Source organism: Tiliqua scincoides, chromosome 1 (assembly GCF_035046505.1).
Source record: "Tiliqua scincoides isolate rTilSci1 chromosome 1, rTilSci1.hap2, whole genome shotgun sequence".
NCBI classification, from domain to species: domain Eukaryota; kingdom Metazoa; phylum Chordata; class Lepidosauria; order Squamata; family Scincidae; genus Tiliqua; species Tiliqua scincoides.
The window spans coordinates 277225409-277369587 of record NC_089821.1 but is presented as its reverse complement, the minus strand read 5'-3'; the positions used below and the strand labels follow the sequence as shown (position 1 = coordinate 277369587).

Below are 144179 nucleotides of genomic sequence, written 5' to 3'. Positions count from 1 at the left end.
AATAACTGCCTACAGGATGTACCAAGAAAAAACCAAAAAAGAGAACTGTTTCATTCTCTCATTCCCAAAGCTAATTTCACTCATGACCAAAGAGGGAGTGGCTTTTAAGAAATAGCATTGAATGATATTTAACCTTATGGGCAACCCTATCATAAATAAATTCCCATGCAGTGATAAAGCCGCAGCAGTGCGAGATGCACTGCATCCCACAGGGGAATATCAGTTGCTGGAGATCCTCTTAGGGTAAGGTGATATTTTTCCCCTTGCCCCAGGGTAAGCCCCAGCAGCCACTATGCGTCAACTCAGACCTGTGCCAGCTATATTGTGGGCAGGAGGTCTGGTCTAGTGGGTTGAGCCTCTGTTTGCCTGAAGATAACATCCGAAGGTTGCCAGTTCAAGGCCACCGACACAGTGAATGGCGAGACCTTGAAGCAGCTGACAAGTCCAGCTGAGTTATTCCACCTGCTCTTGGAGAGATGAAGGAGCTGCTTGTCAGCCTGCGTGGGAGGAATCTGGAGGCCAGAAAGTGATAACAGACCATAAAAGATCCATCTGAAATGTTGTGATTCTTGAAAGACAGAACCTTTCTTCAATTGTAAAAATCCCTACGGGGATTTAGAACAGCCTGCCCATGTAAACCGCCTTGAATTAAAGTCTGAGGAGAAATCTGACGACCAAGAAAGGCAGTATAGAAATGCCATTCTTAATATCTATATAGTCAGATCAGCCTGGGAAGGGGAATAGGATATGGTGCATGCTGGTGCTGCTGATCCCACCAGCATTCTGCCCCTCCCCCACTCCATTCCACCCCTACCCACCTCCCCCACCCACGCCCCTGCCCCTGCGCCAAACTTACCTACTCTGGTGGGTACCTGTGTTCTCACCAATATGCCAGCTAGAAGTTCTGTTGCAAAGTGCTTTACGGCACTTTTGTGCCTGAGTGTGCCACCGGAATATGTGTTCCACACGTGCAACGACTGGATAGGATTAGGGCATTAGAAAACTGGGGAACTGAAATGCCTCTTCGGCTAAGCATTGAAAGATTATGCTCTGTTAGGTGATGATAAATGTTAGGAAGTGTTAGGAAATGAGAATTTGAGTGAAAGCATTTAAAGAGCGAACTCACAACAGATTCCAGTGGTACGAGCCCAACTCACTCCAGGTGGAGGAAACTACTGAAGCCCCCTACCCCCACTGCAGTTTAGCCTAGTTTTGTAGGGCTTCCCCCACTTGTAATGTTTTTTTCAACCTAACATAACATTGGGTGGTTTACAATCACAATTATGTGCCTGTCTGATTAGGCTCTTCGTCTCTGTTGCCGGTTGTGTGCTTTGTGTTCTCACCATGTGGCATGTCTTCTTAAAAAAAATAATAAAGCACATTGCTTGGAAGTTTACCAGTTGAATGTTTGTGTGACATTTTATTTATGAAACACACACACAGATACACAATTTTGAGAGTTGAAAAATTGCTCCAGGACTGAGAGAGAAGGTTTGTGATCTGACAAGCACTGCACAACCAGGTTCTCTCCCAATTTGCAGATCAGATTTTCCCTAAGCTGGGAAAGATCTTGGGATCTACACGCATGAACAAGACACTGGGAGTGCGCTCTCACATCAACTCCACTACTTGACATTCATGTGATTGGCTGCAATCCAGGTGCACAGATTTGTGTTTGACAAACTGCCTGTCTCTACTTCATCTTTTGACTGGAAGTCTTATTTATGACCCGAAAAAGCCCAAGCAAAATACTGAAGGCTTCTCTCCTTGTTTTAACCAAGGGAAGGTGAAGGCCATGGGATTCAGCCATCTGTGCACACCAGTGCACAAGAGCCCTTCCTCCCTTCAGCCTTCCTCCCCCAGCTCCTGGAAAACTCCTGTATGTCTTGGAGAGAAAACAAGCTGACCACATCCAAATCATGAAAGAGAGAGGTTCACCAGAGCTCAAGGTAACGGCAAGGAGCAGCTGTGCTTGGTTACCATGTCTGCCCTCCTCTTCTGGCGGGAATGTTCTGTACCCAGGAGGACAGGAATGTTGAGGCGGAGGGAGAGGGGGATATAACCTGCGTCAGCTGGCACCAGCTGAGGGGCCTTGACTCCTGTATGGGAGTGAGGAGGGCAGCCAGGGCTGTGCATTCAATGAGGCACATGTTGCAAACACCAACACTGGGAAGAAGCCTTGTTTACAGAGAAGAGAATTCTAACATCAGTGAAAGGCACAGAGACTTCTTTGACCCAGACCTCTCTCACCCCCAGGTTCTGTATTTATGTCCAGGACTCTGGGCAAGGAGATGCCACAATTGCTCTGCACCTTACTAACATACTGTCTCTTACCTCAGGTGTGCTTCTTAGGTGCAACAAATATATTGAAATACATGTGTGGGAAGCTTTAGTAAAAGATGTGGAGACAGCGATGCCCTTCGCTGGCCCTTAGATGGAGCAATTCAGGGAAGAGAGCAGCTCTCAGAAGAGAGCTATCAACAGCTCTCAGTCAGGAATGGAGCCTCCCACTTTGAAAGGCAGTTTACCCTCAATTATTGAAGGTAATTCATGCTCTTTTGTGGGCTTTCCAAAAGTAACTTCTGGACTAGATGGCCCTCTTGTCAGGGCACTTCTGTGTCAGGCACTCTCATGTTCCATTAGCTTTGGGAGTGCAGAGCATCTTGCGCTCTACACTGAGGGTCCCTTTCCAGTGCACGCTCTGATCCCATCAGGAGAGGAGCCATCACTGCCAGCCCCACACCTAATTTCACCCCCTCCTGAAAATCTTTTAAAAGTCCCCCATTTTGCCACATGTGAATGTGGTGGCAAGGGGGGCATTTTGACAGCACTAAAATCCAATCAACCCCAAGCACCCAGAGAGTGTGATTTGGTTGAATCTTCTCCATTCCTTCTATCCACCTGGCCCTGCTCTTCCCTTCCCATCTGGAGCAGCGTAGACATGCTTTGTCCCAAGCATACTATCACAGTCTGGATCCTGTAATGGAAATGCACAAGATCCCTCAAGGAGATAGGGTGTTATGTGGTGTCAACAGTGGCCCCTTGCTCTCAAAAAAAGCTTTTAGCAGTGGGTGTGCTGCAAGCTGCAGCCACTAGAGGCAACAAGGTCTTCAAGGATAAAGGCAGCACCTGGAGAAGGGAGAAGGGGAGGATGTAGAACAGCGATTTTCAACCTTTTTCATCTCCTGACACACTGACAAGGCAGTAAAATGGTCAAGGAACACCATCAGTTTTTTTACCATTGTCAAGGCACACCATGCTGCTGACAGGGGGCTTACACCCTGCAATTGCCCTACTAATAAATGAACTCCCACGACACACCTGCAGTATGTTCACATGGGGTGGGGGTCCTCTGAGGGCAGATAATTTTGACTTGCATACTCATACTTAAATAATCCTTTTGGGCTGTAAGAGTCAATACAGCACCTGATGTTTTATATAAAATTTAAAAAAAACAAAAAGCAAACTTTACTTGTGTGTGTGTGTGTGTGTGTGTGTGTGTGTGTGTAAAAAGGAATTCAAGCAAGAGAAGCAATCAAGAGAAATAATGCTTTGTGTTCTGGTGTTGCACAAATGGTAAGAGGCTGATCAGCAAAGTATGATGGTGACCTCTACACAGATTAGCCTCTAATTTTAAATTCAGGAAAAAACCCATGCTCCACTATCAGAAGTTTGGGAAATGCCAAGCAAAGTGCTATCTCTTGCACTGGACAAAATGCTGAGTTTTGCTGAAGCGGGAGAGAGTCAGGCAGAAGTTTGCCGGCTCTGGGTTTCCTCCGATTGAGCCGGGTTGCAAAGGATTTCCCCCCCAGAAGCCACTCCTGATGAGAATTAATCTCCCTATTATGCCGACACCCTGTCAAGAGGGTGGCCATTTGTCTCTGATGGCTGACAGAGGTGGTTCCAATTTGTCTCGCCCAGTGACAGAGGCAACACTTCACCAGCAAAGTCCGAATGAAAACCCATGCTCCATGGTCTGAGAGGGCTTGGGGATGCCGGTCAGAGATTGGTCAAGAATCCCACATCTTCAAGGCTTTTATGCTGGGGACTCAAATCTCTCTCTTTGGGAAAAATGTTGAAATTGCTACATTAATGAAAGTGCATTAATAACGCTGATTGTTCACAGGTATCTTGGTTTCCCTGAGGCAAGTGTACTAAAGCAGTGAAAAAGAGTCTAAACATGTAAAATGAGTCAGCATTACTCTTCCTGTATTGTTGCTGAGGGGCTGAAGCAGCAATTTTCAACCAGTGTGCCATGGTATATAGGTGTGCAGTGAAAGGTCTGCAGGTGTGCTGCGAGAGTTCTGCTTTCTGGGTTCTGTTTCTAGGGCAACTGTCTGTAGTACCAAATTTTTCTGTCCCTTTTCCTCCACTGGCTCGCCGAGAAAGAGAGATAGACAAGGTGTTACTACAGGTAGTTACCCTATGAACAGTGCGCAAAACCTGGAAGAGTCTCCCAGAAGCCGGAAGTGACATCACAACAGGCAAAGACCATAGAGAAGACCATACAGGTTAGTGAATACAGTTTGTTGAAAAGCGGTATATAAATACTGTTAATAATAATAGTGTACCACGGAGAAAAATATCTTGAAAATCACTGGGCTGAAGTGAAGCAACTGTCTCTCTGCTTGAGGTCAACTAACAAGGGGTTGGCTGAGGTCAGTTTTGAACAGCAGACTTCCCAGTTCAGGCTTACCCAGGACATTATTCCAGCTAGGACAAAACAGGCTTTGTTAAGGTAAGTTTATCGTCAGATCAATAAATCCTAATCCAACCTCCAGTTGAGAAGTTCAGAGAATGTTTGGCACCAGTGGAATCTTCTCTCCCTCTCTAAGCCAGGAGTACGGAAGGATGTTCATTAGGGCTGGCAGACAACAGGAAAGCATCCAATCCCCCTCCTCACTTGCTATGATCTTAATTCTGATTGTCCTCCCCCCTCCATAGTAACTACTTAATGTTTTTTAATGCTCAATGCCAAACTATGCATTCAATGCAAGATGTATTTGGGCTTTGAAGCTGAGAGAACAGGGCCTTGCTTAGGGCTACCTCATGAATTCACAGCTGAGATAACATTTGAACTGGCAGCCTGCATAAGTAAAGGACCACGGTGAGTCTATGGCCCCAGACAAAATGCTTCAGTCACTGATGTCATCTCCAACTGCAATGTTTTTCTAGCAGAATCACTCACACACTGAGCTACCAGCCACCAAGCTGAGCTCCAAGGATGAGCAGTCAAGGGAAGTGCACAGTTGTGTGAGGCTGCACTAAGGACAGCAGTGTCTGGCCTAGATGCCTTCAAAAGAGGATTGGGCAGAGTTCTAGAAGAAAAGTCCATCATGGGTTACAAGCCATGATAGGTTCATGCAACCTTCTGGTTTTAGAAGTAGGTTACCTCAGAATGACAGGGAGTGGCATCAGGATGCAGGTCTCTTGTTGACTTGGGGGCTCCCTGAGGCATTTGGTGGGCCACTGTGAGATACAGGAAGCTGGTCTAGATTGGCCTGATCCAGCGGAGTGGTTCTTATGTTCTTACAGTGGAAAGGTGGTGGAAACAATGCCAGTTGTAGAATGATATATGCTGTTCTGGAGTGGCAGATACAAGGGTATAGAAGAAGTATAGAAGGGCACATTTTTGTGCACTTGTGCATGTGTGTGATTTCACATTGTCTGGCAAACTTTGACCTATGAAAGAAGATGTTATTATGGTTGACAACTGGACACAGGAAGGGTAGTGAACTATGAAAGTAAACAAGCTCAGAAGCAAGAGTCAAAATTGCAGGCAAGCTGACAAGAGAATGATGAAGGGCATTGGATGTTGACGAGGCTGGGGGGAGATTTTCCTAAAACAAGGCGCAACACTCATTTGGGTTGTGCTAAAAGGTTTGCATACATGACCATCATCCTTCCACACACTCTTGAACCTTCAGCTGCTCTGAGTACTGCAACAGTTTCCATTCACACTTATTTTTAGTTCAGATACCAAAAGCTCAACAGAGCAACCCAGAACTCTGTGGAATTTAAGATACTGCCAAAGCAAGAATGCATTTAAAACTTGACATGTTGGCTTCCCACAGCTGAACCTGTTGGCTCTGAGCTGACTGTCAGAGCAATGCAGTTTATGCTGGATACAGAAGCACACCCTGTTTAAAATAAAACAAAGGAACAAAAACTTTCCCTGTACTGTAAAACTACCATGTCAGAAAAGAAGGAAAGTCTGAGATATTTCCCCATGAGGGGTGTTGCATTGCTCACTATCAGCGATGTGACGATTTCTATCCAATGGGTTCTATGTCATTCATTACAACCACAATTTACAGAGCCCTGTAAAACTGTAAGGAAACAGTAGACTTGTCTGTGCAGGATCAGACCAAGGTCAACCTGGTAAAGAAATATACTGCCTTAGTACATGTGGTTATCATGGCTGATGTCTTCTACCTATTTTGCTGTTTGTCCATCCGGTTCAGCACTGTTTGTTCTGACTAATGACAGTTCTGCAGGCCTTGATTCTCAGGAATCATTTTGCTGGAGATTTCAGGGCCTGAGCATTCAGTATGTAGCACATGCTCTACCCTTGCTGTTGTAAAATGGCTGCTGGTGGCATGCAGGGCGCTCTGTCGGTGGCCATTTTGTGAGTTCTGCTGCAAGATGTGGCAGCACAGCAGCTTCACCACTGGACCCCGCTATGCCCACTGGAGTCAGTACGTCATTGGTGGCAATGGGGGGTTGAGAGGGGGAAGGGGGAGAGGACTGGGGCATAAATGGGCAGGGAATGGGAGGAACTGGGGTAGAAAGGAGGCATGAGGGGTGGATCCATCAGCAATGGTGCATGCCAGATCTTATCCCTCCTCGGACATATAATATCAAAAGATTTTGTGTATGTCTGAGGAGACCCATAGGCTTATGCAGAGGTAAGTAAAAATGATTCTGTACCTCCCATTCATTCTCAGGTCGCTCTTCCCCTTTTTGCATGCCTTTTTGGTGTGGCAGATCAGCACTGCTTAATGAGGATAGGATTGGGCCCTTATTCTTTTAAAAAGCCATTTCCAGCTAGTGGCTGTCACCACCATCTGGGGTGCTAATTTCCACAGGTTAATTTATATACTATGTGGAGATGCATTTTATTTAATCTGTCCTGAGAGTACCACCAGTCAATTTCATTGAATGACCAAATATGTCCAGAGAAGAAGGAAAAAAGCATCTTTGTAATCTCTCCACACCGTGGACCATTGCTTTGATGGTCCCAGTATGGGGTCTCATGGTGCCCCCATAGCCTACTGTAACTAAACCCAAGTACACGTAACCCAAATCATCACGTTCCCCCTTTTCCTGCTGCCGCTATTTCCCTCCCCTTCCTCTGTTGTCTCACTTGTGTTGATACCTCATCTGTAAACCTCTCAGAGCAGAGGTTTGTCCATTCATTCTTTGTCAGTCACCATGTGTATGATATCATTACAATATAATTACTGTATTGTAGTATATAATATCCTCTTCCCCCCACAGAGAGAAAGAGAGAGATCATTACTATATTTGCAGGATCAAGTCTGGAGAAGCCAGCCTCGCACAGAAGGGCTACTTGAGAAGTTTTTCTAAAGCACTTCAAAATTCACCACACTGCTCCTCCCTCCTGCCCAGCCCCCACTACCACCTAAATGTCCCTTGACAGTAACCATGCCTCCCCACTGCGTCAATCAATGCAACTTGGCCAGTGTCAGCCACAGGGACTTGTAATCTCCTGGGAGGTTCTGTGGTGCCAGCAGTGACAGACCCCTTTATCCACATCTCTGGGATATAAACAATATCCCTTCATCATGACAGGAGACACATTAGCAAGCAATACCCTTTAACCACTTGGGCCCAAGCAAAGCTAAGGCAAAGCCTACTGTATTAATGGGGGGGGAGGAGGTCTGATGCTTCTTATCTCCTGCAGTGAAGCACCTTAGCAAAAGGCTCATTTCAAGCCTTCTTCTTCTGAAGGGATTGGGAAATGTTTTCCATAAACTTCCCATCTATAGAGAAAGGCAAAATCAAAGGCCTCTAGGGATACATGGCAAGATGTAATGTTTGACAAGTGACACATCATCCTTGCCAGTTTTAACTGAAGGCAACTGTGTTTGTCAGCCAATTACAATGAGACAATAACATCAATCAATTTTCCTAGCTTGTAATCTGTGAGTGGAGTTATGTGTCCATGAAGTTTAACCACAAACTACAAAGATGTTTTCTTTTATAAAAAGTGGCTGGGGTGGGGGTTTCTAGATTGAGGCCATAGCATAAGGGAATGGGGACAACCTGTTTCCCCTGCACTGTTTTCTCATTCAAAATCCCCCCCCCCCCAAAAAAAACACTGTTGTTTGTCCTGATATGAAAAATCTACAGGGCCACAGATCCTTGTCCCTAAAAGTGAGCAAACAGCATAGGGCCAAGAGTTAAATCTCTCCCCTAGTCCCAGTCTGGACCAGGGACCCTAACTGCTGCTTTTTGGAAAACAAGAGAAGGCCAACACACCAAACGCAGAACTCCCATGTCACATCTGGTTTGGTCTGAATGTCATCTGTTGGAAAATCATGACTTTAAATAACCTCTTAGAATGCTTGTCACAGGTGTGGGACTGACCCAGCCATGAGTCAAGATGAAAACTTTGCTTCAGGAGGTGGGTTGGGGAGGCAGCAAGCTGACAGAGGGTGTCCTATATCCCCTGCCTGCTGCTCCCCTTAGGCTGTCATCTGCTTAGAGGCCATTCTCATCATCATCTCATGCAATAGCAAGTGAGAGGAGGATGGAGAGGTTTGCCTCCCTGCAATGAGGTTCAGCTCCCAGCACTCCCTCCACCTGTTGCTTCAGGAAGTGAAGAGGTTGGCAGTGCTGGACTTCATCTGAGGTAAGCCAGTGAAGCCAATGGTGCAGTGGCAGCTTACCCCTCTCCTCTGAAAACTCCACCACTGCCAGCCTCTGTCCCACCTCTTCTAGTGGCTAGAGGAGGGAGTTCTGGGAGTGGAAGCTGAAGAAAGCAGGGGAGGTGGCAGCATTGGACTCATCAGAAGAAGTAAGCCCCCCTCATGGTCCTTGCGCATGAGGCTTGAGTCACCAAGCAGGTTGTCCCTGGTGTGCATCATAGGTGCTTGCCGCCAGGGATGGGCATCACAATGGGGGGGATTCAGACAATAGTCCAGCATGGACCACCTCTGGCTCAGTGATAGAGTACTGTCTATAACAGGTCCCAGGGCTGAGTCTTGGTTCTCCAAGGAGAGCTGGAAAAGAACCCTGCCTGAAACTCGGGAGTGCCTGTTGCCAGTCTGAGTGCAGGCAACACTCAATGAGATGGACTGAGGATCTGACTCAACAGAAGATAGTTTTTCCTCTTTCCTCTGAGATAAGAAGGGGGGAGAATGCTATGTGGAGCTTGGAGAATGTTTATCAAGCTATAACTTCTGTACAATTGTTTGGGTCCTCCCCCAATTCCCACCGCCCCCACCCCCGTTTCACATCCCTGGTTTTCTAAACTATATGTAGAGAATCTGTTATTTGAATGTGCATCCACATGTTTGAACTCTTAGCCTACATTAAGGGCAACCTCTAAATCAGGGGTCTTCAAACCCTGGCCCAGGGGCCAGATGCGGCCCGCAGTCAGCCTCTATCCGGCCTGCGGCCAGCTTCTTGTCCCCTGAAAGCCTCTGGTCCACTCGACTGAACATGACCATAGCTGTGCTCTGATTGCATCTGGAGGGTGTTCTGAGGACCAAAGAGGCTGACTGAATGAGCCCACTCATTCATTTATTCATTCATCTAAGTTCCATCTCTAATTTATTTATTTAAATTTTATATTTAAATTTTTTTTCTGGCCCTCAGCACTGCGCCAGATATTTTATGCGGCCCTCTGGCCAAAACGTTTGGAGATCCCTGCTCTAAATAATACGCAAGCGGGGTATGGTTATGTATACTTAGAGGAGGGAAGCACTCTGCAAATCTTCAGGAGTGTTTCCCTTGCCTTCAATTCCTTTCAGTGCAGAAAAGCACTCTGCACATGCACAGAAGCACCCGATCTCTGGTACCAGCATTTTTAAAAATAAAAATTGACAGTGCTACCAAAGGAACAACAGGGACTTTCTTGTCTTTCATCCTGATTGGCTTCAGAAAAACAGTACTCACTGATCCCCACCAAAGGGACCACTGCTTTCCACTGAACTCCATCCCAGATGACATGACATGGAGTCAATCATAATACAAGTGTTTTATCACAGTCTTGCTCTTCAGAAGCCTCTGGCGAGGCCCTGGGTGCTGGATGCCTGCCAGGTCCCAGCCAAGGATAACAAAACAGCTTTCATTCAACTATTCCGAGCCAATTAAAAAAGACAAATTAGGAGAGCCCTTATCTCTACCTCTTTCTCCCCTTCCCACTCCAGAGGAGTTCTTGGGGAGGAATGTTTCTCATTGCGGATCACTGGGCCCCTCTGAACTTCTCCAAGGTCTGTGATGGATGGAAAAATCGTTCACTTATGCATCAAACTTCTGGGGTTTGCCTTGTGCCGAAACAACAGGCAGCAGTTGGGATTAGGGAAGGGGGATGTGTTGCACCGACCTGCACATAGAAAGGGAGGTCCAGCCTTGCCCCGCTGACTGCCCCTCTTACCACCCTTAGCAGTCATTCATGCCGGTGCCGTCAGTCCAACCTGGCTTACTGACATAACCTCTAGTTACTGGCATGAATCTATGAATAATCTGGAGATTTCCAAAAGAGCACAGACTGATTCATTTCTGTTTTGCTCCTGGTTTCTGACAAGCTGAGAAACTTTGTCCCAGGTCCCAAAAAGTGGTTGTGAGAATTCAGTGGTTAGGTCCCTCTGTACATGCTCAGAGGTGCCCACATTTCTGTAGTCCTCAGATTCAAGGGCAAGAGAGGTTCCAGGTTCCAGGTAAGCACAGGTGAGTTCTGACTCCAATGAAGCCTTTTCATGGCAGGTTATCTGTATCTTGTTCTGGCCCACCACCATTGTACACTGGTCAATACTTGATGGCAGAACAGAGATTCAGAGCATGATAGGAAGCATCCTTCATGGCTGAATTTTAACACTGCAAAGCGCAACAAGAAAAACAAAGGGGGAAGCAGCATCTGATGGCCAGTGTGGTGTGACGGCAAGAATATTGGAAGATAGGGTTTGAATCCCCACTTGGTCACATGACACTCACTGGGTGCCTTTGGGCCAGTTATTGTCTCTATGTCAGCCTAACCTACCTCACAGGGTTGTTGTGAGGATAAAATGAAGTAAGGGGGAGTTCATACATGCTAACCTAAGCACCTGCTCCTTCCCAAAGCTCTTTCTACAATAACCAATTTCACATTGGCCATCTGATCCTATTCTAATTTCCTGAGAAGTAAATCCAACTACTAGGGATATATCTATTTATACGGACATGGTTCACCCTGTAAACCAAAACAATTTCAAAATGAAAATAAGCTATACCCATAAGTGCATATGTGCAAATCACTGCTGGCAGGAGAGTCACATGTTACACACCAGCCTTGTAGCCCCCAAAAGCGGAGGGGCTACACACAAGAGCTCCTTGGAGACACTTGTGACAGGATGTCTGCATTTTCCAGGCCTTGGTTGGGCACCTCCTCCTCCACCAAGCAGCAGTGGCATCACAACCAGCCAACAAAAGCAGAACTAGGACATGCCAGGCTAAGGGCTACTGCTTAAAGAAACTAGGAACTCTCCCCCCTTTTCCAAACAACAGACAGAAGATCTCATGGCCTTGAAAGAGCTGCGTAAAAAAAGGGAAAGTTTAGTCTGAATTCCAGGCCCTGCAGAAGCCTCCCCCAAACAGCCTTGGGGAACAGCTATGTGGGCTGAGAGGTGGGATGCATGAATGAAACATCATGGGGGGAATGCAGGATGTGGCACAAACAAATCCACGCTGATATGCCATCCGGGTCAAGGCAGCCTGCAGGCCCTTCCACAGGGGTTTGGGGAGAAGGTGAAAATCAGTCATGTTTGCCTGAAACCCTTGGTGGATCTTGCCAGTTCCAGCTGATGTAGAAGGACAAGGGGACAGCTTGGGCCAGGAAACCAACTGTGCGCTTTTGTTGGTCAGCCCCCACCTACTCCTCAGCAAGTGGCACAGCAAGCTGGCAGTTTAGCTAGGTCCAAAAACTTGAAAAGAAAGAAAAGGGGAGTGGCCATATTGCTTAAATACTGGTACATGTAATTTGGTTATTCCCTTCATTGTTTTATCACGCCTTGATTATGAAATCTTGTTATACTGTATTTGGGTCACATCTTGTCAGTTGCTTTCACACACTGTTAATAACTACTTCAGTGAGTATTCACTTTAATCTTGTATTTCTCTTAACATTATTCAAAATTCAAAGTAGCATTGTCTTGATCAGAAGTGGAGCTAGACAGGGCAGTGTAGTAAGTACGACACACTCCGTAATGCGCTGTGTAAGCAGCCCCTTCCCCTAGTACTATCACTGCCCTGAATGGCTCCAAGGGGGAAGGGCTACTTACATGCCATGTTGCAGAGCGTGCTGTACTTACCACGCCACCCCCCTCTAGTCCACTTGATATCTGTCTTAATTTAGTCTTACTAGCTCTCTCAGATATGTCACCCTTTCTTTATTATGGATTTAATATTGTCTTAGCACTTTCTCTGAACCCTTAACTGACTAATGTTCTCAGACTCAATATTTTCTCAGCCTGGTGGTCTCTCATCTTGACCACTGCAGCCTCCACCTTTGCTGGCCTTCCACACTGTAGTCCCTTGACCTCATTCCACAGATCTGCCCCACAAAGACCAGGCCAGGCTGACCTCACTTTGAAGATGTGCAAAAAAGTGGCCAGAGGGCCAGTGTTTGCACTCCAAGACTTTGCCTTAGAAGGGCCTCTGGGAGCCTTATGCAAACTCCTTCCTTGCACAATCCCAGTAACAGGGAGAGGCCAGAAGACAAAGGACCTTCCTGGCCAGAGGCAATCAGGCAGAAGCTACTTTGGATAATTCAATCAAGAGAGCCTGGGAACTATGGAGAACCTCATTGCACAGATTTCTTCACCCAGAGTCTCCCCAGTCCTCTATGATGTAGAACTAGTATCCATGAATATGCCACTTACTCAGTCATTCAGCCTGATTGCCCTGCTCTGTGCCACACCTGGCCCTTTTGTTAAACAGATCAAAACAGGTTATAGAAAATCCACTGTTAGAATGGCTGTGCCTGGCACTCCAGCCCCTTAAGAATCCCTGGCTTTCAGAAGTAAAGTGGAAGCCTCTCCTAGATCCCTTAAGAGCTGCCACCCATCTTGTGTGTTAAGGTATCTCTGAACAGAGCCTGGGCTGCCTCAAAGATGAAAGCACTTGCACTCAGAGCCTGGGGCCCCTGAGAGTAGCATCTCCCTGTACTGATGTTCAGTGCCTGGAACCCACTTTGCAATCACCTCCTTCCCTGGGTGCCCACTTATCTGGGGTCTCAGGACCCACTTCCTCTTGGGTACTAAGTCTTCTGAGGAACTTGGCCCTTGTGCTTAGTGGTGTCCAACACACCACCTGGGATCCCCATCTGGTTGCCCTGGAACCACTTCAGCAGATTGGGACAGGTGCACTTTGCTCCCTTTCTATCTTTCTTGCCCACATGCAGATCAACTGATGGTGTGAACTGCCTCTCCCCTCTCTGTCCATCTCTCCCTCAGCCCCATGGGCTGCATTGCTCCCACCACCCTCTTGTTCTATCCTTGAACCATGACAGAGTGGGAACCAAAAGACTCTCCCCTGAACTCCCTTCGGTTTAGTCCTCTTGACTGACCCAAGGAGAATTCTGAGACTTTTAGTGTCATATCTGGTTCTGGTGTCAACACCCTCAAGCCTGGTACTTTTAGCTTTCTCCTAGAGACTTCTTGTAAGTGGTAGGAGAACCAGATGGTTAGCTCAGGAGTAAACTCTCCAGCCATCAGATAGGAATAGCACCTCCAGTCCCAGAGAGCCACTCCACCCACTTCCACTTCCAAAACTCACCACCAAACTTCCAACCATCCATTACTCTTCTCTCCACCCTTCTGTAGGCTTTTCCTCTATTTCTCTTGCCCTCTTGTACAACACCCCATTTCCCTGGAACAGAGGTTCTCAAACTTTGAGTGAGTTTTACTCCCTCAGTAAGTTCTTGCGGGGGAGGGGCGAGGGCAGCGATGTGATCCCCAGGATCTCCTGCAAAACGGAAGTGCTTTGCGCCCACTTTTAGCAAATGTTCCACATCTTGGGGAGCGCTGTGCAGGGCTGCGCAGGGTTCCCCGCACCTCCTGCAGCCTGCTGCAGCCCTGCCTTCTTGAAGTGCAAAGCACCCCCCCTTACCCCCCCTTAGCAACGTGTTTTTGCCTCCCTCCCCTTCCCCCACCCCTTAAAGGGACGGGGGAACCTACACGAACTGGTGGGTCAAGACCCACCAATTTGAGAACCACTGAACTGGAAGATTCAGCAAGCATCTTCCTCTCGCTTTTTTTTTTTTTTTTGCTTTGCAAATCCTCCAAAGACACAATTGTCCACTTTGGTATCCCCCAAATGGCACCAGCTCTCTGGGCAAGTACAGCGATTGGCAGCTGTGTTTTATTCATTCAATATATGTATATATATATAAATATACATAAATATATTTTAAAAATATCTCCCACCCTTCTCAACAAGGATTTGGGGCAACTTACAAAAATCTGTTTAAAAACAATACAATTAAACAACCAAAAAGCACAAATGAAAAGCAATACAAAAACAATCCACTCAAGAGAGAACTTCACAAAGTGACAAAATAATAAGAAATCTATGGAGGCCTTGAAGCAAAAAACACACAGAGTGCCTCCAGGGACATGGGTTTCCATAGTGGGAGGGGCCCATCACTGAGAAGATTCTTTCACAGGCTGATGCCAGATGTACCTCTGGTGGTGGCAGAACCAACAAGACAGCTTCCTTAAAAGACCTTTCAGTGTGGACAGATTCATGTGAGACAATGTACCCTGGTCCTCCTAAGCCATTTAGTGCTTTAAAAGCAATGACTAGCACTTCAAATTGTGCCTGGAAAGAAACTTATGTAACTGGAATGAGAGAGGCATAGCACAATTGCAAAGTCCTGCCCCTCCCAAAACCTTTGCCAATGCACTCTGTACCAGCTGAAATTTCTAAACAGCCTTCAGAGGCAGCCCCACGTTCAGGGTGCTAAGACAGGAATGGGCACAGCTGGCACATCTGTTGTGCACTAGGTTGGTCGCGAGTCAATTTCAGGTGGGTCTCCATTCATTTCAATATTTTATTTTTAATATATTAGATTTGATGCTGCCATGGTGTGTGAATGCATTTGGGGAAGTGTTAGGGACCTGTACTTTCAACAAGCTACTATGTATATTCTTTTAACAATGATAGTCAATGGGACTTACTCCTGGGTAAGTGTGGATAGGATTGCAGCCTAGGATTGTTAAAAATTGTCCTGCTTGATGATGTCACTTCTGGTCCTGACATCACTTCCAGTGGGTCCTGACAGATTCTCATTCTAAAAAAGTGGGTTCTAGTGCTAAATGTGTGAGAACCACTGCTCCAGAGCATCCATGATTACCAAGCTTCTGGTTTTTAGACACAACTTCCAGTTTTACTGGACGTAACTTCCAGACAGTGGCATATGAAGAGGGTGGCAGGAGGGCTGCAGAGGGGTGTCCAAGAGGCCATCCCAACAACAACAACAACAACAACAGTATTTATATACCGCTTTTCAACAAAAAGTTCACAAAGCGGTTTACAGAGAAAATCAAATAGCTAATGGCTCCCTGTCCCAAAAGGGCTCACAATCTAAAAAGATGCAACACCAGCAGATAGCCACTAGAAAAGACACTGCTGGGGTGAGGTGGGTCAGTTACTCTCCCCCTGCTAAATAAAAGAGGAGCACCCACTTGAAAAAGTGCCTCTTAACCAGTTAGCAGGGGTTAATCCCAAGATGGTGGTGGCAGCTGGGGTGACACTGGCTGCAGCTGCAATTTGGCAAGTGGTGGCTGCAGCTGCCCACAAGAGAAACATGTTTATTGATATGATTACGCACACACACACATACAATTCAATAAAAGAAAATGATCACTGTCTGCACTGGCCATTATTATCATTCATTTCATGTCATGGCTACTACCAAAAATGATTTTGTCACGGGGGGGGGGGGGTGCCAAATGACTCATCTCCAGACATTTTTCTCCTGGTGGCGCTCTATAACTGGAAGTAAACTTTTAGGGTGCAATCCAAACTGCGCCAGCCCAGGAGGATCGCAAACATGCCATAAAGCACATTTGTGCCTCCTCAAGAGTCTGCTGGGTTGGCGCAGGAACTCACACCAGCCCGCAGAGGCTGAATCCAGCCTCCACGCTGACTTGGGCAGGGAGACTTGCACTTGGCTGAGCTCAGCCAACACAAGGGTCTGGGGAGGGCGGGGAGGAGGCTGGAGAGAGGTGTGCCAGGGCAGGGGGAGGGCAGGTGGAGGGTGATCCCGGGGGACGGACAGGCGGGGACCAGGAGGTGGGGCTGGGACACAGCAGATATGTGGGATCCCAACCCATTTCCTGAGCAGCATGGAGCAGCTGCAAGCCGCTGCGCTCTCCTCAGACTTATGCCACCTCTGGAGGTGGCACAAGCCCAAGGAAACCTGTTGGGGCTGCGGTGGCTTACCTGGGGGTAAGAATTTCCCCTTACCTCTGTCTGAGCCATTTGGGGCCCCTGTCTTGCACTGAATACAGCACAGGCCTCCTGGCCTGCCTGTCTCAGAACAAGATAGGATTGTGCTGTTAGATATTAAAATGATTGGGGATGTGCAGTTTAAGGAATTGGGCAGGGCAAGTCAGTGCTTCCATATCCTCACCCCTACTAAACATCACTAAACATCCCCACTCTGTTTACACAGGTCAACTGGGTAGCACTGTGACACCATCACATCTCACTGCACTCAAAAGGAGTGAGGGGAACTGACAACACCTTCTCTCCATGCCCTATTCTTCCTTCTAATAATATTTCAACTCCAATAAATGCAGTCAATGAAGCAAGCAGACATCTACGGCAGGGCCAAATCCTTGGTGGCTTCTAGTGGAAAATAGTGGATTCTGGTGGGTATTGAATCTGAACCAGCCACTCCCATTTCATGTTACAGGGTATCTGTAACAAGGGGGTGACAGCGCAACAGCAGTTGGGTCCAAAGGCGCACACACACATACACATGATGTGTGAGTGTGTGTCTCACACCAAGGGAAATGAGGGACAAAGGGGAAAGGGAAATGTCCGATTTGTTAAAACACTTGTTTGGCTTTGGTCTCCTTGAAGGAGGAAGAGGACGAGGAGCTGTCAAAGAAAAAGAGAAAGAAGACTCCTTCCTGGTCTGGCTTGGGAGAGGACCCGGTAGATGGCAGATAACAATGGAAATGATGACTGAGACAGAACACAGAGGCAGATCCGGACCAAGCGCAGGCAGCTGCTTTCTGATCTGACAAAAACAAAACAGGGTGTCCTATAGTCATTTCTAACTCTCTGTTCACAGTGCCACAAGACTGCATTTCTTGCTCAGATGTGACTCACACATTATGCAAAAGGAGGTGCTGGAATCCTGGATGGTATCACTCAGTATCACCAGAGGAGGGGTTGCATGTTTCGATGCTCCCCCACTGGAAATAAAACTCTTAGCCTGTAGGGAATTCACACATCAAGGAGAGAGAAGTCTCCCAGAGCCCTCTCCTTAATGGGAGGCTGCAGCTGCATCCCATGCCACCACATTTGGAGGTTCTCAAACCCACAGGTTCCCATGTGGGGATGCAGGGCATTTTCAGGGAGAAGCAGCTTTCAGGAAGGTGGCTGCTTAACCCTAAATTCACATGCCTCTTTTCATCCTACAGCCCTGCTCCTATACTATTGTGGCTTCTTTGTGCTCAGTCTGATTTGGGTGACAGAAATGGAGGCATAGGAGTTGTAAAGGAAGAGTGGCATGAGGAGAGGGGCTTGGCATCCATGCGACTGTTCTTGACTTCTCCCTTGAGGCTGAAAATGTTCCCTTCCACATCTCATTCATCTGATTCAGTGAAGCAGTAAAGAGTGATTCAGTACAATGATTCAGTAAAGAGCCAGTATTAGAGAGGAAGGAACCCTCAGGGAAGAAGAGAGAAAGAGATGGACAAAGAAAGAAATGCTGCCCCCACTTACCTGGTGACGTCCCAGCCACTGGTTCCTCCACTCCCTGGATCAGAAAAAGAAGAGTGGGATGGAGAAGAAGCAGAAGTGTGGAGGAGAGGAGAGTGGTGGGCTAGAGTATCAGGGACCACTCTCCTCTCCATTTGCTCTTCTGCTCCAACTCCCTCTTCTTTCTTTGATCCAGGGAGTTGGAGGAAGGAGAGAAGCAGTGGAGGTGAGTGAACAGATGGTGGTGGGACCCCCTGCCAATCTTCTGCCTGAGGCAAACACATTAGCTGAGCTCATAGATGGGCCAGCCTGGAGCACCGTTGGCAACCTTCAGTCTCAGAAGACTGTGGTATCGCGCTCTGAATGGTGGTTCTGGAACAGCGTCTAGTGTGGCTGAAAAGGCCAATTCGGGAGTGACAATCCCTTCCACACCGGGAGCAAATGTAGTCTGTCCCTGGTCTGTCTCCCTGGCTATGGGCCTTCCTTCTTTGCCTCTTTGCCTCAGTCCGTTGGTCAAGTGTCTCTTCAAACTGGGAAAGGCCATGCTGCACAGCCTGCCTCCAAGCGGGCTGCTCAGAGGCCAGGGTTTCCCACTTGTTGAGGTCCACTCCTAAGGCCTTCAGATCCCTCTTGCAGATGTCCTTGTATCACAGCTGTGGTCTACCTGTAGGGCGCTTTCCTTGCACGAGTTCTCCATAGAGGAGATCCTTTGGGATCCGGCCATCATCCATTCTCACGACATGATCGAGCCAACGCAGGCGTCTCTGTTTCAGCAGTGCATACATGCTAGGGATTCCAGCACGTTCCAGGACTGTGTTGTTTGGAACTTTGTCCTGCCAGGTGATACCGAGAATGCGTCAGAGGCATCACATGTGGAAAGCGTTCAGTTTCCTCTCCTGTTGTGAGCGAAGAGTCCATGACTCGCTGCAGTACAGAAGTGTACTCAGGACGCAAGCTCTGTAGACCTGGATCTTGGTATGTTCCGTCAGCTTCTTGTTGGACCAGACTCTCTTTGTGAGTCTGGAAAACGTGGTAGCTGCTTTACCAATGTGTTAATTGTCACCTTAAGGAAAGACCATTCTGCTGCATGGCTTCATCAGACATCATTGAACACATGATGCTGCCTTCTGCTCAGTCACTCCACTGACCCGTCTAGCCCAATTCTGTCCACACTGAGAGGCAGCAGCTCTCCAGGGGTCTTTCCCAGATCAGGGTTTGCAACTGGAGCCTTCAGGTAGCAAAGCAGGCCCTCTGCCACTGAACTGTGGCCCATCCCCTTCAAGATAGCTTTCATAAGAGCCTCAAAGCACTCCTCACTACTGCTTCCTGCATAAAGGGAATCACCAAATCGAAAGGAGCACAGAGATGACCAGAAGTGACCTGTACTTTCACAGGGGCCAGGCCAAAACAGCAAGTCATACAGAGCCCCCAAGAGCAGCCTCTCTGGTGCCCACTTAGGGAATTCCTCACCTAAAGTGCAGGTCTGGATGTATCCTTAGCATGGATCTGTCTTCCTGGTGAATCAATCATTCAATCACTCTCTCCCCCTCAAACACATGCAGCCATCCAACTATGCACACATGTGCATTCTGACCCCTCCATTGCCTGCTGCTTCTGGAATCCCCAATCACTCAGTGACTCAGCTGACAGCAGGAGAGACAATGGCGGTTTTGCCTCATCCCAGGCTATCAGGAGCCTCTCTTATCCAAGCAATGTTTTTCTATTAGTCTAACACTCCATTGTGCTTCCCTCTTATCAGCCGCAGTGCTGATGTAATGCCTGGCTTGGAAGTGGCTTCTCCTCCACCAGGACAACTCCATTTTATTTGCCAGAAGGAGGAGGCAGGAGTCTACAGCACTTATCACTATCCCCAGGAGGTCGGATCATTTGGACAACAGATCTTGGCCCAGGGGTCAAAACCGAATTTGAGGCTATATTTGAAACAACCAATTTACTTGAAGTATGGCAGCTTGTTGATCTTTGGTATACGGGTTAATTGATTATTACACACACACACCCTTTTTTAACGGGAAAATCACTTCCCTATAGTAGTCACTGGATTAAACCTCCAAGGATTTTCATAAATACATGTTCACCAAATCACAGGAAAATGAGATTTATTAACGAGATTTGCTTTAGCAATTTCTAAACCAGCAGAAGTTCCCAAGGCAGCAAACATACAGTTACATTAACAGAACAATACAATAAAATCCAGTCAAACCATACGATAAAAATACAAGAAGCAATTTATTTATAGAATTTATATCCCGCCTTTCTATCCCACACACAAGGCAGCTTACAAATAAAATACTAAAAAATATGCATATATATGCATTTATATATATATATATATATATATATATATATATATATATATATATATATATGCATTCTGACCTCTCCATTGCCTGCTGCTTCTGGAATCCCCAATATGTGCGCATGCACGCACGCACACACACACACACACACACAAAATAAGACATTTATTTTATTTTATTATTAAAAACAATAAAACTCAATAAAATTTAAATCCCAATTAAAATGCGTTCATAAAAAGTGCCATGCCCCCTGGTGTCAGCATTAAAAGGCTTCCTTGAATAAAAAGGTCTTAAGGCCCCGCCAAAAGGACTCTTTAGATCTAAAGAGGGAGCTGTTCTCAATTCTAGGGGGAGGGAATTCCACAGATGGGGAGCCACCACAGAGAAGGCCCTCTTTCTCGCTGCCTTCCCCCTCACCTCCATTGGTGGCAGCACAGTTAAAAGGCCCCCTTTGATGACCTGAGAGGACAGGTTGGATTGTATGCAAGGAGGCGATCCCTCAAAATCACATTCAACAAACCAGGAATATCATTAAGTTATATGATTTCGCTTGGCGAAAGGAAGTATAGAAAACTTCTAAATAAAAAAACCAATAAAAATATTTAAAGTGAGCTATTTATCACACTGAGGCTGCAGTCATATCCACACATACCTGGGAGTAACCCCCACTGACTATAATGTGAAACCTCTGAATAGACATGCATAGGCTTGGGCAGTGAAATGCCTATAAAGGACTTCATCAGGCCCGAAGTGGTCTGAGTGGGCACCACTCCACACTCCGTCTTTCTTTGCCAATCCAGGGAGGAGGTGGCAGCCGCAAGTGAGCACATGAAAGTGGGTGACCCCCACTAAGTTGCTGCCCAAGGCAACCACTTCAGTGGCCTCATGGATGGACTGGCCATGAGTGCAACCACCAAGAAGGCCCTCTTTTGGGTCATCCCCACATCTAATCTTGGATAGCGGAACACAGAGGAGTGAAAAATTCAGGCAGGTTTCTGATGTCCGTGGCAGCCCTTCATAGCTGATCTCAACTTTTATGACTTCACAGGCAACAAAGAACACTCGAAATTTTGTTCAGTAATGTTTAAGCATACTTACTTTGAAAATTCATGGACATCAGTGGTACTTATGTTCAGGGAATATATTCAAATTTCTTTTACTCCCATCCTCTAATTGTGATTACGATCACAATTTAAATTTTTTTTAAAAGGATGGAGAATAAAATGGCCAGGATTATTATGCATTGCATTGCATTTACTATTTCAGTGAAAACTAGGAAAACTTAGTGGGAGTGTAATGTGTCCCTATGCATGACACCCAGAGACAAAATGTATCCACCTACGCCCATGGACCCGGTAATGCACAAGCCCTTCCACTTCATGCACCCTCTTTGTTATATTCAGTGGTGAATGTGAGCACATAGGGCCAGGTGTGGCAAACCAGTATGTTTTAGCAATGATACAGGACTACCAGTATAAGAAGGATGCATTAACATTTTGCTAAAATAATTTTGGGTGCTGTCCTCCAAATGCTTTCACAGGAGGTGTAGTCAGGGCCTAATTCTTAAGCAAGAGGGGCTGGGACTCAGGCTTGGGTGCAAGCCGTGTCATTTGCCCTGGATGGAATTGCTGCTCTTGAAATGTGGGGACATGCTGTGAAGACATACTGCAGTTGAGCAGTGGTGAGGGACAAAAGTACTCCATGCTCAGGGGCAATTTTTATTATCTGTTCTTAATGATATATGTGGTTCAAGCCATGTATATGATGACACTTTAAAAGAATGAGTGGTCAGGCTCCTGCCCCAAGGGACATACAATACAGAGCAGTGAGTGATTATCAAACTTTTAACACCAGGACCCACTTTTTAGAATGAGAATTTGTCAGGACCCACTGGAAGTGATGTTGTGACCAGAAGTGACATCGTCAAGCAGGGAACTTTTTAACAATTCTAGGCTGAAATCCTACCCACGCTTACCCTGGAGTAAGTCTCATTTACTGTCATTGTTAAAAGCATATATATAGTAGCCCGTTAAAAGTACAGATCTGTAACATTTTCCCAAATGATAAATGCCATGGAAGCATCAAATTTAATATATTAAAAGTAAAATATTTAAATGAATGGGAACCCATCTGAAATTGGCTCATGACCCACCTAGTGGGTCCCAACCCACAGTTTGCGAAACACTGAATGGAGACTGACACTAGAGAGAGAGAGCTGGGGAAGGGAAATGGAGATGGGATCTTAAATAGGAAAAGAATCTGCAATGGTTTCAGATACATGTCGTGAAGCTGTGAGGAGTAGGCTTCATGAAATGATTTCATAAAAGTGACTGAGGCGGCATCGCACAGGGCAGGGTTCCAGAAGGCACTTCCAAGCATAAGCATTCCATCGTACCTGTACCTTTAAAAGGGGGAATGTCCTAAACAAGGGAGAGGTTGTTTGGAATGGCTATAGGAGAAGGGGTCAGGTGACCTTCATACACCACTGATCCTAATGTCTGGCATCTGCCTAGCATGAATATACTAAGGCAGCGATTCCCAAACTTTTTCAACTGGTGGCTCCCTTGATCTACTGGGCCATTGGCTGTGGCTCCCCATTGGGGCTACAATCCTAAATATTGTATATGGCAGAGTTGTTGGGGTTTTTTTGCAAGTTAAGGGATAGTTGTTGCAGTGCAGGATCTCTGAGTGTGCCTGTTGGGCAAAGTCGGAGGCCTTTGTGTCCTCCAGGCAAAGGAGGCATATTGATTAGTGTGTGAAAGATGACAGGTTGCTGAGCGACAGTTCGCAAAGTCCGCCTCCTATTAATAATCACTCCTTCATGGGGGGGGGGGGGCTCTGTTTGTCCTCTCTGCCCAGAACAAGAGGACTTTGGCCTCACCTTATCATGGAGGGAAGGCAGAAAGGCCCAGGAATGCAAATGGGCAGGTTCACACCACCTACTATTATTTCAACAGTGCCACCAACCCTTAACCCTTTTCTGGGGCAAGTGAGGTGAAGGTGGTTCTTTGCAAGGCCTAAAACATGGGAAGGCCTCTCCTCTCTCCTGGAGGAAAAGAGTGTCTCTGTGATCCAGAGCTGCCTGTACTCAGGATCTGAACTGACATTTCAGGTTTTCTGCTCCAGAAACCACACTGATCACTCATGTAGTTTGAAAAAGAAGAGGGAATGAACTGGAGGAGGAAATGTAGAGGAGAGGAGGTAGGCTAGAGCTCAGAGACACTCTTTCACACTTTCTCTTCTGCTCCCCTTTTCAAGTCTAGGTAGGTGGGAGGAGGAATGACAAAGGCAGGTGGGTGCCCCCTCTCCCGAGAGCCACTTGTGGCAACTGGAGGCAAACAAAAGATGTTCCAAATTATAGTGTAACTAACTGATAAAAGCATCTGTAGGGTGAAAATTCCCTTAAGCCCCAGTCCTAACTAACTCCCCTTGCACTGATGCAGCCATATTAATGGGGTGCGCACTGCATCCTGCAGTGGGTGAGGCAGTCACAGAGGCCTTCTGAAAGTAAAGGAACATTCATTCCCTTACTTTGGAATTAGCCTCCACTTCCCCAGTGGGTCTCCTCAGATCTACACCAGCTGTTTTGCTGGTGTAAGTCTGAGGAAAGTAAGGGAGAGGGAATGAGTAGAGGACCCTGGCACATGCAGGTGTTGCTGGGAATTACCCCTCCCTCCCCGTTTACCTCCCACCTCCGCTTCCCCATTCTGTTCCTCCCACTATATGCTCCCATGCTGGCTTGCATGTGCTCCCACAGGTAGCTGCTAACACCACCACCACCACCACTTGCAGTGGTAGTTCCATTTATGACAACAGAGCTGTTGTGAACCCAGTGTTTGGATCAGGCTGCTGGAGCATTATTTTTGAAATAAAACTGTAGCACTGACTACCAACAGGCCCTGCCTCAATATGCTCGCAATCTCATTTCAAATGGTCAAAAAGCGCTTCTCTGCCTCTGGTTGTTTCCTCCTTTCTGCCGGGGTCCCCGAGCCTCCAAGAGCTTCAACAACAGGCTGACATTCAGCATACAAAACATGCCTCATCACTGCATACCTTTGCAGGGCAAAGCTGCCGCTGTGCAATATCACCCTGTTGTGAAAGCAGGTGTTGAAGGCACAGGAGTACTGCCAGAGAAAAGCTGGCAACCCTATGTATACCCTTGAAGGCTCAGATTCAAAAAGATATTAAGTTATATGGCACATAAATTTTTTTATCATGGGAAGTGATTTTATTCTGGCAACTATATGAAAGCTAGAAAAGGTGGTAGATATTTTTTTTTTTGAATGCAAAACCCATGTTTGTCATAGAATTTGCATTCCCTTGCACCATAATTGTTTGCAGGGAGTAGGAACCACCAGTTGTTGTCCAAAAGCTGTTCTCCTGAAAGAGTTAACAGCAGATGGTGCTTTCAGTTAGCTAGAAATAATGGGGTGCTGTGGATGCGGGAAAGCTGGAACCGATTTCTCAGCCCTCTGGTTGGAGAAGCTGTCACGCCAGGGCCCCTCCCTAGCTTCCTGGTAACATATGACCAGCAGGGTCAATAGAGCAGAAATCCTCGTGAAGAACCAATCTGTATTTCAATTATTTAAACAATGTAGTACAGCCAAGTTAAATGGAGCTTATCAAACGTCACACCTCTCAAAGCACAATCAGAGATGGCAGGATATTAACTGGCAGGCTCTCCACTGCAGCCCTGGGTGAGAAAAGCAGACTCTTTCTTTCTTTCTTTTTTCCACTTTAGGAAAAAAAGGGAACACAAAGCACAGTTTGTGGGTGGACACATATGTGCAGTGAGGAAAACACAGGTGTCCACAGTTTGTTTCAATTCAACAAATGAGCTGTTTGACTAGCTCAAAGGGTTGCCAAGGACAGGTCATGTGGTGGCTGCCACTCTCACCTGGGTACATTATTCAGGATCCTTTGGAAGGTGAGAAACACCAACCAGAAGTGAGGGACGTGCAGTATGGGGGTGGCAGGTGAGGCAGAACCACCCCATCATAGTCCATGGAAAAGCACCACAGCTGCCCTGCCTGCTTACACTTAAGGAGGTTCTTCTTACACCTGAGAAAGCGGGTATAAGGAGAGCCTCCTCATATGTAAGCAGGCAGGGTAACTGCGGTGCTTTTCCCTGGACTATGATGGGTTCTGTCCATTGTTCCAAGGGGGGTTCTGAGAGAAAATGGCAGTAATCAAACCCTCCCCCTTGCAGTGAATTGATTAAGGCACAATTAAAGGGCAATTCCTCAATAATGTCCTGGGTAATCTGAAAAGGAAGCAATTAGAGGCAAAGGCTGCAAGGAGGAAACTTCGAACTGAAAGAGAAGCCTCAGTAGCACTTTGTCCACATTGGTCAGGCTGGCACGACAGCAGTGTCTCATGGGAAAAATAAGTGCCACAAATCTGGTCTGGAAAAAAAGACAGGAGGACAGAACAGAAAATATTGGAATGCAACAGGTGTAAATGTCATCTGGATTCTCCATTAAAACAAATTAATGGATTCAGGTTGGCGACACCAGATTAAATAGCAAATATGGGATGAAGGGCACACCCAGCTCTACATATGGCAGAGGTGTAGGCAGGAGGTTGAGCTGAAAAAAACTCATCCTGGAAAAAAAAACCTGAAAAAGCTCAGCTTTTTCACCTTGCCTGAAAAAGCTAAACAGAATCTGTTGCTGAGGATGGGAAACTATCAGTGTGGAATGCAGTCTGTGTGGAAAAGTGGAGTGTTGAGGAGTCAGCTGGCCGAAAAAGCAGTTAACATCCTTGAGGTGCTGGTCTGAAGCTTGATTTGCAGCTGCATGCAAGAGCTTGGAAAGCAGGAGAGCTGGCAGCCAGAAGGATGACTGCAGTAGTTTTTTTTTTCTTGATTACCATCAAGTTTGTTTTTTGTTTGATTACTGTAATTGTTTTACCGTGTTGGTTCACATCTGACTGCACTAGGATGCAGGTCTCTTGTCTTGTGTGCTCTTTGGGGTGTTTGGTGGGCCACTGTGAGATACAGAAAGCTGGACTAGATGGGCCTATGGCCTGATCCAGCAGGGCTGTTCTTATGTTCTTACTATGAAGGGAAACACCTGAAGAAACTGAGGTTCTGTGAGATTGTCTCATGGAATAATAGTAAACTCTCCTTGAAAAATGGATTTATGTTCAGCCTACCTATGTAAACTACCTGGAGTCAATTGAAAAAGGTGGTATATAACTAACAAACAATGCTGTCCTGGCCTGCAAGCGTCATGTTAAATCCCTTCTGGAGATCAGAGGCTAAATAAGGTCTATAATATAATTTGAATAGAGAAATTCTATGGAGAAACTGATCCAATCAAGGTGAGTGAGGCTAGGCAACTGAAAGCCAGAGGCTTGAATGGAACTGAGGTTCTGTTTTGTTCCTTATGCAATGCAGTCTAAATATAGTTTGTTTTGAATTTTTTGCTCCCTGACAATTTGATAATAATGGTTGTTGCTACTGAGCAGGCTGTTTCTCTCTTATTCTCCCTCTATGTTACAACTTTGATGATTGTTACTGGAGTCATCTGTCTGATAAAAAGAATTCCAGAATTGGTTTTTTTCTTTCTTTCTTGTTTGATTACCATAATTGTTTTACTATGTTGGGCCACATTTTGTCTTGCTTTTGATTTTATTTTATTTTTCACATTTTTATACTGCCCTTGTACACAGCTGCTCCCCTCCTTGTCATCACAACAACCCTGTGAGATAGGTGAGGCTGAGAGAAAGTGACTGGCCCAAGGTTACCCTGGAAGCTTTGTGGTTGAGGGGGGATTTGCACCTGGATCATCCAGGTCTAAGTCCACCACCCAAACCACCACACCATTTTATGATGCTTCTCATCTTAAGAAGAACATATGGGCAAAGATGAACCTTGGAGAGCTGCCCAATGTCGGAATATGTGACACCCAAAAGTTCCAATACCCTGAGTGTTGTTCATTTGTCATTAATTTAAGATCTCTAAGTAGAATACGTCATAATTATTTGATTCCATTTCTTGCGCTTCTCTCTGCTCAATGACTCTCTCTCTCTCTCCCTCTCTGCTCACTTGCTCCTTGCTCATGTGCTTATTTATTTTGGCAAAGGACATTAGGGCATTAAAAAGTGCTTGCGTGGAAATTATTTATTTAACAGTAATAGCCCAACATGTCAAAGCCATTGCAGACGTTTTTGAATAAACAGGATTGCCAGTATAAAACAGATTGTTTGAAACCAGAGTTTCAAACCTGTGACCTTTGGACTTTTTTAACCAAACCCAGCAAATTTATCTTGGGAGAATCCTAGAATTTTCTTTCATTTATTCCAAAATATAACAAGTGCTGGAAAGGAGCCAGAATGCTTTGTTTTAAATGATGACGCCAACACTTCCTAAAGCCACCCGGTTGAATGTTCAAGGATGAAAGAGAAAGACTGGCGCATTCTCCTGCCTCCCCTTCTAGGCAGACCTAAGTATTTCTCAATAGCCCCAATTCTGCAGATAAACCTCTGCAGAACAATCAAGATATTTGCAAGACATTTGCATGGCCTTTGTATTTGAGAGACAGAAATATGTCCTCCTCATCTTCTGGAACAGGGGTGTCCAAATGGCCCCAAAGGGCCACATTGTGTCTCTGACACTTCCTCAGAGGCTGGGGGAAAAAAGAATTAATTTACATTTAAAATTTGAATAAATTTACATAAATGAATATTTTTAAGCCCAAATCCTAACCAACTTGCCAGCACTGGCATAGCTTTGCCAACATGTGCTGCATCCTACAGTTGGGGGGCACTCACAGAAGCCTCCTCAAAAGTAAGGGAATTTTTATTCCCTTACCTCAGAGGTGCAATGCCCTTATGTCGGTGTTGGAAAATGGGTTAGGATTGTGCCCTTAGAGATGGAACTTATAAGAATGAATGAAAGTCTTGCAATAGTTCAAGGCCTATAAAAGGCCTTGCACAAAGCAAGGCTGGCTTTTCCTTCTCTGCCTCTGCTGCTTCACAGATATGAAACAGCAAGCAGTGGAGGAAGCCCTCAGCCCACACAGTTGAACAGTTGCCGAGAGCAGTTGTGTTGGGCCAGCGTGGGCTCCAGCAAGTCTTCAGAGGGCCAGAAGCTCATTGGAGACTGGAGGCTCCCTCTGGGCTGGACTGGGGGTCCCTGAGGGCTGCATATGGCACTCGGGTTGGGGTTTGGGCACCCCTCTTCTAGAGTACAGCAGAGACTTCATATTCTGGAGCTGTCACAGTGGGGGCCCCCAACCACTGATTCTACTTATGCAGTTTAAAATCTAGGTGATAAACCAGCAATACTTGAAAACCAGTAAGATGGTTGCTGGAAATCTTAAAAGCAATCCAAGGACAGACACACACAGTCTGGGTTCCTCACTTTGCACTCAACAGAGTAACAAATGTAGTATGTAAAACTAATACATGCAAAAGAACAGCAGATTCCACATAACCAGCTAAGAACAGGTGAAACCTGAAGATTCACTTTTGGCCCAATCTTATCTCCTATTCCAGCATCACAACTCCCTTTTACGGCGCTGCAAAAGCCACTGTCATGCACTTCTGGGCCACTGATGCAAATGGGGCTGAGGTTACCAGAGGCTCCACAGGTGCTGGTAAGTTGGCAGCAAAGGCATGTTGAGGGCAGGGAGGGGGTGGATCTCAGCAGAGATGACCATTTTGAGATCAGTGATAGGAAAGACCATATGGTGCTAAAATGAGTTTTCTTTGCCCTTCAGTCTCCTATGGAATAATCTAACAAAGTATATAACATGCTTATCCCTCTTTTCTGCTTGACAAAATCAAGCTAACAATAATTACAAAGCAAAAATACTCAAAACATGATATTTCAATTCTGCGGCGACTGTTTAGCCGGGGCAGAATGAGGGAGTCCCATGTCAGGCCACATGCCCTGACACAGGGCTCCGAATCCTGCAGAATTGCCTGTCCCACGCCACTCCCTCCCCTGCCACATTGATCCCATCCCATCCTGAGGTCAGCTTGTGGTGACTCAGCAAAGAACACCTGGCATGTGATCAGGTCAATGCTCTCCCATCAAATAACCTATGCTAAGACAAGCATGGGGAAGCAAATTCTGGGTACTGATCTTTGCAAATCCCTACTCTGATCAAGGCATTGGTTTTTTTTCATCAAATGGAGCATACAGCTGACATAGTACTGTGTTGAAGAGACTGCAATGACAGGAATCCCCTCCTCCATTTTGAATCTTGCTTCTGGAATACACTCAGTAGTAGGTGGCTTTAGGCAAAACCACCCTTCTCTCCTGCTCAGCAATATGGAATGGGAATGCTGGCCAACCTCGAAGGATTGTTGAAGGATAACAAGATGATAATGTGCATGAAGCATTTAAAATGCTTGGAAGCACTATATTAAACATGGTGATAATGATTACCATATATCATTGCTGAAACTATGCAGAAATTGACATAATCACAAACTGGGTGGGAGAACAGTGGGAGCCCCACAAAAGGAGCTTTGAGCTTCTCCTAAGGAAAGTGTAGGATACAGCTTTAAAAAGTTATGGTACTTGGGAGAGAACCAGCAAGAACCAAATTTAAATTCGCACTCAGCAGCAAGCTTCTCAGGCCTCAGCCAGGTTCAGAAATGAGCAACAGATTTGAACAAATTTCTGGGGATTGGACAAATTTCTGGAGGAAAAGTTCATTACTCGTTACAAATCATAGTAGGTATGTGCAAGCTCTTGGTTTTAGAGGCAGGCTGCCTCTGAGGGCCAGATGGGGCATTTGGTGGGCCATTATGAGATACAGGAAGCTGGACTAGATGGGCCTTTGGTCTGATCCAGCAGGGCTCTTCTTAAGTTCTTACGTTCTTAGGTCAGGTTCTGGATTGGGCAGGCAGGGCTCAGAGGAGCCAGAGGCAAGTAACAAAATCAGAACAGGCAGTGCAAGGAACAGAAATAGGGAAAGGGAAGAGGCAGTGGTATGTAATCAAGGTTAGAGGATCACACAGTCCCAAAGATTGGGGGGGGGGAACAGCTCAGGAGTCTGTGTGATAAATCCCCTGCTAATTGGGTAAGAGGCACTTTTTCAAGTGGGTGCTCCTTTTTTTAGCAGGGGGAGAGTAACTGGCCCATCTCACCCCAGCAGTGTCTGTTCTAGTGGCTGACTGCTGGTATTCTTTTGCATCTTTTTAGAGTGTGAGCCCTTTTGGGACAGGGAGCCATTTAATTATTTGATTTTTCTCTATAAACTGCTTTGTGAACTTTTAGTTGAAAAGCGGTATATAAATACTGTTAATAATAATAATAAATGGCTCAGATAAATGGCCTCAGGCTTGAAGCAACAGTTACTGAGAGTGATATAAGGCTAGCCATTCTCCCTATTCATTCCCCAGATCTGCATTATTTGGATGGCCCTACAGTGTGGCAAACACTGGGTTGATTATGTCTGGGAGCTGCCCTGATTCTTCAGAGAAGTGCCAGGAGTTGGCTGCTGGAGGTCCTGGTTTGTGGCACGCGTGCGTGCACACACACACCACTTACATCACCTCTCAAGGTAACCTTGAGCTTGTTACAATCTTTCTGCCAAATCTACTTTGCAGGATTGTTGTGCAGATAAAATGAGAGGACTCCATCCTGAACACCTGGGAGGAGGATGGGTGGAATAAGAATGCATTTAATACAGATATTGCACTGGCTGTGTAAAAGGCTTCTTTGCTCATGTCTAGTGGCAAGGGGAACACGGGAGAGGCATGGATTTTATGTTCTATCTGGTGAATTGTTTTTGGTCCAGATCAAAAGGTCAAGAGATAAATGTGGCCAGTTCTTGCATCTTAGTGTTGCTAAGAGATGCTGATGCCTTCCATCATTTTTGCCCTCTGTTTGCTCACCTGCTAAATGCCAGCACCCACCAAAAAACCCACAAAGTTAACTGTTTGTTAGCCACTGCTTGGTCTATCCTATTCTACTCCTCAGTGCAAGCAGGTTCAGATTGCAAACCATTGTATGTTTCTCTTCACGCTGGCACCAGTCAAATCCAAGGAATCAGTAGGTTTGAAGGGACCTCAGACAGCATCAAGTCAGCACGGGTGTCTCCCTACATCCAAACTGCAAAAGCCTTAGCGCAGTGATTTTCAATTTTTTTCATCTCATGGCACACTGGCAAGGCACTAAAATGGTCAAGGCACACCATTAGCTTTTTGACAATTGACAAGGCACACTGTGCTGTCAATGGGGGCTCACATTTCCCCAACTCCTGTTGATCAATGACCCTCTCCCAAGTTCCCGCAGCACACCAGTGTGTCAGGGCACAGTGGTTGAAAATGGCTGCCTTAGTGCCTCAATGATGAGAGAAGGAATATCAGTGGAACTGGGATTGTTGTGAAGTTCCAGGGACACACAACACCAAAGACCAGCCATCTTTTCCCCCTCAGGAGAGAGGAGGTAACTATTGGCTCTGATGAGCTATAGTTATGTTAATGTCGTTTTTGACATGGCCCTTTCAAGCACATTAGAATGCATCCTGAGTCAGTATTGGAATAAAAGTGCTTTTTAATCCTCCTTGTTTCCCTCCATCAAGCCTAGTCTAAACAGTCATCTTAAAAAAAAGGAACTGCTTAATTGCCAAGACAACCTAGGATAACACATTTTTTCCCCAAAACTTAACACACACAGAAATGGTCCCAGGAGGCTGATTCCAGCACCAAAGCAGCCCCTAATGAACACTAAGGGAATTAGAGGCAGCTGATAAGTCTCTGCCTTTTATAGTTTTAATTTCAGAGCCACAGTCAGAGCTCCCTGATAAGGAGAGCATACATTGAGCCTGGCTACACTCCCTTTGCCTTGGGTTGGCATCCATCAAAATGCTTTTTGCCATTTACATGAATACCCTGATGCCTCCTGATAAGGAAAAGTGTAAGTCAACAGAGTTGTGGCTGTAATTGGGTGTTACCTGTTTAGATATTCTGGGCTGTTATCTTGAGATCATTTCACTGGCTCTGTTGAACTTCAGCTTCACCCTGGCTGGGGATGGAGAGATTTGTCCCTTGAATACCATTTGTGCACCATGTAAAAAAGGGATTTGAGAATCTTAAAATACGCAACAAAGCTTCTGCTGCAAATAGGGATACCCTTCTGTAGGTAGAAAAGCCTTAGAGGCAAGTGATGCTTTTGTGCTTTTTTTTTTGTTTTTTTTAAAGTTTAAATTGTAGTTGTGAGGTATGTGCTTGAGGGTATGTGTACATGTATGTGTGTGATCTAGATTCTGTGGCATGATGGGGTTAACCTTATGCTTCTGCAACAATCTCAAGCCAGATTCAGACACACGCACACACACCCCAAAAAAAACCATCGCTAAGGTGGTAGAATGGACTATGCCAGTTCCAACGTCAAGGCAGGGATGCCATTTTTGAATGCTCCCCCAAGGAGAAGTTTCTTTGCAAGCAAAAAAAATTAGCCCTAGGGAAAAAGGTTCTGAAACCATCCTCTTCCTCTTTGCAGGGAGTTTTTTCTAAACAATTAAAACGTGTTCCCCCACCTGCATTTTGAAATGATATAGTCCGTCCACCACAGGACTGTACCACCCCCTTCTGCTGCCCAGGTGGAGACTAAACACTTTAACACTTTCAGCTCTGTACTATTCTTGCCAGTGGAAGCCCATCCAAACATACTATCTATTTGTTAAAGAATGCTTGCAACCCAGACATCATTGCTTTTGTTTCTTTCCTAGGACAGGAGAAGCTGAAAGTGAAAATGACCAGACCCCTGTCTATAATTAAACCAAGAGACTCATTCCAAATGGCACAAAAGACAATGGTGTTCACCAAACAGCCTTTTTATTGGATACCTTTAATTTTTATTATCACAGATACAGGAATCATTAGTCTTGTAATGGATGTGAGTCCCTTGTTCCCGACCTCCCCATTAGGTTTTAGAGGAGTAAGAACTATCCTGAAAAGAAATGTGTAACCCAGAACTCAATGGCAAAGCACATAACTTTCAGGCAGGGGGTCCCAGGTTGCACCCTTCCTGGCATCTCCAGTTGGGAGATGGTTTTAAGTTAGTCAGGCTAGGAAAGGATTCAGCCCCAGACTGGGGAGCTGCTGTCAGTCAGAGCAGATAATGCTGGCCTATGAAGGCAGCTTCATATATGTGGCCACAACAAATCTTGCTGCCACCACAGCTTCTTGCTACACATGGGAGTGCACTTCCATTCCTGGCTGACTGAGCTGACAAGCTCCAGAAATGTTTTGCTTTGAGAGCCAAATGAGGCAGGATTTGCATTACATCATTAAAATGCTTGCCGCCCCTCCCCCCCAAACAGCATGCACATGGGAAAACACGTGGGGGTGGGTGGGTGAGATTTAATCCTACCCTCCACATGACAGTCCCAATCCAGACTGGGCCACCGGATGGAAGGACCAAATATGCCAGGGCTAATGATGTCATTCAAGTCCCATCTAGCTTGGCCCTGAGACACAAACACAAGTAATGGCAGTGTGCCAAACCATTCTGGAGAGTAAGCTGCCATTTAGCCTAGAACTCTGTCTTCAACGCTGGACAGCAGCATTATTTTTATTTTTATTTACAGCGTGGAAGGAACAATTCCCACTGATGATCCAAACAGAAAAGAAGAAATGTATCTCATGTAGATAATGGATCACCAGTGAAGAGAAAAACAAAGAAAAAATTCAAATGCTCTACAGCTGAATCCTATCATGCTCATCACAACAGTGGAACACAGTTCTGCTGTCGTGACAGGCCATATGGTAGCCCATGTCGCACACTGCCAGTGACCATTTTTGAGCTGCTGACAACCTTCTCCAAAGCAGGTAGGCTGGCAAGAGGGGGGATAGATTGTGGGCAAGGAGGGTGTGGAACTAGGAGTCCTGGGGGAGGAACTGGGGATGGGAAAGACTGGATCCAGCAGTAACAGTGTACACTAGATCTTATTCCCCTGTTTGAAAACCTCTTTGCCCCTTTTCCTTCCTCTGACATATGCAACCAAAATAGGGGATGTACATCCAAGAGAATCCATAGGTGGCCCCAAGGCCTATGCAGAGATGAGTAAAAATATTTGACGTAATTATTTACGTAAATATTTTTACTTATCTCCTGTTTGCCTTCAGGTTGCCCTGAAGGATGCAGTATGCGCCTTTTAGTGCAGCTGTATTGGTGCCAGTGGTAGGGATAGGATTGGGTTCTTAGCCTGGTAATTCCTGTATCAGGATTAAATAAGATGTAAAGCTTTTGAGTTCTCCAGATGTCCTTGGGCTGGTCTGGAGCAAAAAACAAACGAAAACAAGAATGAGGGGAGAGAGAAAGCAGAACTTCTTGTCTAACGTTCTCTTTAGGCCTAGTCCTCTTCCAAGAAGCAAGGAATGGGTCTAATTTGGAACAAAAATTCTCATTTGAGTCACTTTTCCCTTCCCAAAAATATGTATGCGAAGTTAGTTTGTTCTGAAGCATGATATTCCAAATTCTGCATTTCACATACCTGTAACAAGTAACCAAGACTGCTTCCATTTAGTTAATTGATTTTGTCTGTAAACCATTATGTTGAAAAGTGCTATAGAAATATTCTTAAAATAAATAAAAATACTCATTTGAGTTTGTAATGTTGTCAGGATGGGCTTGGGATACAAGGGACATCGTGCTGGCATTCATGTGCTATCACCGCAGTGTCTGAATAGGATTGGGGTGTTGGTCTCAGAACAACATGGAGCAAAGCTGAAAAAGTGAGGAATGGGAAGAGAGAAAAGCCCCAGCAGTCTCTTTTATTTTGATCCAGAGTATGTTATGCCCTGCCCAGTTGACACAGCAGTATTGGCACTGGAAAGTTAGATAGGATTGGGCCCTTGGAAAAACAAATGGCTAGACAGATCCATAGGGGAGTAGAGATCTATCAAAGGCTACCACCCATGACAGCTCCAAGGGAGGAACCTCCGTGTGTGGAATACTAGATGTTGGGGACAGATGAGAGTGACAGACCTCCAGGCCTTGCTTATGGGCTTTTCACATGGTGTGCCACTGTTGGGCACAGGGGGATGCTAGACTTTGAGGAACCTTTGGACTGATTCAGCAGGGCAGGTCTCATGTTCTTTTGAACATGGCTGGAAGGGTCAGGGTCAACGGGAATGAGGTGGCCATTTTCCAAGAAAACCTGTGGAGACCTGATGTGGTCCTTAAGTTGTTGTCTATCCAGGAATGGGATTTGGAGCACAATGTTGCCTACTCATTGTCTTTCCTTCCATTATCTCCCTGGTAATCTCCCCAAATCTGATTGATCTGCTTCCAGGAGTTTGTTTAGATGTTCATCTTCTCCAAGCCCCTGATAACTCTCTGGACTGCTTTTTTTTTTTATCTAATCTGTACAGCAACCTGAAGGATGAATTACAGAACTCTGAGGCTTTCTTCTTTTTGACTTCAAGGAGGGCACCAATCACCAACCATAGATAGAAGTATTGACAATGGGTGGGCCTGGCTTAATCCATTGTTTGGACAGTCTAAACAAGCAAAGGACCCAGGTTGATGGCACGGGCTCTCTCTCTGCATATTTTGGCATTTCTGCATTTCTCCCCTCCATTCAAATGTTGCGCCCTTCTTCTGGAGAATTGTAAATTATTCTGTCTAGACACTGACTGTGGCTAGAAGGGCAAGTAGAAACAAGTCTTGAAGCTTTTGGAATGTCTCACCAAGACCAACTGTGCTTGTGGGGTATAAAGATGACTTAGCTGAAGGTCATAGCACTGCCCATACCATGCAGTGATATGAGACCAGGTGGAGCAGCACCCTTGGAGGGATGGCAGACCTCCTCCCCAGGCCATCTGTCCTCCACCCTCTCCAGCCTGCCACACCATTGGTGTTCTGCTCCTTTTCCAACTTACTAACAGTGAGTTGGATGAGCAGCAGAAGCTTCCTTCTCCATCCAGCACACAGAGGAGGCATTCAGGGTGGGATTCAGGTGGGCATAGGTAAAAAACATTTTTGGTTTCCTGATTGGGGTGCACTGTGTGATGGCTTGAGCGAGCTGGCTTTCTGGGAGCTCACTACAGAAGAAATGAGCTTACTTTTTGGTAAGCTGTACCATAACCTGTACATGCTGTACTTGGGACAGGCTTCCAGTTTTATGTCCCTGCTCAGTTCTGTTTCTTAGTCTCACTATAGCATTACAGAATGTTAAGTAACTTTGCACAGGTGGATAGATATACAGCTCCTAGCAAAATGCCCACTATTATAATGGAGCAGGGTATGTGCGGAGGGAAGGTCCCCCACTTCGGATCCCTACCAGAAGAGCCCAGACCACGAAGTGTCAGCAGTGGAAAGCTCTCATTGCCACAATGGAGGGATCATAGCCAGGGTCCATAAGAGGAGGGGGAAAGGTGGTAATTTGTACCCAGGCCAAGGGTCAAAAAGAGGGCCCAGGAGCCAAAGAAAGGGGACACATACATTTCCCAGGATCTTACATTTTCCTGTCTCACCTGAACTCACTGCCTACATGGGATGCTGAGTGTGCAGCTGCTGCTGCTACCCAAAGCCATATGTACTGGGTGAAGGAATGCATACATGACACTCCTTAACACAGTGTCAAAGCTGGGAGGAAACTGACCTGCTACAGTAGCTCTTTGATATGTAGTTCTGCTTGCATGAAGGAGTGTATAGTTGCTCAGGGACACAGCTGCAGGGCTACAGCTGCTGCAGAAGTAAGTTTTGGTGCACACGGGATACTTTCCATTCTAGTGTGAGCCTAAATACAATGATGCTAATTTTTGGCAATGGTTTTCAGTATTTAGAAGATTTTAGAGAGACTTAGGAGTGTGTTTGGTTTTCCATATTACAGTATCTAGCTGATGACTCTGCACGGGCAGGTAGACCTGGGCTCTGCTCTGGGAAGCCCAGTAAACCTGAGCTCCAAAGACTTTTCCAGCTGTCACCACCCTCCCTCTGTCCTGCTTTGCTCCTTCTTCACCTCTGTTCTGCCCACCCTTGTCACCAGTCTCCCCTGCCCTGTTTCACTCCCTTCCTCTTTGGGAAGGGGTCCAAAATAAACTTTGTACCCCCTGATAAAATTCCTCTCAGAGGCCCTGATCACAGCTTAGTGGAAGAGCACTTGGTTGTCATGTAAAATGCCCTGACTTCAGTCCCTGGCATCTCAAAGCAGGACAGGGAAGCAAGACTCCTGCTTGAAACCCTGGAAAGAGCCCATTTTTGCTTCTGTTCCTTGGTCACTCTAGCATGTGACAGACAGACCCTTGGCAACTAAATTGTTGCTATGCAAATAAAGGAGGAAGCGTTGCTCAGCCCTTGCAAGGCACTGGCCTGCCACCCTACAGCAGCAGCACCAGCACCCAAGCAGTACAGAGGCTTGGAGCCCAAATGCCTAGGACAGCTTTGGAATCTCCTCAGCATAGCCCAAATTCCTGCACAGCTGAGCTCATCTGAGAAAGCTTGACAAGACACTCCAGTCAGTCACAGAGTGTTCTTGACACAGCATTGCCTTTCTGAGGTCACACCGGCATGCGGAGGGTTGGTGTTTGCATGGAAAAGAAAGGCAAGGGATTGAATGTATGTGCCTTTGTTTGCAACATCAGAAGTCCCAGGCTGCAGTGGCATAGCTAGAGGGGGTGCAAAGCACTAAGTTTTGCAGGGAGTCTCACCACAGCATGCAAGGGACCACCCCTCCTTGGATTCACTCCAGGTGGTGGGAGCAAAACAGAGGCTAACACCTCTGAAAGGGAGAGGCACTGCAGTGAGGCTCCCTGCAAAACTTAGTGCTTTGCACCCCCCTCTAGCACTGCTGGGCTGGATTCATGAAAGAGGAGGAGGAGGATGCCTTCACAGCACAATATATGAGTGTCTCACATCATAGCTTACAAAAATAAATGAATACAGTAAAACCATTTATGTCTGAATCAATGTGTATAGGTTCCAGCTGCATTCACACAACAAATCTGTGTCATCACGAGCAACTTTGAGTTAAAAAAATAAAAAGTTGTCCTAATCCCTTCTACAACTAAGCCTAAAGACTGGGGACACACACAGATACAACCGCTCATCTTCCCTGTTTACTGCTGCCATGTCCCCTGTGCCTGTTTCCTGATTGTAAGCTCCTCAGGATAGGGCCTACATCTCATCCATAATGAAATGTCACGAATATGGATTGTGCTATATAAATCATCATATGAAATAATATTGGGGGGGGGGGGGAGAGAGAAACACCAATGCATTCAGAAGGGATGAACACTTTTTAACCCTACTAGGCTGTTGATAGACCACAGTTCAGTGAATTAGAGTCCGGTCCTATACATGTCTGCTCAGACTTAAGTCCCATTATAGTCAATGGTGCTTACTTCCAGGGAAGTGTGGATACAATTGCAGCCTTTGGGCCCAGTCCTGTGCCTTTTTGCAGTGGTGCTGAAGGGGCGTGCACTGCATCCTGTAGTCATAGAAGCCTCCTCAAGGTACATTGTTCCCTTGTCTGGGGCTGCATTGCGGTTGCACCAGTGTTGGAAAGTGGGATGGGATTGGGCCCGTAGATGTCCTTTGGTCATAATTTGGTTTCAGGTTTGAGGCATTGGGCGAGTCTGTCCAAGGGCACCCCGTATTGTGTCAGGGCACTCTGCACGTGCTCGGAGTCCCCCTTCCTCATTGAAGCCCTGCCAGCGATCAGCTCCGCAGCAGGGCCTGCTGGGTGGGAGGCCGCGCCAGCCCTGGTCCCGCATCCCGCAGCCGATCCCTGGCCAGGGCGCGAGCGGGGGAGGCCCGGCTTGGAGGACTCGGGCTCCGCCGCCTTCTGCCCTCGCCCAGCGCCGGGGAGTCTGCGCCCCACCGGCAGAGACAGGCCGGCGACCCCGCCGCGCTTCCTCCGCTCGCGCTATCAGCGGACACCTCATTAATATCCCGAGCGCGGCGGCCAGGGGGGCCGGGAATCGGTGCCACGGCGCCGTTTGCGCGGCTGGAAGGAAGGGGGCTGCAGCCAGCCCAGGGCAGGGGACCCCGCCACCTCGCTCCGCGGACGGGGAAGGAAGCCTTGGAGGGAGCACGGCAGGCCCGAGGCACCGCCAAGAGAAGCAGCCACGCAGTGGCGTAACTGGAGGGGTGCCAAGCACTGTCGGCCCAATCCTAGCCACGCTCTCCTCGGAGTAAGCCCCATTGACTCTAATGGGACTGGCTTCTGAGTAGACATGCAGAGGATTGGGCTGTAAGGCTGCACTCCTGTCCAGTTACCCGGGAGTAAGCCCCATTGAACACAATAGGACTTCTGAGTAGACATTCAGAGGATTGTGCTGTAAGGCTGTACTCCTAGCCACTTACCCGGCAGAAAGTCCCATTGATTCTAATGGGACTGATTGCTAAGTAGACCTGCAGACGATTGGGCTGTCAGGCTGCAGTCCTAGCCACTTACCCCGAGTAAGCCTCTCATTAAACATAATAGGACTTACTGGATAGACATGCAGAGGACTGGGCTCTAAGTTTCGCAAGGAGCCTCACCTTAGCGTGCAAGCGCCCCGTCTCCGTTTTGCCCCCCGCCCGGAATGGTTCCGAAGGGGAGGGGGAGACTCCCTGCGAAACGTAGTGCTTTCACCCCCTCTGGCTACGCCACTGCAGCCGGGCACCGCGGCCCAAGCCACGGAGGGCCGGGAGAGAAGGAGCTGAAGCGCTTTGCGGCAAGAACTCTTGGTCAGGCTTGCAGAGGAAGCGGGGCGGCCCGGGCGTGGGACAGTCTGCAGCTGATAACAGCTGGGGGAAGAGGGGTACCCACGGAATGAGATGAGCCTCGCGAGGTGCGGGATGCTGTTCCTGGTGGCTGGGGGGCATCTAACCCCCCCCCCCCCCGCCGCGCCTATGAAGTCTTAGCTTCAGGTGGTAGAACATCCCTTTCCTCCAGCCTCCAGACCCTCTCCGGAGAAGAGAACTGCGCAGCACCACATCAACCCCACAGGGAGCACAGCTGGGCCCCCAGAAAGAATCCTGCCTGCCTGGTTGGAAGGCAGACCCTCTGACCTGGGCGCCCTTGGCCCTGATCCTGGCTTGGGAGTGAGGCTGGGAAAAGAGGACACTCTGTGTATGCTCAGAGGTGCTTTTCATTCATTTTCCCCCCCTGTGCTCCAGGGTTAAACCCTAGCACTGCAAACACATTGAGGGGCTAAGCCTTGGAAAAGCCTGAACTGAGGCTGGCATGCCAGTTGGTCACCCCAAGAAACTGCTTTTTTCTGAATCAGGCCCTTTGTCCATCTAGGTCAGTCTTATCTACACATTGATGAGCAGCAGCTTCCCAGGAGTTCAGGCAGGAGTTTTTCTCTGCCCTACCTGGAACACCAGAGTCTGAACCCAGGAACTTCTGCGTGCAAAGCATTTGCTCTACTACTAAGCCACAACTCTCCCCATTGAGCCACTAACCTAACCTAGACACACCTCCAGCAAGGTGGCTGCATCATGTGCCCTTAGATCAGGCCATGCTGGAGGCCAGCCCATGACATCCCAGCACTTGATGCGGGGTGTCAAGCCTCCTGGTGTGCCAGCCTCCTACAATGGAAAACATCTCCACCTGTCTCTCTCCCTCCACACTTCCTCTTCCACTTTATTCCCTTTTCCTTTTCTAATCCAGGGAGTGGGGGGAGGATCAGTGGAGGCAAGCGGACAGGTGTTGGTGGGCACCCCTGCCAATCAGTTGCTGAGGCAACCAACCCAGTTGGCTTCATGAATGGACCAGCCTTTCCCACACTGCAGAATTTTGCTTCTCTTTGTATAAAAGTTGATTTCTCTTTTAATTGCATGCACAATTCAGCTGTTCTGATCCTTGTTCACAGCAAGGCAGCCTAGATCGATCCTGAATTGCCTTCTATACTTTTGCCTCTAGAGAGTGAGGTTTTTCTTCTGATATGTGTTAAATACTGAGGTCATTCTGAACTTCCTGCAGATATTTCTTTGTCAGTGTCAGGGACTGTGTTAAGGTGGCTGGGTTAAATAACTGAAGAAAACATGCATTGGATGCTACAAGGCCTTGAAAGACTCACAGATGCTACTGAGCTCCCAGCAGCCCAAGAAGGAAAGAGAGGAACATGGATTCCATTTATGGGATCACCCAATGTCAGTGTGGGAGTACACAAGAGTTCCAGTTATGCAGGGCTCTTTGTCAGGCCAAGAGGCTCCAGCTGTGTGGTTGTAGTTGGTCTTCTGAGTTTGTATTAGCTTTATTTGGTGTGTTCTTGGTAGACTGCTCAAGTCTGCACTGCTGTCTGGGATCCTTACATGCAAGGCAACAGGGATTGAGTTTAAGAAAGCGCATGCTCTGCTGTTGAGTTGTGGCTCTCTCCACTGAGTAAGAAACCTCCAGAGTCAGCCCAATGGCCCATTTGTCCAGTACCATCTATTCTGACCAGAAGTTTCTTGCCAGGGTCACAGGCAAAAACCTTTTCCAGACCTGCTACCCAAGGTCTTTTTCCACTGGAAATTCCTGGAATCAAACTTTTACTCATGCAAAGCAGGTGTTCTTCCAGTGGGAGAAAAGTGATGGCAGCAGTCAGTCTCCAAGGCACATGGGCAAAACTGCCAGTAAGCCAGCAAGGTTTTCAGTTATCAAAATGGGAAGTTGGAATGGAGGACAGCAATTCCCACAAGGCCAACATAGCTCAGTAGCAAAGCATGTGTTTGGCAAGCAGAAAGTCCCAGGTTCCATCTGCAGCAGAGATCCCTGCTTGGAACACTGGAGAGAGGCTGTGCAGGTGATATTGTCAGTGCAGGTATATTGGTGTACTAGATAAACAAACCAGTGCCATATACATACATACATACATACGTGTGTGTGTGTGTGTGTGTGTGTGTGTGTGTGTGTGTGTGTGTGCGCCATGCTGGGTTAGACCAGTGTTCTTTTCCCAAGATGCACAGCAGTCAGGAGCCACTGGTCTGTCGCTTTGTGTCACCCCCACAGCGCAGCACACTGGATCGGAATCTGAGTCAGATGATTGTCTGCAAGGCTTCTGCATGGCTTCTATTATGGGCTAGAGTGCAACTTCTCTACTTAAACATTAATGTGGCATTGAGGCTAAGAGCATGAGCTGCCCAAGTCCCTGTCACTCCGAGATCTGGCATGCAGCTCATTGGAAGATAATTTGTTGCTCCCTTTGAATTCAGCCTTCGATGCTACTCCTGTCAGTCGTATTTTTATGGTTAGTCTGGAAATGCTCCCCCAGCCTTCTGTTCAGTCCTGGAAAGAGCTGTGAGATAAAATTCCATGCACTGAAGACTCTGAGATTTCCCTCGCTGTTTGCAGCCATGGTACTGATGAAGCTGTTTAGAAAAGAATAAAGGCGACAATGGAAGATAAATAAAAAGTTCTTGGGGGGGGGGAATCACACATGAAAATGGGGGGAACCATTTGGTGCACATTTAAGGGGAGGAGACCATTTTAAACCCTGTGGGATTTATTTTTGAGGAGATAGGCATGGGATTGGGACTATCAGAAAGCAAGTCAAGTGGGGACACTGCGATGTCTGTATGTTTGTGTATAGTTAGTACAAAGTCCAACTTACTCCCTGCTATGCGAGTTTGGGTTTGCAGCCTAAGAAATGGTTATTGGTGGCTATTTGAGATAGTCCGAGATTTGTGTGTGTGTGCGCACATGAAAAATATATTACCAAAAAACGTTATAAAAAATACCCTGGAATTCCAAAATTCCTTCCGTTTGGGAAGGGAAAGGGAAGGGAAGAAAACAGGAAAAAGAATAGAGAAGGGAGATCAGCTTGGAGAATGGCTATTTGGGACACAGAGAGAGAGAGAGAGAGAGAGAGAGAGAGAGAGAGAAAGCGCGCGCGAGAGAGAGATGGTATTAAGCCCAGGCTAGTCCAGTGCCAGGTACATGGATGGTGCAAGTAAATGAATAAAGAAGCACCATCCTTGATAGTGGCAGAGCCCAGCCAAGGTGCCGCCTGTCTTGTGGTCGAACTCTAGGCAAAGGCCCTTCGACGTCGGGGTGGGCCCTGATTCTCTCGCACCCACGACTCCTTCAGGTCCTCTGGAGGGGTTTCGTGGACTTCAACCGCCCCCCCCCCCAGAGAAAACCTCCCCAGTTCTGCGCACTCCCAGGCCAGGCCCGTGAGGTCTGCCTCCCTCGGAGAGTCTCTCGGCCACGATCCGTCATCTTTCAACTCAATCCGTCGTCTCGTCCAGAAGGAACGCATCGCCCTTGTCCGTTGACGCGGGTGTCTTCGTGGGAATGGGGAACTGACGGGCTTCAAAGGCTGTGGCTTCCCTGAATGGTGGGTCAGGCGAGAGTGCCCATTTGAACCTGCAACCCAATCCACATTTACCTGGGAGTAAGCCCCATTGACTTTCATGGGACTTACTTCTGAGTAGACAGCCTTAGGATTGGGCTGTAAGAAACTTTTCCGCGGCTCCTGTTGTCTATAGAAACCTTAAGCACTTAACTTGACACGTCCTCCGTGCAGCTCCAGCGTAGGTTCGGCCGTCTAAGTCCTTCTGACGTCTATGGGCCCGATCCTGCCCAACGTTCCTGTGCTGATGCAGCCCTTCTACCAAGGGGGCTGCATTTAAGCTGCACCGGCGCTGGAAAATCGAACAGGATTGGGGCCCTGACTCAGAAAGAAATATCAGATCTCAGCCTGAATTCATCGTGTCATCCGTGAGGGGTTTTTTAAATGGATCTGGGTTGGAAGGAACCGGGGGGGGGGGGGCTCTCTAAAAATCAATGAACGGGATAAAACCCTAAGTGCTGTTTGAGATGGAGCCCTTCAAGCCCCCTTTCAAAGCTGTTCCTCCCCGGCAGCAGCCCTTTGACTCGCAAGCTCCTCAAGGCAAACTGTGGACGTTATTTTTTATATTTATTTATTTTTATTGCAAAAGGATTTATTTCTCTCCCCCCCCCCCCATCCGATCACCCTCCTGGTAACAAAGGCTGCAATCCTCTGCACACTTGCCTGGGAGCGAGTCACGCTGAATTGAAGGGGGCTTGCTTACTCACGGCTAGGCTCGTGCCCAAAGACACCAGAGAACTTGCTTTCCACGTGAATTCGACCCTTTGCAATTGGCCCCAGCCCAGCCTCCTCTCCCCGGGAGGAATCCCCGCTGCTTTCTTGGGGGGCTCACACCCCGTTGGTGGAGGGCGACTTGGAAAGAAGTGCCACTGGATTCGGTGAGACTTGCTTCCGAGTAAGCGTGGAAAGCGTTCGGGTCGTTCCGCGGGGCTTCCTTCTCTCTCCTGCGGGTGCGATCCCTCTCCCACCGCCCCTTCGTTCGTAGTCGAAGAATCCACGCGAATTTCCCCCCCCCCCACGCTTTAAATGCGACCCTTTTTTCGGTCCCTTCTGCAAAAGACCAGCAAGCGTCTTCCAGCCCACAATCGCTTCACTCGTGGGCTGTGTGTGTGTGTTTAAATCGTACTGCAAAAATATAGATTTAAAATTGAAAAATATAATTTTAAAAATACATTCAGAACTTTTTAAAAAAAAAGAAATCTTAAAAGAAAGATTTTTTTTTAAAGGGCAAGAAGACCTCCTGACAAACTCAATCATTTTTCCCCCCTGTGGCCTTTACATATAAATATATAAAATTCATTCCCATTTTTAAATTCACAGGTGTATTTATTTCTCTTACTAACAAAAACTTTTCTTATATGAATGTATAATAAGAAAATATTTTTTATGTTGCCTGAAAGAGAGTCTATTCATTGCCCTGTAAGAACACTCACACTGAGAAAAGTTTCTTTAATATCAGCAAATCTATTCGGATAAAATAAGAATCTGCATTTAAGGCAAATAAACTATTCCACGGGTATTAGTTTTAAAATTCGTTTTAAATAAATGGAATTTACTGCTCAGTAAACATGGATCGAATTTGGCTATACAGAATATATATACATATATATTATTTTTATGCATACATATATATACATACATACATAGACAGAATACATGTATAATTGCATAACTGTGTGTGTATATATATATATGTGTGTGTGTATACATTATACATATATTCTGTGTACATACATACATACATACATACATACATACATACATACATACACAAAATATGCAACTGGAAGCAGTCTTTATGCGGGATTAATTTATTTAACTCAAGGAAGAAGCTTTTGGCACTTTAAAGACTTAACACATTTCTTGAAACCTTCACTTTTGTGGTCCAGAAGCCAAGCAGAGGTAACTGTGGAGTAAAGATACACACAAGCAGGCTTTCAAGATCCCTTTAAATGATTCTTATATGACTGTTTCCTCAACATGTGCAGTATGGATTTTATTATTATAATTAGTAGTAGTAATAGTAGTATTTATATACTGCTTTTCAACAAAAAGTTCACAAAGCGGTTTATAGAGAAAATCAAATAACTAAATTTCACTTGTGTTTGAAGACTACCCGGTTTTACAGTGTTGCAAACATTCCACGGGAATATATATATTTTTAAACTTTTTTCCCTAAAGAGAACATCAGAAAAAAAGTTGCACAAGAGATCCACACAGTTTCCCGGGTCAGTCAACTGGTCAATTGCCTTCATCAGTTTCAGATTCAGGCTGCAATCCCATCTACACTTACCTGGGAGTAAGTCCCACTGACTATAGTGGAACTTACTTCTGAGTAGACATGCCTAGGATTGGGCTGTCAGTTCCCCCCCCCCCCCCGATACTCTCTTCCAGTATCTTCCGCACTGAAATACATCTAGTTGTTCCTGCTCTCCCTGGGAACTGTGGAATATCAAGCTAAGCGAAGATTCTTTCCTTTTCCCTTGGCGGCTGAGAGTAGAGTCTTTCTCAGCCGACTCTCTCTCCCTCTCCCAGCCTGTTTATCTCGAAATGATTGTAACGCTTTTTTTTCCCCCACACACGCTAAACTTCATAAATAACAGGAACCCTCCCCCCACCACCACCACACTCCTTTCCCAGTCAGGTATTAAGCAAACCGTAATTTTTTTTTTAATGATTTCACAAGAAAATGGAATCATTTAAAAATTGCGTTCAACTCTCTCCCTCCGATTTGTAACACCGAACTGTGGGTGGTGCAGTCCTATTTAAAATAACTGTTATCATGAGCAGGAGTTCAAAACTCCTTTTTTTTTTTTTTTGTCTTTGTCATGCAGGCAACTCTGTAAGGAAGATCACAAGTATGAATATTACACTGGGAGGGGGTCATCAAGACAACCCTGTAAGGAAGATCACTAGTTTTACTATTACACAGATAGGGAATTTAAGGTTAGGTACCAATGACTTTTCCATGGCCATGGAAGAAGCTTGATTTGAACCCAGAACTTTTAAGAATCATGTCCTTTGGTGCCTGCATCTCCACCCTTCCTCCCCATTTCAAATCATTAAGGTTTTCTTACATTGCAAGCCATACAATTACAAGCAAATATAAATAATTTTTAAAGTGTGTGTTCGCAAATACCTTTAACTAAGCAGCACATCATTTTAACCCTAATTTGAAAACAGAAGGAAAGTAACATTAGTTTAGAGTGGTGTTTGCAAATGAATCCCAATAAAATATGACTGTATTTGACAGTATGTTTTGAAATACACACTGTATACCACCACCACATGTTCTGTAAACACAGACAGAAGCACACACAACACATGTGTACAGTTGTCTTGCTGGATACACCTCCATATGCACAGTCACAGTGCAGTCCTCTGCATGTCTACTCAGCAAGAAGTCCTATTGATTTCAGTGAGACTTACTTCCAGGAAAGTGGGTATAGAATTCAGGAAGGTTCAAGATCAGTCAACACTGAGCTAGTCCCTCTCTTTACAAGGCTAACTTTAGGTCATCCTTTTGCAGTGCTTGTATTTGAAAGCAGGGCAGCTGAAGTAATATGCATGACTACTTGGAAGTAAGTCCCATTGTTTTCATGGGATTGCAGCCTTAGAAGACTTCTTTAGCACAAAGCAATTATCACTCACCAGGCGCCAATGATAATGACCTAAAATCCATTAATTGTTGAGGTTTGTCCCAACCACCCCAAAAGTGCTCCAGGCATAGGAAATTACCCTTTAAAGGGGATACTGTATTGTTAAGCCCCTGAGGGCTGGGGATCAGAATAGGCCCTCAGTTTGGCTGTACTTGTCATAAGAGGCGACTAAACAGCCACCTGGTAGATGGGACTCCTCAGCCTGGGAAGGCAGCTCATCTGAGAGAAGGAAAACTCTGATCCCAAACCTCCACTGCCTTGTGGCTACATCCAGTTATGGAAAAGGCTTCAGGAGTCAACCTCGAGGCAAAATCCGGAGCCGGAGTCCCTGAGGCAGTTCGTGGCTGAACACAGTCACATTCTGGCAACTCCTGCGACGCCGCTGGAACCAACCGTATTGGCCTCTGCCTTTCCATTGGACCATTTCAGCGACGTGGAGAGAGGGGATTTGCTGCATGGGTAACAGTCTATCCTCCATATGTACTTTACCCAGGCTTCATGGAGAGGACACTCTGTTCCAGAACACTATACAGAGTGCGATACCATAGTCTTCCAAGACTGAAGGATGCCAACAAGAAGTATTGTTAAGAATGGAAAATTTAAGAACATTATTCAAGAAGTTACTCTAGCAAAAATGTTGAGAACCCATGTGAAATGTATGTGTGTCAGGGAAATATTGATACTCCTACTTATAAGTAAATCCCATTTGTTGTGGGGACTTACTTTCAGGTAACTTATTTTAAAATATAGTATTAATAGCATTTGGGTTACTTTTTACCCAGATACATCCCTACCCATGATCTTTCCTTCTCCAGTCAGGTTGTTGGCATCCTTCAGTCTTGGAAGACTATGGTGTCACGCTCTGAATGGTGGTTCTGGAACAGAGTGTCCTCTCCAGTTCTCGAAGCAGTCAGACTCACTCAAAGGCCCCTTGCTTTCTTAAATAATGCTGCCCTGGCACTTGTGAGATGCTGTCTCTCTCTCCTCCCTCCAGTCCAGCCTTATGAACCATATTTTTCACAAAGTGCTTGACATAATTCTGTAGCCATCAAGAAAGCTCAAGTGTGTTTCATTGTACTTCATTATGAACTTCCCATGTGATCCCAGCCTCCTCCTCCCCTTACTAAGTACAATGATTCCCCATTGTCAAAATGTTGCTGGACACAGATGATTATGAATGCTCATCTCATTTTCATAAAGTGGTTTGGGTAGGAAATTGTGTTGATTCAAAAACCTGCCTGTTATGTTTAAATGGAGACAGCAAGGAGACCAGAAAAAAAGTTTGTTAAAGGTGTGTACTCACCATGGGGAATGAAATATTTCCTAAATCACTTTCAGCAATCTTGAAAAGTCTTTCTCCAACTTCAGATTGGAAGGGGGGTGGGGGTGGTTTGCTATATGAAGTTAAGTGTGCACAAGCAGATCCCTTTCCTCCATTAGGGGAACTGAGAGTTCCCCTTATAGATGAGGGAGTAGCACCATGTATGCCTCCAACCCTCACAGAAAATGACTGGGACACAACATCAGTGTGAGCACCTCAGATCTTCCAAGCATCCAAATATTTGTCTGTATTGTTTGACAATGACAAAAATTTGCTTCATGTAAATATTTGCAGGATGCTACTGACACTGAGATTGTAACTTTTTTTTGTATTGGCGTCACTGGTTCACCAACTAGTTAAAAGCAAGAGGGTTTTAACCAGTTATGGAGAAAACTCAGAGATCTCTGGCATTTGGTCCAGCATTTATGGATAGCATGTCTGTGTCATCCATCCTTCTCCCTGCCTATATTTTGGAAAGCAGTCATTAGGAAATGATAAATCTTCAAGGCCCGGGATCTCCAGCTGCCTCCCTGTTATCAGCCTTGAAGACTGCATGGTAATAGATGGTTATTTGTACACAGCAATATTACTCTCTTATTGCCCTATTAACCTTTAGACCCTCCTGGCGAGACTGACATAGAACCACATGCCCAGTCTTATAGAACAGATTATCAAGGCCACCAGAGAATGATTTGAGGGGCACTCAATGCTCTTTCCTTGTTAAAGCCAAGTAAGTCTCTGCCTGTATGGAAGCCCCATTTGCTCATGCTCTGAGTTACCTGTATTGCAGGGGTGACCAACCTTTCAACTTCAGGGCTCCTGGACCTTTAACAAATACCTATAGAAGAGGGGAATTTCAACAGCTGCAGCTTGTTACCTCACCGATGACAAGCTGCACCTGCTGAAATTGCCTCCTCTGAACAATTGTTTTAGCAGAGGGGATGATCTACACATAGATCACCCCTTGCTGAAACAGGCCCAATGTTTGGTGAACCCTTGAAATCAGAGGAATATGCTTGATGAGGAACATGGCTGGGGCTTCCAGGAATTCCAATGAAATTCAAAGACCATAGAAAGAGGATAAGGTGTTTGGTGGCACTTTGCATGAGACTAACCAGGAAGGAAGGAAGATCAGAAGCTAGCTGGTAGTGGTGGTAAATCAGAGTCAAAGCATGAGGGTGCTGAATCTGTTCTAATGACCACAGTCCATCCAATCCACCATCCCCTGGGGGCTGGGGGATCAGAATAGGCCCTCAGTTTGGCTGTACTTGTCATAAGAGGCGACTAAACAGCCACTGGGTAGATGGGACTCCTCAGCCTGGGAAGGCAGCTCATCTGAGAGAAGGAAAACTCTGATCCCAAACCTCCACTGCCTTGTGGCTACATCCAGTTATGGAAGAGGCTTCAGGAGTCAACCTCGAGGCAAAATCCGGAGCCGGAGTCCCTGAGGCAGTTTGTGGCTGAACACAGTCACATTCTGGCAACTCCTGCGACGCTGCTGGAACCAACCGTATTGGCCTCTGCCTTTCCATTGGACCATTTCAGCGATGTGGAGAGGGGGGATTTGCTGCATGGGTAACAGCCTATCCTCCATACCTACTTTACCCAGGCTTCACACACTGGAGAGGACACTCTGTTCCAGAACCACCATTCAGAGCGTGACACCATCGTCTTCCGAGACTGAAGGATGCCAACAAGATCCAATCCACCAAAAATGGTGGGGTGGATAGCTCTAGGATCACTGAGAGATCCTCAGTACTCTGCCATATGATCAATGGAATCTGGAGTACTTCATTCATGAGAGGAGGTGAAGAGGCAGCTCAGCCTTTGAAGAATCAACCCTGGGGTTGGGCTTCCCCAGGAGCTCTGATTTCAAGTACATCCCTAGTTCCAGCATAAAGACATAATGTTTCAAAAAGCTCCTGCCCTTTGTGAGATTGTTGATATTTTTGCTGAAACCATGTTTCATGACTATTTAAAAAATAAACCCCCTTTAAAATATGCATTCATTTGAGCTGTCACTAACCACCGGAAAGAAATGATTGCAGAGTGCCTTGTCCTTGAAGGGTTATCATAATGAACAAATAATTCAACCAGGAGTACCTTAGTTCTAAACACTGTGGACAGGTGCCCCAGGAAACTCTCCTGCTCAAGCCCCACTGAGATGAAAGACTGTTGGATTCTGCGCAATCAGAGTCATGTGGTTTCAGTGCAATTGGGGGCACAATTCAGGCAAAAGGTCATGAGGTTTTGATTCTATGCACCCTTTATCTGGGAGTTGGCTCCACTGAGCACCAAGGATTTGGTTTGATGCATGTTCCCCTTTCACCAGGAGACCAAGGCGTCTGCTGAAGGAGTTAATTGCAATGAGATGTGTGCATTCTCCTGTTGGGACTGCAAGAACTTAAATTCTGGCTGGATCAGGCCCAGTGAAAGAAACGTGGCATAAAGATTTAAAACTTGCAACAGGGGACATGGCACTTCATGGTAAATTTATGTAGCAGAGAAGGGGGAGGGTGGGTCAGTTGGGGAGGAGATGGAGGACAGAGGGATCTATCAATTCATTTTTATTCTATAAAAGTTCAATGAAAACAGAATATCGGAAATGTAATGAAGAAACTTTTGTAGCACTCTGTAACAACTGGGCTTATTTTCTTACATGCCACAATCCTATTGCTCCTATTTTGGGCACAGTGTTGCATTGTGTACCCTTATTTTACAGTTGCTTTCACTGTCACAAACTGATTCAAACTTGTGTTCAGAACTTTAACTGTGAAGTGCCCTGGGTGGCTTTGGGCTGCTCACCTTTCTGAGCTTAACCTACCTCAACAGAGTTGATATGGTTGTTTTATTCCTTTTGTTGTTGGGCACCTTGGAAGATGCCAATTTTTTAAACAGAAAGGTGGGCATGATACATTCACTGCTTGCTGTTGTCACTCTGACCATGTGACACTGCAGGGGAAAAAGCAGAAGAGCCCCCCCCAGGACAAAGGGTGTGGTGCTAGTAGTGGTCCACGGTGGCGTAGCTGGAGGGGGGCAGAGCGCTCAGTCCGGTGGGGAAGCTCAGCTGGGCGGGCAAGCAGCCCCTCCCTTCCCCTTCGGGGGGGGGGAGCAAAACGGAGCCCTATGGCAATGATCTGCCTTCTCATCCCGTGTAAAGCATCCTGTATGCATGAATGGCACTGTATAAATAAATCAACATCCTTTTTAATAAATAGCCTTTTCAATGTAATTTAAGGGTTTGAAATGAGCATGTAATACAGTACAGATATTAAATTCAAAGTGCTTTTTACATTCCAAGGTGGTTCACCCCTTCAGTTGCTACTCTCAGAATACTAGCATCACCCAACAAACTTGATGGATTTCAGTCAAGAGTTTCAAGACAGAAAAAAGCTCAACCCAATGCAGTCCTGGTTTTTACATACTTGGGATATTTCCTTGGTAGGCAGAAGTAATCAAGCTTGTAAAATAAAAGAAAAAGAAGAGGACAATCCACCCAGAACAGTCTGTCCAGCCATGGAATTCTGAGGTGCAAACTGGAGAATAAAAAAAATACAGTAGAAGGAAAGTAGAACATGAAGAGGGGTGGAATTGGTTGGCTTGAATCAATTGGGCATCTTGTTGGGGAGATGCAAAGTTTGGTTACAGGTCCCTCTTGTTACTTTGGGACATGAAGCCTTAGGATGTGGGCAGGAGGTCTGGTCTAGAGGGTTGAGCCTCCATTTGCCTGAAGATAACATCTGAAGGTTGCCAGTTCGAGGCCACTGGCACCGTGCAACCTTCAAGCAGTTGACAAGCTGAGCTGAGTTATTCCATCTGCTCTGAGCGTGGGAGGATGGAGGCCAGAATGTGCGACCAGATCAATGAAAGAAACATCTGAATGTTGTGGTTTCTTGAAAGATAGAACCTTTCAAATTGTAAAAATCCCTACGGGGATTTAAAAATTGCCTGCCTATGTAAACCGCCTTGAATAAAGTCCGAGGAGATATTATTATTATTATTATTATTATTATTATTATTATTATGTGGTGATGGCCCCAAAGTGGTGTGGTTAGTGAGTTGGGCATGGTTCATACAGACCCAGATCCAAACCCCTGCTCTGCCAAGCAGGGCCTCTGAGAGGAACTTTAGCAAGGGGTACATAGTTTCTTTGGGCCCTTTTCCAAAGGGGGAGGGACAAAAGAGCTGGGAAGGGGTTGTTGTTGGCAACCTTCAGTCTCAGAAGACTCTGGTATCACCCTCTGAAATCCTCTGATGGGGTGGGGAAGGGTAGTGACAACCAGAATACTCTTTGGAGCCCAGGTCCACCATGCTTCCTGAAGCAGAGCCCAGGTCTACCTACCAGCATGGTGTCAGCAGCTAGATACAGTCATATGGAAAACCAAACACTCTTGAGTCTCTCTAAAAAAGAACAGCATTGCTGAAAATTAGCATCATCATATTTAGGTTCACACAGAATGGAAAGTGTCCTGTGCATACCAACACTTATTTCTGCAGCAGCTGTAGTCCCCTGAGCTCCTACATGCTAAGTGGATCCACAAGCCACAGAGCTACTGCAACAGGCCTGCTTTCTCCCAGAGGCTGTGCTAAGGAGTGTCAGGTATGCATTCATAAAGCTTGTGGCACCAGCTACCACTGCATGCCCTGGGTAGTGCCTCCAGCATCCTGTGTGGGCAGTGAGTCCAGGTGAGAAAGGAAAATGTAAGATCCCAGGAAATTTCTGGGCTGCCTTCTTTGGCTCCTGGGCCTGGGTACAAATTTGCCCCCCTCTCATGGGCCCTGCTGCCACGGGGGTCTCTGGGTGACCCTGAGCTTCCAGGACAGTCTCCTTTGCCTTCTTCACAGGGTTGATGTGAGGAAAGAACACAGCAGGTATGAGAAAAGGCAGAAAGTGAAAGGAGATTAGATGCATTCATGGAGGCCAGAGATGCCTCAATGGCTCAAGGCCACCAGAGCTCATGGAACCTCCACATGGAGCCACAGCCTCCTTCTGAAAGCATCTTGGGGGGGGGGGGGTGAGAGCTGCTGCCTGGTCTTCCCCCAGATCCAGTTGGCCAGTGTGGGAAAGAGGCTGCTGGCCTGGTGGACCTTCTCTTGGCTGCACCATCATGCTGCCTCCCGTCTGATGGGGCAGAGGGAGGGAATACTGAGGAAGCGGGTCATGGAGAGGGACCCCTGGGGGCCGTCCAGGAGGCTCCAAAGAACCCAGCCACTTGGAGCTGAAGGGCTGGAGAGCGAGGAGGACTTTGCCTGCCGGCGGATGGTCCAAAAGGGATCTTCCGCCACGTGGTGTGCGGAGACCAGTCACCGGCCAGGAGGGGGAGGGGAAAGGAAGGCCCCCCCGCCTCCCGGTCCTGCAGAAGTCCTTGCGGAGGGCGCCAGGCGCGGCGAGAGCTTCACACCGCCCGCACCAGCAGCCACAGCGGTGCCCACTCCCCGGGCAGGCGGCGCTGTGGGCTCTGCAGGCAAGTAAGTGCTGCTGGGGAGGGCCTGGAGGCGCCCACCTCATCCAGGAGGACTTGAAGGAGCGCTGCGGCGGGGACCCAGGTGGCAGCGCAGCCCGCAGTCCCAGCAGGGCAGAGGCGGACGGAGCAGGTTTGTCGGGCAGCGCGCGGGGGCTTGGTGACATCTGTCAGCCCCAGTTCGTCCCCCCGCCCCCGTTGAGTCAGAGCCCAAGTTCAGGCCTGTCTACTCAGAAGTAAAGTGGGCTTGCTCCCGGGTAAGTGTGGCTAGGAGCCCAAGCCCAGGCATGCCTACTCAGAAGGAAAACCCATCCAGGTCAAGGGCCTTACTCTCGGGCAGGTGTGCGTAGGGTCGCAGGCTGAGCCACTGATTACTCTTGCGTCAGTCCGTCGCGTGGCGTCCCTGCCTTTCCGAAGGCGCCCACCCCTTCCCAGGAATCCCCAGGGGGTCGGGGTCTCTCTGGCGGCCGGGACCGGAGCCCCCCGCAGCCTCCCTCCTCTACCCGCCGGCACAGGCGGCCGTTCGCCCTCGCGGTGGGAGCGCCCCTTATTTCTGCGGGATGAATCTGTGCGCGTGAAACTTTGGTCCAACTTCGGGACCAGATCCAGACTCCCGAGGGCGGCCGGGTCGGGTCAGGCCTGCCGGCTCTTCGGGAGAGGGCCCCTTCGCGGCTGTCCCCATCTGCGCTGAGAGCCGCCGCTTTGAAACGCCTTCGGGCCTCCTGGGGCCCCGATTCGAATCCTACCTCTTTCAGACAGCAGCTGACCAGGTTCGCAGCTGTTTCCCCTTCCAAAGGCAATTTCTTCCGGCTTCCCAACGGCGGTCGAGAGAAAAGGTCGGAGACTTTTATTTTATTTTATTAACCGGGAAGACACTCCCAGCTGGATTGAAAATGGAAGCTGAACATCTGCTTTTCTCACAGGACCAGTTCGCTTCCTCGGAACATCCATTTTGGATTTAATCACTGCTTCTAAAAATCCTCCCTTTTCTTCTTGTGATGGCTTAAAAAAAGAGGGGTGGGGGGACGAGGATATGGCTGCAAAGCTGCAATCCTAGCCATACTTACCTGGGAGTGAATCCCGTTGTCTATAATCGTCTATAATGACTTCTGAGTAGACATGCATAAGCTTGGGCTCTTAAGTGCCCTATACAATCTGCTCAAAATCCACTTGGAAAAGGTCATTTTAAATTCTCTCTTTAAAAGGAGGAATGGAAATCATGCACTTCTTTTTTTTAATTACCCTAAACTTACCAAACACCAAATAATGACCAAAGCCTGCCAAAGAATTTTAGTTTCTATACTGTTTGGATTTTGGATCTAACCCGAGATTCCCCCTCCCCCATCTAAGATTCCCCCCGTGTAGTAATGAAATGGTAAAACGGTTGGAGCTGGGAGCATTTGCACAACTTTATGCGAGCTTATTCCGAAGTCCACTTACTCCCAGAAAAGTGCGGACGCCGAATTAATTCATCAGTGAATTCGTTCACGGGTTAGTCGCTCTGCATGGGAATTAATTGGATCCCAGGATCGAGCAAAAATAAAAGGACTGCGGTCCTCAGAACACTTCCTTGGGAGTAAGGCTCATCTGTAAGTGGCCCTAGGTGTGCCCTGGGCGTCCGACTGACTTCAGTTGGGACAGATATGTTCATGTTTTGCACATGTCTACTTGGAAGTAAGTCCTCACTCAACAGGGCTTTCAATTAAGAAGGCATGGATAGGATTTGAGCCCCCCAAATGCTTCCCGCGGTCTGGATCGTGCCCAGACTTCACAAGCATACAGTACAAGGTCCACAATTGTATACAATGCAACAAACAAGGAAGCTGAATATTTCTGATTACAGTGCGGAAGGTGACAATGAAATGGCCCCATTCGGCAGTATAGGCTGGGTAGGTCTACTCGGACGTAAAAGTCCCACCAAGCTCCGTAAAGTGCGCTCCCTGGAAAGGTGTTTCGGGTCGCTGCGCGCAGGGGGAATTCGGGGCCTGTCGGAAGAATCCGATGTTATTTTCACGCGGCCCGCGGGCGTCCACTACCACGGCCTTTGCCGGCCAGCGGGCCATTTTCTTTCTCCAAACGTTTCTAACTCTCTGCCCCCCGACATTGCCGGAGAAGTGGGAGCCATTAAAAAAAGACCCACCCGTGGGATTCGCGGGTGATTCCAAAGGACGTCCTTTCCACGCGCACAGGAATCCGGAGCAGAAACTGCGGGGCGCCGGGCCCTCGTCTGTCTCTCCCTCCCTCCCGGCGGCCTCATTCGTTCCTGCGGCCCTCTGGAGCTTTATTTGATTCTATTTATTTTTTCTCCATTTTCCTCTCAAGGGCGATCCGCTTTGCGCAGAGCTCGCCCTGGGTTCTCCGAGAGCAAAACGGGCAGGGCGGTGATCCGGATCAGCCCTTCAGAGCAGAAGCGGAGGGCAGTCAGCCCACCTTGGTCTGTGAATCCGCTGGCAAAGGAGCCCAAGAGGAACGCACTTTCAGCGTGGGCGAAATGATCCCCTTTAAAAGGCACCCCCCTATTCTTCATAATTAATTAATTAAACGGTTGATGAAACCCACGCTCCAAACTATTTCATTTTCACAGATGTTTCATTTGGGCTGGATTCTGGTGGTATATATACACTGCGTCCATGCATCTCTCTCTCTCCACACACACACACAAATATATATACTGTGAGTGTATGTATGTGTATATATCTAGAGAGAGAGAGAGAGAGAGATCTATATATTCTCTGCCTCCAGGTTCCCCTTCGTTCCAGTACCATTGGGAGAAAGGGATGGGATACTTCGTTTTTACAGCTCAGGCATGTCTACTCTGGAGTAAGATTCCCTCCAGCCAGGTGTGCAGGATCATTTCTTTAAATGCTGAGTGTTAGCTGAGTCTTTAAATGCTGAGTGGTCATTTCTTTAAATGCTGAAGTTTGAAGCAGTCCCTCCTTTGCAGGTCAAAGCCCCCTTTCCTGAGAAGATTTACCTCTCCTTCTGTCCCTCCCCTCCGCCCAGCTTCCCCAATACTTCAAGCAGCTTCTGCCAGTTCCTGGGAGAATGTGCTCAGAAGCCTTAATGCTCCCCCTGAGCCGAGAAGAATGTATTGATTCTGAGAGATCTGGGTTACCAGCTGTGGTTGAAATTCTGGAAGTTGGGCTCTTTCAAATGTGCCAGGACAAGCTGTAGTTATTCTACAGTGAAGGAATAGCACTCTGTGACTGCTCAGAGGCAATGTATAATTACTTTGCCTGTTGTTGGAGTCGGCCCTAGTGTTGAGGATGCACACTTCGTGTGTGTGCGCGTGCGCATGCATGCAATATGTATGAAACACTAGGTAAGTGATTGTAGACAGTCTTTGAACACAATGCTTCTCCTAATAAAGGGTTATGCTTAGCACCCATACTTGCTTGTTTTGACCTCAACCCCAGTTTTCACAGCTGGTACTTGAAGTAATAAAGAAGGACCTTTGAGCATGTGCAGAAGTCCTTTGTATGGTTTTTTGGCCACTGAATTATCAAAGGCTGCCAACACAAATTCAGAGAAGGGGCTGGATTTGCAGGTCAACAGGTACACCTTCCAGGTAGGTCTGAGTCTGAGCACACTTTCTTTTTTTTTTTCTAGATTGTTTAGAAGTGCTGTGTTGCTTCTTGATCCCATCCCAGAAAGCTCAACAATTTCTTTAAAAAAACACACAAAAAACTCATCATCCAAGTCATTTCATTATAAATACTTACTATTTATATTTTTAAAAAGCTGTCACATTCTAGAGTTACCAAGAAACAGAACCCAAGATAGGGCTTTGCTGATGGACTCTGAAGTCCAAGGCAGGCTTGAGTCTTAATTAATGGGGTCAAGGGGAGCAGGTTCAGATCCTACCCTAATGGTGCCTCAGAGGGTATCCTTCACTTTCTTCCATGTGCCTTGTTTAGGGAATCTGTTGTTCTGAGTGCAAAACTCTTGTGTGTGTGTGTGTGTGTGTGTGTGTGTGTGTGTGTGTAGCTTCATGGGCATACTACACAGAAATTCTCTACAGCTTCCTGGAATGCTTGCAATATGCAAGCTCTCCTCCCATGTGCACACTGCTAACATAGCTGACTTGTCAAGATCACAGTCCCCTGGGACATTCTCCTGTGAAAGAACCACTGAAATTAGTGGCAACAGCACAAAAATCCAGCCTTGCAGTCCTGTGCTCTTTTCAGATTTTGGCTGTTGCTGAGGCTCTGAATGCATGTTCTGTGTGAATTGGGGTGCATAGGGAAAAAGGCAAAGTGTGAATTTTTTTTTCAGACCAGCCTCTGCTAGTAGAGGAGCTTGCCAATTTTCTATTCCCACAGAACTCTTCATCATCAGGCAACCTGGAAAGGCAAGCATGTCTCCAAGTTAAGAATGAACATGGCTGTGTTGATGTACAACTCAATTCTGCACCGCTTACCATGTGTGGATTTGAATCCTTTAGGATGTGCCTGTCTGTTGCTGAATGTGCCTTGTTTTATATGATTGTGTATGGACTTGCTTACCAGTCCCGCCTAGTTCTCAGTGAGGTGGCAAGTCTGTCTCTAGGCTGTACAACTTCAGAATGCAGGTGATTTTTTCCCTGCCATGAAAAAAATACCTGCCCATAGAAAACTAGCATGCCAAGAATTGTTTTAGCATAGCCTTCTCATTAACATGCTGGTGGAACATTCCCTCCTGTGAGTTCCAGGCTCTGAAGTGGTACAGTCCTTGCGCAAGTTTACCACCTCAACAAGAGCTAGGCCTCTGTGATTAACAGTTACATGGAGAGAGGAACCAAGATTATTGTTTACTTTACATGGGCTCAGAATTGCTTGACCATCACCCATTTCCCAGGCTCACATTTTGCATTATTGAAATCATTTTTCACTCTCTTCTTTCAGCTGTTTAGAAAGGTACAAGCCTCTATGTATGTGCATAAAATCTTTCCATGATCACTGAGTAATTGCAGATGGTACTCACACATCTTAACACTGGGGTGTATGGAATCCGGGCTGGAGAACAGAGTTTGAGTACACCTGAGGCTCAACACCTTCTGTGTTACAGCTTCAGCGCTTGAGGAATTATAATTTCAAGTGGGCACAGACTAGTACACGAATGTGCATATTGTGTGGACTTGTGCTTATGAGTGCATGGAGCTTGTATAGGTGTGAGCTGAGCTCTCCAGTGTCTCAGTCTTGACAAGGGGAGGAGCTGCACTATTTGCACTTAGAAGCACCTGCCCTTGTATCCAGGTGTGCATTTTCTTTGTGTGGGCCTGTTTTGATTTTCATGTCAATTTGAGGTTGAGACAAGTATATATGGCCAGTGTGCAATCTTTGCAGTTCAACAGAATGTTTCTTGTAATAAAAGGTTATGTCCTGTTGTATGTGCCCGTAAAGACATGCTCATTCACACATACACCCACCTAGGTTTTTACTAGCAGGAACAAATGAATCCTTGAGGATTTGTTCAAGGGAGTGATTGTCATGTGACAAGGTGTGAGCAGAGAACTCCACTCCCCCACCCCTCCAACTGGTTCTTTTGATTGACTTTTTCTTCAGACTCTGGGGCTCCTGCCTGATGTGATTTCAGATCAAAACACTCCCTTGGGTTTAATTAACATCACAAAAGGAGCATCTTGTGCCTGGGGAAAAAGGTTTGGTTCCAGGGCCTCTGGGAATGTCTTTCACATGGCCTTCCCTAACCTGGTATTCTCCCATCCAAGCCTCCCACTGCTATATTTTAAACCTCCTGTCTTATACTGTTCTTCCTTCCTTCCTAGGTGTGAGCAGACTCTCAAAGAGGAGGACAAACCAAGGCTGAAACTTCTCTCAGTTCTGAGGATTGGAGCCAAGTGGATGGAATATAAGGAGGAATCCACAGGCCCCTATTAGGAACTTTCCAAATCACCTGAAAGCAATCCTTGCTGGACCTGATTGGGAACTGCAGTGTCCCTCTGTGCCTTTTTTTATTGGAAGGAAAAGAGTCCTGCTGGTCCTCAAACACTTGAATCTCAGACCTGGTGGTAACTTGCCACTGCGGCTTCAGAGATGTACCAAAGTTTATCCATGGCGGCCACCCATTGTACACCCACATATGAAGGGGCCAGCAGTTTTATGCATGGCACAGCTGCTGCTTCCCCTGTCTACATCCCCACTACAAGGGTCACCACCATGATCCCTAGCCTGCCTTATCTTCAGGGGAGTGGGACATCCCAGCAAGGCAGCCCTGTCTCCAGCCACTCCATTTGGACTCAGCCTGGGACTGAGGGTGTTGCTTACAACCCAGGATCGTCTCACTCATCGGTGTCTCCGAGGTTCTCGTTTACTGCTAGCACCCCCATCTCGGCTACCACCTCCAGAGAAGCAGCTGCCTACAGCAGCTCACTCAGCATCTCTGCCAACAGCAGGGAGCAGTATGCCCGGAGTTTCAGCGGGTCCTATTCCAGCCCTTATCCTGCAACCTACGTGAGCCCAGAATTGAGCACAAGCTGGACTTCATCCCCTTTCGACAGTCCTATGCTCCACAATCTCCAGAATCGTGGCACCCCAGGAGCTTCACGACATGCCAGCCTAGGTAAGAACTGGTTTATCCCTTGAGTTTTTAGCCTCTCTCCAAAGCACAACGCTCTCAGCAGAGGGGACTGAATTGAGGAAATAATGTTTGTGACAATTAATGTACAACTATTTTCATTTCAGTGGAATTAACATCATTAGCCACTTTTCCATCTTCACAAAAAGAAAATACAATCCAAACATGCAAATTATTCAAACAGAGCAACACTGCATGAAAGCGGCATGTTAGTCCCAAATGCCAGTCCAAAGCATTTTGCACCCTCTCCAAAACGCCCTCAGTGAGGTAGCCCTGTCTCCTGTAAAGGGGTGATCATTCCATACTGATTAAAGGCTTGGCACTGGACCAACTGCATTTAACTGAATGTACCTCTTGCAAGCCTTCAGTGAAGGTGCCCTTTTGCAGATTATTCCCAAAGGGATCAGCATTCCTTATGGGTTTCCTTGATTCTTTGCCAGCTGTTTTGCTGATGCAGAACCCAGGAGAGTGGGGGGGGGAGGGGATGGACATGGTCACATGCTGATTCTGCCTCCCACCTTGCTCCCCTCTGCACCCATAAACACCCTCATTCTTCCCACTCCCTCCCATGTCCATCCTAGAACTGGTGAACTGTATCTTCACTGCCAGTGAGTACCTGCACCTGCCAGTAACTATGCTGGTGGCCTCTTTGTGCTCACCAGTAGCATCAGCAAGCACAATGATGGTGCCCAACTCATGCCAGATCCAGACACTTCTGCCTGGATCCTGACATGTCTGCCAGTGAATGTGCATTTCACTGTCATCCCTATCAGATAGGATTGGGCCATAGGATATTGAATAAAAGGGAAACCACTGATAAGCTTCCGTTTCCTTTAGGGGTTGGTGATGGAGTGTCTCTGGCTTTGTGATGTGGGAGTGTGGGGCACATTTTAATCTGTGACTCAAGCCTCAGTTGACTAAGCCTGTAAATTATGGCAATGAAAGTTTGAGATACTTTGCTAGCACTGCAGAAGTTGCCAGAGTGTCTGAAAAAGGCAGGCTCCTTGAAAAGTATTTTAATTGGTGCACCATATGCACAAGAATGTGTCAGATCAGTGGCATAGCTAAGGGGGTGCAGGGGGTAGCAGTTGCTCCAGGCATCAAACTTTAGGGGGGCAACAAGCTGAGCTTGACACTAGTGACCAAAATTGTGAAAATGTTGGTATGTATGAATAATACCAGCATGTTATATTTCATTAGAAAGGTTATTTAATGCGGAAAGCAATGAAACAAACTGTATTGGAATATTTGTATTCTATCAAAAGTTATATTAATTAACCAGAAAATGAAAACACAACTGGCTTATGGAACAAAAAGTGGATTTGCTAAACTCAAAACTGACCTATGAGACTGATTGCTCCAAGTGCCAATGAGATGTTGTTATGATACAGCATGGAACCAATAGCTTTTTATTTATTTACTTAATTAATTAAATTCAATTTTGTCATGGAGGGGGAGCTACAAAATCTTTGACCCCAGGTAGCAGATAGATGTCTTAGCTATGCCCAGTGGCGTAGCTGGAGGGGTACGGAGTGCTCAGTCTGGCGAGGAGGCTCAGTGGGGTGGGCAAGCGGCCCCTCCCTTCCTGGCGGGGGGAGCAAAACAGAGCCATATGGCTTGCTTGCCCGCCCCACTTACCCTCCCCACCAGACTGAGCGCTCCGCCCCCCTCCAGCTACGCCACCGGCTATGCCACTGACTGGGGGGAGGCAGCAGATCAAGTGGGTGGTGAGCTGCTGGGGGGAGCAGGTGGCTTCCAATTTTCACTTTTTAAAAGCCCGGGTGTGATGTCACTTCCGGTTGGACATCACTTCCAGGGCAACATTTTGAGCTTGACACTGGGCTACAAGATCATTAGCTATGCCACTGTGTCAGATCACATGAGAGGGATCTGATCACAAATCTATGGATCACTGTTCATCCCAGCTGTCAGACAATTAACATCTGATTAGTTTGTTGCTGGCTGTCTTATAAACAACAAACAATACTGAGGCAGCAGTCCTAGACATATGGTAGTTAGAGGAGGAGTGCATTGAATCCAGAGGGACTTACTTTTGAGTAAGCATGCCTCTGATGGCTCTGTTAGCCCTTGTATAGTGTTTCTAAGCTATTTGCATACACTGTCTCAGTTAATTGGCAACTTTGTAAGGTAAACCTGGACTAAGATGTCTCTTTTAGGCCTGTGACTTGCTGACCCATGAGAAAATTGAAGGCAGTGATTCTATGCTTCTGTTCTCTGAATCAACCAAGGGTTCCTTGGTTATGATTTTAAATATACCAATTTGATAGGTTAATTTGAGCAGGTCCAGAGATGTGAGCACCTCCTTCACTGTGGATATAGTACACTGGGTCATTGCCTTGCACAAATTAACTGAAGTGAATGGAGTTGTGCAAGATGTAGTGAGCTGACCAGAGGCCTGGATTCTCTTAATCATCAATGAACGTACATGTGCTGGACCTGCGGGGGAGGGAGAGAGAGTGAGTGTGAGAGAGGAAGCCCTCTCTTATAAGTGGTTGGGAGACAGACTGAGCTGGATGGTAGCTAGATTGCTAACACAAGGCTGGGTGCTTGGAGTATGCATACATTTGAATGGGGGTCAGCAAAATTCAACCAGGGGTCAATGTCTGGCTTCCTAGAACTTAACAAAGACTGGAAAACATAGGTACAATGCAATGAATCAGAAACAGAATTTCAACACCAAAATCATGGAAGGCAGTTCCATTTGCATACAGTAATGTAGGAGACACTTAAACAGTGACTGGATTAAAACACAAAAAGGCAGTTCAAGTTTGCATAAACAGTGATTGGATTAAAACACTAGACTTCCTTGCATTATGTGTGACTATGGGGTGGTGGTTGTGTAACCATGAGCTTGTGGGCATCTGAGGCATCTTGGGGAGAGGTGGCCTTAGCTGCTCAGCTCAGCTGAGCAAATGTGCTGCCCCCCTAATTGCTGCTTTTCTGCAGCTGTGGTGTGTGGGGCAGTATGAGGCAGGGAGGGCATGTGAAACATGGTGGGGGGAGGGAGAGAAGGCTGGCTGGGCAGCTGGAGGTGCCTCATCTCATCAGCACAGGGTGTGCTCCTGGCAGGCTTCAAACTGGGAGGGAAGCAGTGCTTTCCTCTGCTTGGGAAGGAGGGAGGTTGTAAGTCCTATTGCATTCAATGGGACTTACTCCCAGGAAAGTGAGGTTAGGATTGCAGCCAAACAGTCTCTGGGTACTGGTTTGCAATTAGCAGATACACACAAAACAAAGTCTTAACAAACTCGGGGCACAATCCTAACCAGAACTACCTAGAAGTAAATCCCATTGTGTTCAATGGGGCTTACTCTCAGGTAAGTGTGGTTAGGATTGCAGCCTCAGTACTGGCAGCTGTTTTTTTTGGATCTAGTGTATAATTATAACACTTTCATCCTCATTTTGGGGGTAACTGAGGTGAGGTGACGTAATGGGGGACCGAGGCCAATGGCCACAAGGATCAGGGGAGCCTCAGGCAGAAAAGTTTGAGAACCACTGTTCTAAATAATCACTTTGATTTGGGGGGGGGGGCAGTTCCAGTTCAGCATAGACATGATGTGTTTGTTTATTGGCATGTCTGACCCATTTACATATAAGAGAGAAGTAATGTGCTGGTGATTTGGACATCAAAAATGTCACCTGGGTGAAGGTTTTGAAACCCTCCCTAATTTTTCTTCCCTGTGCTCCATCACCCTAAGCACTTCAGCCAAGCTCAAGTCGCTTCTGGAATGGGAGCCAGTTTTGTGTGGGGTGGAAAGGAGTTTGGAGAGACTGCAGGGAAAGTATTGAATGCAGAGGATGGAGAATGACTCAGCTCCACTCGGCCATGCACCCCTTCTGACACTAAAATCCAGCTGTTACCCAGCCCCTGCTCTGAATGTGAAAAGGGAAGAAGATACATGAATAAGCAAACATAGTTGTCCCCATCCCATCTAGTTTGGCCTGGTGACTTTCAGATAAGATTTAGGTTCCCTTTCAATCCAGCTGCTCTTTGCTCAGATTTTGATTTGACCTCCGAACATTTCCAATCTCTCCAACTGCTCATTCAGGTATCTGGCCCTTAGCCAGCAATACCTGTGCCTTAGTACTTCTGCTGCAGGGTCAGACTTTCCAGTTAAGCCCAACAACCTCTAACCTGGCCAGACAGGCACACAGAGTCAAGTGTGGTCTTTTGTTGATGTGGCTCTCTGACTTGTGTTGGGAAAGAAGGATTGATCCCAAATTAGGCAAACTTTATAGGGGTTTTGAGAGTGTTTACATGTTTGCTTTTGCAAGCTGAGAAGAAGAATAGGGCCCTGGAGGGATCCAACCTCCTTTTCTTCCTGAAATATACATATTTAAATAAAAACAACATGAGCCCTTAGGCAGTCAGCTGGGTGCCTGCAACAGGATCTGGGTCTCTTTAACTGGTCTCTTTTCAGAGACAGGATACTTCTCTGAAGGGGTTTTGTTTTAACGTGGAACTGCACTGGTGAAACAAAGAGCCTCTAAGTTTATGGCTTGCCTAAGTTTGGGACCTCAACTATTATTAGTTAGGATCACTTCCAGTATGTCATTTTTATAGGCTTTTCATGTTTAGGGAGATCTGCTAATTATAAAGAGAAAATTTACAATGGACACAGCTTGGCCATTTGTTGCTTTTTAAGGCAGACCTGAAAAACTGGGCATTATCCTTTTTTTTTTTAAAGAAAAATATATGCATTGGAAGGGAAATCACAAAGTGTTCCGAGGTCAGCAAAGATTAATAGGTGTTTTATAAAACTTAACTTTTTAAATAGGCCTGTTTTGCTTGAAAAATTGCCTCCCTTTTGACTTAAACAGTCAAAATGAATTAATTAAAATTTAAATATATTAAGTTAATGAATTGCCTGGCAAGTTAATTAAGTTGAAATTGATTTGAATATTACAAAAACCTTCAATAGTTATTGAGAGTGTAATATAAGACAACTTAAACTGAATAAGGAAAACTTATTGTTCACCTTATTGTTTAACTGTTCAAAGGAAACAGAATCATTGATTAAATTTTCTTTCTCTGCATCAATATGCCAAAACAAACATTTACTTCATAAAATAAGATAAAATGTGCATTTAACAGAGCAATCCCAAGCACATTTACTGGAGAATAAGCTCCACTGAGCTCACTGGGACTTACTTGTAAGTAAACATATAGAATTGTGCCAAAACTGACTTAGCGCTTCCTCCTGCTAAAAGGGACCTTTGCTGCTGAATCAAGTAAAATCATTGCTGATTATCAATTACATTCCTTAGGCTTGCAGCCCTTATAAGAGTAATTTGCTTTTCAGCAATATAGCACAGAGGGTATACATAAAAAAGAAACTGCTGTAGCTGTAACTGGAGCTGTTACCATAATCAGGCTGTTTTACAAGGTCACAAAAAATTAAAAGAATAATGACCCTGTGGTTGAGATCTATGTGCATAGTATGGATCCAATAACTCCCCTCACCTCAATGTCCTCCTCATTTTGCCACAAATGGTTGGACTAGTGGGCGATAATTTAGGATGATAATTCCAAACAGTACAATGTGCTAGTGATGGAGGGAGGGGAGGGTTAAAGGTTGAACCTGCATTTTACATTTCCTTGAAGGTTAGATGAATGTCATCTGTCAATGTTCTGTGAAAACCTCTTAGGCTGTATAAAAGGAAGTATGCAGTAGTCTGAGCCCTCCCATTGAAGGCTAGTAGTCCCCCCCTCCCATTGAAGCCAGCCCAACTGCTCTGGTGCAAACTCCACTGGTGCATTCTGACAGACGGCCATGTGACCAAAGGTTTAACAAACATCCAGCCCCTTTGATTCCAGTTCTCAACAACTGGCAGACAACTGAGATGAACCAGAAGGGGATTCTGCTGATGTAATTCCATTATCTGAAAACATATTAGTCAGCTGAGGAAGATTCCCATTCTATTCTCTGTTTTCCTTGATTGTGAACGGTGGAAAAAAAAGCACATGTCTGTGGAAGTGGCTGTGGCTGTCTCCCCACCACTGGTTCACATGACTGCTTCTTCCTGTGGTCATGTTCCTGAATCAAAACAGACCCCTGATGTATGCAAACCAGAGTTGCAAGCTAGGCTGAACTTCCAAGGCAAAAGGTGCAAGAGTTCCAGTGTGCTTTCCAGGTTGTACCTTTTGGCCTTAGAGCCTATTATCTTCTCCTGGAGATGTGGGCTGGTCATTTAGGAAAATGCACTCTGCATATGTTTACAGGCATTATTTGGTTTATTCTTGGTATGCCTATTCCAGGCATTTGGAATATGTTCTGGGCCTGAATTCTAGCTTGAATAAAGTATAAGGAATATTTCAAATGAATGCATTAATTGGTGGGTGTGGGGGACTGCCAGGTTCCTGTGTAATGCATTTTAATTTTCTTTATTGTTACTGTTACTTCAAAGATTAGCATTCAAAATAGATTATACTCTTACACTTGGACTTGGGATCTTGATGTTCCAAGTTCTCTGCTTTTCAAATGCAAAATGCTGGAGTATGCTATGCCCACTGTTGAGAGGATACATTCTTTAAAAATGTAAATCAAAAGGATTTTCTCTTCCAAATTAAGATTTCTAATTCATCTCTTGATGTTTGAGAATGCCCTTCCATAATACTTGACCTCCAATCAGCCTTGTTTTCCCCCCTTCAAAAAAAATCACTACAACACATGTCCATTAGAATGTTGCCTGTTCATACTATTGAAATGGTTGCAAGCATAATTACCTTGCATAATTACCCTAAAGGGGTCTACAGCTGACTCTCAAGGTGTTGGAATAGAGCAGGTCAAAAGCACTAGGGGGAGAACAGCTGTTAGGAATGGTATGGTGTAAAGAGATATTCCGATCATTATCCTTCCTTCCTCCCTGTTCCCTTTTCCATCTGTATCACATCTATGAGATCATGAACCATTATTCTAATGCAAAAAGGCAGTGCTTAACTGTAGTAATACTTTATTATTATATTATTATTCTACCACATCCCAGCAAAATGCATTCACACTGTGGTTTGCATAGCAAAAGAATAAGATTTTTCCTGTTCCAAAGGGGTGTGCAGTATAAAAGACAAGATAATCCTGATACTTAGAATGTATATATTGTTATTAACTACTGGCACTGTAATTGTTACTGTGCTTCTGTTATACCCCTTTAAGCCTCACAGAGAACTGTCACTGACCCCTCTTGAATTTCATGGCTGTTGGAGAAGGCAGATTCTGCATCTGGCCATGACTTCAATCATTCTTAACTCAACTCTTAAGGCAGGACATATTTTAAGAAAAGAAGGACTCAGTCATGTCAGATGCTCCACCTAGTCCAGTATGCTTTTCCCAGCAGTGACTAGCCAGGTACTTTTGGGGATTCATGAAGGGACTGATTGTCCCTCAACATTATGTGTTCAAAGCTATACTGCCTCTGCACATGGAGGGTTCACTAACAGCCCAATTCTAGGCATGTCTACTCAGAAGTAAGTTCCATTATAGTCAACGGAGCTTACTCCCAGGTAAGTGTAGATAGGATTGCAGCCTTAGCTTTATAGTTAATTCCATGTTTCTAGCACAACCTAAACAAGAAACATGATGGTAAGGAGCATTATAGATCATGGGGTCAGTTGGAAACATGCATCTTATTTCCATATGCTAGGCAAGGGGTCCTCTCTTAATTTTGTAATGGATCTCTACTCTGTAGCCAACTGCACTGCAGACATAAGATTACTCTGCAAGGCACCCACAGAGGGAATTACTCAATCTTGCATTTCCTTAATTTTGGACAGTGAAATTGCCCCAACTCTTTGCTTTAAGGAAGCTCAGCATGGGAGGGATTTTGCCACTGAGTTCATAGCTACAGCTGAATCTTCAAGTGCTAAGGATGACAAAGATGACTTCAAGATTTGTTGAAGCAGTGTCAATGTTTAGAGTCAAGGTGGCAGCCTAGCTTAATGCCCAGGGGGCACCACTCCTTCATGTGAAAATTCTGACTGTCAACTACTAATGGGCCCACAGTGTGGGGGGGGGGGGGAGGGAGAGAGAGAGAGAGATAATGCTGGGCCCTTCTGAGATGCAACCTTGTTTTTACTTGTCTGGCCATTGCCTGCAATTACTTAGCAAAAGACAGACACTCTGTACATAAGCTGAGCTGCTTTTTGCTTTCCAGGCAAGTTCTGGGGAAGCCTGTGGCCCAGTTAAAGTGTGGAAGCAACTGTCCACATTCTTGGATGAGATGAACCCGTGGTCTAATTTAGCAGGGGATCTCCTTGTGTGCATCTGATCATTAAATAGGATCTTCACTGCTCAGTTTGGATGTCAGACTGAGTTCTCCACAGTGGGATGGTATGCATGGAAATAATTGTTTTTAAGAGCAGTGATTAATTCTATAGACTTGACCTAAATTATTTTGGACCCGCCCTCACAATCCTTCTTCTTCATTTTTTAAAGGTATCTATGAAATAGCAAGTCAGGTGTGTGTGTGTGTGGGGGGGGGGATCATGCAGCGTCAGGCAAAAAAAAAAAAAACCACACAAAACATCAGGGGGACAGGTTTGTACCTGGTAAAAGAAAAGGAACTGTAGAGAGTAGGAGTCAGTGGACAGTTCTCCCATAAAAGAGAAGCAAGCATTGGGGTCAGGGCTGCTGTTATTGATCTGGAGTCACAGATGAACAGTGGGGTGGCCAAGTTTGCATAGATTCCAATGTTGCTAAGATGGAGAAATCCAAACAGAATGTGAAGGGCTCCAAAAGGACCTTTCCAGATTGAGTGAAAAGGCAACACATGACTTTAGATTTACTTGTTGTTCATTCGTTAAATCATGTCTGACTCTTTGTTACCCCATGGAGCATAGCACATCAGGCCCCCTTGTCTACCACTAACTTCTGGAAGTTAGAGATTCACTACTAACCCCCCCCCCTACTGATATAGCTGTGCCAATGGGGAACATGCTGCAGTGAGGGGGGCAGTGAGGGGGGGCAGTCACAGAAGTCTCCTCCAGATAAGGGAACATTCATTCCCTTCAGCAGGGATAAGCCTCTGTTATTCCAGTGGGTCACTTTGGATCTGTGCCAACTGCTGGTGCAGTCTGAGGCGAGTAAAGGAGAGAAAACAGGAAAAAGGCCAAGGATACTGGTACAAGTTACTGCCACTAGTATCCGCCCCATTCTATTCCACCCCCTTCTCTGACCACCCCCTCCCTGCCCCTTCCTCCAGTGTACCTGCCCTACCAGAGCTGGCCAGCTGAGGAAGCAGGCCACTGGCACTGACACCATTTGCAGAGGTGCTCCCAAAATGGCCACCAGCTGCATGCACTGCCAAAAGCCATTTTTGAGAGCGGAACGGTTTTCCACTTTTGTAAAGGACTGCATAGCCCTAGTTAGGATCTGGCTGTCAGCATGAGTATAAAGTGATGCACGTTCAAGTTCACACATGGACTGGGGGGTAGGGTGTCTTAGCTCAGTGGTGGAGCTCTTGCTTCACATGGTAATACCTTTGCTTTGTTTCTGGCTCCCTTTGCCAAGTGAGGATGAGCGCCAGAATTTTCTAGCTCCCAAGTTCATCAATCACACCTGATGGACAAATGGCCCATTGTCACATGGACCTGCCTTAGGTACTGTAATTTTATAATGTGCAGTGTGGCCTTTAGAAGCAGAACTTTGAGTAACAGCTCACTGCTCTTCTCTGAAAGTTGAGGCATGGCTGCTATTAGAAGTAGTACTATGTACTAGTACTAGTATAGTACTAGTATATATACTAGTATAGTATAGTATATACTATACTATAGTATACTATATATATACTATACTATACTATATACTATACTAGTATAGTACTAATACATTTTTGGGGCTTGAATGGAAACTTTTAAGGCTCTGTGTAGCATTCTGAGCAACAGTCTACTTTGGACTGGGTTCATGTTGATCATTGGGATTCCTGTGAAGGGCCCAAATTTTCCAAAACAGCTGCTCTTTCATCTCCATCTGCCTCCTGAGCCAAGCAAGAAATGCCATCATGTATTGTTCCCCCATAAATGCATAAGAAACAAATCAATGGGCTACACCAGTGGTACTCAAACTTTTCCAGCCAGTGGCTCCCTTGACCCCTGTAACTGTTGGCCATGACTCCCCATCATGTTCCTGACGGCTGGAAGTGACATCATTAAACAGGAAGTGGCCAAAAATATTAACTATATTAACTATAATATTATATATGGAAGCAACTTTAAGAGTCCTGATGACTGGTAAAATAGGAAGCTTTATTTGGGGAGGGGGAGGAAAGCGGGAAGGTTTGGAGATTGAAAGGGGGGAGTGGAAGAGGGAGGAGGTTGAAAAGAGAGATTTCACTTTGATGAGAAGTGATCCCAGGCTGGGAATTAGGAACCAACCAGACAAGGATCAGGGAGGGTTAAGGATTCTGCTCAGCAGCTGAGCAACTGAGCAACTCTGCTGAGCAGCTGAGCAACTCCTGTTTTTTCTGCTTTAAAAAAAAAGCGGAAGACTACATATTCTGCCCAGGGGTGTGACTGTATCCCTGGGAGAGCACATCCAGGGTCTCCCCTTTGAGTTCCTGGCGCCACCCTAAAGAGCCACGTCTCACAGTTTGAATAACACTGGGCTACACTGATTTTTGTTTATTTAGTTGTTGCTTTCCAATTTAAAAGAAGTTCACAAAGCACATTCCTGAACTAGGAGTGAAAGACCAGGGGATTGAACCTGGGTCCTTCTACCTCCCCAGCAGGTGATCAGCCACTGAGCTACAGCTCCCTCCCCTGTGCTGGTGGTTCAGTCCCTAAGTGAACTTGATTTGTTTATCAAAATCAAGAATTTGAGAATACAAAGGTAGGATTGGGCTGTTTTGTATTACCTTTGCTTCCCATGGTCATCATAGTACCTGGAGCAATTGTATGACATTGGCTGCAACCCTATGCACACTTACCTGGGAGTAAGCATCATTGACTGTAATCTGTCTTTCATCTAAGCAGACATGACTTCAGGCATTACAATTGCCATAGGGAGCAATTCAGGTGTTTCCTGGGGCAAAGGAGTCATGTGGGAATGTCATCTACATGAATCTTAAGTCTGGGCCGAATGAGGTTTTGGTTTCCCAATATGTCATACAGGCATCAGGGTTGACTAGATAGTCAGAGGTGCTGAGATATTTCAGAACAGGAGATTGCACCTGACCTCTGTAGCTCCTGCCACATGTATCATTCCCCTGTGCCCATTTGGATTTCCTTCTCTTTTTGGGCTTTTCTGGCCCTTCCTCCCACATCCCTCAGTGCCACTTGCTTTTGAAACTCCTACCCTCATTTCCTAAGTCCCCATGTTTCATTTGCTTGTTTTCTTGGATCCTTCTGCCCAAACCTGCCTTTCTTTAGGAAGTGAGCAGCTTAGCCAATGGCAGTAAGACATCCCACCCTACTCCTCTGTGACATCAGCTCAGCCAATTCTGCCCAAGGTTTCACCACCAACTGCTCTGTCAGTTAATCACCCCCCTGCCAAATATTCATTAGCTGCCATTTAATACAGGTTGAGCCTCATTCCAAGCACTCAAATTAATTTAAAAAACAAAGTTTCTTTGCTCCTGTGATTTGAAAACAGCCTTGCTGACCTTTGTGATGTAAGATAAGAGTCATTAAGAAGACAATCCATCAATCAGTCCTCCTTCAAGCTTAGAAAGGCTTCGCTCAGCTCCTCCCTTCACCAATGCAAATCTTTCTGCTCAGGAGAAGGGAGGGGTCACCTGCAGAGAGAAGGACTGATGGATTGTCAGCCAGCTGCCCTCTCTCTCTCTTTCTCATTAGGAGGCTATTGTTAAAGGACTGTTCAGTTTTTTAAACTGATTTGAAAGGGATGCATTTTTTCCCTTCTCCAGGGATCAGCACATTCCTTCTCATTTGCAGGGGCCATTCCTGTTGAGTCAAATCCATGTTTAAAAAATCTGTATCTATAAAAAATCTGTGTACAGGCTGGACCTGTACTTGGATCGCCTCATTCTAATCCTTTGCCATCTTTCTTCTTCCTCTCTGCCATCCCTCCAGCTCTCCTCCATTTCTCTTGCTTCCAAGTCATTCATTCAAACATTGTCACCTTCGGTCCAGGGCTTGATCAATAGGGACTGGCTTACCAAGTTAATGATAATCACAAAATAAACTCCAAAGTTTCAAAGTTCACTCAACATTCGCAATGTTTTAGACATTCCCCCACCCAGGACGATGCCAGGAGCCTTTCATTGATCGGCCCAGTGTGAATATGGGAGTGTGAACCTGTTTCCCCCTCCCCAACCTGATCTGGATTCAAGACTGCTTCAGTTCTCTTTCTTATCTGAAACTTTTTGCCTATCTTATAATGTCTGTTATTTTAGATAAAAGTCCAATCAATTGAAAGTCCAATCAGAAAAAGACAAGTTATATTTTCCTCTGATAAGTTTGGTCTCTGCCATTTTATCAGTAGGTCAGCGTTCTGTGTGTGTGTCTACTGAAATTGGGGCTGACCTTTGCAGATACTTTATCAGTCGCTGTTTAAAAAATTGCTCATTTTTTGCAGGCCAGCCCAACTTTTGACTCATCCATCCAAACATAGTCCACTGCCCATGGATTGGAGCCTGCCGGGCACTTGTGAATTTCCACACCCCATTTTTGTAATGCTGGGCAGGCAGGCAACAGAAATAGAGTTGGCTGATCCTTTGATGGGTGGGTCCTGTTCAGCTTGCCGAAGACATCTCTTCCCAAATGTGCCTGCCAACTCTGCATGTCTCTGTTGTGCCAGTATGGTTGTCGGTGATGTGACACTTTTCTGTAGTGCAGGGGTTTTCAAACTGGGGCGTCGTAACTCCCCAGCCTGAGGGCCCTGGCCTCTTTCCCCTTAAGGGGTGGGGACACGAGGAGGCAGGGAGGAGGCAGCGACGTGATCCTCAGGATTGCGCCACTCAGGAAACTGCAGGGGCTTGGCTGGACATACCAGAGCCTCCTGCAGCCTCCTGGGGATGCGGGGAGCCCTGCGCAACTGTCTGCAGGGCTCTCCAAAGTTTCAGAAGTGGAAGTGGAGCAAAAGCTCCGGTTTAGCGGAGGTGGGGCACAATCGCTCCACTTTCAAAGCTTCAGAGAGCCCTGCTGAAGATTGCGCAGGGCTCCCCGCACCCCTGGAAGGCTGCCGGAGGCTCTGGTAAGTGCAGCCAAGCCCCTGCAGCTCCCTGAGCAGTGTGATCCTGGGGATCCTGTCACTGCCTCCTTGCTGCCCCTGGCCCTTAAGGGGAAAGAGGCCAGGGCCCTCCGGCAGTGTTGTTGCCTGCCCCCGCTGCCTCCCCTCCGCCCCTGCAAGGACTTAGAGAGGTTCAAACTCTCCAAGTGGCATGGCACCCAGCCTGTGGAACTCACTGCTATGTCAGTCAAGTCTCACCTATCCCAGTGTTCCTCAATCTCTCTTGGGGGTCTCACAGTCTCACTCTTGGAATTGTCTTCTCAAGTTTTTTGTATTTGTATTTTGATTTCAGAGTGTTGATTTTTTTTTGTTGATTTAGATTATTTTTAACTGTTAGTCGTGTTGGGTGCCCTATAATAGGGACAGAATAGTGGGATATAAAATTGGAATAGAATAAAGAAATCCACCTATTACCATTTGCAGCTTTCAGAAGATTTTAGTACTATATACTATTCTCAGTTTTAAGCCTGATCTCCCTCTGATTGCCTGTATCTTGCCTGTTATCTTAGATCAGTGATTGTCAACCTTTTTTGTCTCATGGCACACTGGCAAGGCACTAAAATAGGCAAGGCACACCATCGGTTTTTTGGCAATTGACAAGGCACACTGTGTGGTCAATGGGGCTCACATCCCCCAATGGTCCTATTGATAAATGACCCTCTCCCAAATTCCCACCTGGGGACCATTCGAGGCACACCAGTGTGCCACGGCACAGTGGTTGAAAATGGCTATCTTAGATAATTTGATTCCTTGCAGTTCGCTAAGCAAATCCTATTAGTCAAAACAAGCTGCCTGAAAAGCAAAGGAGCTGCCCCTCATAGTTCACGTTGCTATTCATCTGCATGCCAATTAGCATAAAGTTACTAACTGCTGAGCCAACCCCCACAGTGCCAGTGGAGTTGCTGCTCCATGCACCCTACTTCTCACTTTGGCAGTGGCCTGGCACTGCACGCAGCTTGGCTTGCAAGCTGGTCTTGTGAAAACTTGGGAGTGGTGCTATCTAGATGCTCACATCTAAGATCTCACAAACAGATCATGCAAAACTTGAGAATTCCACTGTGTAGGGTGTTGTTTTTTTTTTAACATTTCTTTTGAAAATTCCTTGCGGAATTTTCATTCTAAACATTCCTGATCTTGTATGGTGCCTGTTAACTTCTAAGAGAGGCTGACCAAGAACACTTCCCTGGGGGTGGTTGTGCTCTAAATCTCCTCTTTGGGGATTTTCCAAACTTGGCAGGCATAGCTGTGCATGCAGAAGCTCCAGATTTACACGAACACATTAAACAGCCTTATGTGGAGTCCAGCTCAGTATTGTACACTGATTGGCTCCCCAGGGCCTCAGGCAGTGTCTTCTTGTTTCCAGTCTTATACCAGGGGCTTATTTATTGATTACAAATATTTCTATCCTGCCTTTCCCCTTCCCCTTTGAACCTGGGACTTTCTTCATGCAAAGCATTTGTCCTGCCATTGACCTTTGGCCCTTCTTTCAAGTTTCATCCCTGCCACCTTCAAGTAAACAGCTTCAAATCCATCCAGAAAAATGCAGTTAAAATAATATAAAAAGATAGATAAAATGGGAGACTAACCATCAACTCATGATTTGGATTTTAATGCTACAACTGAACAAATCTGGAGTGTTGTGTGTATAAACTGCTGATCTCTGCCCTCTTGATGTTTGTCCATGTCCCAGAACCCACCATGAGAAGGCATTGCGACCCAACCTAACAAGAGCATAGCCCTGCCCACTTCCTTTGCAAGCCCCTCCCTTTCTGCTGGGCCTAATTGTACTGTGTTGTTTTTTTTTATGTCCTGCTCAGGAAATGCTGCAGCAAGACTGTCAAAGTTCATGGGCAAGCTCAAAAAGAATTTTCTTGGAAATGTTTTTTCCTCCCAGCCCAGGAAATCAACAGGATGCTATTTATTTTTTTATTTCTTGTCTTAAGGTTAGACTCTTAGAGTATGAGTTGAAAGAATAACTCTACACGGAAAGTAGTGCATAGAAGCCTTAGGATGGGCACTTAGTTCTATCCTTGCACTAGCACTACAGTATTGCAAATGGTTTTTATAATGTTTGTAGCAGACAGAACTTTGCTACCGTTACATCAGGTGTGTGTATCACTAATGTGACGTAGGTCATGAGTGTGCCCATTTTACAAATAAAAAGATTGAGTCTGAGGGGCCTGCTCAAAGTCTGTGGCATCCCAGGGATGAATGAAGATTCCCATTTGCAAGGGGAAACTTTTTGCTTTTTCCAGTTGGACTCTCACAGCCAAGGAATTCCTGCACATTTGCAATGGACCCTCTAATCCCCAATTATTTGGGCAGCAGCTTAAGTATATAAGTCCTTATAAAATCAGACAATGCTGACACCAGGTTGCTGGGGGCCCTGGAGCAAAGCCCTGTATGGCCCCCCCAGGCACATTCAGTTTGCCCCTGGTAGGCAATCAAAAGTTTATAGCCCCTCCCACCGTTCCCTTTGGCCAATGGGAGTGCCCCCTATGATGCCACAGAGACCTTTGGGAGACACTCTTACTCGGAGACCAGAGTATTCGGCACAGCAGGGGTCTGAGTCTCTTGGCTGACTTGCACCCCTGCTGGCGCTGGCACTGGAGAGATGTGCAACATCTCATGTGCAAATTTAATTACGGTGACTCATCAGCAACTCGTGTCCATAGCAGGAATGGACAAAGATTTCTTTAATTGGATATAGAGTCCAAGTTATTATTCAGCTGTGAGTTTTGAGGTGCTTGTGGATGGGACTGGTGTCACCAACCAGGTGCAAAAATGTCCAAGATTCCTAGGAGATATTCCCCAATGAGTGTGAACATCCAGTGGTCAGTGGACTAGGTGTGCGTGTGACAGGCAGGCCTAAATATGTTAACTATTCCTGATAAGACCATCAAAGCCAAATCCCCTGGGAAGGCAATTCTGTTTGTTTTACATACAAAGACTCTAGATCCTTACAGAAGGATTGTTATCAATGCACTCTGGCCTGGGACCCTGCCCACTCCTCAGTAGCACCCTGGTCCTGGGCCAGGGCCATTGATGAAGGCTCTGTCTTGCAGCCCAAGGCGGCTCATTGGATGTTTTTAGTTAAACTTCAACCATGGAAGCCTCCAGACCATAGTCTTTGCCCTCCCCCGCAGCTTTGTGGGGATCTGGCAGAAAAGCTTTGTAGAGGCCTAGAAGCAATTGATTTGATCAATGCTCCTTTGAAATGCTGTCATTCGACATTTTCAGACTTTGGTCTCTGCACTCAAAAGCCTCAGCCCTTAAAGCCCTGCCATTAGGTAGGGAATCACAGCTACCGTCTATTTTCCACTCCATACAACTGAACAAACAAAGTGAAACCTATTGACTTAGAAATTCAAATGCATTTCTTTTGAAGATCTCCTGATTTGAAAGTCAGTCTTGGGATTTTTGAATGCCTGTGTGTCACTAATGTCATCTGTAGGCCCCATTGCTCTCTGCAGGATGGACCTGGAAATATTAAGTTCTGCTCCTCCACCTGAAGTGCCTCCACCCGAAGTGCCATTAGTGGACAAATTCTTAGTTGGGACATTCAGTCTTTTAAAATCCTTCCCCTAAGAGGCCTACCTGGTCTCTTCCTTCTGACTCTTCAAAGCTTAGTGAGGAATGCTTATGGTTTAATCTGTAACTCTGGCTAATGACTTGATTTAGCTGCTGATCTATGCTTTTATACTACCAGTTGTTTATTTCCCCAGAAATGTGGGGATGGACCAATACGTGCACATGCTGTGAGCATGCAAGACTAGTTGCATGGGACTGGTTCAGCATTGGCTTTTGTAGGGAGGTTATGGAAATGAGGAAATTAAGGAAATAAGTGTGAGTGTAATCCATTGTTTCATGGAAATCTCACCACGAGGTGAGAAATCCTGAAAATTATTTCATGGCTAATCATCCTTAAATGCAACCTCAAATGATGAATTTGAGATGCAGAATCTTTCCCACAGTTATAGCTCTGCTATGTCATATAAGGACAGCCCTGTTCATCCAGCCCCTGCTCAATGTGTACACTCAGAAAATAAAGGGGGAAGCAGAACATACCCACCAGTTCCACCAAGACATCCATGCCTACTGCCTATATTTGCCCGGCTCTGTGCACAAAGGTGTCCCTTTCAACCCTCACATACAGTTGTCAGGGGATGGCAGCTTTCTCCCTCCTCATGTTGAATGTGCATCAGGGGGTTGTATGAACAGGGCTGTTGTGTTGATATGAGTGAACAATCAAATAAAATTGCAATCATTTGTCACTGACTGGTGACATTTCTCTTTAAAAATGGGAATTTCTGTCTTTTCGAAAGTGTTGGATAAGTGCTGTAGAGTGACCGAGCTACGATTACTGAACCCTGCACTTGCGTGCCTTAAGGGGTGATTAAAATCCACATGAGATTTTTAATGCTAAAACCAGATCACAGCCCGTAGGCTCCTTTCTCCACCTCTCTAACAGACCAAATTAATCATCCGTTGCAGAGACTGGGTTTGACATATTTCCAACACAAATGTGTCAACGGGAGAAGGAAAGCACACGGGGCTATCTCTGGCAGGTGTTGGCACTTAGTTCTGCAGAACAGTAAAGTAGAAATTTTAATCCTGGTAATGAACAAAGAGGATGAACATCTGGGTGCATTCTGAAAGTCAGAAGGGCCTTGGCTGGATCAGGCCAAGGTTCATCTATTCTAGCATTATCTAACCAATAGCGGCCAGCTAGATTCCTCTGCAAACTCTCAAACAGGGCATATAAGGTAAAGGCCGTTGCCTGTTACTCAGAAGGATGTGCCATGGCTGATAGCCACTGATAGACTTGTCCTCCATGAGTATACAGGCACTCTCTGACCTATGTAAGGGTTCCATCCTGGATACCTTGATGTAAGTTGGTTTTTATGTAAGTCAGAATGAGGAGGAGCAAGAGTCACCACTCTCTGTAAACAAAGTACAGAAATGCAGAGCATGCTGGGGTTGCTCCCTGTGCATTCCACTCTTCCTCTTTGGCCTAAAGAGCCCAAGCAGAGGGAGGGGGAAAACTATTGCATTCCAATTACCAGAGCACAGCAATCTGGCCCTTGCCTTCTCGCCTTGCTCCCTCCTCCACCAGAAAGGCAAGGGGCTAGATTCCATAGGGCAGCTTCCCAGACCCCTAGGATGCTCTGTCATTAACACCCTGTGGGACCTTTATGTATCATTTAAATTGCATTTTTATTTAAACACAACCCACAAACAAGTGAACTGGTTGACAGGCCCGATGAAGAGCTAGGCAGTTGCTGAAGCAGCAGGTGTGAGGACATCTTCTGCCTTACCCGCCGGCTCCTGCTCTGCTAGGGAATGGCCTTGGCTTGTTTTTCCTTTCCTTTTCCTCCCCAGTGGGCTGTGCTTGACATTCACCTTTGCAGCTCGGCCCTCCAATTTATTTATCAAGGCCACCATGAGTATTCGGCTCAGTCTCTCTTATCATAACAAATTGTTTTAGGAAACCCAGTTTCTTGGAGCTGGTCGGGAGGAGTGGCTCCTCTCTTAAGCTCAGTTTAGAGCCTCTAAGTGCCTCACCAGGGCCCAAAGCGTGGCTCCTCCTCGGCCAGGGTGCTTCTCCAAACTGACAAGCCACTTTTCAAGCCCTAGCAATGTTGATATTAAATTTCCCATTGTCTGTAAACAGAGCACTAGGATGACTGAAAACCCATTGCCATGGCAAATAGGAGAAGAGGCTGGAGATGAAAGGAGTTGGGAGTGATAAAAGGAAGGAAGGCAGGCAGCTCTAAATGGCCCCATTTTCACTGCCCCCAGCTGATGTTGGCAAGAATGGGGTAGGGCAGGCAAGAGAGGGGGCAGAAGATGATAGGAGGAACTTGTTGATGGGGGCAGCATTGGCAGGCTTCTCAGAAATGGCCACCTGGGTGGCTGCCAATCCCCCCCCCCCAGAATTCCTCTGGGGGATGGTGGTGTACCATCATATGGTGTTGTTTCCAGGAGTATTTCTGAGAAAAAGAGGGATCACTGCCAGGAGAAGGGGAACTGATGAACAGATAACCTGGGTCCTTTCCCCTATGTCCTTTTCAAATTCAGCTAGGGGTGGTATAGTATTGATATAGTACTTTAGAGTGTTCACAGTATTTACCATATGTTATCTCACTAATCCTTGCAAAAGCCTGTAAGAGCAACACAGGAAAAATGCCTTTAAAAAAGCAAAGTGACTACTACTGCATTCATTACATATTAATTACATAAATGAATTTGCTAGTAGATCTTATACAGATATTTCTCTGTTATTTGAGTCTCTATAAAAGACTAACCAGAGAAAAATCAAATAACTAAATGGCTCCCTGTCCCAAAAGGGCTCACAATCTAAAAAGATGCAAAAGAACACCAGCAGACAGCCACTAGAACAGACACTGCTGGGGTGAGATGGGCCAGTTACTCTCCCCCTGCTAAAAAAAGGAGCACCCACTTGAAAAGTGCCTCTTACCCAATTAGCAGGGGATAATGTTGCAAGTTGGCAGGTGAGACTGCAAAACTGTGGCTTCCCTAAGACTACCTAGACCAGGGGTGTCAAACATAAGGCCTAGGAGCCGGATGCGGCCCGTGGAAGCTTTTTATCCGGCCCTCAGGCTCTCAGCTGCTGAGATGTCACTGCTGCAAGGGCAGCCCACATAAAAATTGGGCTGTCCTATATCTTGAAATCTGATAAAGATTTGTGAATTTTCTCTTCTGTCATTTGCTGCTAATGAGTTCCTAAGTGAGAAAAAGTGCTTATTTTTGGTTATGACCAGTTTAATGACATCATTTCCTGCATAATGACATCACTTCTGGCCCTCAGCTGGCATTAAGAACATAAGAACAGCCCCACTGGATCAGGCCATAGGCCCATCTAGTCCAGCTTCCTGTATCTCACAGCGGCCCACCAAATGCCCATTGGTTCAGTCTCAGCTGGCGTTGGCAACCTTCAGTCTCGAAAGACTATGGTATAAGCCCACAGCACCCAGTATTCCCAGGCAGTCTCCCATCCAAGTACTAACCAGGCCTGACCCTGCTTAGCTTCCGAGATCAGATGAGATCGGGCAATCATGAGTTTGACACCCCTGACCTAGATTCTCTTAAATTGCACTGTGTTTTTAAAATCTTGCCTTGGCTTCCCTAAGACCACCTAGAAAGGTCACAGTCAAGGCAAGATTTAAACCACACAGTGGAATTTAAGAGAAAGCCCCAGCGGGACTGCTTAGGGAGCCTCTCCTAGTTCTATCTTATTTTATCTGGGTATGTCAGACAGGTGCCTGTCCAATCTTCCTTGCAAAATCTCCAGGGAAACCGGTTCCCAAATCTCTGCATGTCCACAAAGCAGTCAGAGGGTAGTGCTAAAGGTTTAACAGAGGAGGGATGAGAAGAAAGTCAGAGAGGGGGTGTCCCTCAGGTGATCAGGGAGTTAGTTCCAGCCACAGGAGGGTCAGCAATGGAGAAGGAGCAGCAGGACTCTTGACAGGGCACTGGGATGGAGGTGCGGGGGCTGTTGTGAGCCAACAGGACAGCAGAGAGGAGAAAGAATTGCAGTAAAGGAGAGAAATGACCAGGCTGTGAAACAGGTTTTGGTGAGGGGAAGGGTTGTATTTCTGCAAAAGCTTGGAAGAATTGGGCAATGTCCTGTGAAGTTTTCTAGGGGAGAAGCTCAAGTGCCCCTCTCCATACCCAGCCAGGCAAAAAGGAAATTCTGAAAAATTGGCCACAGTGCATGTGACTTTGTTATGCCTAATTGATGGGAATCACAGGAGATTCAGGCAGTGTTGAGATTCCATTGTGTATTTTTGTGCACTGAATCACTTTGCCCTCTTTTGTTAAACTGCTGTTAGAATGTTTATAATGGCCAACTCCACTTGAGAGTACCACACATGTATGCGCACACACACGAATAACAAGGGCCTGCACACATGCCCCCTCAAAATGGGACAAGTTTACCCTCAGACTGTCTTGCCACTGGCACTGCTGCATTTGGAGAAAGAGCGACAGCCTCCTGCCTGTGTGGCAGAGGGGCCGTTCAGAAGGCATTAGGAGAAACCCATCCATCTTTCATGAACGGGATGTGGCTGCCTGTCGTGGCCCATTGTTCTGACTCCAAGCAGGAGCTGTTCAGACCTTTGGCTGCCTGATTAAGCATTTCCTTTCCAAGCAGTTGGGATGCAAACGGGAAAGAATCAGTGTCAAGGGTCCTCATAATCATTGGATTTAGAGCTGCCAGAAGCATAAATCAAGGTTAGGGCTACAGCCCTATTCAGGTGTTCTGTTCTCAATGGTGAGCTAACATCCAAGGTGAACAAATGTGTGCACTGACCACCCAGCCTCCTCCTTCAGCACTAGGTGTATAATGGCTCTCGGTAATTCTGAAAACAATGCCATGAGGTGGGCCAAAAGAGTTGCCTCCCTGCTGAAGATGAGGGGACTGAGGGCAATGGCCTAGGGCAGGGGTCTTCAAACCCTGGCCCAGGGGCCAGATAGAGGCTCGCCAAGGGTCGCATTGGCGAGCCTCTATCTGGCCCTCAGCAGGCCTCTGGTCCCCCGTGGCCCACTTGATCGAACACGACCAGAGCTGTGCTCTGGTCATGATCAGAGTGTGTTCTGAGGATTGAAAAACATCACTTCTTGATTTTCCTGAAAAATTGTAAGTAATTTTTTGTGCCCTCTGAAGGCCTTAGAAGGCCTTCTGGGTGTCAGGGAGGCCTCCTCAGCTCTCAGAACATGCTTTGGGTGTTTCCTGTGATGTGCTGGTTCTGAGATATTTACTCCTGTTTATTTAAGTAAGTTGCTTGGGAGGTGGGGAAAAGGGAGTCCATTTAAGTGTGTGCTTTATTTCTGTTGGTGCCTAGAGAAATCCTGGAAATTTGAGCCCATTCATTCATTTATTCATTCATCTAAGTTTCTTCTCTAAGGTATTTATTTGAAGTTTATATTTAAAAAAAATTTTCTGGCCCTTGACACTGTGCCAGATATTTGATGTTGCCCTCTGGCCGTAAAATTTGGAGACCCCTGGCCTAGGAAGTTCATAGACCTACCGAGATTGCCACAATTTCTATAATCAGCCTGCTGTTAATATTTCTTATTTATTTCTGTGTTTTCTTTATTTATCTCACTTTTCTTTATGCCCGAAAAAGCTTTTCTCCTGGTAAAGGATGACATGAAGCTGTTAAAGTTACAGACCACAGTGACTGCCACTGAAAAGTGGCAACCTTTACCCATCTAGGAATGCTTGTACTTGACCCCGTACTACTTGTGACCCACCATGGTGGAGACAGCCCCCTCCCCCAGCTATGGAGAGTGGTCTGCCAGGTGCTTGACAAACCCTTGTGTTGCAGTGCGAGGCAGGCAACAAAAAGACCTCAGCCCCAGTTGCACCCCATACAAGATTGGTGGGCTGTGTTCCACTCAGTGGACCATGACTTGGGCAGTCCCAATTAATGCTATCTCAAAAAACACAACCAGCTTATTCCAGTACCCTCATGTAGCCAATTGTACTGGATTCGTTGGCATCTCTGAGAACCAAGGCCTATTTGAAAATTCCTCGGGCAGCTTCCTAGCATCTGCTTGGCCAGCCCTTTTAGTCTCAGCTTCTGTCTGGCACAGCAAAGTCTGAGTTGCTTACAAAAATGCACTGCTTATCAGCCAAGGCCTGGATGTATCTTCTGTCATCTTCTTCCAACACACAGCACTCACTTCCTGCATGAAACATCGCAGGCAGCCCCAACTGTGTGCCATACATAAATCCAGAACAGAGCAGCTGGCAAGGACCCCTCTTCCCTCCTCTCTCTGTCCCTGGCCCACAACTTTCTCCATCCTCTTCTCTGCCAGTTTGTAATTCATGTGGATTGTTCATATTTCAGAAAATTCACATGAACTGGCCCTTCATGTATGTGACTTGTGTGGCTGAGGCTGCAGGGCCCAATCCTATCCAACTTTGCAGCACCGGTGCAGCAGCAATGCAGCCCTGAGGTAAGGGAACAATTGGTCCCAAACCTTGAGGAGGTCTGTGACTGCCTCCCCACAACAGGATGCAGTGCACGCCCCATTGGCACAGCTGCACAAGCATTGGAAAATGGGATAGGATTGGGCCTGCAGTCCTATTCATAACTACCTGGGAGAAAGCCCTGCTGACTATAATGGGACTTACTTCTGCATAGACATGCCTAGGATTGGGCTCTGAATCTGACCACAGACTTGAGGCCAGACAAAAGATGACACCAGTGGCGTAGCTAATGAACATGTAGCCTGGTGCAGAGCTCAAAATGATGCCCTGGAAGTGATGTCACAACCGGAAGTGACATCACACCCAGGCTTTTAAAAAAGTGCCTCTTATTGGTTAGAGACACTGTGATTGGGTGAAGAATGATGGTTATTCTCTCCCTGGTAAATGTAAGAGGTAAACGTAAAAATGTAAATTTCGAAAGTGCCTCTACAAATTAGCAGGAGCAGCTGTATTATGATACATGAGAATGAGAGCTGACTCATATTAACACCTTATTGGTTCCATGCTATATCATAATAGCATCTCATTGGCTTTCAGAACAATCAGTCTCATAGGTCAGTTTTGAGTTAAAGAAATTCACTTTTTGTTCCTTAAGGCAGTTGTGTTTTGTTTTCTGGTTAATTGGCCATAACATTTGATGGAATACAGATATTCAAATGAGGTTTGCTTCATTGCATTCTGCATTAAATGACCTTTCAAATGATATATAACATGGTATTATTTGTACATACCAAGACTTTCACAATTTTGGCCACTAGTGTCAAGCTCCATTTGTTGCCCCCCTAAAGCTTGTTGCCTGGTTCAGCTGCTACCCCCTGCACTTCCTTAGCTATGCCTCTGGCCAACACTTCCTGTAGAAGTAACCTGTGGGATTTGTTGCATCCGAACAGGCAGCAACAGCCACTAGCTTAGGTGGCTTTAGCAGAGAATCAGACAAACTCACGGATATCGTATCCGTGAGTGGCATGACCCAGATTGCTGCCTGATGCAGTCTTGGGTCTGCCCTCTCTGTGTGACAAAAACATCCACAACCTTTACCATGCTTTTGCAGTCTCTAAATGAAACCCATGTCCCACACTTCTGGGTATCAAGGTGGGGATGCTTGGGGAGCATGGTAAGGAGGGGAAAGATTTGTGAACAGGAAGCAGATCAATGCAGTTTGCACTGGCAGCAGGAACTTTGGTCTGAGTAACTGCTTGACTTCAGAGAACATAACAGCTATTATCATTACTTTGTCCCAGTAATCCTGGGTGCATTCCAAAAGCCATATTGGGCACATAGCAAAACTAATTGAATTATGCATGCATACCTCCATTTAATCTCAACTGTTGACTTTGCGATTGTTTGAAAAGGAAATTTGTTGCATCTCTGTGTCAGGAGGGTGAGCATGAGAGGATAGAATGGTCCGAATTGGACCCAGCTCCGTAGAGATGCTGCATGCACAATAACATACTCTTAGGAAGCTGATTGAAAGCAGAGCTCTCCAATTATGGCATGCTCAATATAGAACAGGGTGGTGCCTCCCTCTAGCGGCCACTTTCAAGAACGAACAGGGAGATATTGCCATTCTTGCAAGTGAGATTCCCTTCTGTGTAAACATGTCTAGAATCAGGCTCTTTAAATCTGCTTTTCCGTTTTATGTTCATACACTTCTGCTCATAAACACTGGGAATTGGGTGATGATTGATTAGTACTTCTTGAATTGGGCTGTACCAATTCAGACTGAAGGTGAGGGTGCATGCAACTGAATGCTCTTCCATTAAAAAAAAAAAAATCCCTGGAAGTCAGGGAGAGGGGGGGAGAGAGTTGAGTTGAGTTCCTTGTATGCTTGTTTTCTTTGTGCAGGGATTTTTTAAAACCTTGCAGTAGGTCTGGTTGGAGCAGAAGAGAAGCATATATCCTCTCCCCATAGGTTACCAAAATGCCTTCACTGACAGTTGTTAGCACCTGTGGATTGTCCTCTTATCCAGTGGTATTTGTAGAGGCATGCACTAACTAGAGTCCAGGCATTTGGAAAGTTTTTCTAGGGAAAAGATTGTGCCAGTCCCCTGATTTTTCCTACAAGGCTTGGGAATCACTGCTGCTGATAAATGCCCCTCATTTGGGCCCACTGGAATCTCTTGCACATGGGCACTCCGCTTTAGAAACAGATGTGATGGGTTGTGCAGCTGTGCAATTGGGAATGCAGTAGGTCTTAGTCCTGCTCAGGTAGTCATGTTAACATGGGGGGGGCAGTCAGGGTTAAGCTAACTGCCCCAAGCGCAATGCATCCAAGACTTAATTTGGCACAGAGATGGTATGCGTATTGCCAAACACTCATAGGCATCTGTGCATGTGATCCAGGCTCTGTTTGCCAGGGTCCTTCCTGGAAAACACCACAGGTACTGGCACTTTTGTGTGGTCAGGTGCTTCATGCGTCATGCATACATGACTCTTAGATACATAGAGGTCAAGGGTAAGGTTGGAAGGCATGTCCTCGATCACACCTTTTCACATATTTAAATGAACCCCTGATTGGGTCTCCTGCTGGTGGGGCAGGCAAGGGCTATTGGGTTCACCTAGGATCCTTTGAATTGTCCAGCTGAAATGCATTGACAAGTTTTCCTCTTCTTTTCCTTTCTCCTTTTCCTTGCTCTGCAGAGTTTTTTGATGATTTCAGTGAAGGTCGGGAATGCGTCAACTGTGGGGCCATGTCCACGCCACTGTGGCGGCGGGATGGCACTGGCCACTATCTGTGCAATGCCTGCGGACTGTACCACAAGATGAATGGCATTAATCGACCCTTGATCAAACCCCAGCGGAGACTGGTAAGGAAAGGACACCATGACTGACAGTTTTATTGACACTTAAATCCCTGAGGAACAGAAGCAAAACATGCTATTCAGAACCAGCAGATAAATACAGATCTGCCCAACTTAGGAGGGTCACAATTTTTGTTGCAAAATTATGATAAATACATTTTAGAAATTGGAAATACCCACATCTACAGGTCACGTTCAGTATCTTGCAGCATTCCCAAAATAAAATGTGAAGCCCAAGAAAATTTAGATAGATAATTCAGTTCCATAACTGAAATATTACAATAATTACTATTAAATATTAACGCTGTTAACAGTTGATGAATATTATTACTGCTAATCATTAACTTATTTATATTCTACCTTTTTGTTGGATTGATGTCCAGTTGCATAAAGAAGGGCCACAACATTTAGTCAATATAACTTTGCATTCTTAAACATATTTATAAACACCGCTGATGACAAGCTGCGCCTTGAAAGAGGCATTCACTCTTCCCTCTTCTATGCTTGGGACTGCCTCTTCTAAGAGCCAACCCACACATTACATTTACCATTCCATTGGCCCTATCCAGAGGTGTTTGAAAACTGTTATTTATTTTACTCAGAAGTAAACCCATTGTGTTCAGTAAGATTTACAGCCCAACCCTGAGCTGCCCTGCGTGAAGGGCTGCAGCAGCGCCAAAAATGGCTACCGTGGCATCCTGAGCATGCCCGGCCCCCGATGCCTTCTTGGGGAAGATGACATTTGTCCCCTTTCTCCAAGTAAGGTAAGCAGCCCTGCAATGGGGCTACTCGACTGCATCAGCTATTTAGCCGGTGCAGAATTAAGACTCCTTGGTCCAACGTGGGGCTCTGGATCCAGCTGAGCTGAGTTCCTCTGGTTCCATCCTCCTCCTGCCCTGCTCTCTTCCCCCCCCCCATACTTCCTCTGCTCACCCCGGAATGCTTCCTCCCTGCTTCCCCCCCCCCCCCGCTCCAGCTTACCTCTCTGCCACCTGGCACTTCATGTGGAGCGCTGGGCAGGAGACCACTGGCATCCAACTGGTGCTGTACCCAGCGTGGGCTCGTGCTGGGCAGGCTCTGACCCTGGGCCAATGGTAATGTTTGCAAATATGCCATTAGGCAGTGAGCTGGCGCGCATTGTTCTGGACTAGCCCTTAGGCTGTAATCCTATTATACTCACCAGAAAGCAATACCTCTAGCCCTTGCTTGTGTTTTCATGGGTAAGCAGCAGCTGCCATGCTGCGTCCATATGATCAGGATCTGGACCACATTGGGTCAGTGCTCCTAGTGAAAATGCCCCTTCCCTTGAAACTACTGTTTGAGTTGGGAGGGAAGTTGCCACTGTTGCTAAGAAATTGATTTTCTCTGGTGGGATCTCCACGGCAGGGTCAGTCCTTGGCATCTGAGCTGCTCTTCTCTCTCAGGTAGGCAGGTCAGGTTGAAAGTCTTCCTGAGAGGAGGGGCTGTCTCGATTTCCCAGACTGACCTTGCCTTTTGGCGAAGCAGGTTGGAAGCTGGGTCAGCTCCTGCTGACCCCCTGAGATGATGAGCAGAGGCTCCCCCTTTCTTTCACCCTCGCTCAGCCTTTTGTCTCTTCCTCACAGCCAGGAGACCGCCTTGCCTGCCAGAGCACTTCTGGGCTCACAGGCACCCAACTTTTCCTTTTGGATCAGCTGGTCCAAGGTCACCTCCCTGCCCCTGCGAGGCCTTGTGGTAGCCATTTTGAAGCAGCGCGCGCACACCTGAAGGCCTCTTGTCCTCCCCCCTCCCAAGGCAAAAATCCAGATTAGGAGCCCCCAATCTGCTCCAGTGGACTGGAAACAGGGCGAAGCAGCGCAAACCAGTACACTGCTCCAGCACAGCACCTCACTCCTGCAACAGCCATGCCGCACCATCTTGGGCCCGACCAGCACAGGTGGCCGATCCTTGGATCGGTGGCAGCAGTGCTGGGCCAAGCACCTTCTGCCTCCAGGCCAGCAGTGAGTTCCCCCTTTACCCAATGGACTCCTCCATGGCAAACCGTGTGGGGGCCTGTGAAAGCCCTGCCCCTTGCACTGAGCTCAGCACCATAGACTGGGCGGCACTTATCAACATCATCAAGAACATGGTTCAGGCCATGTTTCAGTCAACCTCACGGCTGCCCTAGAGTCACTCCAGAAGTCAGGGGGGGTCCCCCTCTGCCAGCTCAGCCTCTCTCTGAGCCCCCAGCCACCCCACTTGAGGAAGAGGATGTGCCCCAGCCCCCCAAGAAGCAGAAGACCTCCAGTGGGCATAGCGTTACCTCTGAGCATGTACCAAGTGGTTTGGAGCAGGTTTTAGAGGAGGAGGGCTCCCATGCCTCCTCTGTGGAGGAGGGAGAGATCTCGGGGAGGGAGCGAGGAAGAGAACGAACCAGGTCAACAGGGCTCCAACCCTAGACCCCCTCCTGGTCTAGTCTCAGAGAAAGAAGAAAGTCCTATCCACTAGGGACAGACCTGCAAGGACTTCTCACAGGTCCCAGCCTCAGTCTTTGCTTCCCACAAGGCAGCATACCAGAGACCCCATCAGAGGACAGAGACCAGTTTGGCATTCTTGCAAGCTGGCCTTCAAGCCATGCAGCCAGCAGTCCCAGCGGGTCAGCCCCAAGGGGCACAAACCACAATGATGCCTGGCCATCCTTGTTCAGGTCCATAGGAAGAAGACTGCAACTCTTCACTGACAGATGGGGCCTGATCACCATGAACAGATGGGTCTGGGACACTGTGTGAGTTGAATACTCTTTGGAACTCCATGCCATCCTTTGAGACCAGTTCATCCAGGTGCGCAGGCCCAAGTGCACACTGAAGCACACCAAGATCCTCAGGGCTATCTAGCACCTCCTCCAGGTTGGTGCCATAGAACAGATTCTGATGGACCAGAGGGGTTCCAGAGCATACTCACACCTCTTCATGGTGCCCAAGAAGTCCGGCGACACCAGAGCCTTCCTGGGCCTGAAGTGGCTCAACCAATGGATGTGGCACCAAAGGTTCAAGATGGAGACCCTACACTCCATCCTCCTGGCTATCAGGAGGCACAGCTACCTGGCCTCACTGGAACTCCAGGAAGCATACCTTCACGTGCTGGTTCTCCTAGCCCATTACTGGTTCCTCTGGTTCTGCTACCAGGATGATCACTACTAGTACCGTGCTGTTCCTTTCAGGTTATTGTCAGTGCCAAGAGTGTTCATGAAGGTTGTAATTGTCCTGATGGCCCATCTCTGTGCAAGGGGCATCGCTGCCTTCCTGTACCTGGATGATATCCTCCTGAGAGTAAGATCACCAGAGCTCGGAGCCCTGCACCTGCAACTGACCATCCAGTGCCTCAGACACTACACGTTCCTGGTGAACATGGACAAGAGCCAACTAATGCCCTCGCAGACATAGAGCACCTGGGAGCCATCATTGACACATGCCAGAACAAGGTCTTCCTGTCACAGGAACGCCAGACCAAGATAGCCATTCTTCTTCTCCTCGACTCTCCAGTCTCCAGACCAGATGTCCTGTCCCTGGCTTGTCTCCTGGGTATGCTGACATCTGGCCAGGACATTATTCCCTGGGCCAGGTCTTGAGCTGGTCCCTGCAACACTTGCTGCTCCCCTTTCAGAATTTCATCTCCAGTCAAAGGAGCAGGTGTGGCAAGCGGGACCCATTCTCTGTTGCAGACCTCCACTGGTGGATGCAGCCATGCAGACTGGATCAGGAGTCCCCTACCCAGATGCACAACTGGACTATTCTGTTCACAGATGCAAGCCTGCTAGGTTGGGAAGCGCACATTGATGTCTTGGTGGCTTAGGGACATTGGTCCACAAGTGAGACAAAGGAGACCATCAACTTTCTTGAGCCGAGGACCATCTTTCTGGCCCTGAAGACCTTCTTACAGCAGATCCGGTATAGGGACATCCTGTTCTACACTGACAACATGTCCGCAAGGGCACACGTCAATTGCCAGGAGGGCACCAAGTCACCCTAACTTCAGAGAGAGGCACTCAGGCTGTTTCGATGGGCAGAGAGGAACACTGGCTCCATCAGAGCGGAACACATTCCCACACTGGACAACACCATGGCATACTGGCTGAGCAACCAGGAGCTAGAGCAGTCAGAGTGGAAACTTCATTCCCAGGTCTTTGCATCAATCAACTTTATTTATTTATACAGGTATTTATATACCGCCTTTCTTTGGTCGTCAGATTTCTCCTTTAATCCAAGGCAGTTTACATAGGCAGGCTGTTCTAAACCCCCGTAGGGATTTTTACAATTGAGATGGGGGAGGGAGGCCATTGCCAGGCTTACAAGACCATGGACAAGGAACCCCCTAAGGGCATCATGATGCACTCACTCAGGCGTGCAGCCACCTCGGCAGTGTACAGGGCTCACCTCTCCTTGGAGATGATGTTCAAGGCAGCCAGCTGGAGCTCACCTAACACATTTATCAAGCATTATGATGCTTTTGCCTTGGGGAATGCAGCCTTCGCCAGGTGCATCTTGCAAAACATGGTCTCACATGCTTCTGGCAGCTCCCACCCTTGATGAGCAATGGCTTGAGCATATCCCAGATGCCAAGAACTGACCCTGCCAAGGAGATCCCACCAGAGAATGGGGAGATTTGGACTTAATCCCCCTTCTCAGTGGTCTTCATGGCAGGGTCAGTCTCCTGCCCTCGCAGCCTGAAGTGTGTGGGTAAAAAAAAAAAAGGGATTTTGGAAGAGTGAAGTGGGAGGGAGGATGGAGGAGTCATCAGAGAGTGTAGTTTGGACAGAGGGGCCCTTACTAAACCTGTTCACTTAGAGCCTTGTAGTTTCTTAGCTGCTGCTCCTATCATCAAGTGCAGAGTCCCAGTCACTGAGTCCTCTACCACTGGAGCCATTGCACACACATTTGCAGCAGGACATACGCGGACTGGCGGTTTTCTCTGTGAGCAACTATCCTGAACCATTCCCACCTGGGAAGGGGCCTTTGATTCTTGGACATTCTGGGAAATTGAGGCAGCCTCAGGAAAACTTTCAACCTGACCTGCCTATCTGAAAGGGAGGAGCTATCCAGATGCCAACGACTGACTCTGCCATGGAGACCCCCGAGAAGGGGGATTCACAGTAAGTCCAAATCTCCTCATATTTGTTTGCTTGAAATGGGAGCATTCAGGATGTAGGAATCTATGCTAATAGCCATATGAAACAGATACAGCCTGAGTACTTATTGACATTTTGCAGATACGGAGCTGAGATTAAGACTGTGATCTTAACCAAGACTTCCTTCTGAGTGTACATATTTATTATTATTATTATTATTATTATTATTATTATTATTATTATTATTATTATTATTATTATTATTAACAACAGTATTTATATACTGCTTTTCAATGGAAAGTTCACAAAGCGGTTTACAGAGAAAAATCAAATAACTAATGGCTCCCTGTCCCAAAAGAGCTCACAATCTAAAAGGATGCAAAAGAACACCAGCTAACAGCCACTAGAAAAGACAGTACTGGGGTGAGGAGGTCCAGTTACTCTCCCCCTGCTAAATAAAAGAAGAGCACCCAATTAAAAAGTGCCTCTTACCCAGTTAGCAGGGGTTAGATATAGGATATATATATATAGGATCATGCTGTATGAGAAAGTGATTTGCCTTAGACCATCTGTGAGTTAACAGGCATTTGTTCTTGTTTTGGACCCTTGTTCCCTCAGTCGGCCTCCCGTCGGGTTGGGCTCTCTTGTGCTAACTGCCAGACATCTACAACCACCTTATGGCGCCGGAATGCTGAAGGAGAACCAGTCTGCAATGCCTGTGGCTTGTACATGAAGCTCCATGGGGTAAGTAAGAGAAGCAACACGAAACAGAGCCAACTCACAACACTCAGACTGGAACATGGGTGAGTGAGTGGTCTATGCCATGTCAGAGAACCACTCTCTGTGCTTGGCTCCTTATGCAAGTGCAAGTTAAGAAGTTAGGGTCCATCCTATCCAACTTTCCTGTGCTGATGTAGCCGGGCCAATGGAGCATGCGCTGCGTCCGGAGGTGGGGGAGGTAGTCATGGAGGTCTTCTCAAGGGAATTATTGCTGTCTTATATCGGCACTATAAAGTTGGATAGGATTGAACCCTTCGTTCCTTGTGGCTCCTGAGTCTAAGGAAGTTGTTGCAGTGGCACATGGGGGGAAAGAAGAGACAATCAGAGAGTTGCTGATCACCCAGTTACACCTTATCTTCAAGACTGTGACAGTGGAAAGAAACAGGCTGTTGGTTTGAGACCATCTGGTGTATAATGCCGTCCACAGAGCACATGAAAAAATATGATGTGCTGCCTAGTCTATAGGCCAGGCCAGATGTGAGTCCCTAACATGAAACAAATAGCTTAATTCACAACCCAGTTTAAGATTCAGGGTCAACAGAAGGATTTTTGAACATTGTCCTTGCTTGCAGTGACCCTCCTACTTAGGTGAAAGCTGGTATGTTCAGGGATTCTGCTCCCTGTGCTGAGGCTTATGTCAGGAAAAGGGGGGGGGGATTCTCCTGCATGCCATAAAGCTTTGCTCTGTCATACATGTTCCTAGGTTCCAAGGCCCTTAGCAATGAGAAAAGAGGGGATCCAAACTAGAAAGCGTAAACCAAAGAATGTAAACAAATCCAAGACAACTGCTGGTGAGTACAAAGACATTTCAAAATCATGCTGTGGTACTTCCATCTGTGTTTTATTTCCATCCCAAGATTTGCATAATCAGGAAATAAGGATATTTTGGTGCCTATATCAATCAGTCAATCAATTAATTTTTATTTAAGCATTTATAGCCTAACTTTCTGCTTACAATATAGTGCACTCAAGGCAGCTTACAATAAAAATAAATTAAGGCTGCAATCCTAACCACACTTTCCTGAGAGTAAGCCCCACTGAAGAAAATAGGACTTACTTCTGAGTAGACCTGGTTAGGATTGTGCCCTAAAACAATAAAAGGATAAAACATAAATACAAAAAAAATGCAGCAGGATAGCAATAATACATGGCGTACCTAAATATAAGAAGTCAGGCAGCCCAATTCTACTTGGGCTCCACAACATCATGGAGTTGTGGTGATGCAGCACTGCCAACATGGTGTCCATGGTATCCCATTGGGGAGTTTTGGTATATTGAGACCTCTTTGTTCCCTTCCCCCAGGGTAAGCCCCTGCTGCTAGCATGGGTCAACTTGGACCTGTGCCAGTGATATCACTCTGGTGCAGGTGGATCAGGCCTGGGAAGGGGGTTAGGATTCAGCTGATGCTACTACTGTTGAACCTGCCCCCTTCCCAGAACCAATCTGCCCTCTACCCTGCCCCTGTGACCTCCCTGTTCCAGCCACCCCCTGCATTGTTCCACCCCTCCCTGCCTCCCTCCTGACCTCTGCACAGTATTACTGTTATTGGCAGGACTCCAGTGTCACTCTTTGCATGGCCCTGGCCATTTGGTGCTTGCGACGGCAGCCCGGCTGCACTTACTGACATTTTTCTATTCTAAAGCTGTTTTAAACCCTTGTTCTGGTAGTGTAAAAAGCCCATAGGATCGGACAGGAAGAAATATAAAATACAAACAGCAGAGACAAAACATATTGGATAGGAAAAAGCAAAGAAAAAAGTTTTGAGGCTTTAAAAATCTAAATTTTGAATGTCAATCGAAGAACCGCAGTTTAACTGCACTGTTCTTTCCATAACAAACTGCTGAATGTAGACTGTGGTTACATAAGGACATGCAAGAGTTTTGCTGGATCCAAGGCTCATCTAGTCCAGCATCCTTTTTCCTGTGGTGGCCAACCAGATGCCTCCTGGAAGCCCACAGGCAGGGCATGAAGGCAAGACCCTCATCCGCTATCACCTCCAGCCACTTGTGCCTGGAACCTGGAGGGTCCATGTAGCCATCATGACCACTAGCCAAGGCTAAGCTTCTACTTCTCCATGAATTCCTCTAACCCCCCTCTAAATTCCTCTAACCTACCCAAGCCAATGACCATCTCCACATCTTGTGGAAGTGAGTTCTGTAAGTTAACTGTATCTTCCAAGAAGAAGGACTTTTATTCTGTTTCTCCCAAGTCTACCGCTAGTCAGTTTCACTGGTCAGTACTTGGTATCCATGGGGGTTCCATTCCCAGAATTTCCACAAATGCAGAAAACCTCAGATAATCACATAAGCTGCCTGACCTCTTTTCTGAGTCGCAGGGAGGCTGTGTGCAACCTCCCCACAACTCAGAAGACCTCCCAGACACAATCTCTGGTTGCATATGGGAAATCCTCTGTGTGTTCTCCCATGGGTTTGGAACCCATGGTGGGTTAAATTTGTGGGTTCCAAATTCATAAAGAGGACCAGCTGTGCTACCAGAGGGAGAGAGAATACTTCTCCATCCCAATCTCTCCACACTAAGCATAAAGCTCTACTGCGTTTCCATTTGGTTGCCTCCCCTTCCCCCAAGACAATATTCACTCTCAGTCTTTCCTCATAAGGAAGGTGCTTATTACAATGCGTTACATCACAGACATCTTCCTCTGGGGGAGGTGGAATTCTTAATCAAATGCTCTTACTGCTTCCCTGAATTTACTTGCAGAGCTTCCATTTCCTATTTTCCTAATTTAATTTATTAGATTTCAGACACTCTGATGCAGCCCCCCCCCATCCATTGCCCAGTATAGGCAGGATCTACCTGTGTGGATCCTGTTTGGGGGCTGGTTGTGGGGTCTTTCTGGGTCTCCTGGTCTGCTTATGTGGGCCCCTCAATTGTTTCTTCTCTTCCTTTGACTTTTCTCCCCTGCTTCAACTCTGAGGAAGTCTTTCTGCTCCTTGTGTATGCGCAGCAGGGCACCTGTGTGACAGCAGCATGTGGCTTTCTTCTCAGTCATGTTTACCTCTGGTAACAGTGATCATGGTGGGGAGTCACCAAGGAAATATGTAAGACCCAGCACCTGCCCACCACATAAGCTCAGGAAGTCTTGGCTAAGACTTTGGTTTTCTTTTCCTCTTCCACATCCAGGACCATCTAGTAATGAAAGCCTTCCCTCAGCCATTAGCTCTGCTACTTGCACCAGCACAACCACCACCACTGCCACTGAAGAAATGCGCCCCATCAAGACAGAACCAGGGATCTCATCTCATTATGGGCACCTAAGCCCCATTCCTCAGGTGAGGAAGCGACAATTACAGAAGAAGATTGTCAAGGCTGCTGAGATTACAGAGATGGATGAAAGACAGAATCGCTCCAAAAGTTGTTAATTTGTATTTGCATTCAGCTCTTCCCTTGAGCAGCTGATATGTGGGTTTTCCCCTTTGTTGTCCCCTCAAAAACTCCATCAGACAGACTAAAACCTCAGCCTTTTCTAGTCTACTGTTTAATAAAATCTCCTGTGGTCCATTGACATCTTTTCAGGTTGCAAAGCAAATTTGGGATCTTTAAACTGTTCATGGGTAATCAAACCACTTTAAGTGATCCCAAGTATGCAGCTCTTCCTTAATGCATCTGCCTTGCTGGGCAAGAACATGGTTCATTTTAGTTCATCATTTTAGTCATAATGTAGTCATCATCATTTAGTCATCATTTTAGTTCATCAGTCCAGCAAGAATCCCAGCAGGCATTTAAAAGTGGTCAGTGGACCAACAGTTCACTCATAAGCTAAGACACCTTAATGTTTTCAGTGATTCAAATGGTCCAAATGTTTTCAGACAGATACGGCCCAATCTTACCCCTGCACCCCCAATTACAGCAGCAGATCTTACTAGCTGCTGTTGTAAGTCTATCTATGATGGGTGAAAAGGCACACTGCAACCAGGTGCTCCAGAGCTGCCTGCATGAATAGCCGAGGCTCCGTGCGTCTGCAGCCCACCCATGCTGCACTGGAGCAGGTACCGTGGGGGGGCATGCTATGGGTAGTTCAAGGGAGGTTTGTGGTGGTTTGAGAGAGAAACTGGGTAGGTGAGAGAGGGGATGGATCCCAGCAACAGCAGTGTGAACTATCCTCCTTTTCCAGTTCTGACCTGCCCCCTTTCTCTCCTCAGACATACGCCATCAAAATAGCTGGCTTGGATCCAAGGGGACCCACAGGTGACCAGGTGTCCTATTGGGAGGTAAATAAAAAAAGTACTTACCTCTCACTGGCCATCTTGTCACCACTTCCCCACCATACCTTGCAGTGCATGCGCTGATGGCTGCACATAAGGACTGGTAGGATATTGGATTGGGCCATTAATCTAATATAATCTTGCAGTGTCCTACGGAGAAGACCTGAAAATAGTGAATGAACCCAAGCTTGGTCTTCCCCCTTTTATCCTCAAGGCTCACAGACCACTGGGCCTCTCCCCATCAGGTGGTAGAAGCAGTGGTGGACCTCTTCCAGAAGGCTCCAGCTAGCCACAGGGCCCACCGTCCTTCATTTCAGGATGCAAATTTCAGGGATGGTGGACAAGCTGTCTTTAGGGCAATATTTCATAGTGTTGGCAGACTGTAGACCGAAATACACACATGTAGCTTTTCATTACCTGATTGAATGCCACAAGATTAATCTTGCAGGGGGTAGAAATAGACAATACCTTGGAAGACCAAATCAGGATTCAGAATGATCTTGATGCCCTTGATCAGGGGTCTCCAAACCCCAGCCCCGGGACCAAATCTAGCCCAGGAGGATTTTATGTGGCCTCAGAGGTTCCCCAGCCTCTCCGGGATAAAAATAACTCAGGAGAAAATTCTGGATATATACTTCATTCAGCCACTAGAGGTGCTGAATGTAATGCAATGTAAGGGAAAGAAATTTTTCCATTACATTCAGCACCTCTAATGGCTGAATGAGATATGATGCTGGGAGACCTGGAATATAAATATAAATATTATGTTATTTAAAGTTAAAACAGAGCAGAAACTGAGACAAAAAAGTTTGAGATTTGCATTGAAGGTTGCTTGATGCTTTTTAAAAATCCATTGCCCCCTTTTCCTACACAAATCATTTTTGCTGTCTATTTACCCCCAATCCTTTTTCAAAATCCATTCCCTCCTCTTTCTGTGCAAATCATTTTAGCCCTCTGCCCCACTCCTCCTTCCACCCCTACCCACTTATTGTATTCAATCATCGGTTTTCCATGTGTTTATTATTCATTTATTTTCTGGCCCTTGACATTGTGTCAGATATATGATATGGCCCTCATACCAAAAAGTTTGGAGACCCGTCCTTGATGATTGGGCCCTTACTAGCAAGATGAAATACAATAAGACAAATGTAAAGTCTTGCACATAAGAAGAAGAAGCCCTCGTAATTTTTATCCTGCTCTTCTGCTAAGAATCATTGTCATTTTCTCTCTTTCCTCTCTCCAGGCATTCTCAGTGGCTGCAATGTCTGGGCAGGGATCCACTCTTCACTCTGCCATCGCAGCCCTAAAACTTTCTCCACAGGGTTACCAGCCGACCATTAGTCAGTCTCCCCAGCCTATCTCCAAGCAAGAGTCCTGGAATGCCCTGGTCACAGGTGAAAATCATGGAGATATCATCACAGCGTAACCATCTTCCGCTTTTCATCACCTTCAGACTTGTGGGCTCAGGATACAAAGACAACATCCAACAATCAAGCAATGCTGAGTTGTTTGTTTTGCTTCTCTGACCACTTTCCTGAGGGGGGTGGACCCGATTTTAATACAGCCATTTCAAATAAAGCTATCAAGGTGACTTTTCTCAAGGTGGGGTTACCTTTTATCAACTCCCAAGAAGATCACACTAAGCTGAGAACAACCAAAAGTGATTTAAATCCATGGCTTCTTCATGGTCCTGAAACCCAACCACCTTATACAAAGCCAGCAGAATCTCCAAATGAATTCATAGAAATATATCTGACTGATACCTTGAACAGTGATGCTGCAGCACCTTTGTTGACATTTTCAATCTATGCATTTCCTGATCAGGTCAAACCAACTATCACCTTGCTGGGCCCAAAGGCTCTGACCTTCCATGGAACTGAGCTAGCTCCACAGTTGTCTTGAGCACAGGCTTTGGCTGCATCAATGGGTTTTCCAGACAGTTGGCTCATGCATGCATGTCCATTACTATGCATAGATCTGGTGTCATGTGTCAGGCCTGGCTGGGCACAGACTGAGGCCCCACACTCCTGGCAGGGTTCATGCCAATGCTCAGACTGAGGCCCCACACTCCTGGCAGGGTTCATGCCAATGCTCAGCTATGCTCCATGTACCTGCAGCTTCTTTCTCCCTCATCACCCTGTAGGTGTCCTGTGGCTTATTAAATGCTGGGAAGGAGAGCATCAGCTGTAGATCTCCTTCTGGGTACTAGCTATTTTTAAAGTGCTAAATGCTCAGCCTGGATGCAACATTGGGGCCAGAATATTGGGTAATTTTACAATGGGCTGTACTTGGGAAAGACTGACACCTGTGTAAGCTTTTCTCATTTCTGTCACCTGGGAAGCCAAGAAATGCCTACTGAATGATTTTGGTTCAAGCAGCCATCACAGTGGAGGAGAATTCTCCTTGGTGCTGCTGCTGCTGCAGCTGGGAAGCGAAGGAGAACTCTCCTTTCAACTCCTTGGCAGCAGCTGGCAGCAGAGTCTCAAGGCAAAAGGGAAGCAGCATTTGTGTCCTATCTGGTTCCTGGGCAGCTGAAGGGGGGTGGAGTAGCTGGCCTGCACACACATATAAAGTAGATCCCCAACAGAGCTTGTGCCCTGCGAGCCTCCAGGCTGGCACCAACATTGACTCTGCATGTGTGAATGAGCCATCAGAGACCCAAGTCCTCAGGGGGAACTGCCATGTTTCTCAAAGTAACCTAAACCACAATGTCCACAATGAGATTTTTTTAAGTGGAGGCTTTTTTTCACACACTGATCTAATCCATTTATGAAATGCTGAGAAACTGGGATGGACATGCATGTGCAAACCTGCCCATAGTTTGGAGGGAGGGGGGGGAGAAGAGCAGTGAAGCAAAACAAAAGGAGAACTGATGACTTATTGACTACCCGTACTTAGTGTAGAGACTGGCAACTTGCAGCTTCTGTGGGTAATCTGCCTCCCGGCAATGGCAGACCTCTCATAGACTCATGGGGCAAATTCCCCAAGCACGGAGCTTTAGGACCCCACAGAAGCCTTTCCAAGGCTTTCCAAGATGGGGTTGGAAACTGTGCTTCTGATTTACCGAAAGCACTGTTTAAAGTGTCAGGGAACCTCAGTGTGGCTTCCCCGACAGGTAGGTAAGTGAGGGGGAGGGGGAGGTGGATTTGCATGTGGGGAGTGGCAGCATCCCTTGGGGGGGTGCCATCTCAGACCTTTGCCCCAGGGCGCAGGGCTGGGGAAGTCTGCCACTGCTCCCTAGGCAGTGATATCTGTCCAGTTGCCAACCCCAGAAGCAAAAGGGGTCTGGATGAGCAGCATCTGTGGCCCTTAGACTGGGCTGCTGGCTATGGGCTGGGGTAGACTGGAGTCTCAGCTTTTCACCCCTCCACAAGTAATAGTCAAAATTGATTTCCCTCACCATCATTTCTGACAATAGCCCTGGAAGGGCTCTGCCAGCCTACATGAACTTGCATATTGCACAGGTAGTGCTGGCCTTCCAAACTGAGGACAGTATTCCCCTCAAAATCTAGAAGATACTTTGGCTATCACGAAATGGAATCAGAAAAGGTTTCTGAAAGACTGCATAGAAGAGAATCACTGGCCTTTGGGATGGCAGTGCTCACTGCTGGTGGAGTCTGCAGAGGCCCAGGAACCATTTCATGACTGCCTGTGGCAGGCCAGTTTTAATTTAATTGCTTTTTCTGTCACTCTATTTTTTTTTTTTTGTTGCTGTTGATAAAATCTGATTTTCTTCCTCTCAAAGTAGCATGATCGTCACTTGGTAAAGAACCCAAATTCTCTCAGGCTTCCCTGCTCTTTGTGAAGAAGAGCTGGATTGGGAGAGGGGGAGTCTAAGCAGGATCAGCGGCACCAGTTTCATTGCATGACAGGGTTCATTGGCAGAATTGGTCAAGCAAAGAAGTTGACATGCATCAAAGCTCAGCCTTCTCTTCATTGTCTGCCATCAGTACTGAATAAAGCCTGCAATATATATATACCAGGACTGCAATACTTAACAATCCACCAAAGTAAATGCAAACCATCAGTAGGGCTTCTGACATTTTTACTGGTCCCTGTTTCTGTGCTTGCCACACTACCCTGGTCTTCAGACAGTTGCATGATAATGCTTATCTCCATGCTTTAAAAAGCTTTGCCAAATTCTGAAGATCAAGCTGCAGTTAAAGGCACAGAAACAGGAAACATCTATTGCTTCTGGATAGCTAGCCACTTCATTCATCTGCAGTGTATGATGACTCAAAGCAGGCAACAGGGAAAGGAAATCTGTTGTGCTTCCAGTTAGTGGGCCCCCATTCATGTTTGGTGGGCAGCAGTCACTTTGCAGGCCTTGTGTGCTCAGGGTTGGCCCAAAACCTCCCAAAGCCTGAGTCACCACAGCAAATACTGCCTCTTCCCTCCCCCCCCCCAGTGATGTGATAACTTGGATGTCCTCACTTAGCTCTCCACACCTCATTTCCTTTTTGTCCCCCTGGTCCTTTTCCAATCCAGGGAGTGGGTAGGAAAGGAGGAGCATTGGAGGCAAGTAGGCAGACAGAGATGGGCACCCCTGACAGATCAGCTGCCTGAGGAAACCCCTTCAGTTTGCCCAGGCCTGGTGGTGGTGGAGAAAAGCAGTTTGATGGGACATACAACACTTTTGCCTCCCTCTTTTGAAGAGGGACATCCAGTTTCCCAAGCCTAGACCAACTCCTGTAAAAACAGAGCAGCCATTAAAACCCTTAATGAGGTTTTTAAAATATAAATAATAATGAAGTCTTTTTTATCTGAGAGCAACCAAAACTGCAAATGGCATTCTAAAGAGCATTTAATTATCATGCATTTCACCCTATACCTCCTTGATTGTGAATGACAAAACCAATCTTTGAATCCCCTTGGCAAGGTTTGAAATTCAGGTGGAAAACTATAATTAATGACTGATCTAAACCTGTAATTGCAATTAATGAGTGAGGCTGCCAACAAACCATGGCTTCCAGAAACTCATTGACCAGTTCTTCTCTGTACCAGATTTGATGAAAATACACACACACACCACATTAGGGCTTCCTGTTGTTCTACCCCAGCTGGACATATTTAGCCTTTTAGGGTGAATATTAAGAGCTTCAGGCAGCTGAAACAAGTCAATACACTATCTGCATTTGGATCTCCTACAATACAAATGGGTGCTGAACTTGTTTATTTCTCAAGGCAGTTAGGCATGTTCCAGTTGTGGAGCTTAGTCTATATTCCCACATTTGATAAAGATTTACATTCAACATGTTTTCCTTTAATTAATTAATTACAGTGCAGTTAAATGCATGCATCCTTTGAAGCATCTTCAATGGAGTTTAGTCCAATGTAAGTGTGGACAGGATTTCAGCCTTAGTCAATTTTCAGCCCAATCCTATGCATGTCTACTCACTTCTGAGTCCCATTGGAGTCAATGGGGCTTACTCCCAGGAAAGTGTGGATAGGGCTGAAACTGGATAGGATTGGGGTGTTAATTGGTTTGAAACCAGATATTTGATCAACTAAAATAAGCATCTGTTAATTTTAGTTTTATTTTATCTTAAATGGGTAAAAATAAATAAAATGAAAAACAAGCTGTTAGGTGCAATCTACATAGCCCATCATATGATTTCTTAACAACATGCAGCCAGAGAAACCTTTCCCTGCTGTTTGTTACAAGCATCTATATTATTAATATACCGCTTTTCAAGAAAAAAAGTTCACAAAGCTGTTTATGGAGAAAATCAAAGAAGAAAATGGTTCCCTGCCCCAGAAGGGCTCACAATCTAAAAAGACACGGAAGGAACATCAGCAAACAGCCATTAGGAAAGTTGCCATGCTGGGGCCAAGAGGAACAGGAAGCCTTCCCTCCCTGCTACATATAAGAGGAGCATCTGTTGAAAAAGTGCATCTTTAGGGGTAGACTGCCTCTGAACATGGAACCTGTATGTCAGTGTTTCTCTAACTGTGGGTTGGGACCCACTAGGTGGGTCACGATCCAATTTCAGGTGGGTCCCCATTCCTTTCAATATTGTATTTTTAATATATTAAACTTGATACTACCAAGGTATGTGACTGCATTTGGGGAAATGTTACAGTTCTGTACTTTTAACAGGCTACTCCGTATACTTTAACAATGATAGTCAATGGGACTTATTCCTGGGTAAACGTGGGTAGGATTGCCACCTAGATTGTTAAAAATGTTCCTCCTTGATGACATCACTTCCGGTGGGTCCTGACAGATTCTCCTTCTCAGAAGTGGGTCCCACGGATCTCCTTGGTGAGGATGACACAGCTGCGCTGGATCAGAGAGGCGAGGCGTCGCGCCCACTGGCAGGGAAGGGCGAGAGGGTGAGTGCCCTCAGCTTGGGTGCAACGGAAGGACGCCGGCGAAGGCGGGCTCGGGCTGCCCGTCCACGGGCTCGCCAAGTGGGCAGGGGCTGAGCCAACTCGCGCTTTCGCGGGGCGAGGCTCTCTCGGGCGCCGGCACGCAAGAGCTCCGGCCGCTCCCCTGGAGAGCAGGCGGGTCGACGGTGAGGAATGAGGAAAGAGGACGGCCGGGTGGGGCCAGAAGGAGAGGTGATCTGAGACTCCAGAGGGAGGCTGGGTGCAAGTGCGGAGAGGTGTAGCTGGAGAGCACCCGAGGGCAGTGGGGCGAGCACCCCAAGGTGGTCAGCAGGCTCCCACCAGGAGCATCCCCGTCCCCACTGCAAGGACTTTGAGGCCCCTCCAGGGAACAACCCTCTGCCGCACCCCAGGAATGTGTGGGGAGGCAGGTGAGACTCAGCCTCCCCACGGGAGTCCTTTGAAAAGCGCCGCTGCCCTGTGAGGCTCCCATGCGCTATGCACATGGGTTGTGGGTGCCTCACATAGCGGTGCTGCTTTTTGAAGGACTCTGGTGGTAAGACCCTGCTTCCACATGTCCCTGCTGCACCCTGACAACTTAAAAAGTTCTCCACAGTCTATGGGGTTCTTTGGCCTGGAAGCCTTAAGCTCAGCCCTCCCTTTCTTCATGGTCTGGCAGGTCCAGTTCAGGTTTGCGCATGGTGTCCTAGTGTAGACAGTACTGGTTGTGTATGAGTGAAGGGGGAGATGAATAGGTTTAGATTGTGTATAGGGCAGTGGTTCCCAATCTTTAGGAGCTCTCAGACCACTGAGACAAAAACTGGAACTATCAGGGCCACACTAACCCCCTGCACACACAAAAACACAGTTACAGTAGATACTTAGGTATAGTACATGACATTTCTGCCAAGTAATCAAGCTCCAGTTCTCACTTTGCCTGATCTTCGAGTCAATCAGAGGGCAGAACCTTTCAAGTCTGAACAGTTTCCTTTCTCAAGAGGCAGACAGGCAGGCTCAAGTTTCTCAAGGGGCAGGCAGTCACCAGGCAGGCAGGGCAGAGATCCTTTCTACAACAACAATGTTAACCTTTTAGTCTCCCTCCTTCTGCTGCAGCCTGGTTCCCTTTTGCAAATGCTTGCAAAGCAGGTCTGTTTTTGGAAACACCAGAATGGGACCCTCCTTCCCAGGCTACAATTCAGCTTTTTTACTGTGTAGGTTTTCAATCACTGGTTCATACATGAATTGATGACCAGAAAACTAGCTATTGGTGGGGCTTTCACAGCCAACTAGCTACCTCCCTTCCAGGCCATGCATTCTGGAGCACGGCCTGCCTTTTTCTGCTATTATGTATATTGGCAACCTTCAGTCTCGAAAGACTATGGTATCGCGCTCTGAAAGGTGGTTCTGGCACAGCGTCTAGTGTGGCTGAAAAGGCCAATCCGGGAGTGACAATCTCTTCCACACTGGGAGCAAGTGCAGTCTGTCCCTGGTCTGTCTCCCTGGATATGGGCCTTCCTTCTTTGCCTCTTAGCCTCAGACTGTTGGCCAAGTGTCTCTTCAAACTGGGAAAGGCCATGCTGCACAGCCTGCCTCCAAGCGGGCCGCTCAGAGGCCAGGGTTTCCCACTTGTTGAGGTCCATCCCTAAGGCCTTCAGATCCCTCTTGCAGATGTCCTTGTATCACAGCTGTGGTCTACCTGTAGGGCGCTTTCCTTGCACGAGTTCTCCATAGAGGAGATCCTTTGGGATCCGGCCATCATCCATTCTCACGACATGACCAAGCCAACGCAGGCGTCTCTGTTTCAGCAGTGAATACATGCTAGGGATTCCAGCTCGTTCCAGGACTGTGTTGTTTGGAACTTTGTCCTGCCAGGTGATGCCAAGAATGCGTCGGAGGCAGTGCATGTGGAAAGCGCTCAGTTTCCTCTCCTGGTGTGAGCGAAGAGTCCATGACTCGCTGCAGTACAGAAGTGTACTCAGGACGCAAGCTCTGTAGACCTGGATCTTGGTATGTTCCGTCAGCTTCTTGTTGGACCAGACTCTCTTTGTGTGTCTGAAAAACGTGGTAGCTGCTTTACCAATGTGCTTGTTTAGCTCGGTATCAAGAGAAAGAGTGTCAGAGATCGTTGAGCCAAAGTACACAAAGTCACGGACTACCTCCAGTTCATGCGCAGAGATTGTAATGCAGGGAGGTGAGTCCACATCCTGAACCATGACCTGTGTTTTCTTCAGGCTGATTGTCAGTCCAAAATCTTGGCAGGCCTTGCTAAAACGATCCATGAGCTGCTGGAGATCTTTGGCAGAGTGGGTAGTGATAGCTGCATCGTCAGCAAAGAGGAAGTCACGCAGACATTTCAGCTGGACTTTGGACTTTGCTCTCAGTCTGGAGAGGTTGAAGAGCTTTCCGTCTGATGTGGTCCAGAGACAGATGTCTTCTGTTGCAGTTCCAAATGCATGCTTCAGCAGGACAGTGAAGAAAATCCCAAACAAGGTTGGCGCAAGAACACAGCCCTGCTTCACTCCGCTTCGGATGTCAAAGGGGTCTGATGTGGAGCCATCGAAGACAACAGTGCCGTTCATGTCCTTGTGGAAAGATCTGATGATGCTGAGGAGCCTGGGTGGACATCCGATCTTGGGGAGAATCTTGAAGAGGCCGTCTCTGCTGACCAGGTCGAAAGCCTTCATGAGATCTATGAAGGCTATAAAGAATGGCTGTGGTTGTTCCCTACATTTCTCCTGCAGTTGTCTAAGGGAGAATACCATATCAGTGGTGGACCTGTTGGCTCAGAAGCCGCACTGCGATTCTGGATAGACGCTCTCTGCAAGTACCTGGAGCCTCTTTAGTGCAACTCAGGCAAACAGCTTTCCTACAATGCTAAGGAGAGAGATGCTGCGGTAGTTGTTGCAGTCACCCCTGTCACCTTTGTTCTTGTACAGCGTGATGATGTTTGCATCCCTCATGTCTTGAGGTACTCCACCTTCTCTCCAGCAAAGACAGAGGATTTCATGAGAGCAGGGAGGAGGCAAAAGGAAGTTTGCAGAGGGGGAGGGGGCGGGATTGCAGAGGGAGAGCAGGGAGGAGGCAAAAGGAAGTTTGCATTTTTAAATTAACTGTGCTGGAAACATGCTAGTAGCATGCTGGAAATGTCACTTCCACAAATTCCCCTATCTCAAAAAAGAACGCAGCCTTCATTTCAGTTCACTCTGAGGCAAAGGACCCCTCCCTTCCACCTTAAATGTTTAAGTTGGTATTCAGTACAGCTTATGAATAGGAACTGTTTCTCTTGTTATGCTATTGTCCAATTTTTAGGATGACAGTGGTTATGTACTGCTCAGGTCATTTAACTGAGGAGGCAGGGATCAAGGAGTTGCCCCTCTCCCCTTTTACAACTGCCCTCTCACACCAGGCAGGCCTATGCAGAGGGATGAGAAAATGGGGTGGACTGTGGACAGCTTGTCATTAGTGTTACTCTAAGGAGAACTTTTTTGGCTTCACCCTCTTCAGTGGCAGCCCACTGGCACAGCTTGCCCTAAGACAGGAGTGGGCAAACATTTTTGGCAGGAGGACCATACCATCTCTCTGACACTGTGGAGAAAAAAGAACTAATTTACATTTAAAATTTGAATAAATTTACATAAATGAATACATTAGAGACATAACTTATATGAGTGAATGAATTTTACTGAACTTACTTATAGCATACCTGAGAACTATAATACAGGCATATAGATCCACATGAGAACTATGAATTGTTTGGCACACACTTCTTGCACAGTGAAAACATACAGACCAAGCCGGAAACACATGGAGACATAAATCGTTCAGAGGCAATGGGGGAGGGGAGGTTAAAATAATGCCCAGGGAAAAGCAGAAAACAAATGGAGACTATAAAAAACCTTGTTCTAACTCGACCCGCAGCTCACGTCTGGCAGTCACAACAAGCAGTCACAGGCCAGTGTGGATTCCAACAGTCTCCGACAGACCAGAGGCTCATTGGAGACTGGGGGCTCCCTGCAAGCCAGATTGGGGGGTCCCTGAGGGCTCCGATTGGGGTTTGCTCATCCCAGCCCTAAGATGTGCCCCCATCTCACCTGGGAGTTTCCAGTCAAGCTAGAAGCTGGCAGGACCTCCCCAAAAGGGCGTCTCCTCTGTTGCAACCATCTCCTAGTGCAGTGTTCCTCCTCCCTGCAGCTGCCCTGAGGGGGTCTATGGAAAAGGGACCCTAGGAGTCCAGTTTCTTCTGTGGCAAACTCGTAGTTCCAGGGGTTGGAGACGGGCCCGGGTGCAGCCTTATGGCCAAGTGCAGCAGCCTCAGAAGTGTCACCTGCATGGTTGGGGCTGCTGCTGCCATGCCTCTGCTGCACTCCCTCACAGCACATTCACTATGAAATGTGATCAGTACATCATCCTATTGAAGTCAAGGAGGGGAGCTCTTTTTCCATGTTTTTGCAACATCGTAGCTTACAAATGTCAAACAGCAAGTCCAGCAGGCTTTTTGCTTCTAATTGGTTAGCCAAAGCAAAAAACTGTAACATACTTTGAAATAGAAAAGCAAAAATTAAATACACATATTAGTGCATATGAAAATGGAAGTCCTGGAATGTTTTGGCAGTTTCCAAGATAAGGAATGACAGCAGGTAATAGGAGACTTAATGTGCTCAATAGCCAAAGGTGGATTCTTTTTCAGAAGGTAGGGAGGAAACACACAACATTACACAAGGCATGGATGGGGAGGGCGGGGGAAGTGTTGGGGAGTGTCAGGGGAGGGAGGGGTGAATCCCAGCAGCAGCAGCAGCATGCACCAAAATAGGGAAAGGCAATTTGCAGAATATTGTTGGAGGAGAGGTAGGTGGAAGGTGTGACTGTGAGAGTATCTATTGAAATAAATATCCCCCTGCAACAAAAAGAGCTATTGAAGAATTGCTGGGGCACCCCATTGAGCTGTACAACCTGGTGAAGTTCAAGATGACTGGCTCTGGAGTGCTGAAGATGGATCAGGTGAGTGCCACATCTTCTGAAAGTAGTTGGAGAAGAGCAATGCGGGCGGGTAGGGGCAGGGGAGCTGCTGGTTGTGGTCTTGCTTCTTCTTCTCTCACTCCTACACACTATTGGTCCCTACAGCAAGAGGAAACAAGACAGGGAAGCCCAGATTCAAAGCGTGTGCATACAGGAACTCTGTGGCTACAATCCAATACAGGCAGACCTCACTTGGCAGTGCTTTGCTAATGCAGTATGTTGCAGGGGGTGGGCCTTCCTAAAGCAGTGTTTCTCAAACTGCGGGTGGGTCATGAGCAAATTTCAGGTGGGTCCCCATTCATTTCAATATTTTATTTTTAATATATTAGACTTGATGCTACCATGGTATGTGACTGCATTTGGGGATCTATACTTTTAACAGGCTACTCTGTATATGCTTTTTACAATGATAATAAATGGAATTCACTCCTGGGTAAGTGTGGGTAGGATTGCAGCCTAGGATTGTTAAAAATTTTCTTGTTTGATGATGTCACTCCCAGTCATGACATTGCTTCTGGTGGGTCCTGACAGATTCTCATTCTAAAATGTGGGTCCTGGTGCTAAAAGTGTGAGAACCACTGCTCTAAAGTAACTAAAAATGGCAGCCATATTTCTTGCCTAAGTCTGCCTGCTTGTCTGAGAGCAAGGCTCATTCAACATGACACAAGCCCCACTGTGCATATAGCTGGTGCATTTGACATATGGGGTGGGCAATTAACACCCCCCATAACAGAGGCAGTGATCAAGGAAAAATGCTTAAGTCACTTCTTCCCCCACACCCACTCACACCCTTCCTCCCCTTATGACTGGCACCCAGGGAGGATTGCTCCCCATTGCTGCACCCTTGCTACACTGCTGCACAAGATGACTCTAGATGTGAGGAATGTATGTCCCATCAAACTGTACTTCTCAAACTTACCTGGCTGGTGTTGCCCTGCCTGATGACACACAATGTGCTGACATAATCCTCACTAACTTCTGGGGTTTATGCCTAGAAAAACAACCAAAAAATTGCTGTAAAAACCTCAGGGAGGGCAGATGGGCACAAAATAAGTGCTTGTGGCCCTCAGCTCCTGCTCAATGGTCTGCCATGCTCATGCTGCAAAACAGTTTGGTGAGCTCACAGCTGATGACGTCCTGGGAGACTCATTGTGATGCCCAGTTTGGGAATCTCTGAACTGTGCCTGTCGCGGTCAACTTTCATGAGATTCTCCAAGCATGCCTTTCTCCTTCCCCCCCCCCTCCATTTTTTATTTTTGGGAAATGCGAGCATGGTTTCCAACTGCTACGCCTTCCTCTGCTGGGATCTTCACAGTCCTTAAGGGAAACTAGAAAGCATCTTTCTTCTTCCCAGAACATTCCTATCAGAAACATTGACTAAACATGCGTCTGCCTGTGATTCACTTTATGGCAGTGGTCTGGAACCTAACTTGCCATATTAGTGAGGTAAGCCTGCACACACTTTCCTGGAAGTAAGCCCACTGAACACAGTGGAACTTACTTCAGCATAGATATGCATAGGATTGTGCTTTAGATTAGTAGAATATTGCAAAGTGTTTTTATTTCTATTTAATGTGTGATCCCAGTGGTTCCCAAACTTTTTAGCACCAGGATCCACTCTTTAAAATGATGCTCTGTCAGGACCCACCAAGCTTTATGCTGCATATCAGACACTCAAGCCTCTGTTAGTACCCTTTTTGCTATGGTAGGGGATGTTTGTTGAGCTCCACATTCATCAGATCAGGATCATTCTGGAGAAGTTGCATTCCCCCTGGCCTGTCCTTCGAAGCAGACCTAGGCACAATCACCTGCTCACCAGTAAATGCACATTTGTGCTGTTTTGCTTTCCAATACATTTTTCTTGGCAGCTGGGGGTGGGAGTTCCCAAAAATCAATATTTTTTTTTTTTTTGGGAGGGGGGGCTGTGTTTATCAGATCAGGACTGTTCTTGAAATATTGTGGTATTTCAATAGCACCACTTCTGCTGACGCATCAGTTTGCAGCCCAGCAGCTGAGAGGTTGTTTGCAAAGTGACACCTTGACAGAAGCAGTACTGCTCAAATGGTGTCCACATGATAATTGGGCTCTTCTAGCTCCTTGGCAGCACCTCCTTTCTCCTTCTCTCATCCCTCTTGGTCTGCCCCTTCTCCCCGTACTGTTCATCTCCCTCCCAGTTCAACTGGTAGAAACCAGGGTTGGGAACTCAAGTCAGTGACTTGGACTCGAGTCACAAAAACGCATGATTTTGGGTGACTTGGCGACTCATGAGTTGCACGCATGGAAGACTGAAAAAGACTCAAGTCTGGGCCCCCCTGACTCAGCACTCATCCCCTTGCATGCTTACTTGAGTCTGAATTTGCCTGTACCTGGGTGTGCTTGCTTACTGTTTTCACAGTGTGAAAAACCTCATGGGGCCAACATTCCGACGGGGCAAGCAGCAGGGCAGTTCCAGCTGGGAGGCAGGAAAGGGTTAATATTGCAATGAATGGGGGAGGCAGGACTGGATTCGCTTTTCTCATCTCTGATAGAAAGAAAGGAAAGGATTATCATTGGACAAAGGATGGGCATTCTGATATTTTCATTGACTGAGGAAGAGTAGGATGAGGAGCCAAGGGGGTTCTTGCCTTATGATTAGCTTGAGAAGCCCAGGGAGGGGGAGGAGGCAGGGAAGTGGGAAGGCAGCAATCATGTTTTGCGTGGCATGGCTGGTTGGGAGGAGGAAGCCTCATTGAATGACCAGCTAAAGTGGGACTACTAAGTAGACCTGCCAAGGATCAGATCATCCTGGTAATCCTTGCAGTTGCTGCGTGTCGGAGCTGCTTTCCCTCTCTCCTCTCCTGCCCTGTTTACAGATGGGACAGGGCAGCCGGGGAGTCTTTAAAGTGAACTCCCACACACACTCAGCCAGGCAGCAACCCTGTTTTTTCCACAGTGGGCTTTTTAAAGGGGGGGGCGGCGATTCAACTTGAGTTCTTTAGAGTCACTAAAGGGTGACTTGGCGGCTCAGATAGTGCCCCTGTTATGACTCTTTTTCAAGTTGAATTGCAGGGGGTGGTGACTCTAGACTCAACTGGAGTCAAGTCACGCTGGGTTTTCCCATCCCTGGTAAAAATGGCACTGCTGGAAAGGAGCCGCTGGGAGCGCCCAGTTATCACGTGACGACTCTTTCAGCAGAGACACCTCAGCAGAAGTAGTGCTGCTGAAAGAGTGACCCACATGATACTAAAACTGGGCTCTCTGAGCGCCACACTTCAGCAGTACCGCTTCTGCCCATGCATAATTTTGCAGCCCAGCAGCTGATTGGTTGTGCTGGAGAGTCTAATTATCATGGGGGCAGGATAAAGAGCTTCCAAAGGCTGTATACAGGCCACAGGCCTTGTGACATCCTGGCTTAAGCCTTTCACTCTCCTCTCTGCCACAGTTCCTTTACCAATTGAGAGTGTGAGGCTGGCACATTCCCAGGGGTGGGCAGGGCACCATAGCATGCCACTTCAGGCATCAAGAGGACTTGAGCCAGCATTGTTCCCAGTCACAAACAAGAATGGGTTAGTCCATTTCACTCCTGAGGAAACTTATGAAATAGCACAAATTGTATGACAATGGGAGTGCAACCAAAAATGTCCAAAACAAAAAGGGGGAACTAACTCTCCCCTCCCTCACTTTCCCTGGTGCATTTGTCCTAATTTCTCTCTCCCCCCCCCCCCAATCTGGGCCACATGGGTTTAATACAGAGGACTGGATCAATTCTGGTTTTTTGAATCCTAAGCACCATGGATTGACAGAGAAAGTTGATTTGCCGTAAATGGAGGACTGGAGTCATTCTTCTCCCCCCCCCCCCCTTCCTAGAACAAGAAGAGGACTGGAGACTCTGGAGGTGTTGTGGGCTGGGCATACTTGTGCTCATTCTTTCCCAAAGTGGGGCACATGGTTCAAATAGATTCTCCTTCTCCCTCTTTCTCTGGAGTTCACAGGGGTGTTACTGAGTTCCCATTCCTTTCCCCCTTTTATTCCTCCCATCCGCTAAAGATGCAGAAGGCACATTTAGACAAGATTCCTCATGACATCTGGGATTAGACTTGGAATTTCTCTCCATAAAAGGGGTGTGTCCCCCTCCCATCATGGACCATCTTATGCATGTTTGTCTCAAAGTAAAGTTGCACAAAACTGGGACCAGGGGACCCAGCTGGGTGGCAGCTGGTGGTGCAGAGGGCTAGGAGTGCACCTTCCTACTTCACGCACAGGAAGGCTTTTGTCTCACAGCCAAATGGAGCATCAAAGCCGCTGTGTCCCTCTTCGAGCACACTCTGGTGTTTTCTTCCTCAGGAGGTGGTGGAGATTGCTGCCGTGGCAGTTCACTCCTCCTTGGGCGCAGGCCGAGATGCTGGGTGGAGCAGCTGCCTCTTGCAGCCTCTGCCAGGCTCACTGACCAACCCACCAACTTTTCCTGCAGGACATGCTCAGTAACAACCTCCAAGTTTGCTACAAGTACTTGAATGAGACTGGCCGGAGCTTCGCCTTGGTCATCCCAGTGCTTGACGAGGAGCTGCGGTGAGTTGCTGGCTATGTGGGGTGCCAGGATGAAGGGGATGTGGGTGGAAGTGAGTCCCTAGGAGTTGCAGAAAGTCTGGTGCAGGAGGGCAAGGGTTAACAGAGCAGCATTGAAGTGAATGGGAGAGGAAGCCAGAAGGTGCCTTGTGTGGAGCCAGACCACTATGCCAAAGCTCAGATATATCTACAGATCACCACCACTGTGTCAACCTGGGTGATCTTGGGAAAGCTGGGAGTTGATCCTGGGAACCAAGGCATGGAGAGTGGGTTATCTACTGCTGAGCTAAAGCCCCAGGATCCACCACCTTGGGAGTCTGATCTGTTGTTACTTTCTTGTGTGCCTCCTACAGAGGAAGCCAAACCTGCCTCTGGAAGGTTCAGGGTAGTTCTGGAGGGAGAGACACCCTTTAGTGTGAGGAGGACAACACTGTCATGTCACCTGCTCTATAATGGTGCTGTTTCAAGCAGGGGGGGGGGGTCAAACTTGTTTCATTTAGTGGGCCGAATAGCATTCATGGCACCTATTGAAGGTCAGAAGTGACATCTTTAAACAGGAAATGACATCATTAAGGAGATGATGACCAGAAATGAGCACTTTGTTCTCAAGTAGGAGCTTAGTAGCTGGAAATGTCAGAAGAGAAATATGCAGGTCTTGACCATATTTTTAAGATATGGGAGAGCCCAAATTTCAGCTGGGAGGCCCCAATTATCATGTGGACAGCACCGCTTCTGCCAAGGAGTCTCTTTGCAACTCAGCAACTGAGAGGTGCTCTACCAAGTGATGCCTCACCAAGTGCTGATGCTGAAAGGCAGCCCATGTATAACAGGGCTCTCTCAGTGCCTCAGAAGCATCTTCCTCTCCCTCCCTTTTTCATTTGCAACTTTCCCTCATAGCGTTCCTTGCCTTCTGAGGCCTCCTTCTATGTATCCCTTCCCAAAGCTTCAGCAGAACCAGTGCTGCTAAAAGCATGGTGTTTGGAGAGCCTCATTATCATGTGGGCCAGATAAAGAGCTTCTGTGGGCTGAATCCAGTTTACAAGTCTTAAGTTTGACACCCTTGGTTTAAAGCAGGGGTCTCTAAACTTTTTGGCTGAAGGGCCGCATCAAATATCTGGCACAATGCTGAGGGCCAGAAAAAAAATTAAATATAAAATTCAAATAAATACATTAGAGATGGAACTTGAATGAATGAATGAGCTCAAATGTCCAGGATTTCTCAAGCACTAACACAACCCAAGAAATAAAGCACACACTTAAATGGACCCCCATTCCCCCACCCCACAAGCACAACTCTGGTTGTGTTTGGTCAACTGGGCCAGAGGCTCTCAGGGGATCAGAGGCTGCTGGTGGGCCAGATAGAGGCTCTCAGTGGGCTGCATTCGGCCCCCAAGGCAGGGTTTGGAGACCCCTAGTTTAAAGCCATCACATAATGGGGAAAAAAATTATGTTACAAATCACTGAATGTTGACAGTATGGCTTGAACAGTACCAATGTTCATATTCTGTCTTGCATAACTCAGGAAAGTGATTAGTTGCCCTAAGATAATAGATATCAATGGTGTTGCTGGGGGGGGGGGAGAGTCAATTCCCTGGGAGCCACATGTCTGCAGGGGCTGCCACAAGTGTGTTGCTGGGGCTGGGGGGAGGATGACTAGGAGGGAGACTGAGACTGGGGAATGGTGTAGCAAGGGGGCAGCAAGCCGCCATAAACTGTTTTTGCCACTACTGCCTCCTATAGTCTCCAGAGGAAAAAAGCAGGAAAAAGTGCTTTTTTTTTCATCTAGAGACTGCAGGAGGCAGTGGTGGTGAAAACAGCTTGTGGTCACTCACTGCCCCCTTGGCTTGGGGGGTGGGAGGGCCAGGACAACAGAGTAAGGGGGCAGTGAGTGGCCACAGATGGCTTTCATTGCTTCTGCCTCCAGTCTCCAGTTATAAAGAGGCACATCTGAAAGGGGAGAAAATGCATTACAGTTCCCAGCAGGTGTTGTGCTCCTCGGCTGCTGGGTATTTCCTGCTGGCCCTGGAACAGATGTGCTGTTGCACAGGGGCTGTATTAGCAAAACCTGCAGCAGCGGTTGGCAAAAATATGCTTTGAGAGGGCCCCTCCTGCCCCCCCAACTCTCTGCAAATGCTGGTTAATGAGTGGTTGAGGGAAAGATTGCACTTCTGTAGCAAAGCAGAGAGAGGAGAGAAGGCCGCTTGCCTCTCCTGACCTGGCCTTTGCTGAGCGGGGGCCGGCTCCAGGGAGAGAGGGCAGTCCCAGGCACTCTTAGGACCCCCAACAGGAGGTGTGGGGGTAAGCCCATGCAGCAGGCGGACTGGCAGGATGGCCCCTGCAACATCATCTGCTGGACCCCCAGGCGGGAGGCAGCACAGGTGAAGGTTTTGAACCCCACCCGGGGGAAGAGGTGGGACAGAGTGGAGCTGGGGCAGCTCTTCAAAGAGGAGGCCCATGATGATGGAAGGGCTGGTGGTAAGATGTGGGACTGTGCTGTCAACAGCTGCCCACCTGCGATCCCACAAGGTCGTGGAGCCAGGGAGGAGGACACGGGTGACGCAATCCCCTCCCCTTGAGCCAGGCTGAGGCCTCTGAAGCACCTGTGGGGGAAGCCTATCCACAGTTTGGGTCCCCAAGAGCTGAACCGTAAGAAGGAGGAAACTACCACCCAACACCCAACAAATACCAAGACAAGACGAAGCAACATGCACAGAAACGCTGAGCCTTCGTGCAATGAATGGCACAGAAGAGCAGTGGAGTAGAGATGAGGTGGGGAGGGAACCTGAGCTGCTGGATAGAATGGTGGGGAAGGGTGGAAAAATCCCTTTGGCTAGTATGTGAGGAAAGGACAGGTGAGGAGATTGCAAAGGAAGGTGGAAAGCTCAGTAGGTGCCCTGAGCAAGCACAGAGTTGTGCCTGCAGAGCTCAGAGGCGCTTTGCAAGCATCCAAGTAGATGCCTTGTTAGTTACTCCAACTGGGAAACAGTGGGGGGGGGGCAGGTGATGAGTCTGCTAGAGCATGAGAATGGGTTCAAGGAGGAGCTCTGAGTACCGTCCTCTGCCTCAGTTATTAAAAATTTTATTCTACTGCCTAGGACAGTGTTTCTCAAACTGTGGATTGGGACCCACTAGGTCGGTCACGTGCTAATTGCAAGGGTCTCTGAACCTGACAAGAGCAAAGCTTTTGGTTGGAGGACCTGGGGTCCCCTGAAAGCTGTAGATTTTATTATCCATGAGTTTCCTTAACCCCCACAGATAACACAGGCCAACAGACATTTTGCTTCCTTAAACATCTGAGCTATATTCCAGAGAAAATGTAGTCACCGAAGAAGCGCTGAACAACATTGAGTGCCTGCCTGTGCTGGAGGAGCTTGACAGTGAACCAACCCTAGAAGAACTTCACGTGGCCCTGGACTCCCTTGCCTTTGGCAAGGCATCAGGAAAAGACAGCATCCCTGCTGAAGTCCTAAAGTGCTGCAAAGAGATCATCGTCACTGAGCTGCATAAAATGCTCTGTCTCTGCTGGAGAGAAGGTGGAGTACCTCAAGACATGAGGGATGCAAACATCTTCACGCTGTACAAGAACAAAGGCGACAGGGGTGACTGCAAGAACTACCGCGGCATCTCTCTCCTTAGTGTTGTAGGAAAGCTGTTTGCCCGAGTTGCACTAAAGAGGCTCCAGGTACTTGCAGAGAGCATCTATCCAGAATCGCAGTGCGGATTCCGAGCCAACAGGTCCACCACTGATATGGTATTCTCCCTTAGACAACTGCAGGAGAAATGTAGGGAACAACAATAGCCACTCTTTATATCCTTCATAGATCTCACGAAGCTTTCGACCTGGTCAGCAGGGACGGCTTCTTCAAGATTCTCCCCAAGATCGGATGTCCACCCAGGCTCCTCAGCATCATCAGATCTTTCCACAAAGACACGAAGGGCACTGTTGTCTTTGATGGCTCCACATCAAACCCCTTTGACATCCGAAGCGGAGTGAAGCAGTACTGTGTTCTTGCGCCAACCTTGTTTGGATTTTCTTCACTGTCCTGCTGAAGCATGCCTTTGGAACTGCAACAGAAGGCATCTATCTCCAGACCAGATCAGATGGAAAGCTCTTCAACCTCTCCAGACTGAGAGCAAAGTCCAAAGTCCAGCTGAAATGTCTGCGTGACTTCCTCTTTGCCGATGATACAGCTGTCACCGCCCACTCTGCCAAAGATCTCCAGCAGCTCATGGATCGTTTTAGCAAGGCCTGCCAAGACATTGGACTGACAATCAGCCTGAAGAAAACACAGGTCATGGTTCAGGACGTGGACTCACCTCCCTGCATTACAATCTCTGCGCATGAACTGGAGGTTGTCCATGACTTTGTGTACCTTGGCTCAACGATCTCCAACACTCTTTCTCTTGATACCGAGCTAAACAAACACATCAGTAAAGCAGCTACCACGTTTTCCAGACTCACAAAGAGAGTCTGGTCCAACAAGAAGCTGATGGAACATACCAAGATCCAGGTCTACAGAGCTTGCGTCCTGAGTACACTTCTGTACTGCAGCGAGTCATGGACTCTTCGCTCACAACAGGAGAGGAAACTGAACGCTTTCCACATGCGTTGCCTCCAACGCATCCTCAGCATCACCTGGCAGGACAAAGTTCCAAACAACATAGTCCTGGAACGAGCTGGAATCCCTAGCATGTATGCACTGCTGAAACAGAAAAGCCTGTGCTGGTTTGGTCATGTTGTGAGTATGGGCGATGGCCGGATCCCAAAGGATCTTCTCTGTGGAGAACTCGTGCAAGGAAAGTGCCCTACAGGTAGACCACAGCTGCAATACAAGGACATCTGCAAGAGGGATCTGAAGGCCTTAGGAGTGGACCTCAACAAGTGGGAAACCCTGGCCTCTGAGCGTCCCACTTGGAGGCAGGCTGTGCAGCATGGCCTTTCCCAGTTTGAAGAGACACTTGGCCAACAGACTGAGGCAAAGAGGCAAAGAAGGAAGGCCTGTAGCCAGGGAGACAGACCAGGGACAGACTACACTTGCTCCCAGTGTGGAAGGGATTGTCACTCTCAAATCGGCCTTTTCAGTCACACTAGATGCTGTTCCAGAACCACCATTCAGAGCACGACACCATAGTCTTTAGAGACTGAAGGTTGCCAACAACTAGCCCATAATTAAAAGTATTGGTCCACTTGAACCTATGAACTATATTGCAAATTTGTAGTTCAGAATGTTGACCAGCCCTTATTTTGTGATGCTAATAATTCAGATGGCCAGTTGATGTTTCCTAGCAATCCCTGATGGCCCAGGATGTTCTTTTAATCAAAGTCTTCCCTGAAAGATAGGGATTGCATCAAAGGTCCTGCTTTCTGCAGTCAGGCAGAGCTTTTGCTGACAGTTTTTGAGCAAGGGTTGCTCTGAAACAGAGGCAGACAAGGATATCCAAGAGAAGCTGAAATGGATTGGACTAAGCTGGAGAACCTTGGAGCGCAGGACTCCACTTTCTGATGCTGCTTGTAAGCAGTGCTTTCTTACCTTCATCTAATGCTGTCCCAATGACAGAGCAGAGAGGAAAGAGTTTCATTTTACCAGCCTCTCAAGGCTCTGTTTTTATCTTTTTTATTGGGGGGGGGGGCGAGAAACCACCTTCTGGAGGGTTTATTTAGCACCACGTTCATTGGATTGGGACCACTCTGGTGGCCTTGTGTTCCCCTTCACCTGGCCTTCAATAAGAGCTGAGGCACATTTGCCTGCTTGCAAATAAATACATACATGTGACTGTTTTGCTTTCCATAAGGCTCAATATGTTTTCCTTCTCAGCTTGGAGGGGGGCAGGTGGCAGGTTTTATAACTCATCAAAAACTGGGTTGCAACATACTGTTGAACCTTGGTATCCATGGGAGATCCACTTCCAGATGCCTGTGGATACCAAATAATGAATTCTGCAGGTCAGCCCTCATAGGACTTCCCACACATCACTGGAAGAGTGGTGTCTGGGAGTGATGTCTTCTGAGGCACAGGGAGGCCTTACACGGCCTCCCTGGGCCTTAGAAGGCCTGCTAAGGGCCTCCAAAAAGTAGTTTTGGTTTCTGACCAAAACCAAAAGTGCCTTTTGGAGGCTTCCCAGTTGCCTTCCAAAGCTTGGGAAAGACACACAAGATCTTCCCACGCTCATAAGGCCCCTGGAAGGCCTCAGAGAGGCACTTCTAGTTTTGGCTGAAAGTGCCTTTTGGATGTCTCCATCATGAAGCCTCCCCATGCCTCAGAAGGCCTCACTCCCAGATGTGAATGGAAAACTCTTCTGTTCGCATCCGGAAGGTACAGTGAGGCCCTCCAGACCTGCACTGGGTCAAATCTGTGGGTCCTGAACTCATGCATAAGGAAGGTTGACCTGTACTGGTAGGGGCACATTCTTAAGAGGGGCATCCCTAACGACCAGCATAACTTTCCTTCTTCTCTCTTGTTGTTCCCAGTTAAACAAAGGCTGAGCAGGTTTTATAACTCCTATGAAGCACAACACGCATATAAACACAAAATGAACCAGCAGGTATGAGGCAATTCAGGGTCACTAAGAACTGGGCTCACCCAGGCCAGCATTTCTCTGACACTGACAAAATGTTTCTCATCTCAGTTCTCTCCCCACTGACTACCACGTAACACATAATCTCTTCTTCCCTGCAGACATGTGATGTGCATCTTCTACTTGGTTCTCCGAGCTCTGGACACCGTTGAGGATGACATGACCATCAGCCTAGAAAGGAAGGTCCACATGCTGCAGAACTTCCACTCCTACTTGTATCAGTCAGACTGGAAATTCATGGGCAGCAAAGGCAAGGACAAACAACTGCTGGAGGACTTCCCAACGGTGAGCAATTGCACATGCAAAGCTCATGTGATGCAGTCCTTGAATGGTAGGAAGCTCTGGTCAAGCTCTCAAGCCAAGATGTATATTCTCTGACTAGCAACTACTTTCCAGAGAGAGCAGGCAAAGGGAGAGTACTCCTGCTATTGAGAAACTTTCTAAGCATGAAATGCTATGAATTGCTATGAATTGAACCTGGGATCTCCTGCAAACAAAGCCTGTGCTGTGCCCTGAGCACTATCCAATTCCCAGCATGTCTTTGTCCTGTGAACTTGGTCTGCCAATGGTACAATCAAGACTCCTTCTGCATTCATATTGACAATTGCTCAGTTGTATTCATCTATTTTGTTGGGTTTCATTTGGCTGGAGGTAGATGGAGGTTTAATTTTATTTAACTTCCTTGACAAGAAGGTGGGATGTTATCAATGATATCCCTTATGAACGCAGTGTTTAAGCTTTACAGGGAGGTCAAAATTGTTACAATGTTTCCCATGAATTTGAAAGCTGAAATACAGTGTATATATATAGTTGACAACATCCCAAATTCATTTGTATGAAGCTTCAAGGGGACACTGATGATACATTTAATTGATTGTTGTTGATCCATCACCATAATTTCCTCCAGGATTCTTGAAGGAGACCATATACCTTGTCCTGTTGTAACATGTGTAGTGTCCTTTTCAAATGGAGCAACTTCTGTTTCTTTCAAAGCAAGAATACATTGGATAGCAACTGCTGTTCTAGTAATTGTAATGGTAATGTGATTTGTACATATCTGAAATATGCTGCTGAAGATGATGCCAGTTTGTTTTGCTCCCATTTTGGAAACTTTGTTTTTCCAAATGCATTCTTAGAAACTGAGCTTGAACAAGAAGGTGTTCTTGATCTTATGATTCCTGACTCTGGTGGTAGAAACAGAGACATAGGGCGCAATCCAGCCCTTGACGTAGGCTGGCACAAGTCCCATGCGCTGGCCCAGGAGAGTCGCAAACGTGCCATAAGGCACATTTGCACCTCTTCTGGAGGAAGCCAGACTGGTGCTCAGAGAAGCGCCGCCCTGCGGAGACTGTCAGAAGCCTCTGCGCTGGCTTCCTCCGAGCGCCTTGCATCAGCATGGCTGTGTTGATGCAAGGCTCTAAGGTAGGCAGGGGGGCAGGCAGGAGGGAGGTGTTCCTGGGTGGGGGAGGGTGGGCGGCCCTGAGCCTGGGTGGGCAGAGAGTGGGAGGCGGGGCTGGGATCCAGCAGTTATGCCAGATCCCAACCCTCGTTCCTGGGGAGAACGGAGCTGCTTCAAGCCGCTTTGCTCTCCTCAGACTTGCGCAAGGAAACAAGGGTAATGTTTCCCCTTGCCTCTGGTTGAGTTGCTTATGGCCCCTATCCTGCACTGGATACAGTGCAAACCTTTTGGCCTTCCTGTTCCAGCGCAGGGTAGGATTGCACCCATAGAAAATTGCCTCCCAATTGCCTCATCCATTGCTTCTGCCTGCTCTTCTTACTGTTGGAATCTGTGCCTTAGATCTCCTTGGAGTTCCGGAAACTACCAAAGGTCTATCGGGATGTGATCGCTAACACTTGCCACAAGTCGGGCCAAGGGCTGGCTGAGTTCTTGCAGAAGAAGATGGATTCTGTGAAGGACTGGGAGAAGGTGAGTGAGCCAGCAAGCCAGGAGAGGCTGAGACTTCTCAAGAATTTGCCTGCTGGCAGGGGGAGTTAAAACTGTGTACCATATCAATTCAATAATAGCCCAATCCTAACCTTCCCCCTCCCTTGCTGATGCAGCAGCACCAAAAAGGATACCACTGTAACCTTGTAGTGGGGGGCATCCCAGAATTCTTTTCTGGGTAAGGGCACATACCTCTGCAGCATCGATGGGTCTATTCAGTCCTATGCCAGTGAAATAGCTGGTGCAAGTCTGCACAGACCCATGCCATGGAATTGGGTCCAGGAACAGGGTTAGGGTTCACTGGTTGCTGTCGCTGCTGATCCCACACCCTTCCTGGGCCTAATCCACTTGATCGACAGTTCCCTGTTCCCACCTTCTCCTGCCCTCCTCTCACCATAACCAACCTCCCAGGCTTGCCTACCAGCAGTGGTGGGCCTGAAATGATCCAACAGCACACAGGAGGCTGTTCTGGCCTCTCTGAAGGTGTTTCTACTGCATGTGAGTTTGTGTGCAGCTGGAGTGTTTTTTACAACTTCTGTAAGGCAGTCGCCACTGGCAGAGCACATGTTCCATGGACAGCTGGCCTGGTTAGAAATGGTCTGCACATGTGCTAAGATGGTATTTCTGAAGTCAGGACTCCTGTTATGCAAACACCTATCTCAGATTTGGCACTCAGTGGGTGATGTCCATTTTAGAATAGTGACATGCCTGTTATATATGGAGTACAGCTGGCAAACTTTGCACCTAATCAGAGCTATTGAGTGCATTTGTGTGGGAGAAGCCTGTCTTTAAGGATAGGTGGACTGTGAAGCTATTTCTGCTAAAACGTGGACCTCTTGAATTCTTCTAGTACTGTCACTATGCCTCTGGTCTGGTGGGGATTGGCTTCTTTCAGCTATTCTCCGCATCAAACTTGGAAGATCCCATTGTTGGCCAAGACACGGAGCTCACCAAATCCATGGGCCTCTTTCTGCAGAAAACCAACATCATTCGGGACTATCTGGAGGACCAACTGGAGGGGAGAGAATTTTGGCCTAAAGAGGTAAAAGATAATAAAGGGGGCTGTGTGGACATATAGCAGATTCTGAGTATGTCAATGTGGCTGGAAGGTGAAAAGTAGTGGGCTCTAGAAAAAGTGTATTTTTTTTAAGAGTATAATCAAAGATAGGATCTCAAAACACATAGACGAACAGGCCTTGCTGAGGGAGAGTCAGCATGGCTTCTGTAAGGGTAAGTCTTGCCTCACAAACCTTATAGAATTCTTTGAAAAGGTCAACAGGCATGTGGATGCGGGAGAACCCGTGGACATTATATATCTGGACTTTCAGAAGGTGTTTGACACGGTCCCTCACCAAAGGCTACTGAAAAAACTCCACAGTCAGGGAATTAGAGGACAGGTCCTCTCGTGGATTGAGAACTGGTTGGAGGCCAGGAAGCAGAGAGTGGGTGTCAATGGGCAATTTTCACAATGGAGAGAGGTGAAAAGCGGTGTGCCCCAAGGATCTGTCCTGGGACCAGTGCTTTTCAACCTCTTCATAAATGACCTGGAGACAGGCTTGAGCAGTGAAGTGGCTAAGTTTGCAGACGACACCAAACTTTTCCGAGTGGTGAAGACCAGAAGTGATTGTGAGGAGCTCCAGAAGGATCTCTCCAGACTGGCAGAATGGGCAGCAAAATGGCAGATGCGCTTCAATGTCAGTAAGTGTAAAGTCATGCACATTGGGGCCAAAAATCAAAACTTTAGATATAGGCTGATGGGTTCTGAGCTGTCTGTGACAGATCAGGAGAGAGATCTTGGGGTGGTGGTGGACAGGTCGATGAAAGTGTCGACCCAATGTGCGGTGGCAGTGAAGAAGGCCAATTCTATGCTTGGGATCATTAGGAAGGGTATTGAGAACAAAACGGTTAGTATTATAATGCCGTTGTACAAATCGATGGTAAGGCCACACCTGGAGTATTGTGTCCAATTCTGGTCGCCGCATCTCAAAAAAGACATAGTGGAAATGGAAAAGGTGCAAAAGAGAGCGACTAAGATGATTACGGGGCTGGGGCACCTTCCTTATGAGGAAAGGCTACGGCGTTTGGGCCTCTTCAACCTAGAAAAGAGACGCTTGAGGGGGGACATGATTGAGACATACAAAATTATGCAGGAGATGGACAGAGTGGCTAGGGAGATGCTCTTTACACTCTCACATAATACCAGAACCAGGGGACATCCACTAAAATTGAGTGTTGGGCGGGTTAGGACAGACAAAAGAAAATATTTCTTTACTCAGCGCGTGGTCGGTCTGTGGAACTCCTTGCCACAGGATGTGGTGCTGGTGTCTAGCCTAGACGCCTTTAAAAGGGGATTGGACGAGTTTATGGAGGAAAAATCCATTATGGGGTACAAGCCATGATGTGTATGCGCAACCTCCTGATTTTAGGAATGGGTTAAGTCAGAATGCCAGATGTAGGAGAGAGCACCAGGATGAGGTCTCTTGTTATCTGGTGTGCTCCCTGGGGCATTTGGTGGGCCGCTGTGAGATACAGGAAGCTGGACTAGATGGGCCTATGGCCTGATCCAGTGGGGCTGTTCTTATGTTATGTTCTTATGTAATTCTTGAGCAGAGTTTAAAGCATTGGCAGCCAGCTGGTTGGACTGATTTTTGATTTCCTTAGCAGGAGGAGGCAGAATATAGCTTGGAGAGCTCTTATAACATGCAGTAGAGGAAGTGCAATGCTTTGAGTGTCCCTGGTTTACCTCCAACTAAGCTGGGAAATCTCTGGCCCTGTAAAGTTCTCCTCTTTGCTCATAGATAGGTTTCTAGAAGATTTATTGAGGGAAGAGCCTGAGGTGTGCTGGGATTCCAAGTGCTGGCTGCTTTGTCAGCAAACCTGGGAAAATGCATCACAAAAATGTGTCACAATAGTTGAACACAATGGGACTTATTTCTGAATAGACATAAGTAGGAATGCGTTGAAAGTTAAGTTTGTAAGTCTAGAAAACGTCAGGTTTCTGACTTCATTTCTTTTTTTTATAATTATTTTTTATTTATTCAAAACAAAACAAAAATAAAGATATAAAAACACGTTCTTGAATTACAGCAATAGTGAAGTCCCAAATTACTATTACTTATTTCTTATTATATTTCCAATAATTCTCTGACAGCCAATCTTAATTCCATTATTATTATCTTCCTCATCTGTGTTAGAATTATACAAATCTCTCTCTCTCTCTCTTATTTTGATTACATTTCCCTCTCATCTCAAGCAACAGGTTAATAAACAATTTTCAATTAATTTTCTATAATTCTCCCATAGATAAAAAATTTATAAGAAAAATTTCTTTGAAAAAAATGATTCTAATATGAATTCTCTCACCACAGCTTTTTTAAAGTAAATAAAAGAAAAAAACATTCATCCTTATAATAAACATATACTAATTAAACCTAATTAATCATGTATTTAACCAATCCCTTCCCATTTACCCTATAGATGCTTTACTAATTTCTCTCTTATTTTCAGTGTACTGTGAGATTTAAAAAGTCTGAAAAAGTTGAAGTAGCATATACAAAAAGTTCTTAAAGTCATAAACTCTCTAAAACTAAACAAATACATCTATCTTCATATCTAACATCTACATTTTATAGAATTCCAAATACATTTTATAGAATTCCAAATACATCTAGCATACATAATATTCTTCATTTCAAACCTCAAGTTCAAATATATACTTTTATATTTCCAAATTCACCTTGAAAAGAGAAAAGGAAAGAGAAAAGAAAAAATTCTTTTCCTTTTCCCATACTTTACATTTTTCTAATGATTTACATAAAATACAATTACTTGAAATTCAATCACTTAAAGAAAAACATTTGTCTTTAAAATATGCATTTGATTATTAATTCCTCCCCTTTTATCCAATAGTTTCTTCATATTCCCTTATTTCCCACTCCAAATATTTCATCAATCCCCTTTGCCAACACCTTCATGTCCAAAATCCAACTGTATCTCTTTTCTTACAAGCTTATCCCCCTTTTTATTTACTCTGTATTTCCTGTTCTTACCCACTTTACATTCTCCCAAAGCAACCTGTACCTACACTAATAGTCTCTCTATCTTTGAATTCTTCTGCCTTCCAGTAAGCTGTGTCTCATCGCTATAGTTCTTCTTGTCCTTTACCTGCAGGCCAAGTCCAACTTGATTCTCCTACTCAGTTTTCTCACAGACGTTCCACTGCTGGCAACCATTTTCTATTCTATGCAGTTCCTCTGTTTCATATATTTCCTTCTCTTCCAGATCTTCCGACTCCGCAGTGCTAATTGGAAGCTTTTGGAGAAATCCTTCAATTTTTGCTTCCTTCTCTCTTTCAAATTTCTCCTCAAATTTCATTAAGAGCAGTTCCAGAGATTGCAAAGTAAACATGTTTGTAGATTCTTTCATGATACAGACCTTGCATGGTCAATCTTGTCTCTGGTTGTCAGGTTAAGCTCTTACCTCATAAAAGTCATAAATCTGATCTTCAGTGCTTGCCCTAGAAATGGAAAATATGAGTCAGGGGAGGCAGGGTCTTTGGGCCATCACGAAAGAGATGAGCTGGTGTTAACACCCCTTCAAAGAAACTCAAAACTGTGACAAAAACCAGCAGCCCTGTGCTGCCAGAAATTGATGCAGGAGTAAAAAAATGAAGATTGTGGGTGCTGCCATGTTCCCTTTCAATTCCAGGGAGCGTAAATTATCTTCCGTGTGGGCTGCTCTGAGGAGCTCTCGGAACAACCTAGCGATCTGCCATATTCCCCGTAGGCGTGTCTGTCTCTGACTTCATTTCAAAACACTGAATAAGGTCTAAAGCACTGATTCTGGGGGATTCGTAGAACATTAACTTCCACTTAGTATGGAATGAGGAATCTGTGTGAGGCTTCTGTCCCCTGTCCCTCAACACACCTGTTGCCTTTGCTTCCCCCAATATTATGAGCTGACATCCTCCTTTCCCTGGCCATGTCAAAATAAGAAATTGGCCAAAATGTTGTTTTCACTCTATTGCACATGTGCCCACATGCACACCCTGACCCACCCTTGCATGCTTGCTCTTGGCTGACTTTTTTTTACAGAATTTTGTTTTGGTGAAGACAGAGCAGATCGGATGTGGATGGGTAATGTCTGCTGTCCTCTTGGTGTTTACAGGTATGGAGCAAGTATGCCAGGAAACTGTCAGATCTGGGCAAGCCAGAGAACGTTGACAAGGCCGTTCAGTGTATGAATGAGCTCATCATCAATGCTCTTCAACACATTCCTGACATATTGACCTTTTTATCTCAGCTGAAGACCCAAAGTGTGTTCAACTTCTGTGCTCTTCCACAGGTGAGTCTCGTGGCCTACAAAATTATCTCCTACAACTGTGTATGCACAATCTTTTCAATGTATGGTGTGTTTTTGATGCTATGCTTCCAATTCTATGCTTGGGATCATTAGGAAGGGTATTGAGAACAAAACGGTTAGTATTATAATGCCATTGTACAAATCGATGGTAAGGCCACACCTGGAGTATTGTGTCCAGTTCTGGTCGCCGCATCTCAAAAAAGACATAGCGGAAATGGAAAAGATGCAAAAGAGAGTGACTAAGATGATTACGGGGCTGGGGCACCTTCCTTATGAGGAAAGGCTACGGCGTTTGGGCCTCTTCAGCCTAGAAAAGAGACGCTTGAGGGGGGACATGATTGAGACATACAAAATTATGCAGGGGATGGACAGAGTGGATAGGGAGATGCTCTTTACACTCTCACATAATACCAGAACCAGGGGACATCCACTAAAATTGAGTGTTGGGCGGGTTAGGACAGACAAAAGAAAATATTTCTTTACTCAGCGCGTGGTCAGTCTGTGGAACTCCTTGCCACAGGATGTGGTGCTGGCGTCTAGCCTAGACGCCTTTAAAAGGGGATTGGACGAGTTTCTGGAGGAAAAATCCATTATGGGGTACAAGCCATGATGTGTATGCGCAACCTCCTGATTTTAGGAATGGGTTAAGTCAGAATGCCAGATGTAGGGGAGAGCACCAGGATGAGGTCTCTTGTTATCTGGTGTGCTCCCTGGTGCATTTGGTAGGCCGCTGTGAGATACAGGAAGCTGGACTAGATGGGCCTATGGCCTGATCCAGTGGGGCTGTTCTTATGTTCTTATGTTCTTATGTATGGGAAAAACTTGCAATTTTTGTTCATAAGATTTACAGTCAGTTCTCATTATCTGCTGGGGTAAAGTTCCTGGAAACCCCAACGAATACCAAATCTGTGAATACTGAACCATTGATCCTATGGGATCAATGGGGTTAGGGAGAGCTGCCAGTAGTGGACCTGCTTCTAATTTATCAACCAGCAGCAGAGACTCTCTGAATCCACTGGAGGCCTCAGGATTGCAGCGGAAACCCTCAAAATGGCACCAACAACTAGCACGCAGACCAGGGAAGGAAGGGTTAAATTATGGCATCACCAGCGTGGCTGCCTCAGCAGGCTGCTTTTAATGGAGATTAGCCTGTTATGCTATGTAATGCTTCCATATTTTGGTTGGCTCTGGTATTCCCAGAAATGGAACTCAGAGCAGGCTACGCAGATTCTCAGGAGCTTCCATGATATTGTATGCGACAAAATACATGTGCTGCCATCTAAGGCTCTCTAGGTTTTCCCCTGCGTCTCACATATTTTAGATGTTCAATGTAACATAAGGTAACAATTATGTAAGCATCTCTCTACCGGTTTGCAACCAACTGGAGTGCTGCTGGACCGGGTGCGCACAGGTGCTATAATTTACTCTATGCAGAATAGGTGTGACACAAATTGAAATAGATTTGTGGAATTCAGCTCTCTCTTGGCACTCAGTTTTGTGTATGTGTTGATTTCTTTGGTACAGAGTGTGCACAGCCATTTCCTAGCCCAGAGTCCAGCAGGCTTGTTTCTGTGACTGCTTTCTTTCCATCTCCCCCACCCCAGGTGATGGCCATAGCTACCTTGTCCGCCTGCTACAACAACCAGCAAGTCTTCAAGGGTGCAGTGAAGATTCAGAAAGGACAAGCTGTCATGCTGATGAGGGATGCCACCAACATCCAGGCTGTCAGAGCCATTATGTACCAGTATCTGGAAGAGGTAAGAGGAACCTCATAACCACAGGGAGTGTCTGAGTGCAAGTGTGGAGATAGAGGCCCTTTAGCTTCAACTACACGTGATGTTTAGTTTGAATCTCCATTGCACAGGACTAGCAAATGCAGAAAAAAGGAGGTGGTTATGACGATAAAATGAGGGGTGGGCAGGAGAGAGAAACAAGAAAAGAATGTACAGTGCCCTGAGCTCTGCAGAGAAAGGATAGAAGATATAAAAATACAAATGGCCATTTGATTCATGAGGACAATTTTGATTAGCAGTGCTGAAAGCTAAGGACACAATCCTATCCCCCTTGGACAAATAGCATGCAGCTGCGCTATCTTCACTGAATGCTGTGGGCCAGCTGGGGACCATGATGCGATGGAGAGTTAAATCAAAGAAATGTTTACTTACCACTCTTCTGCACCAGTCCCCAAGGGGTCTACTTGGATCTGCATCAACTCTTTGGCTGGCGCAAGTCTGAGTGGACCCAAGAGGGTGTGCCAAGGCCTGGCATTGGGCATAGGATATTAGCACCTCTATTGACACTGATAACCACCCCCTGCCCTCCCCTGTCATGCCTCCGAGTGGTCCTGATCCTCCTCACCTCCACTTGGATCCTCCCTCTCTATTCCCACAGCCCATCCCCCAGCCCAACCTACCCTCTCTTGCAGAAGCTGTGCGCTCTGGTGGTGCGTCTTTATGGTCACCACCCTTTCAGGTGGCTGTCCCACTGCATCCATTGTCACTGTGGCCCCAGATCAGATGGGGTGGCTTTCTGCTAACAAAACACTCTTTGGAGGGCACCCTTAGAATTAGATTGTTAGTTTTGGTAGCTGCTTTGATTTTGTTTCACTACTATAACAACAACTAAATCTAGATTTTGTGTCCCAAACTTCAATCTGGCTTCTCACTGGGATTCTTCTCTTCTAGATCTACCGGAAGATCCCAGTCACAGACCCTTCCTCAAGCAAAATTCAAGAGATTGTTCCTTTCATTCAGTCCATGAGCAAGCCCAGCAGTAGCTTCATTCCCTAGACTAGTTACATACCCATCTGTTTGTCCTGCGCTATGCTTCTGGTGGCCTTTTGGTGGCAGTATCTGAGCACTGTCTCAAACATAGGAGACTAAAATCTGCATGCTGGTGAGAATTGAGGAGGATGTGGTTTAATCTGCAGGGCAGGTTTGTTGTTTTTTCTTTCCTTTTTTTGAAAATGGGAGAACTGGTTGGATTCCCAGGGCTCATGTGAATTGTGAACCAGTTGGAAGCCTTTTCCTAGGAGTCTCTAACAAAAACTTCCCAAACTGGGCACATTGTCTTCTCTTTTTGAATGTGCTATAGAGACCAGGCTGGGTTTTACTAAATATTTCATTTCTTTGCTACAGATTGTTTGAGCTGCATTTTTGAACTAGGTTGTCATGACTAGAAAGGGAAAGGTGCCTTTTGGTTGCTGGTAAATAAATAAATAAATAAATAAGAGTGATTAAGCCTGGACTCTCCATTATTACCTGTCTGGAGCAGTGTTTCTCAAATTGTGGGTCAGGACCCACTAGGTGGGTTGTGAGCCAATTTCAGGTGGGTCCCCTTTCATTTCAATATTTTATTTTAAATATATTAGACTTAATGCTACCATGGCAAGTAACTGAATTGGGGAAATGTTGCAGACCTGTACTTTTCACAGGTTACTATGTATATGCTTTTAACTATGATAGTAAATTAGACTTACTCCTGGGAAAGTGTGGGTAGGATTGCAGCCTAGGGTTGTTAAAAAATTTCCCTGCTTGATGATATCACTTCTGATCATGACATCACTTCCGGTGGGTCCTGACAGATTCTCATTTTAAAAAGTGGGTCCCGGTGCTAAAAGTGTGAGAACCAATGTTCTGGAGTACAAACAGATTTACTGAGGATACTTTAACAGACTGCCCACAAAATAATATTTTCCCAGAAAGACAAGCCTTAACATGGTTACAGCAATTTTTAAACATCTTTAGTGTCACGTGCCAAGATGTTTTGTGGCAGTGCCCTGTTTTCACAGAGGAGAAGAAGTGGAAGGGCCCACAGAAGGGGATTGAAGAGGTAGCTGTCTAAAAGGTAGCAGGCAGGCCGAGGAGACTTTGAAGAAAAAGTGGTTCAAAGGATTGTAGGAAAGGGGAAACAAAGCGTTGCAAGTAAGACAGCGCAGCTGACCCTGACCAGGATCTGCAGACATAAGGAGGGCTGTAATGGGGGCGGTGTGAGCTGTGAATGCCATTGGGGCCAAAGTTGGTCTTGTCAGGCATGACCCAAAAGTCACCCCTGCTACATGGGCAAACTAAGTCTGACCCGGTTAAGTCTGTCCAGGGGAAAAAGAGCACAGGGCTTGTTCAAGCTGGGGAGGGGGCACTCCCTCACCAGTAGGGACTTTTAATCTGGAGCAGGGTCCACTCGGTGGCAGCAAATTCCAATTGCAAATCGTCATCATTGAATACAGATCTCAGCCATGAACATGGCAACCACTAAGGACAAACCCATGGCTTAAGAAAGCTTAAACTGGTTTGCTGCCCCTCTTCTCAAGGGAAGTGGAGGGTAGTGTTTGGAGCTTTCTTCCTTGCCTTGATGCTAAACTCGCACAGGTGTCTAACTTGCTCTGTCTTACCTTGGCACTTCCTCTGAAGGAGGTCTGGTTTCAATGGCTGTACCAATATGAAGAAGAGAAACTGTGCACAGTGACACAGCATGTGCTACGCATGTGAATTATAATGCATATTTGCCACTTCTGATGGATTCAGGCAGCTGTTCTATTACACATCCTCATCTGAAGTAGCGTAGAGATCCTTTCACAGTATACAGCTAAGAGAACCAGGTGATCAGACTGTGCAGAGGGATTGACACCAGATCAATGGTTCCTAACCTTTATACCTGCAGTTCTCAGACTCTCAAGTGTTGCCAGTGGTGGGGAAGCAGCAATGTGATCCTCAGGGAGGTTTTTTTAACACTTACCTAAAGCTCCCCAACATCTGAAACAAGTTGCCTCCACACATCTGAAAATCGTAAAAACATAGTAAAAAAAATAGTAAAAGAAAAAAAATCACTTCCGGTTTTCACTGGTTTAGGCATTAACCTGGATGTCAGTTGTAATCAAGGTTTAGGAAGTGCCAGAGCAAAACAACATCATTTTTGACAGAAGCAGCTGCTAGAAGTGAGAGAGCATTACTCACAGAGCAATCCTATCTTGCGATGGAACAGGCAGGCCTCCCCTCACCTTGGAACAACTCCCTCCTGCCTCCTCCTCATCTTTCCCAGACCCCTGCATCGGCCAAGCTTGGACGATGCAACCTTCCTGTTACCAAAAAGGGCTGTTTTGTTTAGGGGAATTAGTATATTAGCCTTTTGGAAACTTTTAGGATCGAAGGCTGGATAACAAAACAGCGTAATGCAGAGAAATTCCCTTGTATAGCTTAAAGAGGAGACTGAGAGAAAGATAACGTTCAATCAAAGATTATATTTTTATTACAAAACACACAAAGGTAAACATAATACATTTCTTGGTTCTAGTACTTGAAAAATGTACCTAGCTTTTATGGTGGTTGCATGTGCTATGTATTTGGTGCATCCGAAAAGGAATCAGAAATGGATAGGTTGTAGGGAAGGATTTTAGGGGTTCCTTAATCTGCTAAACCCAGTTTGCTAACTAAAGATGGAGGAAGAAGGGAGGAATAGATGGGGAAGAAGGGAAGGAGTTTCAGAAACGCAGGATAATTACCTATCCCGGGGAGCAGTAGGGAAGGGGAGAGTCCCATGGAGGACCTTTTGCCTTGCAGGGGGCAGCCAGAGAGAGAGAGCCATGTGGCGGAGTTCTCTCTTAAAAGGGGTTTGGCTGACCTGGAAGCTGGATGTAAATGACCTGGATATGACCTAGAGCTGTCCTAGATGCACATGCTTATTACACACAGTAGGACACGTGGAGCATGCAAGAACATGAAGACTGGGTATCAGCCATGACTGGGGGAGAGAGGCAGTTTGCATAAGGAGTTTAAGAGTGATAAAGCTACAACAATAGAACAATAGACTTCTTCCTCAGGAGGTGCATGCTTGTTTTGTATAACAGTGATTGAATCAGGAGACATTCCTTGACTGGAGGAGGGGATGTAATCACTTTGTGAGCTTTGCTAAACTTGTGACTTTTACCAGGGCCTTGGAAAAGTGTACTGGGGGGAAGGGTGTCCTGCATTCTGAGGTTTGACCTGCATGAGTTTTAGTCCATAATACATACAAAATCACAACTTGGAAGGGAAAAGGAGATTTTCCCTCCCCGCGGGCCAGTGCTTGTCCCATGCTTTTACGTGCTTTTCGACACGATTGCAACCCTCCTGGGCTGGCACCGGCCTAACAGACAGAATTGCATCCTAAATTACATAATTCTTCCACACCACCCAAGCAATAGGTGGATTCACAAAAAAGATTACAAGCACAATCCCATGCTTGTCTACTCAGATGTAAGTCACATTGTCTTCAGGGGGGTTTACTATCAGGAAAGTGCGTAATATGGCAGCCTTCCTTTGTTGATGACCTCACATACTTTCAGAGAAAAGCAACTGCAAACTCCATTCCAGTTGACCATAACGCTTGCATTGTTTTGTAATCGCATTTTGCAAAATGATGGGTGTGGGTGTCAAGATGTGCATGTACGTGTCTCAGGGCACATTGGGGCATCAGCTGGGTTTCTAGATTAAGAAACAAGAGGTCCACTTTTGTCAAGATGACTTCCAATTTTAAACACGCTATCCATGCTGGCATCCTTCAGTCTCGGAAGACTATGGTATCGCAGTCTGAATGGTGGTTCTGGAACAGAGTGTCCTCTCCAGTGCGCGAAGCCTGGGTAAAGTAGATATGGAGGATAGACTCTGTTCTTGTTGGTGAAGTTGCGAACACATGGGCACCCGAAGACTGCTGTTAGGCGGCAGCTCTCCAGGAGGAAGAGAGGAAGGTGTGCGCGCATTAGGAGGCAAAAGGGGCTTGTAAACAACAGTATCTTCCTCTGTTATCAATTTTGCAGGGCCTGTGGCCTGGTGGTGTCATGATTCTGGGAAGTCGTCACTGCATTATTTTGGTTGCTAAGTTTGGTGGTGGTGGTTTTTTATTGTGGTTGTTTCAAAACTACTAATACAGTTTTAAATCTAATAATGAGTAATAATGGTGTTTAAATTAAACACATGAAATCAATATGTGAGTGTTTTTAGCTTTTATTTTGTCATGTCCTAAATTTTTCTTGAATGTCCTATGTTTTGGGGTGTCTTGTTCTCTTTACAGTTCTGTACAATGAACCCTGTACAGAGTTGCAAATAGGGCTACCGAAATGATCAGGGGTTTTTTAATCTTGGGAAAAAGAAAATGGTTTATGAAATTAGAATTGACTGAGCAAAAAGCAAAAAGAGAGGACCTCAAAAACTCACAATATAGCAATATCTTTATTAGCGGCACCTAGAAAGATACAACAACTTGAGGAAGTTTAATATGCATAAGGTCCTACTCCCAGCCTCAATCTTTGGCATGCCCAGATAGGGCTAGAATTTCTGGTAACAGACCCTAATTTAAAGGCTGCAAATGTATAAATTAATAGGAGTATGTCTCCATAAACACAGTGGGACTTATTATTGGTTGAAAATCACTGTGAGAGAGTGTCATTTTAAAAAGTGAGTCCCAGATATGGCAAGTAGGACATGTGCCCTAGGTGCCACTTGAAGGGGGGCACTACTGAACAGAAGTTACTGGCTGAATTTAGACTTCCATCAAGCTGCTGCAAACCTCCAAACACAGCACTGTGCCCACGGGCCTGCAGTGGCTCAGCAGAAGCTGAAGGTCAGCTGGGAAGCTGCTGGAGAAGGAACAGGGGAGGCAGCCACAGTGCAAAACTGCCACCACCCTCTTCAAGACAAAGAAGTGCCATTGCGTGAGGTCATGGCATTGCTGCCCCAGACAGTGCTGCCCAGCACTGCCCCAAACCATTCCCATGTTCAACAACAGCCCCTGCCTGCCACAGTGTGCAAACTGATCAAGTTACTTGTGTGTTCAGGCCACAGAGTTCTGCTTTCCGTGGTACAGAATGAAGTGGATTTGGAGTTGATGTGACATGCAACCATTGGTAAAGGATAGCTGGAAAAGGAGTATTCTCAAAACAGGAAGAAAGGAGAGCCTGCCTCCTCACCCACCCATAGGGAGCAAGTGGGGCAAATGGCTTGCTTGAGGACGCTGTTGTCTTACCTTTCTCAGTCATCCTCCTTCCTTCTCACATCCAAGAGCAATTCAAAAAAGCAAAAATGTGGGAATTACATTTAGATGTGACATTAGTGAACAGGTGTGATTGTTTTGATGTTTTGCAGCACAAGTTTCTGCATGTCTAATCAGGAGTAAGGCTTCAGTATGGTTTACTGCCAGGAAAGTGTGTATAGGATTGCAGCCTTATTCACATAGGCATTAAGTAATAAGTACTTAAGTACACATTTGAGGCAGTGATCTTTGTACGTTTCTCTTTGTACTTGCAGATTGATATATTGATATCCATGCAGCAATTGTAATAATTAGTATGCTGAGCAATTATAATAATAAAATACAGAGAGATTCTGTATTTTTCCCTGAGATAAACATGTTCTGCAGACATGGCTGCACACATTTAAATGTCTTCACAGATGTTATCTTTGCTTACCTTATCATACATTCTCAAGCCACGTCTGCTATGTACCCTGAGCTGTTGCAAGTTGGCCCTGCAACAGGCCCTGCTATGCTTTTTGGTTTTTTTAATTTTGTTTGTATTTGCCTCCCTTTAGGTTGTTTCCTCTGTTATAAAGGAAATGTCTCAATCTCCATCTTTTCTGTGAAAAACCACCATTCTCTACAAGTGCACCACTCAAGTAATGGTGACCCTGGTAACTGTTTTGAGAAACAGAAAGATGTACCTTACTCCCTCCCCTCCCAGGTGCTTATGTAATAAGCTTATGTATGGGGGTGCTTATTAAAGAAACCTTGGTGTCAGTGTTCTTCCCTTGGTTTCTTAGATCAGATACTTTATTAACGGTCATCCGACCAGCTAGTCACAAATTAACACAACAAAATACACAAAATTAAAACCAACATCCCTTTACACATATATAAAATCATCAGTTTATACTCTCGATTTTCTTTCTTATCAGTTGTGCAGCATGGCAGAAGCGGGCCACCCTGAGCGATATATCAGGATTAACATCAGATAGCAGAAAAGCAAGCTGCTCCTCCACCTGCATCCCCATTACTGCGCCAAAAATGGGGGAAATAAATTTAAATCGCAAATCATCATAGTTTGGACATTGCAGAATAATGTGGGCAGTTGTCTCCACCACATTATTATGGCAGGAGCACAGTCTTTCTGAGTAAGGACACCTTGCATAACGTCCCAAAAGAACTGCTGATAGAAGTGCATTGCACCTGGCTTTAGTAAAAGCAATCCTGAATTTTGGAATAGTGATGTTATAAAAATATCTGGCAGGAGAAAGCATAAAAGCTTGATCCCCAAGAAAAACATATGTAGAAAGTCTGGCTCTCGCAGATCTCAATTCAAGATCCACCAACCTCTGACGCAAAATTTCTTTTGCGTCTCCCGGGCTCATCATTGTTAAAGACTCAGGAGAAAGATCACAAAAATTAAAGTAGTCCAGGCACCTCTTTTCCCAGGAGCCTATAAAGGGATCCAAAAAGATCAAATGAGTAAAATTACCCTGTCTCGAGAGAATCTTCAAGAAATAATGCAAGGCATTTAGCCACATCGACATCTCTATACTTGGGATGCCGGATTCCAGCCTAACCACCGTATTCGGCACACATCGGGGGACATACATCAGTTGACGCAAAAATTTGGTCTGGATCACTCTAAAGACCTGGTGTTTAAATATGGGGCGATCTCAGAACCATAAAGCAATTGAGCCCTAGTTTTAGCATTATGCAGCCTTAGAGCTGCAGAGAGAAATTTGGCGCCTTTGGATGAATAAAAACGATAAATGGCACCAGATATTTTCTGTGCTGATTGACCGACATAGTTTTTATGGGCCAAACGGCCACCTTGATAGTGAAAAATCACCCCCAGGTATTTTATTAATTTAAACCTGTTCGATGGGTTTCCCATTTAGGAGCCATCGATGGGCCTTATAGCGTCTGGCAAAAACCAACACCTTTGTTTTATCAGAATTAATGATCAATTTCTCCTGTGAGCTAACCAGGGCTAAATGGTGAAGGGCACTCCTCATGCCGACCTGTGTTCTTGATAATATAAGTACATCGTCAGCATATGCCAGAACAGGGACGTAACGATCAGCAAGCTTTGGAGGATGTAAGGCCAGATCATCAAAGGAGGTAATCAGTGAATTTATATAAAAATTAAATAAAAGGGGGGCAAGAACACAGCCCTGTCTGACCCCTTTATTAACTAAAATTGGTTTCGTTAAATGACCACTAGATGAACACTTAATCCTTATGCCAGAGTTGCTATATAGGCTGACCATAAGCAACAATAATCGACGATCAATAGATGAAGCTGCAAACTTATCCCATAGCCTTGATCTAGGGATTAGGTCAAAAGCAGCCTTGAAATCAACAAAGGCTGCAAAAAGTCTAGAGTCCCTAATGGCCAGATGTTTCTCGACAAGGAATTGCAGCACCAAAGTCTGATCAAGGGGTGATCTTCCGGGGCAAAAGGCTGCCTGAATATCAGCTATAATGTCTTGAGATTCCATCCAGGCTAATAGCTTATCTCTTAGATGTAAAGCATAGAGTTTGCTAATAACATTTAGCAGACTAAGAGGCCTGTAATTTGAGGGCATTTCATGACCTCCTTTCTTATAAATGGGAACTATAATCGCCCAACCCCAATTTGAAGGCATATTAGCAGTTTCATCGATATACGAAAATAAAGCAGCCAAAGCTGGAGCCCACCAATCCTGGTGTTCTTTAAGCATATCACTCCTGATAAAATCTTCCCCTGGAGCTTTTCCACTTTTTACTCTCCTGATAAGAGAGACAACCTCCTCACTAGTTACAGGTTCCCAGGATGGAAGATCTTCAGATAATAATTTTGATCTTAAATCTGGACAGGGGGGTTCCTCTGATGCATAAATCCCCTGAAAGTGTTCCACCCATTCTGATGCTGTAATGTGATTAGAGGCTCCTGAGGGAGACACTTTCAGTAGTGGATTAATAGTATGCCAGAAAAGAGAAGTATTTTTCTGAATGGCCGCACTTATTAAGTCTTCCCAATTTTTCTTTATGAAGATTTCCTTCTTAAGTTTGATGGTTTCCTTAAATTGCTTTTTTAAGTTTTTTAGAGGCACATAATGAGCCTCCAATTGAGATTCTCTCGCCATAATCAGAGCAGCAGTAACCTGCTTCTTCAGGATCCTACATTCAAAATCGTACCAATCATAAGATCTACGTCTCAGACTGATATTGTTGCGCGTGTAACTACTTAAAAAAGGTTTTAAGGCAGCAACAACATTATTATAATGCGATAAAGGGTCACCTTTGTTAGAAATTTTAGGGGTTAACCTAACTTCTCTCAGAGAAGGAACATTAGGAAAAAACATAACTCGTGTTTTCTGTTAAAAACAAGGTAGAAAATGTCAAGATGACCTGCAGAGAAAAACATGTGTGTCATAGCTTTCCCAAAAGGAACATTCCAGGGTGTTGTGAAATCAAAGTTGCAGGCCAGAACTTCCATACATGGCTCCCAGTGAGGGCTGGAACCATGCACCAGTATGCCAAATAAGGAGAGGGAAGTGACATGTATATCACATGGGTCACTTGTTGTCCATAGAGTACAAGTACTGGAGTTTTAGGTGTGGTTGGGGGAAGAAATCAAAGATCCACCATGGGGTAACTTAAAACCTGTATCCATTCAAATCTATTCTTAATCTGTAAATAGCATGTAAATAAATTTTCTATATGCTTATAAAGAAGTCTATGTCTGCTTAGCAATTTGACCCAGAGACCAAGTCCCAGAAATCTCTCTATCAGTTGGCGACCCAGATGGGACTCTGGTTGTTCTCTGCTAAGCAGTTAGGAAAAAACAAGCAACTTAAATTGGAAAAGACATGGGATACAGGTTCTCCCTGTACATGATGATTTCTCCCCTGATTGCACATGATGTCTAATGGTGTGAGTGGTGCAAGCAGGTAAGTATGTGTTTAAGTGTTGTCTAAGTGTTTGTCTGTCTGGTCGACCAGAGTGGAGCTGCAGTGGAGCTGCAGTGGAGTTGCTGCATGAGGGTGTGGACCTCAAAGTAAGTACAGGGTACAGAAGTACAGTAATGTACAAGGTACCTACCACAAGGAAGAAAGAGTACAATAGGAGCAGGTGTCCTTGTCCTGGGTACCTTATCCTTGGTATCTTAAGTAAACCTTGTTGGGTAAATAAGGGCCCTTGGGGATAAGTGTGTATATCCCCGGTGACTGTCTGGGTAAGACAGGTTCCAGTTCTGGGTGGCCAGAACTGCGGTGAAACAGGTAAAAACAAAAAAAACAAAACAAAACAAAAAAAACATTGTCTAGACCCTTGTGTGTGGTAGACATACCTGTGGGAAAGTTAGTAAGCAATCTTTACTTAGTGCTCACTGTCCTTTTAGAGACAGAGAAAGAGTTTAAATTTGTAAATATTAGAGTGACTCAAGCAGTTTCTGTAGTTAAAAATTCGCTTTAGCAGCATAGCAACTTGGCAGTTCTCCTAAAATTAGTCAGTGAATCTGCTTCCTGTCTAAGGCTGTGTTGTTTTAAGCTAAAGTGAGTTAATAGTTTTAACAGAGCTGTGTGCTTTTATGTGCTGGTTTAAAAAGAATATGGGCCAACGTAAGAATTTAAGAGGAGCGAATACGAGGAAAGTTAAGAAAAAAATTAAAAGGACACTGTGCCCATTGTTGATTCAACAATGAAATCTAACAGAAGTTAGTACCTGAAGTAGTAAAGCTGTCGTAGCATGAAGAGAAGAGAGGTAAGATTGTATTGTAAGTGCTTTCAGTGTTGGAAACCTCGGAAAAGAGGGAAGTCTGAAGTAAGTATGAAATGTTTAATTCTTTTGCATGTACATTAGAGCTGTAAATTATAAGCATGTGTAATGTGAAATATGCTATTTATAAGTGCAGATGTGTATAGAGTGAATAATGTGTTTGGATTGGTTGAAGTCCATGGACATGTGTGAAGTGTGAGAATGAGAGTGATAAAATAAAAATAATACATGCTATAGTATTATGAAGTGCTCTTTGTCAAAGTTCTTCCCTCACAAGAATTGCTAATTGTTATGCAAACGTTAGTAAGCGTCACTTCCAAAGTGACTGTGAACTTAAGTAATGAACTCAGTATGATTCTAACTTTATGCTGCCTGTTTATTTCATGTTTCTGTGTTTTATGTTGTCTATCATATGTGTCTTATCTCCTATTGTCTAAATAGGGTATGTAAACTTCTCTAATTCCTCTAGTTGCAATTAGTGCTTCTAGTTGACTAGTGAAGTCAGCTAACGGCAGTGATTTTTTTTACAGTGGAGTGAAGTCATTCCAGTTTTCAGCCTGGCCAGGCGAGGGAAATCTGAGTTTCCCTAGTTTATATATGTGTTTAGGACTTTAAAAGTCACTTTCCTTTACAGTTTCCTTTACAGTTTCCTTAAAATTTTCCTGAGTTTTTTCAGTTTAAATGTAGAAAGAAAAAGTTTTCCTGCTTGTGCTCTTAGCAAGAGTTAAGCTAAGATTGTCTGTCTAGGTGTTCACCAGTTGTTTGGCAACTTCCCAGACTGGTTGCGTAAGCTCCCTGTTGCAGCTATTTTTAACTGTGATCTGCTCGGTTCGAGTAAGAATTTTTCCTTTCTGCGCAGTCATGTGTAAAAAAAAATTGAAAAGATTTTACTTGCAAGTAAAATAATGCGTGAAATGATTGTTTTAAAAGCTGCACCTCAAGTTGCTAGTCCACAAAGAGGATTTTAGTAGCTTGCTGAACGGCAAGGCAAGATTCTGAACTTATGTTCCCAATAAACAATGAACCAACATGGCAAAAGGATTTTTACTTGTTGAGTACCTGAGTTGCAAGAAGTTGTAAGAGCAGCAGATGATGGGAGTGTCTGAAACCTTTGAGGACATAGTCTTCCCTCAGTGAGGCTAAAAGCAAGTTGCAAAGCTATCCCCTTGGTTTCCCCTTCCCATTGGAGGTCTACAGTTGCATTCCACTCTGGTAGGTTCCTAACAGTCTACGGAAGTGCCACCTTGTCACCTTCTGTGGGTTGTGGGTTCCTTGCAGCTAAGAATGCAAGCCCTTCTGTGTTGTTAGGTTACTTTGGGTCAAGCTTTGCAATGCTGCTAAGTCTAAACCGTACATATTCATGACACCCTCCTCTGCTGACTAAACCTGAATGAATCTCATAGTTGTTTGCAGTGCTGCAATAAGATCTGTCTTGTTTTCACCCTAGAACGCAGACTGTTGTAGCCCCTGCCTGCTTTGCAAGTGGCTGTATCTCTTCTGGCTTTCCTACAACCTTGATCTTGGGTAGGAAGTGTCAGTGTTACTTAGCTATGTTGCTGGGTGGGTGATGGTGCTAGTTTCCTTTCATCCTATGCTAGATACATCTTTGTATCTAGCCTAGTTACTGATAGGATTTAGAGCTGCAGTGCATGCCAGTGAGTCTGTATTCTAGGAGAGCCTGATGTGCAATTGCACACCTCTCTGCAGTGAAGTATCCACATTTTGATAGAAAAAAATGCTAGTCCCCTAAAGTTGGTTGGCTTGGCTAGCTCAGCTGATGTTTCTCAGTCCCAACCTCTGCCCTGTTATTTCTGTGCCAGAACTGTTCCCTCATACCCCGGTCCTCAGACCCAGATTTTTCTACATCGTCGCTGTTATGGGTGCAGCAGCAGCCAGAGCTGTGGTAGTGGATTGCTAGCAAGTTCTTGTAGAGGGCCTTGCTGTAAGGATGAGGCAGTAGCCCAGCTAAAGTGCGATTAATGTAACATTGTGCAAGTGGGCTGTACAGTAATATGCCTGAGTGTGCAGAAACTCAGAATGACGTAAGAATCAAAATCCCAACAGGATCCCTGCAAAAAGCAGGATAGCTCCAAAGGTAACCCCCACCAAAAGGAGGGGAAGAAGTCCCACCAGTAAATTTTGACTGGGACCATCATCGCACATGCCCAGCTGTCCAGAGACCCTTGTAGCTCCAAAGCCCTTTCTTAGCATAAGGAGGAAGTGGCAGCGAGGAGACCTCTGGAACGCCTTTGTGCTCCAAGAACCCTGAATCGATCCTTTCAGAGCGTGTGTCTAATTCCATGGCAGCTTCTTTTCTAGCTGCATTCCGAACCTGAGTTCTGTACCCAGTCCCCAAAGACAGTCCTATTTCCTTTCTTATCCCTTGGAATTTTTATCCCTTGATTTCTAAATTGTGTTTCTGTTGTGTGTATCCTTGCTGAATCAGCCCCACATCTAGTCTTTGCCAGTTGTTCAGGTGCTGATTTCAGAAGAAGTGAATTAATTTGTGTGCATTTAAATAAGAAAGCTAATGTTGCAAAAATGCAAGGCTCAAATAGTTTGTATGTTTAGTTACTACTATGGCAACCTTCAGTCTTGAAAGACTATGATATCGCATTCTGAAGGGTGGTTCTAAAACAGTGTCTAGTGTGACCAAGAAGCCAATTCGAGAGTGGCTGTCCCTTTCACACTAGGAGCAAGTGTAGTCTGTCCTTGGTCTGTCTCCCTGACTATAAGTCTTCCTTCTTTGTCTTTTTGCCTCAGTCTGTTGGCAAAGTGTCTCTTCAAACTGGGAAAGACCATGCTGGGTGGCCTGTCTCCAAGCGGGCCACTTGGAGGCCAGGGTTTCCCATGTATTAAGGTCTATTCCTAAAGTTTTAAATCCCTTTTGCAATTTCTATCAAAAGTTACCTTTGTGTTAAAAGTACACAACAGTATAAATATGTGTTAACAGTGTCTGTGTAAGCTAACTACAGGAAATTTTTTGAAGCACATTCAAATTGTGCATTAAAATAATAATTGAAAAGGTGATAATCTCTTGAAGAAAAAATTTCCTTGCTATGCTACTTTATTGTCATCTTAAAGTTCAAATTGTAACCCCTTCCAGTTCTCTTCTGGTACCGGAGTGGCCTATTCTATTAGTGTGCCACTGTGCTGTTATGTTGTTTATGATGCTGCCATCAGAAGGACGCTTCTGCTGGCAGTATAAAGTTGATTAAGTATTACATGAAGTAATTAATTTTGCTGTGTTTTGCCATTTGGCATATGTGTGTTTTCGTTAGTATTTTCTTTTATTATCTACCATGTATAATAACATGCTTATCAAGTATATGTAAAAGAAGGTTGAAGAAAATTTGCAAATGCAGGAGCAAGGTGATTTGAGTTCCTTTTCGTTTCAAGGTTTAAACTGAAGCCTGCAAAGCCAGCCATATGGAAAAGAGTGAAATGTTTTCAGTTTTTGATATCTTGTTAGAGTATTCTTTTTCAGGTAAACCAAGTGCTTATGTTTGAGGAAATAATCATAAAGCGTAGGAGCTATCCATTTGGAATGAACTACTACCTGCACACAAGGAAAAAATAAAATGGACTTTGTGACTTTGTTTGGAAAGAAGAATTACTAAAACAGTTAATGTCCTATGGAGCATTACTTTGAACTTTTCTAACGGACTATTTCAAAACAGACTTTTCCAAATGATTTCTTAATGGACTCTTTCTTTAATGATTACAACTGTGTTTGTAGTCTGTTGTGATGTGATGTTTTGAAATGTTTTTTTACTGTTCCAACATTTTTCACATTTCATATTTCATAATTGTTCATTATGTTGATTTGTATTATGTTTTACAATGTTGTTGTTTTCTTATTGATAGATGAATGTGTAAGAATTAAGCTGTATGTAGAATGCCTGAAGTGTAACCAAACTGTTATTGTTTAATTCTAATCGCTCAAAAGAGCAATGAGAGGAAATAAGCGAAGAAGACATAAACGTGGTTAACCTCTTGCTCACCTATCACACCTAAGTTGAAAAAGGTGGTAAAATCCAAAGACACTGCAAGTGTGGGTAAATGTAAGTAAAGAAGAAGCTCTTAAGACGTGTTTCCCTATTTCCCAGAGAGAAGTGTTTTGCAGGACATTCCTTATTGGTTGAGTGTGAGTAAAGTAATTAAAGTCTAGCTGTAGTAAGACATAACTAGTATAACCTAAGTTTTAAAAGGTTAAGCTATACAAAGGTATGAGTTTCTTTTCATAAAGTCCTATAAGGTTTTTTCTAAGGTCAGTAAACACAAAGTATCTCTACATAAGAATGCATTGTCATATAGCTTTGGTACACTTTAGTACATATAGCTTTTAGGTACACTATTCACAAATAAAGTGGTCTGTCCTTAGTATTATTTAAAGTTAAAAGAATGGATTTGCAAAGTCTAAAGTACTTCTTTTACAGAATATTACTCTTTTAAAGAGTTGTATAGGGTGCATTTGAGCATTGTGTCGGCCATAAGCTAGCTTCTAACTGAAGCACTGATCTAAGACAACTTATGTCTAAAGAGACTTAGGTTGGCTTGGATAACAAGGCCTTTGAAGTAAATAGCCATGGATGCGCAGCATCAGGTGACACGGATGCTCGTTGCATGAGCAAAATCTGCATAGTCTAACAAATGTAGAAGTACTACGAACTCAAATATTAAAATTACATATTGATTCACTAAGGATATTGCACTTTATGCAAGAAAACATGTGTTTAAACACATATCTCAGTTACTGCTATCAATAGCAGCTTTGCATGTTACAAAAGACTTCCTAAAAGTTGCGTTG

At 46.1% G+C, this 144179-nt stretch overlaps 2 protein-coding genes across 4 annotated transcripts; both read left to right on the top strand.

Annotated features, from left to right (window-relative positions):
- Positions 1-53962: 53962 nt before the first annotated feature.
- GATA4 (GATA binding protein 4) lies at positions 53963-100587 on the top strand. 3 transcript variants are annotated; one of them, XM_066626428.1, is made up of 8 exons: positions 53963-54293; positions 56483-56642; positions 59925-60718; positions 86597-86763; positions 92459-92584; positions 93324-93411; positions 95762-95910; positions 98087-100587. In XM_066626428.1, the coding sequence occupies exons 3-8, from the start codon at positions 60193-60195 to the stop codon at positions 98267-98269; spliced, it is 1239 nt and encodes a 412-aa protein (XP_066482525.1). In that variant the 5' UTR covers positions 53963-54293; positions 56483-56642; positions 59925-60192; the 3' UTR covers positions 98270-100587. The 3 variants fall into 3 exon arrangements, with proteins under 3 accessions (XP_066482525.1, XP_066482517.1, XP_066482533.1); XM_066626420.1 differs by lacking the exon at positions 56483-56642; XM_066626436.1 differs by lacking the exons at positions 53963-54293; positions 56483-56642 and adding an exon at positions 54397-54417.
- Positions 100588-108138: 7551 nt separating this feature from the next.
- LOC136649629 (squalene synthase-like) lies at positions 108139-129405 on the top strand. Its single transcript, XM_066626409.1, has 8 exons — positions 108139-108171; positions 112640-112737; positions 119412-119595; positions 121109-121237; positions 122106-122297; positions 126422-126598; positions 128221-128373; positions 129301-129405. Exons 1-8 carry the CDS (start codon positions 108139-108141, stop codon positions 129403-129405), a joined length of 1071 nt encoding a protein of 356 aa, XP_066482506.1.
- The last annotated feature ends 14774 nt before the right edge of the window (positions 129406-144179 follow it).

What these genes read in the sequence shown, in the direction of transcription:
- GATA4 (XM_066626420.1), top strand. Translation starts at nt 60,193, where the DNA reads ATGTACCAAAGTTTATCCATGGCGGCCACCCATTGTACACCCACATAT. An exon ending in TTCACGACATGCCAGCCTAG is followed by an intron (nt 60,719 to 86,596) that starts GTAAGAACTGGT and finishes CTTGCTCTGCAG; the next exon opens with AGTTTTTTGATGATTTCAGT. An exon ending in TCAAACCCCAGCGGAGACTG is followed by an intron (nt 86,764 to 92,458) that starts GTAAGGAAAGGA and finishes TTGTTCCCTCAG; the next exon opens with TCGGCCTCCCGTCGGGTTGG.
- LOC136649629 (XM_066626409.1), top strand. Translation starts at nt 108,139, where the DNA reads ATGACTGGCTCTGGAGTGCTGAAGATGGATCAG. An exon ending in GAGTGCTGAAGATGGATCAG is followed by an intron (nt 108,172 to 112,639) that starts GTGAGTGCCACA and finishes CTTTTCCTGCAG; the next exon opens with GACATGCTCAGTAACAACCT. An exon ending in TGCTGGAGGACTTCCCAACG is followed by an intron (nt 119,596 to 121,108) that starts GTGAGCAATTGC and finishes TCTGTGCCTTAG; the next exon opens with ATCTCCTTGGAGTTCCGGAA.